The sequence below is a fragment of the Gossypium arboreum genome, chromosome 12 (assembly GCF_025698485.1).
Source record: "Gossypium arboreum isolate Shixiya-1 chromosome 12, ASM2569848v2, whole genome shotgun sequence".
NCBI lineage: Eukaryota > Viridiplantae > Streptophyta > Magnoliopsida > Malvales > Malvaceae > Gossypium > Gossypium arboreum.
In genome coordinates, this window is record NC_069081.1 from 98,805,949 (window position 1) to 98,950,127 (window position 144,179).

Genomic DNA, 144,179 nt, shown 5'->3' on the forward strand with positions numbered 1-144,179 from the left:
ATTTAGTCTCTTCCTTGTAATTTTTATGTTTTTGAGGTCGTGAGAGCTTGATTTAGCTAGCCTATGTATCAATTTGCAAAAGAGTTAAAGTTTCTAAAAGTTTTCATTGATGAGTTCTTGATGAAATTGGTGTTAAATGGTTAGATTTTAAGCTTAGATATGAAAAAAGGACTAATTTGTAAAGTGAAACTTGTTAGTTTTGAACATAGGTACTAAAGTGTAAATATTTTAAAATTCGTATGAAATTTTTGTAATTTTGTATAGTAGAGGGCCTTAAAAGGATGTAATTGAGATTGGTTTCAAAATTGAAGCTCAAATTTGAAACATATAACAGTTTTGGTTTTAGGGACTAAATTGAATAAAAGGTAAAACTTTAGGAGCATTTGAATAATGAAATTGAATTAATATATGCTTATAATAGGTTGATATAATATGTGTGGAGTTGATAAATTAATTAAATTATTATTTAGATCGAGATTTAAATTAAATGGAGGATAATCGGGAAAGGAAAAGTTATTGATTAGTCCTTGCAATTCAACTTGCCTACTAATTTAATCAAGTAAGTTCACATGGAGTACTATGTTTAAATTTTTAAGTACGTAAAATTGTTTGAATATACATATATTTAGTTGAGTTTAAATTTTTTTACAATTTGGTACAAAAGGTGAGATTGGACTAAATTGTAAATAAATGAATGTGAACATATATGTTGGAATTTACCTAATGAACTTAGTAAATTTCTTGTACACATGCTTATGGATTGACTACCAATGAGTACCAAGATCCAGCATTTGTTGCGGACCCGAAGATACAAGCGACAAAGGTTTAGCTCGGATGAGTAACTCGATATTGTTTTAAAGGTTTAGCTTAGATAGATAACCTTAAATGTATATTTTCAGTTTGGCCAAGCAATCAAATGTGTCAATAAAGTTTTAGCCCGGACAAGTAACCCAACACAAATATATGTTCAGCTCAGACGAGCATTTGGTATACCGAAGATATTTCTAAAGCAGGTTTAGCTCGAACGAGTAACTTGATGTCAATTTAAAGGTTTAGCCCAGATAGGTAACCTGACATGTGTATATATTTTGAACTCGGATGAGCAATTAGGGTATTAAGATAACAGTGTTCAATATGAGTTTGATGTATAAATTTTTAAGTGTTGAATTAAAATTGAATGTTGATTTGGAGTAATGGCATGAATATAAATTATTTCAATACCCCTTAATTGATTGATTGTAGTAGAAAGAACATTAGTTTTCTCCCTACTTGTTGTTTAAATTATTCCCATTTAGTTACCCTTAGCATACATTTTAGCATGTTCATTTTAGTAAATTGCATTTTATAACTGAGTGAATCCTAGCCTATTTTATCTTTAATTTTGCTATTTTTCTACATTAATGTCGCTACATGAGTTAAATCCAGATTGAGTCCGAAATTGTCGCCGCAGTTGACAGACATCCACAATGTCGCTACATGAGTTAATTCCAGATGGTGTTTAGAATTATCACTGCTATTGACAGCTTTCTGATAAGAGACAACCATGAGTGAGCTGTCCAATCCGATGTAACTACCCTTTACGAACAAGGACAGAAGAATCCTAAGAGAAGAACACCTGTACTGTTGAGAAAAATATAAAAGGATTACGTGAGAAGAATGGAAGGAGGAGGAATTTTTGGTGGACCACGATTCTCTTACCCTATTTTGAAGTTTGTGACTATGGCAGCTTGAGCTTCCCTTGGGTGAGCCAACATGAAGACTAATGCAGATCCACTCCTGACTAGGAGATCTAAGTGAAAAACAAGGGGAAATAGGTGGATTTAGTCAAGTAGCCTAGGAAAAGTATTATTCATTCAATTATTTCTCATTTCTTGCAAACGTTGATGATTACACTATGTTTTCTACTGTATGGAAGTACAATGAATGCTTTGTTGAATGTTATCTTATTCAATCTTATTTTTGTTGTTTAATCTTGGAGGTTTGAATGTTCTAAACATGGATGTAACACACTAAATTTTAGGGTTAGAAGTTTTTGGGATTTGTGGGTAGGGTTAGTGAGAAGGTTGCACTATTGTGTTTAATGGCGCGTTTAAGTGTCAAATTGGGCCTGCTGGTCTGGTGGATGTGTAGGTGTTAGTATACCCCAAAGTTCTAGGTTCGAGTCTCTGTGTGTGTATTTTGGGAAAAAATTTTAAGTAATTTAGTTTTGTTTAAATTAATAATTTCTACTCATTTTGTTTTATTTATTTATATTATTTATTTCTTTATTTCTATTTTATTTATTTTTATTGTTTCTGGGCTTTTTTCCCCTCTCTTAGCTTCTCTGTTCTTTTTATTTGGTTTTTATTTGGATTTTTCTTTCTCTTGGGAAGTGATTTTCGCTACGCTTAATACGAAGAATTTTTCTCCTTCGTCGTCGAATCAGGTGTGGGTTTCATACATTTTCTATTTTATTTGCGAATTTTAATTCCACTATTTGAAGAGTCAACAAATGGTGTGTAAGTATTCACAAATCTAATATTTTCGATGTGGTGCTGCCGTTTAATGTTTAGAACCTGATATTCTTGGTATAATTTCAAGGTATCAAGGGCTAGGAAGTGCTCCATGGCTGAAAGCACGTTTTTCGAGGCTATTTTAAGGTGGTTCCGTGACCACACGGGTGGCTGCACAGGCATGTGCCGATTCACACAGCCGTGTGCTTTTGGGAATTAGGGTTTCCGGGCTATTTTGGGTGCCACATGGCCGTGTGCCCGATTTGAGGATTTTTGGCCGTGTCCCTTGGGTACACAGGCATGTGTGGTTAGGAATTAGGGATTTAGTGAATTGGTGCCACACAGCTGTGTGGTTAATTTAGGGATTTAAGGATCCTACACGAGTGTGCGTTTTGGACACAAGACCGTGTCTGGTGGGCACACGGGTGTGTGAGATCCTCACACGGCCGTGTCTACCCTGTACTTTATTTGAGCACATTTTGGACAGTGAGTTACACGGCCTGTTCCCAAAGCCATGTCCCTGCTCCACACGAGCGTGTGTCTCAATCACACGATCGTGTGCCTCTCTTTACAAGGGCGTGTGCCTCAGTCACACGTCCGTGTGCCCTTCTTCAAATAGGCGTATGACCTCTCACATGGCCTAGGCATTCCCACACGGCCAAAGCACACGGCCGTGTGGTCCTATGATACCAAATTTTAGTTTGTGTGTGTTTTAGATCTGGAAATGTGTTTGTGTATTCCGACCCTTGGCTAAGCTTTAGTAAGGATGTTTAAGTCTCGATATCTGTTACCATGTACTCTGCTTATGTGTTGTTTGTGATTTGTGTCTGATTCTGAACCCGGGTAACTGGGTATGTGTGTTCATATTATGTCTGACTTTCTGATAATATGTAACTGCTCTGTGAGGTTGTATGCATACATACACTTGCATAAAGTAAAGTTTTGGGTGGGTTTGCGAAGAGAAGGGAGACTGACTCTAATCTGATCTGGCAGTTCTACTGCAACTCTTTCGTACAACGATTTATTGCACTATACTACATGTGCGTCAACTTTGCTGCATACTATTATTTGATCTTCCAGTTTAAAATGCAACATGTCTGTATAGTGGATTACCGTATTGCACTGTACAACACATATGCCAGCTCTACTTCATACTAATATCTGAGTGGCTTAGTCCACATTTATGGTGTGTAGGGTTGGATGGGCCTACGAGGTCCTTTGTGGTGTGTTTTGGTTGGATGAGTAAATAGCTCTTATGGGGTGTGATTGGGGGATAGAGAGGTGCGTTGGCTAGATGGGTGGGTTTCGGTACTTGACTACATTCATGTGCATCTGTTTAGGTGTAAGATTATCTGACTGTATTCTATCTATCTATTGTGATTTGGTGTGCTTGAGTGTTACGTTCTGTTGGGACGTTGGTTCCTTCTTTGGTATCTATTTCTGCTTATATCTGCAAGTCTGTTGCATTGTTGAATTAAATTCTGTGATTCTATTTTAGTCTAGTTTCGAACTCACACTGAGCTCAAGTAGCTTACTATAACAACCCAGTTTTAGCTAAATCAGAACAGTGGTTTTGGAACCACAAATCTGATGTCAGAAAATTATTTTAATATTATTTTATGTGTTTACAGCATAATTGTATATATTGTGAAAATTTCATGAGCTAATTTTATCGTTTAATAGCTCAATTTGAGAAAAAGGACTAAATCGCATAAAATGCAAAAGTGGCATTCTATATGTTAAATGTGTTTAATTTCTATGGTTGATTAAATGTGAAGTCTTTATGTGATAATTAGCCCAATTGTGAGTTAGTGGATGATATTTGGTTTGGAAATTGTGTAAATATGAATTTATTTTTATGGCAAATTAGTAAAATGTTAAATAATGTTTAATTAAATTAAACAAAAACCATTTTTTTATGCTATCATCTTTCTCTATAGCCAAATATCAAAAGAAAAAGATGAGTTTGGGAGCTTTGAGCATTCGGTTCATGTATGTTTCAATTGTAAGTCCATTTTGAGTCGATTTTTTTATGATTTTTATGTTTTTGTGATCGTTGCAACTAGTGCTAGCTAGCCCGTGCCTTCGATTTCAAAACTGTTAAAGATTTTGATAGTTACCATTGATGAAATTATGTGTTCTTTGATTTTTGATGGTGAAATATGAATATTTGATGTTAGATTTTCATATTTTATAAAGTGATTTTTGATGAAAATGCAAATTAAGATTAAGTTGTGAAATATTAAAATTATGTGGTTAAAAGTGTTATTTTTTGGAAAATGTGGGCTACTATGGCAATAAGAAGAATTTGGCTAAGCATGGGTAGGATGAAATTTGCATGAAATTTGTGATTTTATGTGATAAAGACTAAATTGCAAAAATGTGAAATAATAGGGGCAAAAGTGTAATTTTGCCAAAATGTGTAAATTGTGTTAAATTGAATGAATTAATGATTTAATAAGTAAATTTTGTGATTATATAGATTGAGAAAAATGAGATTCGGATCTAGAATGGTGGAAAACAAAGTATCGGATTAATCGACCTAATTCGTCGTTACAGCGAACGAGCTAAGTTTGTATGCTAATAAATGTACTTAAATTATGTTATAAATGCCTATTTATTATTGAATTGAATTGAATGTTGAATGGTCATGATTACGAGCCAAAATCGATAGGGTTATGATGTCCGAAAGTCCAGTACGAACCTTAGGAATAGTATAGGATACAAATGTCATGACATTAAGACTACCGAGATGTGATTACATGTAAGACCATGTCTGGGACATTGGCATCGTGTTGTGATTACATGTAAGACCATGTCTGAGACATTGGCATCGTTATATGATTTTGTGTAAGACCATGTCTGGGACATTGGCATCGATATGAGATTACATGTAATACCATATCCAGGACATGGCATTGTACGACCTATGTGTGATTCACGAGTATCCTTAGTGATTCTGAATGGTTCAAATAGTCAAGACGAGAATGAAAGTACAATCGAATTAAGTGTAACAGGTACGTACAAAACCTATATGAGAATCGACTGAAGGTAATTTGGTGAGTTCTTTGTGAATCATGTGTATGAAATGAGAAAGATTTATGTATAAGTATGTTTCATGCCAAAAATGTGTTTATTTGGCTATAATGAGTTATGAATTGAATGATGTGTGAGATATGAGTTATAGATGTTTTAACTAAATATACATATGACACATAGTGTGCGAAATATCGTTATTTGATGCTATTTCACATGATTCATCTTTACTAAATAAAATGTGATTGATATTGGATTGAATAAAGTTATATATATATTTGCTTATGTACATGTAAATGTGAATGATTGGATAAGAATGTAATTCATCCACACAAGCAAAGAAATAAATAAACTAGTGAAGTTTTGTTAATTATGTGATTGGAATTATGGTATAAATGTGAAATCAGGTGAATTTATATTATAGTATATGTAAATGCTTAATATGTGCTTATTTAATAAGCTAAGTTTAATATCATACAAGCTTACTAAGCTTTATAGCTTACTTTGTGTTATTTTTCTATGTTTTATAGTGATTCGGACGTTTGTTTGCGTTGAAAGTCAGAGGAGATCGCATCACACTATCTGGTTTTTTATTTCGGTATTTATACACTTGTGACTTGGTTATATGGCATGTATAGGCTTGAGTTATGTGGAAATGTATTTGGTATGGTATAGGGATAACGAATTGGTACATTTTGATGATGATATGTTTTGAATTATGATATAGCCATGAGATTTGGCTTGTATATGAGGTAATTGTTGGTGTGTATTTGGCCATTTGAGTTGTCTAGATTTATGAATTTGGTAAGTGATATATGATGTATATAATGTCTTATGTTTTGGCAAGTTTAGTATGGATTCATTTGTTTGCTAGATGGTTAATTAATTTGGCTAATTATCAATGTTGTGTCATGGTTGAGACATGGCATTTTGTGGCTTGGTTTTAAGATGATGAATTGATATGTTTTGAGACTTGATATTAATGAGATGGTGAGAAAATGCATATAGAAGTTAAGGTTATGGCATATTGTTTTGGCATGATTTTGGTTGTGGATTTGAGTAGTGAAACGAATGGAATTTAAATGGCATGAAATGGTCATTTTTGGTTGCCTATTATATGTGAAAATGATGCCAAATGAATGCGTTTAGGTACATGAATGTAGCACCCCAAACCCAGCCCAGAAGTTATGGCCGGATCCGGCATGCCACATCAAAAACGTAAAAAAAAAAAATTTCCATTCTAAGTCCAGAAAATCGTACTTGATGTTCAAAAGATTAATTTCATTATAGGTTAAAGTGAATGAAAGCTGTGCACCAGGTAGGAAACCAGAAAAGAGGTGGTGAGTCCATCGGACTGCTTAAGTACCAAGCTCCCTTCGGATCCAATCCTAGACATGCATACTACCATTGCCACACCTTAACGTCATGGATATTTCTAGGAAACCGATTTGATTAAGTCATTTTTAGGAAAAGTGATTAATTTTGGAAAATACTTTCATTGCGGAAGCTTTGCTTGTTGTCGTGTTATTTTGAAATCAACTGTTGTTTTTGAAAACGCGCCCTAAAGCTATCCAATTTCAACAGTTAAAATAAGTATTACCTATCTTAGTAATACATATTAAAAACCATCAAAAATAAATAAGCGGCCTTATTACATTTAAAAGCCCAAAACCTCAAACGTAATTAAAAGGATGTCCAGTTCACCAGAAGAAAATCAAACTTTCAAAACGGGTGGCCACTCCGAATTCCCTCACAGCTCTAAGCCCACTATGGTTGGGGATTACCTGCGTGGATGAAAATAAAAGGGATGGGTTTGGGGACTCAGTGTATAAAATAACCCAACCATAGTCTAAATCAGCTCAACCCACAGAAATAGAATAAGTTGGCCTTAGCCCAGAACAGAATTCAGAATAAAGCCCATAGGCCCATAATAGAACAGAACAGATATTACATGTTTATGCAGAAACCCAACCATATCCAACCGTATACACCCCCGTACCAACCTTACACCGTGTGGGGAGACAACTCGACCCACCCAACCGCTACACACCACAAAATTTGCAGCATGGCTGCCAGAACAGATAATGTGACAGAGTCACCAGATACAGATAATCGTGGCAGAGCCACCAGAACAGATATATGTGGAAGAGCCACCAGATCAGATATTTGTGGCATAGCCACCAGAACGCTTCCTCCATAAAATAACCCATGTCCCCATGCAACAAATATATAATCATGGCATCCATCATACAGAATCAGATCGCTATGCTTTTCAGTCAAAATTAACCCTACGGGTATAACGGTAATTTTGTACCTAGGGGTATAACAGTAATTTTCCATACATAGGGGTATTATAGTAATTTAGCTACTTTCAGGGTTTTCATGCATATCCTAACTATTTACGTACTATCATAACACTTACCACGCATACTTACCGAATTGGGCCCGTTGGCCCATGAACCCGATCTTTGGCCCATTAAGCCCAAATTATCAAAATGTACGAAATCGCGCGTACTGCAGTTTATTACTTTAGATTACCAAATATACAAACCCAACTATCTTACGAGCATTCGCTTTTCATAAATTCCCAAAATACCGACTTTTCGGCATTTCGACTTTTCGGCTTTTGCCAATGTAGTCTATGAGAGGTGTCGATTACACACATTTTGCTTACGATATCTTGTCATTGAGATCCACACACAAACCACCTACAATTGGATTACTAACACGTTAATCTAACTATTCAAATACAAACTACGTATTAACCCCTTACAATATTTGGCCAACCACACCTACAGATCATAGTAAGCTTATAAGAAATCAAAAAGCAACTCATTAACAAATTTTTGTCAATGTTTACCACATAATCATAATTTCACTGCAAGCTGTCTTCCTGAGCAATAGTCACTAAATTATTTATAACTGGAGGTACAAAACTCCAAATCAAGTGCCGTTAATTTTCCCTGAAAATAGACTCATATATCTTTTATCCATAAAATTTTCAGAATTTTTGGTATGGCCAATCAATACCAGATTTTTCTTAAAGTTTCCCATGTTTCACTGTTTGACTAATCTGACCACTCTTCATTACGAATAAAATTTCTCATTGTAAAGAATTCAAAATATGTTCTCATTTATTCCGTTTGAAACTAGACTCATTAAGCTTTAATTACATAATTTATGCAGCTTCTAACTCATCTCCCACAATTTATGGTGATTTTCCAAAGTCACGTTACTGCTGCTGTCCCAAGCAGATTTATTACCAAATCACTCTTTCACACCTAACTTGCATGCTTGTTATTTAAACATGTATATCACCAATCAATCATCACATATCTATGATTTTACTTAAGTATAATCTCCATTTCATCATTTTAAAGCACAACATGTTAGCCGATTTTTCCCTTTAGCATCTAAGGCACATGCATGCTCATTTGTTTGGCTCAACTTCACCTATCTTCCATTTTTCATCAAAAGAACATGAAACAACAACCATTTCCTTCATTTTAATTCATGACTAAATGCTCACAACACAACTAAAAATCAAAATATACTTCAAGAGTTAAGGTAGAATCAAGAAGAACTCATGAACCTCAAAATAGAAGCAAGGTACCAAGAACTTACCTTCAATTTTCCTCCTCCTAATGACCAAATACTCAAGAGCTTTCTCCTCTCCTTTCTCTTCTCTAAATTTCAGCTATGATGAACAAAGATGGACAAAACTTTGTTCTTTTCACCCCTTTTTCTTGTAATAAAACTTCATATTTCATCCATTTAATTCTTTAATACAAAAGACATGAAATTCTTATCATGAAACATTTACCTAACCCATTACCATGAAACATTTACCTAACCCATTATCATGGAACATTTACCTAACCTATTATCATTGAACATTTACCTAACCTATTATCAATTTGTATCAATTTGTACCATAAATTATGGATATCAAGTGTACATTTTGTCTACAACAACATGATGACCAGCCACTACATGTAAAATGGGAGGTTTGTCATGCAAATCCTCCTATTTTGCACTCCTATTTATTTGGCCACTTCAATTTAGCCTATAGCATTTTCAAACATTTTCACATAGGTCCTATTTCATAATTTCACCCCCTTTTTCTTATGGAACAAAAATTAACTAAAATTGCCGGGTTCTATCTTAAGCTTGGGCCTTCTAGAGGCCCACTAACATAATTAAACCTATGCCAACATTCACAGAATTCCTGAAAATTTGGGCGTTACAACTCTACCCTCCTTAAAGAAATTTCGTCCTCGAAATTTACCTGATCCAAACAGATGAGGCTATTATTGTTGCATCGCCTCTTCTGGCTCCCAAACTCAGAAGTTTCCCCCTTCCTTAACTTGTTGAAAACGAGCGACCAAAGACTCATCGTTCAACTGCTTTTCCTTAATCTAATCCACCCAGGTTGGCCTCACTTGCAACTCAGCCAATAGACTTCCATCATCATACCATTCTTCTTTTTCACGAATAGCACCAGTGCTCCCCATGGAGACACGCTTGGCCTAATGAAGCCCCTATCCAACAACTCTTGAATTTGAGCCTTTAACTCCACTAACTCCTTCGGTGCCATCCTATACGGTGCGATGGACACTGGTTCCGTTCCAGGCAATAAGTCGATTCCAAACTCCACTTCTCGGTTCGGAGGCAATCCTGGAAGCTCCTCCAGAAAAACATCTTGGAACTCCTTTACGGTCCTAACCTTATCCACTGTCAGTTCCTCCTCTTTCGACTGACTTACAAATGCCAAATAGACCTCACAACCTTTCCGAATCCACTTTTCGGCTCTTAACGCCGACACCACATTGGACAAATAATCCCTTCGCTCACCTATCACCATAACCTCCTCATCCTCTGTGGTCCTTAACACCATTCGTTTAACAGCACAATCCAGAGTCGCTTTATGCTTAACAAGCCAGCCCATTCCCAAAATGAGATCAAACTCTCCGAACGGTAACTCCATCACATCTCTAGGGAAAATCTTACCTTGAGTTTCTAAGAGTACATCCCTATACAGTTTGTCTACCCTAACCGAGTGACACAAAGGACTTAGTACAGATACCCCACTCACAATATCCTCAGAGCAGTCCAAGTTGTCCATAATCCGTTCTGTGGCCTCCAATCAATATTTTGCCACATTTGGGGCTATACCAGACGCACCCCTAAAGATCTCCACTCCGTTGGCCCGGAGTCGTTCAGAAATCGATCCTCGAATTTCGTTGCCTGAACTTGTCCCGGCAACCCTTTCCAGAACACAAAGCATTGCCTGTGACAGGGCATCATCCTCAGCACCGCGGTCATGAGACTCTACCTCTGTTGCCGGTGGTACCGGTGCATCCACCGCCGGCATATGTCTCGAAGACGAAGATCTCGCTCTAGCACTTCCTCGGCTCCGTCCACGGCCTCTTGTACTCATATCGTATTATCTTGATTACGAATTTTTATGCATCAATTAATATTCCAGTGTTTATTACAGATGTTTTATGAATCGACAAGAGTTCGAGTTTGTTTTCGCAAAATCAAGTCTAGCTACTGATTTGATCTCTTATCGATTTTCTTATGGTTTCAGATCATCCTATCTAGCGTGTCCTAGTAGGGTTTCATCTGAACAGATAATTCAGGAAAATATTCGAAAAATTTAGAATACTTACGAGACTTGGTAGGAGATTGAATGCCACCTTCTAAAGATCTAAATTTTGAAAATCAAGTTTTTCGCATTCTTTATAAAATTTTCGCTTTCAAAATCTTTGTTTTGTAAACCCATTCCACAGCCGAGTTGTTGTAATCTAGGCTCTGATACCACTAAATGTAGCACCCCAAACCCAGCCCAGAAGTTATGGCCGGATCCGGCATGGCACATCAAAAACGTAAAAAAAAAAATTCCATTCTAAGTCCAGAAAATCGTACTTGATGTTCAAAAGATTAATTTCATTATAGGTTAAAGTGAATGAAAGCTATGCACCAGGTAGGAAACCAGAAAAGAGGTGGTGAGTCCATCGGACTGCTTAAGTACCAAGCTCCCTTCGGATCCAATCCTAGACATGCATACTACCATTGCCACACCTTAACGTCATGGATATTTCTAGGAAACCGATTTGATTAAGTCATTTTTAGGAAAAGTGATTAATTTTGGAAAATACTTTCATTGCGGAAGCTTTACTTGTTGTCGTGTTATTTTGAAATCAACTGTTGTTTTTGAAAACGCGCCCTAAAGCTATCCAATTTCAACAGTTAAAATAAGTATTACCTATCTTAGTAATACATATTAAAAACCATCAAAAATAAATAAGCGGCCTTATTACATTTAAAAGCCCAAAACCTCAAACGTAATTAAAAGGATGTCCAGTTCACGGAAGAAAATCAAACTTTCGAGCGGGTGGCCACTCGAATTCCCTCACGACTCTAAGCCCACTATGGTTGGGGATTACTGCGTGGATGAAAATAAAAGGGATGAGTTTGGGAAACTCGGTGTATAAAATAACCCAACCATAGTCTAAATCACTCAACCCACGAAATAGAATAAGTTGGCCTTAGCCGAGCAATGTAATTCGAATAAAGCCCATAGGCCCATAACGAACGAACAAATATTACATGTTTATGCAGAAACCCAACCATATCCAACCGTATACACCCCCGTACCAACCTTACACCGTGTGGGGAGACAACTCGACCCACCCAACCGCTACACACCACAGAATTTGCAGCATGGCTGCCAAAAGAGATAATGTGACAGAGTCACCAGATCTGAATAATCGTGGCGAGCCACCGAAATGAATATATGTGGAAGAGCCACGGATCGGATATTTGTGGCATAGCCACCAGAACGCTTCCTCCATAATATAACCCATGTCCCCATGCAACAAATATATAATCATGGCATCCATCATACAGAATCAGATCGCTATGCTTTTCAGTCAAAATTAACCCTACGGGTATAACGGTAATTTTGTACCTAGGGGTATAATGATAATTTTCCAAACATAGGGGTATTATAGTAATTTAGCTACTTTCGGGGTTTTCATGCATATCCTAACTATTTACGTACTATCATAACACTTACACAAGATACTTACGAATTGGGCCCGTTGGCCCATGAACCCGATCTTTGGCCCATTAAGCCCAAATTATCAAAATGTACGAAATCGCGCATACTGCAGTTTATTACTTTAGATTACCAAATATACAAACCCAACTATCTTACGAGCATTCGCACACTCGCAAATTCCCAAAATATCGACTTGTCGGCATTTCGGCTTTTCGGTTTTTGCCAATGTAGTCTAGGAGAGGGTGTCAGTTACACACCTGTTTGCGACGATATGCTGACGAGATCCACACACAAACCACCTACAATTGGATTACTAACACGTTAATCTAACTATTCAAATACAAACTACGTATTAACCCCTTACAATATTCGGCCAACCACACCTACGGATCATAGTAAGCTTATAAGAAATCAATAAGCAACTCATTAACAATTTTTTGTCAATATTTACCACATAATCATAATTTCACTGCAAGCTGTCTTCCTGAGCAATAGTCACTAAATTATTTATAACTGGAGGTAAGAAACTCCAAATCAAGTGCCGTTAATTTTCCCTGAAAATAGACTCATATATATTTTATCCATAAAATTTTCAGAATTTTTGGTATGGCCAATCAATACCAGATTTTTCTTAAAGTTTCCCATGTTTCACTGTTTGACTAATCTGGCCACTCTTCATTGCGAATCAAATTTCTCATTGTAAAGAATTCAAAATATGTTCTCGTTTATTCCATTTGAAACTAGACTCATTAAGCTTTAATTACATAATTTATGTAGCTTCTAACTCATCTCCCACAATTTATGGTGATTTTCCAAAGTCACGTTACTGCTGCTGTCCCAAGCAGATTTATTACCAAATCACTCTTTCACACCTAACTTGCATGCTTGTTATTTAAACATGTATATCACCAATCAATCATCACATATCTATGATTTTACTTAAGTATAATCTCCATTTCATCATTTTAAAGCACAACATGTTAGCCGATTTTTCCCTTTAGCATCTAAGGCACATGTATGCTCATTTGTTTGGCTCAACTTCACCTATCTTCCATTTTTCATCAAAAGAACATGAAACAACAACCATTTCCTTCATTTTAATTCATGACTAAATGCTCACAACACAACTAAAAATCAAAATATACTTCAAGAGTTAAGGTAGAATCAAGAAGAACTCATGAACCTCAAAATAGAAGCAAGGTACCAAGAACTTACCTTCAATTTTCCTCTTCCTAATGACCAAATACTCAAGAGCTTTCTCCTCTCCTTTCTCTTCTCTAACTTTCAGCTATGATGAACAAAGATGGACAAAACTTTGTTCTTTTCACCCCTTTTTCTTGTAATAAAACTTCATATTTCATCCATTTAATTCTTTAATACAAAAGACATGAAATTCTTATCATGAAACATTTACCTAACCCATTACCATGAAACATTTACCTAACCCATTATCATGGAACATTTACCTAACCTATTATCATTAAACATTTACCTAACCTATTATCAATTTGTATCAATTTGTACCATAAATTATGGATATCAAGTGTACATTTTGTCTACAACAACATGATGACCAGCCACTACATGTAAAATAGGAGGTTTGTCATGCAAATCCTCCTATTTTGCACTCCTATTTATTTGGCCACTTCAATTTAGCCTATAGCATTTTCAAACATTTTCACATAGGTCCTATTTCATAATTTCACCCCATTTTTCTTATGGAACAAAAATTAACTAAAATTGTCGGGTTCTATCTTAAGCTTGGGCCTTCTAGAGGCCCACTAACATAATTAAACCTATGCCAATATTCACAGAATTCCTAAAAATTGGGGCGTTACAATGAATGATAGATGGGAATAATGGCTTAAATCAAGCCTATTTTCGTGTCACACGGTTGAGCACACGGGTGTGTATCTTGACCGTGTGACCCCTGAAACTTAGTTAAATAAGTTAGTGAGTTACACGGCTTAGACACACGAGCGTGTCAACTTGCCGTGTGTGACACATGGGCATGTGGCCAACTGTGTGACCCAAATCAGTATACCATTCAGTTTTCACACAACCATGGCACACGGGCGTGTCTCCGGCCGTGTGGTGCAAGTCAGTATGTATGCCCTGTTTTCACACGGCTTGTGACACCGGTATGTCTGGTGGTCGTGTGAGGCACACGGCTTGTTTACACGAGCGTGTGATCCCTGTATGCATGAAAATTTTATAAGTTTCCCAAAGTTTTCAAATATTATCAGTTTAGTCTCAAACCTCTTTCAAGCATGTTTTAAGGTCTCGTAGAGCCTTATAAGGGACAATGTGATTATGTTTGATTGATGTTTATGTGGTAGTGGCTTTATGTTCAAGAAATGTATGTTGTATGTTGTGATTTGATCGGTAATGCCTCGTAACCCTATTTCGGTGACGGATACAGGTTAGGGGTGTTACACTACCCCCTTAGTGTTTCCCCTTTCAGGTACTTTTTTGAATTTTGACGTTAGACTCGGTATGCGGAGGTCTCAGACAGTTTTGGTGAAAATTAATTTATTAGTTCGTATTTTTAGTTTCTATTTGGTTATTCATTTTTTAAACTGTAAGGTTTTATTAAGTTGTGGTACAAGTTTCATTTTGAATTTTTGTTCGTTTATTTAATTCCAATTATATATTTAACTTAACTATAATTCTACTTACTAAATTTTTATTGATTAAATGTTTCGGTTCGTTGTGACAATTTGTTTTGTAAAAATTTTCCTAGGATCACTTCGATGATCAATGTAACATACATGATTCGGACTAAACTTCTAGGCTGGGTTTAGGGTGTTACAACGGAAGTGTTATTATAGTCACTAACACTGGAATGTGCAGTGACAGTTTAAACTAATAAGCTTTTCAACGGAAGTTGATTAAGGACAAAAGGAATTTAGTCGACTTATTCTTAATAGTGCCCCATTGCCATCATCGAAAGGTGAGGTTTATGTGCATGGCTAAGTCTTAGATTAAACCAAAGAGTGGTATTTGGTAAGATATACATTAATTTTATTGCGTCGACAATCGCTAATATTTTATACCTTGAGAACACTTAGTATTCTGTTGAAGATTCATGTTGGGGATCCCAGTTTATCATCATATGTTATTTCATTTTTTTCAAGATATTGCTCCAACAAATATCCTCACAATTTATCTCGTTTCTATCTAGCTATTGCACCAACGTTAATAGACATAAGACAGCCATCCCTGTGGAATTGACATTAATCACCTACAAGCATGCACTGTCGATGTAAGTATAGTAGACAGATGTGAATCTGTCGAATATCGATCCCACAGGGATGGCTGTCTTATGTCTATTAATTTTGGTGCAATAGCTAGATAGAAATAAGATAAATTGTGAGGATAGTTGTCGGAGCAATATCTTGAAAACAATGAAGTAAAATATGACGATAATAAACTAGGACCCCCAACACGAATCTTCAGTAGAATACTAACTGAACAAGGTATAAAAGATAGGTGATTGTCGATGCAATAAAATTAATGTATATCTTACCAAATGTCACTCTTTGGTTTAATCTGAGACTTAACCATGCACATTAACCTCACCTGCCGATGATGGTAATGAGGCACTATTAAGAACAAATGGACTAAATTCCTTTAGTCCTTACTCAACTTCCACTGAAAAGCTTATTACCTCAAACTGTCACTACACCTTCCAGTGTTAGTGATTGCAATAACACTTCCGTGTTTAGAACATTCAAACCCCCAATATTAAATAAAAAATAAGATTAATAAAATAACATTCAACAAAGCATTCATTGTACTTCCATAGAGTAGAAAACATAGAGTAATCACCAACGTTTTCAATAAATGAGAAAGAATCGAATGGAGAATACTATTCCTAGGCTACTCGATGGAATCTACCCATTTCCCCTTGTTCTCCACTTAGGTCTCCTCGCCAAGAGTGGATTTGCATTAGTCTTCACATTGGCTCACCTAAGGGAAGCTCAAGCTACCATAGCCGCAAGCTTCAATATAAGGTAAGAGAATCATGGTCCACCAAAAATTCCTCCTCCTTCCATTCTTCTCATGTTATCCTTTTATGTTTTCCTCAACAGTATAGGTGTCCTTCTTTCAGGACTCTTCTGTCCTTGTTCGTACAAGGTAATTACATCAGACTGGACAGCTCACTCATGGTTGGCTTTTGTCAAACAGCTGTCAACTGCGGCGACAATTTTGAATGCCATCTGGAATTAACTCGTGCAGTGACGTTGCGGATATCTGTCAACTGCAGTGACAATTCCAGATGCAATTTGGTTTTAACTCATATAGCGACATTAGTGCAAAAAGATAGCAAAATTAAAGATAAAATAGGCTAGGATTCATTGAGTTATAAAATGCAATTTACTAAACTGAACATGCTAAAATGTATGCTAAGGGTAACTAAATAGGAACAATTTAAGCAATAAGTAGAGAGAAAACATATGTTCTTTCTACTACAATCACACCTCCAAACTTGAATTTTTATTTGTCCTCAGGTAAAATAGAAGCAGTAAGGCAGCAAAACATTACTACGTAAGGCAAATTAACATTCTAGTGACTCGAATCACCTAAAATCCAATGAATGAGTTACATTTAGATAAAAGAATATTGTATCGACAATGCATAAGTATGACTGGGTAAGACTGCACTTTCATCAAAGCCAACATCATGCTTCAAATCCTAAATTCTATCTACCAATTAAACATTTATTGTACAATACTAAGTATTTATAAATATGAATGATTTTTTTACGGAATAAGGGATATCGTTTCATTATTGTACCCTCATTCCTGAGAAGTAATGATGGGGTGCAACAAATAACTAGGGAGTACGTAATTGTGCCGACATACACTCATGCAGCGATGGCCTTTGGCTAGATTCATTTTTCTAACGCTTGTATTGAAGCGTTCCCTTTTTAACATTCCACAATACACCTACCTTGGAGTGTCACTTATTTATAATTATATATATATATATATATATATATATATATATATATATATATAAGGAGTCAGAAAGTCATTTCATTCAAGATTCAAGGAATGCTACTATTTATTTATTACAAATGCAACCTAAATCATTCACCAAAGTATTGAAGATACAACATTCAATCAAATTTATCCAACTCATTCATTGAAAATTTACATGATCCAAGAATTAAGCATCGAATGTAACAAAAAAATTTTGAACAATTGTGCATAAACCTTGCATACTTCAAAAAAAATTGAAATGTGGGTGCATTTCCAATTCCATATACATCTCCCAAACTTAAAGATTGTAGTGTCCCCAATGCACTGACAGGAATATGTAATGACAATGAAAATGTAATGATAATGTATACTTATAAAGTAAAACCTACAACTACATGCAATGCATGAATACTATAACAAAAGCTTAAAACAAAATAACTCAGTTATCCACAACCGTCGTTGTGGTTACATGATGCTTCTTTCTCATCATTTTCTTCTCTTCCTTCTTTCATCTTTTTATCCTTGAAGCGCTTCCTTTTTTTTTTTCGTTAGGCTTTGCGCGACCTTCGAATTGCTCTTTAGTTCTTGGCTCAACTCCAGCATCATTGACTACTATTTATGTAAGAGAAGCCACTTAGAGTGGTCCAGTATAGACCACTATTTCCCATAAATTGCATTGCCCATCACTGGTGACTTTAGTAACTTCCACCAATCTCGCTCCAATTTGCTCCAAATTATAAATATTTACACCCACAAATCTGGGTGTGGTGACAACCTTCTCAACAAAATTTTTGTCTGCTTTTTCTTTCTCATTTTCAATAAATAAACATCAAACAAATGCCATCCCTAGTAACAGCACCAAAAACTTGATCGACTGATAACATCACAGCAATAATGTGCAAGCATCCACTATCGATGTAAGTATAGTAGACAGATGTGAGTCTATCGGATATCGATCCCATAGGAATGGTTGTCTTATGTCTATTAATGTTGGTGCAATAGCTAGATAGAAACAAGATAAATTGTGACAATAGTTGTCGGAGCAATATCTTGAAAATAATGAAATAAAATATGATGATGATAAACTAGGATCCCCAACATGAATTTTCGATAGAATACTAAGTGTTCACAAGGTATAAAAGATAGGTGATTGTCTACGCAATAAAATTAATGTATATATTACAAAATGCCACTCTTTGGTTTAATCTGAAACTTAACCATGCACATTAACCTTACCTTTCGATGATGGCAATGGGGCACTATTAAGAACAAGTGGACTAAATTCTTTTACTCCTTACTCAACTTCCACTGAAAAGCTTATTAGCTCAAACTGTCACTACACCTTCTAGTATTAGTAACTGCAATAACACTTCCGTGTTTAGAACATTCGAACCCCTAAGATTAAACAACAAAAATAAGATTTAATAACATAACATTCAAAAAAGTATTCATTGTACTTCCATACAGTAGAAAACATAGAGTACTCACTAGCGTTTTCATGAAATGAGAAAGAATCAAATGGAGAATACTATTCCTAGGTTACTCGATTGAATCTACCAGTTTCCCCTTATTTTTCACTTAGATCTCCTCGTTAGGAGTGGATCTGCATCAGTCTTCATGTTGGCTCACCCAAGGGCAGCTCAAGCTGCCATAACTACAAGCTTCAAAATAGGGTAAGAGAATCGTGGTCCACCAAAAATTCTTCCTCCTTCCATTATTCTCACGTTATCCTTTTATGTTTTCCTTAACTGTACAGGTGTCCTTTTCTCAAGATTCTTCTTTCCTTGTTCATACAGGGTAGTTACACAGGACTGGACAACTCACTTATGATTGGCTCTTATCAGATAGCTGTCAACTGCGACGACAATTCTGAACGCCATTTGGAATTAACTCGTGAGCAACATTGCAAATATCTATCAACTGCGATGAAAATTTCGGATGCAATTTGGATTTAACTCATGTGGCGACATTAGTGTAAAAAGATAGCAAAATTAAAGATAAAAGAGGCTAGGATTCATTAAGTTATAAAATGCAAATTACTAAACTGAACATGCTAAAATGCATGCTAAGGGTAACTAAATGGGAACAATTTAAACAATGAGTAAGGAGAAAACATATGTTCTTTCTACTACAATCATTGATCAAGATTGAAATTGTGATATTCAAAATGACATGAATTGGGTTTATATATGATTGATATTTCTATATGATTTGAATTCTTTATAAGCTCATCTTATTGTTGTTGTTGTAATTTGTCATGTTTAGATAATCTACGTCAAGTTAGTAGCTTATTGTGTTTGAATTAAAAGTTAATTTATGATTTTGTTTAAATACCTATGAACTTACTAAGCATTTGAAATGCTTACCTTGTTAATTTTCCTTTCCTATAGATTGGTAGCTTGTAGAACATGTCAATCGAATTTATAAGAAGCTCACTCTATCCTATTGTTGATTCGGTAGTTTTTAATATTTAAAAAGTTTGTTTTTGTGGCATGTACGTGTTAACTTTGAATTATTAGCATAGTTTGAGCTTCACTAGTATATGAATTATGATATGTTAGTGCTTATACATGTATTATGACATGATTTGGTCATGTGTTGAGACCACAAGGATAGTGTTTAAATGGCTCATTTGACTGTGAAATGGTGTGATTTTGAACATGAAAATGGCATGGTTAAATGTTGTTTTGAATGGCTTGAAAGCATGGAAGATTAGTGTTTATTTTAATAAGTTCTTTGATGTGTTTTAGTGCCAAATTAAGGCATGTGGATTTGACTGATTTTGGTAAAGGTTAAATGATGATATGGTATGCAATTTAGTTGCTTTTGTGCAAGAACAAAGGTGCAATTATGCACCAAATGAATTAATGGTATAGTTGTCTTAGATTAGGTGCCAAAAGGCCTAGCTTGTGCCAACGATAGAGTCATGTCGCAGCGTCAAGCAATGGTCGTCGTGACTAGATCTAGGTTTGGGCCACGACATTACGAGGAACCCTGTCATCACAACGAGGCAAAATAGATGGTCACATTGTAACGAGGAACTCCTAATGTCATGACATCATTTTGAAATTTTTTAAATGTTACAGTTTGGTCCAATACGATTTCGGGTTAATTCTAAAGCATACGTAAGCTCGTGCAAGACCCAATAAAGACCATATAATGAATTTATGATTTGTAATGGTTGTGTTTGCATGAATTATGTTTTAATGTGATTGTTAATTGTCCATAGTTGCTCCGACAATAATTATAGTGTTCTATAGCTTGAACCGATCGGATCAGGCGAAGGGTGTTACAAGGTTCATGATTTGAGGACCAGAGAAGTGCTTCTTCATGGATCAGTTAATAATAGGCTTTACAGACAATGTTTGAATGTTTCTACTCTGGCTCATGTTTCTTCAGTTTTAATTAAATGTCGTGTAGTTAATAAAGTTGTTCCTTTGATTTTGTGGCATTCTAGATTAGGCCATCCTTGTAGTTCAACACTTGTGAAAGCTTTGTGTCATTGTAAGTTTTCTTTTCAATCAAATAAATATATTTTTGTATGTGTTTCCTATCACTTGGGAAAAGATCATTAAATGCCCTTTTTAAAGTCTATGTCTGAGTATATTGCTCCTCTTCAGTTGGTAACTGCTGATGTTAGGGGACCAGCTCCAGTTTCCTCCAATGAGGTCTCTTATTATGTCACCTTTATTGATGCATGTACTCGATACACTTAGGTGTACTTTCTAAAGAAAAAAAATTTAAGTGTTGTCCATGTCTGTTCAATTTCATAGCCAAGCTGAAAGGTTCCCAGGTTGTAAACTTAAGTCTCTTCAAATAGATGGGGTAGGCGAGTTTCACGCTTTGAAGTTTCACTTGGAAAAACTTGCTATTTTGCATTGATGTACATATCCCTACACCTCTAAACAAAACGGGCTGGTTGAACGAAAGCACGAGAAAATTGTTGAGTTTGAACTTTCTATGCTTGAATATGCTTCCATGCCTTTAACTTATTAAAATGATGATTTTGGTAGTGCAGTATATTTGATAAATATGTTGCTTTCTCTTACTCTAGAAAATGTCTTGTAACAGTCCGGTTTAGACCCTAGTAGAATAGTGGTTTCGGGACCATAAATTCGAGTTAGAAAAATATTTTAATATTATTTTCTGGGTGCTTATAATATGTAAATTGACATGTGTGAAAGTTTCGTATGAAAATTTAATCGTTTGTATGCTCAATTTGATAAAAGGACCTAACCGTGTAAACTGTAAAAGTGGCTTTCTAATTGTTAAAGTGCCTATTTGATATGTCTTCGTAAATGAAAGGTCCTTATGTTGATATTTGACCATTGTAAGCTTGAGTGGACATTAATGACCTTGTATGTTAATGGTTTAAATGTTAATTAACTAAGGGTAAAATGGTAAATGGATTAATTATGTTTAATTAATAAAACAAATGCATGAAATTTAGTTCATTCGTGCTTATTATTTCTGAAAATCAAATAGAAAATAAAGAAAAAAGGATTCTTAGGGTTCGACCATTGATTCCTTTGATTGAGGTATGAGTTTTGTTTCGTTTTTGATAATTTCTACGTTTTTGTGATCGTTTCTTAGTATACTATCAAGCCCATGTCTCAATTTCTAATTTTATTGATGATTTTGAGTTGAGCCATTGATGAAATTATAAGCTTTTTGAAGTTAGTTTTTGGTAATTGAAAGATATGAAATATATGGACTTGTATGAACACTATGAGAATTCGGCTAGACATGTGTACAAAGAAATTTTGTGTATTTTGTGATTTTGTGAATTAAGAACTAATTGTCAAAATATGAAAATATGAGGGCTAATTTGTAAAATGCCCTAAATGTGTGTTTGTGGATTGATTTGAATGATTTGGTGAATAAAAGAGTTAAATTTGAATTTATATAGATCAAGAACTAAAGAAAACAGAACTAGCTCAAGGAAAATCGAAAGTCTTCAAGTAGCCGATTCCATCTACCCGAATCTGTACGAGGTAAGTCTATATACAAATAAATGTATTTTGAATTGATTTATTATTGATTATATGCTATTGAACTATGATGAATGAATATATGAGTTGAGAAATGAATGATTATATGTGATATGTATCCAATTCAGGTACGTTTGAAATGTATACTATGTTTGAGAATAAAGGTAAGTATATGTACAAGTGATGATATATGTTATAAGTATAAGAAAATTTGCTATGTCTAAATGAATTGGGAATATGTTAAATGTATATGAACTATGTGTTTTTGAGATATTATTTGGCCATGGAGTATATGTAATTTGATGATCATTTAATGTAACATTCTGAAATAGGGCCTAAATAGAATAGTGGTTGCGAAACCACGAATCCGAGGTCAAAAAAATTTATTCCGATTAAGTTTTAAGGTTTATTCATTGATTGAATAATTGTGTGAAAATTTCGTGAAAAATTTTATGTATAAGTGCCTAATTTGATAATTAGGACTAAATTGTAAAATTAGCAAAATGTGTGTTCTAGATAATAAAGGGAATTTAATTGAAACGGGTTCTTAAAGTGGAGGTCCTTATTTAGGAATTAGACCATTTTATTTAAGTTTGGAACAAAATGGGCAAGAATAGGACAAATTTGAAAGAAAAGCCCTTAAGGGCATTTTGGTCATTTAGTAATTAAAAGAATTAAAAAGGGAAAATAAAGCCAAAATTGGTCTATTTTCTTCATAGAGGCCGAATATAGCATGGGGGAATCCATGTTTAGGATTTCCAAGATTTCCAAGCTCAATAGTAAGTCCATTCTAGCCTCGTTTTTAATGTTCTTTACGTTTTTGGAGTCTCGGAAACTTGATTTAGCTTATTCTAGCAATAATTCATGCTACGGTTCATATTTGGAAAAATACCCATAGGTTAAATGTGTTTATTTTGATGTTTTATGGTAGAATATGAAGCTTGAAATTATATTAAACAACTTTTGCTAAGCGATTTTAAGTGAAAATGAGTAAAACGACATAATCGGTAAAAATACCTAATGTTTATAGGTACATGATAGAGTGGGAATTTGATGTTTCCATAGAAGGTAAAAACGTTCAACGTATCATAAAACTTGAGAAAAACGGATAAATTTTAATTTCTGAGCCTAGAGCCAAAATTATAATTCTGTAAAGGTTTAGGGGCAAAATTGTAATTTTGCCAAAGTTTGAGTTAGGGAATGTTTTGAATAGTAAATTAATTAAATAAGTGAAATATGATGTTTTAGATCCCGAAAAGTGAGATTTTGACCTAGAACGGGAGAAAAATCGAAAATTGAGAAAGTTGGTAAAATGGTCGTTTTGGTATCGAGGTAAGTTCATATGTTTAATAAGCATTTAATTATGCATATTTGAATGATAAATTTATATTTTGGCCATAAATAATTTAGTATTGAGTTTTAGATATAATGATTAATGTTCGATAATAATTCGATATTGGAAAGAGAACTTGTATAATTTATATGTAAGACCATATTTTGTATTATGGCTTTGTATGATAACAAGAAAGTATTGACTAGCATAGTTTGATGAGAATAAGTTAAGTTAATGATATGATGAGATTGAGAATGTAAGTATGTAAGTTGAGTAGCATTTTATTATTATGCAATTATTGTTATTAGTATTGTTATTATTAAGTTATGTGACTAACCTTGAGAATTTGAGCAAGTATGTTTCAGCTATGACTTGACAAGACATTGATATCTCAAAGTCCATGGTTGTACCATGGCAAAGGAAGAATTGACGGAAAAGTCCATGTTCATAACATGGCATTTAAGGAGGAATTGACGGTTAAGGATACCATGTCAAGACATCGCATTGATGAGTTACTATAAGGTAAAGGTCCCATGTAAGACCATGCCAAGGCATGGCATTGGTGAGTTCATAAGGCAAGGATACCACGTAAGACCATGTCAAGACATGAAAATGGTAAGTTCAAAAAGGAAAAGGTTCCCGAGTAATCCAAAGAGTAAGTCAAAGAAACGACAACGTGAGAACATGAAGAAAGAGTACAGGTATGCATTTAAGGCTTATTTAATATTAAGATTGTAAGTAATTGAGATTATCAAGTATTAAGTAAGTGATGAGCTTTCAGTTATGCTTGTGACACTTTATGACATGATTGGTAATATGCCTATATTATGAAAGAGTACTCATGTGTTAAGTGAGATGTTGTAGATATGTAAGCAAGCTATTAAGTAAGGTGCCTTTTGTATTCTGAGCCTTTGGTAAGGCTACCAATGAGTAAGATGGGAAAGTAAGAACTAAACATTATTTAAGCAAATTATGACAGAATAGTAGTAAGCTAAATTGATTGCTAATGCTTATTATTTTACATGTGAACTTACTAAGCTTTATAAGCTTACTTCTTTCACTTTTCCATGTTTCAGAGTACTTAAAAGTAAGCTCGGGTTGGAGGTTGTCGGAGATCATTTCACACTATCGACTATCAAGTTACCAAGTGGGTATCTTCGTTTACAAACGTTCTAATTTATGGCATGTATAGGGACTTAGCCGTTTTGTGTGTATGTCCTTATGATATGGCTAAAGAATGGTATGTAAATATTTGATAATGATTAGCTATTGAAATGGCTAATGAAGAACATGTTTCAGTGTTATGTATGCCTAAATGGTAGTTAATACAAAGAAATCATGAAAAAGTGAAATTAGCATTAAAACAGTATTGAATAGTAGCAGTGACATGACCTTGAAAAATCACCAAGAATAGTAGTAACGGAATTAGGTGATGAAAAGGGTATAAAATTAAAGCTTATTGAGTCTATTTTCATATGAAAGCAACAGAGTAAGCAAAAGAAGTGTATATTAAGAGATATTTGAATTTTAGTGAGATAGGGTCAAAGCGATTTTTGAATCCCCTATTCTGACTTTATAAATTCATTAAAAATTGTACAAAAAGATTTAGGAGTTATAGTTTATATTTCTAGATTTGTTAGTAAATCTAATTTCAATAGAAATAAATGGCATGGTTATTTGAATCCTGTAAAGGGATAAAATTGATTCGTAGTGAGAAGAGGTCAGAGTAGTCGAATAGTGCAATAGGGTAAACTTTAGCTAATAAACTGTACTAATTGGCTAGACTAAAAATTCTGGAAAAAAATTAGTAAGAAGATATACGAGTCTAGTTTTAGGGAAAATTCACGAATTTAAATTTTGAGTTTTTTTACTCGAGTTATGATTTATTTAGTGACTATGACGCAGGTGGGAAGTTTTATAAGGAATAATGAAATAAATTGTTTTGATTTGTCTAAGTATTCAGAAAATTTTTAATGTTCCCAATTTGGTCTCGAACCGTTTCAATTACATGTTTTAGGGTCTCGAGGGCCCTTTTTAGGGACATATTGAATGAATGTAAATAAATTAATTTTAAAAGCAAATTTTATGCCCCGAATTAATAAGTTAAGTCAGGTAACGCCTCGTGCTCGACTTTGGCGACGGTCTCGGGTAAGGGGTGTTACATTTAATGTTTTGAATGTTAAGTTTTTTTGTATATGGCTTACTAAGCTTCTGAAAGCTTACTTTTTGTGTTTTTCAACTATTTTTTTAGATATCGTAGCTATCGGGAGCTCGGGGATCGTCAAGGATCGTCACCACACTATCGAACCTTATTTTGTTATCTTTTGACATTGTGAATATAAAAGTATGGCATGTATAGGCTGAAAGTATTTGGATATGTTTTGTAATGTATATACCATGCCATGTGATATGGGTAGTTTGTGTTTGAACTTATGGTTTGATTTTGATATATGATATGTGATGCAAATGTGCATTTGGTTGACCAAATAAAATGGTCAATTTTGGTAAGTTTTGGTATGTGTATATTTGAGAAATTGGTAAGTTTATAGTATGTGATTGAATGAAGTAAAATGAGGTTATGAAACAAATATTTAGATATGATTTTGTCTTATGTTTTGCCAAAATTTGGTATGACTGTTAAGCATGAAATTGGTTGAAAATGTTACGGCATGATTGATGTATGTATTGGTTGTGAAATGGATGAACATTTGGTATGCAATTGATGTTTATTTGTTGCTTGTAGGGAGGACCCTTAAGGGGTGGCAAATTGGCCTTGTAAATGGCATATTTTTTCCCACATGGGCAGAGACACGAATGTGTGTCTCAGCCATGTTGCTCGAGGGCCATTTCGAAATAAGCTTGAGCAGACCACACGGTCGCACACACATGCGTGTGCTAGGCCGTGTGGCCAAGTCAGTTTCGACCACGGGCTAGACACATGGGCGTGTGACTGGCCGTGTAACCAGTAGCCTCCCTAATTTTCATACGGCCTGGCACATGGGCGTGTCTTGTGGCCATGTGACAAGGCAGTATGTATGCCCTGTTTTGACACAGCCTAGACATACGTACATGTCTAAAGCCGTGTGAGACACATGGCCTGATCACATGGGCATGTGACCTGTACAACTTTGAAAAATATTTAAGTTTTGAAAAATTTTGTATAAGCTCAGCTTAGTCCCGACCCCTTTTTAAAGCATGTTTAAGGTCTCATTGACCTATATAAGGGACTCTGTAATGATGTATGTTTATGTGTGAATGATGTTTGTGAATTATTTGTGAAATGTTCCGATTTGTTCGGTAACGCCTTTAACCTTAGTCCGGCGACGGATACGGGTAAGGGGTGTTACATGTCTCACCTTATGAAAAGTTGTTCAGTGTGAAACTGACTGCCTCTAAACGTGCAAACATTTTAAAGTAAAAATCATGCAAATAAAACTATAAATATTGAAAGTGCGGTATTTGCAAGCGTATAGGTCAAATTATAATATAGATTTATGTTACAACAGAACACCAATAAGTATTCCAAAGATTGTACCCAAGGGATTGTAGATTGGAAAAATTATTATTAAATTAATTACAGAAAATAATTACTAATCTAAGCAAATCCACATAAATTATTTATTAAACTAATTTAATTAATTAACCTAAACTAATCTAATGGAATTTCTATTCCTAGTGTTGACAATACAAGCCTCTGAGCCATGATTAATTAAATCCCTAATTATCTACTTAAATAATTAATTATCCTCGATTGAGTTATCTATCACCCTTAGCTAAGAATACCCTTCTAGTCTCATCTTCACTGAGGATTACCACCTAAGTCGCCTTTCGGTCTCTTCCTAAGCATAGGAATATCCTCCCGGTCTCATCGCTTGGCACAAGCTATACACGATAGGATACCTTTTCAGTCTCACCTATCTCGATATTCTATTAGGGCGTCACTCCCTAGTATACTAAGTACTCTTGAATAAACAACCAATTTCAAATAAATAATTACTTAACAGATAAATTAGTTTATTAACTGAATCATGTAAGATACGAATAAAGCGCAAGAAGTTATTCAAATATTCATACAAACATTAATTGATCAGGTTAATGAAATATAAATAAAATACTAAAATAAAATAATAGAGAGAATGCTCATTGATAATATATTGAGGCGAAGTTCCAGAGCAATCTCCACTCACAATTGTCTTTACATCGGAATAGAAATAATTCTAACTAAGGAAACATAAAAGAAACAAAACTAAAAACTGAATAAAAATATCTTTGTCTAAAACTATACATGATGCCCTAATTTGTGTACAAGAGCCTCTTATTTACAGGCTAAAATATGTGCACTTTATACATGATATGCCCCCGATACTAATAAATGTGAGATCATCAAACGATATCTTAAAATCTTGTCAAACACAGCCACTGACATCATCATTACTTGTGACCCACGTTCAAGCTACGTCTCAACCAGGGTTGCTATGTTGCAACATAGGGGAAGTGTCATGCCATAATAGTCATTTTGTGGGCTTGGAAGTTCCTGATCTACTTTCGAGGCTCGAGAAGTTTGTGCAACACTTGTCCCAAGTTCCTACGTCAATTGGGCCTAGAATTAAACATCCTGCACACTTAAATACAGAAATTAAACCTACTATTTAGCTTTTACTACTTAGCTACTAACTTCTCGAAATGGAATAATTAATATTAAAATTGTAACAACCCATTTTTGGTCAAATCCGAACAATGGTTTCGAGACCACAAATATAAAGTCAAAATATTTATTTTATTATTATTTTAATGTCTACAATATTATATTATGTTGGTGTAAAAATTTCGTTAAGAAATTTTATTGTTTGCATGGTCAATTTGATAAAAGGACTAAATTGCGTAAAGCGTAAAACTTGAGTTCTAATAGCTAAAGGTGTCTAATAGCTATATAACCTTAGATTTAAGGTCCTTAAGTGGTAATTAGACCATTTTAATTGTGAGTGGACATATATGGACATACTATTAAGTGTTTTAAAGGTTATTAATCAAGGTTATATGTGTAAAATAGTAATTAACTTCAAATAAATAAAACAAAACAAAAATTAGTCTTCATATCATCTTCCATAACTGAATATTAGGGCAAGAAAACACCATTGTTGTGTTCTTCATTCAGCCAAGCTTGTATGGCTAATTAAGGTATGGTTTTTGTCCCGTTTTTAATGATTTCTATGTTTTTGAGATCCTTGCAACTAGGTCTAGCTAGCCTAGGGACTATTTTGAAAAAATGTTAAAGATTTTAGATGTTTCCATTGATGAATAAGCATGTATTTTGAAGTTTCTTGATAGATTATGAATGCTTGTTGATAGATATACAAGTTTTGTTAAATGATTTTTGAGAAAATGCAAAATAAGGATTAATTTGAGAAATGTTGAAAATTTGTGGTTAAAATGTGAAATAAATGAAAAATATGGGTTTCTAGGGGTATAATAGTAATTCTTCTAGCATGAGTTAATATTGAATTTGATTAATTTGTGATTTTATGAAATAAGGACTAAATTGTGAAAAATGTGATATTAGGGGCAAAAGTGTAAATGTGCTTTAAAGTGTGTTTTGGACTAAACTGAATAGAGGGATAATTAAGTGAGTTGAATTTGATATTATATAGATTAAGAAAAGCGAAATTTGGAATTAGATCGAGGAAAAAACAAAGTTTTAGATTAATCGGTCTATTGCATCGTTTTTGAATTCGAGGTAAGTTCGTATATTATAAGTTTTGATACAAATTTATTTCATATGCTTTGATATTGTATAAATTGTGTATACGAGACTATGGATATGATCGATAGTGATTTGACGACAATTCGACATTCTAAATCTTAGTTGAACCTTAGGAATAGTTTAGGATACTAGTGACATGTCATTACAGGATACATTGAGTTGGCTTCGGGCCATGGCATTAGCACTTCGGGTGTGAGTTATACAGATTTGGCTTTGGGCCATGAATATCGGCTTATTTGGCAATGGGCCATGATATAAGTATTTCGGATATAAGTTACCTTGATTTGGCTTCGGGCCATGGTATAGGTACTTAGTGTGCGAGACTCTTGAGTATCCAACTTCTATTTTGAATGGTTCAACGAGTAAACGAAAGATATAATTAAGTATGAGAATGATATGAGATAGTACAGGTACGTACGTGACATATATAAGCTTCGGTGTGAAGAAACTTGATGTGATTAATATCATAATTGTGTAAATGAAAAGTTTGTTAGCTAATATACGCTAAATGTTGATAAATTCAAATTGTTAATTTATAATTTTGAGATTGAATTAAGTTTATGGTATACGAGCTTACTAAGTTTTATAGCTTACTTTGTTTATTTTCCCGTGCTTTATAGTGTTATCAAGCTAGCTCAGATTCGGGGATCGTCGAAGTTCGCTTCACACTATCCACCTATCACTTGGTACCTATGAACTTTGGTATTTTAAGTATATGGCATGTATAGGGACTTGGTCTTTTTGGTATATGTATTTTGGCCATTTGTGTTGGCTTGTAAATATTAGGTTTGGTTTTTACATACATAGCCATGTGAGTTGGCTTATAATGGTGAATTTGATGATGTATATAAGTGTGCAAATGCCTTTGTTTGAGTTTAGTAATTGCCTTATAAATGCTAGTTATGATGGTATTTCATGTTTGTTGGAAATGGATATGGTGAATATCAAATGGTTGATGAATTGGTAATTAGTAGGTTTACGAGTTTAGGTAATCTGATGCATGTTTGAAAATGACCATATTGATGAATGAAAATGGTAAAATTTGGTATGTATTTGAATTACATATTGTGGTATGGTGAGTCTTGTATTTGTTGGTATTGAAATGGAATAAATGATGCTTGGTTGAAGTTGATTGAATGCTTATTTATGCCTTGTATTGGTATCAATTGGTTTGATGTAGGTGTGTGCCAATTTGGGGTGGCAAAATGGCTTGGTAAATAGTCTATTTTTGTCCACACGGTTATGTATACGGTTGTGTGTCCCCTGGTGTTGAAATTGAAATCAAGTCAGTATGCTTCATACGACCTCACACACGGGCGTGTGGCTTGGCCGTATGGCATAAGTCAGTATACCATACAAGTTTGGAACAGCCTAGCACAAGGCCTGGCATACAGGCGTGTGTCCCCTATTTTATGCAAAAAATTTCTAAGTGTGGAAAAATTTCTTGAGTTATCAGTTTAGTCCCAAACCACCCTGAATGCATGTTTAAATCCTCATAGGCTCGTATTAGAGACACAATGATTGGTTGTGAATGAAATGTAAGTTTGAATTGTGATATAAGTCCGATAATGCTCCGCAACCTTATTCTAACGTTGAATACGGGCGAGGGGTGTAACACCCCTCGCCCGTATCCAATGTAGGGACAGGGTTCGAGGCATTAACGGACTTAAACATTCATAACAACGCATAACATATTACCAACCATGCATGGCAAACCAGCATTTGCACATCACCCATATCAAACATAACATAAATAGCTAAATTTATAAGTTAGAATCATTAGCTCACTAAAGACCAATATATTTGGCCAAATTATAATAATACATGTTATAAAACTAGGTCCCTATACATGCCACTCACTTGATAATTCTAGCATATGTGTTTATACTGTCAAGGTGTTGGCTTGATAGTGTGATGCTTTGCCTCAAGCGATCTCCAACCCTGAGCTAACCTGACAACATTAAAAGAAATGGAAAGGAGGGGGTAAGCTTTACACTTAGTAAGCTTGCAAATAATAATAATAAGCAATTTACTAACATGCTTTCCATAGTAAAAATAACCCAATTGTACATTTACACATGTTCTGGTTAAGCTGCTTTCTTAAGTCAGTCACTAAATCATTTATATCTGAAGTTACAGAACTCAAAATTAAGATCCGTAAATTTTCCCAGAAACTAGACTCATATATCTTTCCACCATAAAATTTTCAATCCAGCCAATAAGTACAGTTTATTATTCAAATTCTCCCCTGTTTTGCTGTTTGACAGCTTCGACCTTTCTTCACTAAAATTTATTTATCTCATAGTACGAGACTCAAATAATGTTTATGTTTCTTTATATTAAAATTAGATTCATCAAATATTCTAAGCATATAAATTATAACCCATAATTATTTTTCTACAATTTTTAAAAATTTTTCCAAGTTAGAATAGGGGATCTCGAATTCATTCTGACACTGTCTCACAAAAATTAGAATATCACATAATATACAACTCTTTTTCTCTCCTCTGTTTCTTTTATATGAAAATAGACTCATTAATATTTAATTCAATAATTTATTTGAAATCTAATTCAACTTTCACAATTTTTGATGAATTTTCAAAGTCACACAACTGCTGCTGTGCAACACTATTTTACTACTAAAATTCACTCTTACATAATTTCACTTAATCCATTTTGTCTTATCGAAGTTCACTCAAATATCGATCATACTGCTCAAAATTTTCTTAAACATATACCTGCACTTATTCATCATATAATCATATTCACATGTATTTTTACTTAATCGATTTTCTCGTTGAACTCTTCGGAATAATAACTGATACCCAGTTGCCTGCACATATTTTCACATTTGTAGACAAGGCTATCTGGTACGCATAGTAGCCTGCACTTAGTACTACACATGCGACCAATTATCCGGTACACGTAGTAGCCTGCACTTAGTACTACACACGTGACCTAACCATCTGATACACGTAGTAACCTACACTTAGTACTACACACGTGATCGAAGTTATCAGGTACGCATAGTAGCCTGCATTTAGTACTACACATGCGACTAATTATCCGGTACACGTAGTATCCTGCACTTAGTACTACACACGTGACCTCACAATAGATCATTCGTATCGTTTCTATTCCGAAGGCTCAATCGGGAAATTCCTCACTTTCTAACATGTTACAATTTATTCATAGTCCTTTTTCAATTTGCAATTTACAACAAATAATCATTCTATAAGCAGCCACGTTTCATATGATAACAAAATATAATAAAATAAAAAGAATCGATAAATTATTTATGTACAAACTTACCTCGGATCTAGAAATGGCAATTTACCATTCTAGTCCATAACCTTGTATTTTCCCGATTTAAGCCCAAATCTCGATTTCCTTGATCTATAATATCACATTTAGCCTACTAATTAGTCACACTATTCATATGGATCTAAAAATCATATTTTTACAAATTTTCATTTTGACCCCTAAACTTTTGCATATTTTCACTTTTGCTCCAAGGTTCAAAAATTAAACTTCTTCCTATTTTCTTATGTTTTATGACATGCTGATCATTTTTCCCTTCTATGGCAACATCAAATTCTCACTCTAACATGTACTTATGAACATTAGGTATTTTTACCGATTATAACGTTTTACTCGTTTTCACGTAAAATCGCTTAGAAAAAGTTGTTTAACACAATTTCAAGCTTCATATTCTACCATTAAACATCAAAATACATGCATATCATTCATGGTTAAATTTTTAAACATAAATCCTAGCTCAAAATAATGGTAGAAATGAGCAGATCATGTTACAGGGATTTCAAAAATACATAGAACATTAAAAACGGAGCTCGGAATCACTTACTATTAAGCTTGGAAGCTTGGATAAACCTTAACCATGGCTGCTCTTGGTACATTCTGCTGTAGCAAGAAGAAAGGGACACATTTGGTGTAATACCCTGAAAATTTTTACAGTAAGATATTATCCTTAATATAGTAAAAGAAGGAAATAAAGTGACAAAAAGGGAAATTTTGAGTTATGTCAAAATTGAGAAGTATATTATGATATATTAATTCAAGAAATGACTAAATTGTAAAAGTGAGAAAAATTTTGTTGCACAAGAGTAAATACTCAAAATTTGAGGGTTAAAGTGTAAATATGAAAAAGTTGAAGGACCAATAGTGTAAATATTTTAAGAGTGGAATGATCTAGAAACTAAGGAAAATGGATGAATTAGGACCAAATTGAATAAGTGAAGAACTATGAGGGACTAAATTGTAATTTTACCAAATTAAATGATGACTCAAGGATGGAATTTTAAAAGATAATAAAGGGCAAAATGGTCAATTGAAAGAGAGAGAAATCTAGAAAGCAATGATGATGTTGGAGATATTTTAGATCAAATAAATAAATAAATAATAGTTTATTAATATTTTAATTTAATTTTTAAATGATAATTTATTATTTTATTATTATTTTATTTAGTATATATAAGGAAAGAAAGATGAAGAATCATCATCTTTCCTTTCCCATGCAAACCAACGTAAGAGAAGAAGAAGAAAAGAAGTTTTCTTTCTTTACAATTTAGTCCTTCCACCAAAAATTCATTATTTTCACCTAAAAATTGAAAGAATTTCCATAGCCATCAAGAGAAAAAGATAGCAAGGAGATGATGGGGAGCAAAAATATCAAGTTGGATTCAAGAAATAGAAGCTGGAGGAGAGAGAATAATCAAGTTAAAGATTGAAGTCAATAAGAAAAGGTAAGAATATCAAGATTTCAATATATTTTTAAGTTTAATATTGTTGAAAAAGCATGGAATTGATGTTGATTTAGAATTTTCTTATATATGGTCTTATGTTCTTGTCATGTTAGTGAAGAGAAAATAAGAGAAAGTGATGAGAAATAGTGTAGAAAAAGAAAATAAGGGTGTTATAAACATGGTAATTAATATCTTGCACTGAAACAGTTCTGGACAGTAGCTGTAGACTAACTTTGAAAAATCACCAAAAATTGTAGAAATATAATTATAGGATTAGTAAAATTTTAAATTAAATATTATTGAGTCTAGTTTCTTATAGAATAATTTATGTAAGAAATGGAATTGTAAATCATGAGAAATAATAAATTTTGTGAGACAATGTCAGAATAATTTCGGGTTCCCCTATTCTGACTTTGAAAAATCATAAAAAATTGGATAAAAATAATAATGGGTTTAAATTTATATGTTTATAATCCTGAATGAGTCTATTTTCAAAATAAATAAACGGGAACATCATTCGAATTCTGTACGAGGAGATAATTAATTTTTAGTGAAGAAGGGTCAGAACGGTCAGACAGCAGAATAGGGGTAACTTTAAAGAATAAACTGTACTTATTGGCTAACCAAAAATTATGAAAATTTTATGGTAAGAATATATGTGATTCTAGTTTCAAGAAAAATTATCGCATCTTAATTTGGAGTTCTATAGCTCTAGATATAAATGATTTAGTGACTATGACACAGATAGACAGCTTGAATATTCATAAAAGTAAATAATAAAAATTATGGATAATGTTACTTACAAGTGTGTTATCTACATTAAGGATGTGGAATGGAGAGGAGGAGGAGGAAAAATATGTATGAATATTCATCTAGCATGGCTAACTTGTATATTTTAGGCTCAGGGACTAAATTGAATAAAAGTAAAACTTTATGGGCAATTTTGTAAAAATTTCATAAATGACCAAATTGTATGAAATGGATTATTTTATTATTTAAATTACAAAATTGAATGAAATTATTAATTTAGTTCAAGATCGGGGGAAAACATGTTTTAGGGATTAAATTGAAAAGTGTTGAAATTATGGAAAATTCTGATATTTTATAGAATTCATGGACTATTATCAATATATATGAGAATAATAGCTGGAAATAAGGATTAAATTGCAAGAATTTTATTTTCCTTACCTTAAGGATGAAATCGTCATTAATTAAAAGTTTAGGGGCAAAATGGTAATTTTACCTAGAGCAATAATTAAATGCATTAGAATATGAAATGACTAAAAATGATGATCAAATTTATTTATAAAGATCCAGACGACTCAAATATGAGACTTGATCGTGGAAAAGAAAAGATATCGGATTAATGAAATTATAAACACAAACAAGTAATGAGGTAAGTTCATGTAACTTGAATTATATTCTTAAATGCTCGAAATGTATGTTTTTGATATGAATATGATTTGAATGTTCATTATATGAAAATTTATGAAACATTGATATATTTGATAAAAAGGGGAAGAAATCCCTGTTGAATGGAAGGAAAATTCGATGGATCTCTGAAAAGGAATTGACGGTAAAAAGGATCTAGCCCGGACGGGTGATCCTATCCTGATATAGCCCTCCCGAAGAATATGTGGAAATTGGATTTAGCCTAGACGGGTAATCCGAATTAGGGTCTGAATTTAGCCTGGACTGGTAATTCAGATCCAAGCTCATTAGAGTAATTGTCGTTGCAGGGGATTTAGCCTGGACTGGTAATCCCGACAATACTCTATGAGTTTATATTACAAGGGATTTAACCTGGACTAGTAATCCCACTGTAAGGATGAGGTTCGCAGGAGTGTGCTCTTTGATATGAAATGTGTAAGACCATGGTTGAAAGATACAATGGCAACCTGATATGAAATGTGTAAGACCATGGTTGAAAGATACCATGGCAACCTGTTATGAAATGTGTAAGACCATGGTTGAAAGATACCATGGCAACGTGATATGAAATGAACAAGACCATGGTTGAAAGACGCCATGGCAACATGACAGAAAATGAGTAAGACCATAGTTGAAAGATACCATGGCAACGTGATATGAAATGAACAAGACCATGGTTGAAAGACGACATGGCAACATGACAGAAAATGAGTAAGACCATAGTTGAAAGACACTATGGCATCATGTCAAAGATAAATAAGACCGTGGATGGGAGACGCTATGACATCTGTTGAACAATTGATATTCAGGTAATATGTATCAGATGACGAATGGTTATATGAAATGGTTGTGTGAAATGTTTACAAGAACTGGTCATATGGAAATATATGTACAAAATAGTTGTATGAAATAATTATGAAGATAGATAAACGAAATAAGTAAAAGTACATGGAATATAATTTATGTTAAGTTTGATATAAACTATTACCGAAATAAATATACATTAAATATATGGAAAAGATGGAGTATGAAATATTGATATAATGAAATGAATGATATATGCTTATAAAGAAACGGTAAGAGCATGATATGTTTCGTGACATGTACATTTATGATTATCTTTGATATGTTGATACAAGGAAATTATGTAAGTTGAGACTATTATTAAACTCAAGTGCGATATGTTGAAAAAATAGATATATCAATGTTGAATTTATATGAGATATGTGCAAGTATACTAACAATGTTGCTATTCGATGCTTATACAAGTGCCAAACTGTTGATTGAATGATAATATATTTATTTATATGATGCATTGAATCGGTAAGTATTTAAATTTTTTTTAGGTGATCTGCAAATTCTAGTAATGCTTTGAAACCCTGTTTTGACGACGGATACGGGTTAGGGTGTTACATTTGGAGTTTAAAATTTGTCTTTTAATTCATTTTACCCCTAAATGACCAAAATACCCTTTTTACTATTCTTTCAAATTTTACCCAATCAAGGACATTTTTGTCCAACAAGTTATACAATGGTTTAATTATCATTTAAGGACCTCTCATTTAAAATTTCATAACAATTTGATATCTCTAACATGTGGAACTCAACTTTTGCACTTTTTACAATTTAGTCCTTTTTACTAAATTGAGTGCCCAAACGTCGAAATTTTTGAACGAAATTCTCACGAAATCATTTCGTGAAATCATAGACCATAAAAATATAATAAAAATGAAATTTTCCTCATCGGATTTGTGGTCCCGAAACCACTGTTCCGACTAAGCCCAAAATTAGGATGTTACAAGAGGTGTTACAAAAATGGCTAGAAAATAAGCTCTTTAAGTGTCGAAATGTATCTAAACTACCGCTACAATTAGCGATAGGTCAGAAACCTAAATATTCTTTTCTTAGAGTTTCCGATTGTCTTTGCTTCCCTTATCTAGGACCTTATAATTCCAATAAATTGTAGTTTAGATCCACTCTCTGTACCTTTCTTGGTTTTCTCCATTGTACAAAGGTCATTGTTTTCGTGATAATGCTAGTAGAGTATATATATCTCATCATGTTACCTTTCATGAGCATGTGTTTCCTTTTCAAACCACTCTCAAGTCTGCACCCATTACTACCAATTCTTCCTCATGTACTCACTCCATCTCTACTTTACTTGTGTTTCCACCTTTGATTTCATCTGTGGCCCATTTATCTCAATTTTCTTCATCTCCCATCTCAGCTTCTTTGCTTTCACATTCTAACTCCACACCTACACTCTCTATTAATGCTTCACCCATGCCAGCATCAACAACTTCGTCACATTTGTTTTCCCAGGCTATTAATCTTGTTCCTAGTCCATCCCTACCATTACTCAATACTCACTCTATGATTGTAGAGAGTAACAGCAATGAGGTGATCAACATGATTAAATACTCTCATGCCATAGATAACTCAACCAAAAGCAGTGGAACATTCTATTTTGGCATATCTTTTGAAAGGTGAATAATGCTATAGATTCCATAGCCCAAATTGGATTGCAAGGAAGCATAGATTTGACTCGTCTATATAACCCATTGGTAGGCAACGATAATATGCTCCTTCGAGATATATAGGAGTCCATGAGGAGAGAGCTTGTTTCTTGCAAATTGCTTGATTGATTAATTACTCTGTATTCTACCAAAAAGAATTATATAACTAACATGTTAAGTGTAATAGTAAGGCAGATTATACTCATAGAAAGAGAATTATAGTTCAAAAACCGGAAACAATATTATTAAAAAAACAGCCACAAACTTTGAAAAGATTAAACTTCTTAAACTACAAAACAAACATAAATATATATATACATATGAACGGCGGATTCCAAATAATTCTTTAAAGGTCGGTTTGCATCATAGAACGTTTCTTGATGTTTTGACGCTTTAGCTAACTTTGCAGTGGGTTGCAAAATGATGGAAATTAACACTAAAACTGCTTCCATGATATAGTTTTGGTTATTTATTATTTATTTATCTTTTCTTTAGTCAAAAGCTTGGCACAACCTTCGGGGGGCCCTCTCTCAGCATGCATTGAAAACAGAAAATTATTTGTGTCAGTGGGTTGACTAAGTCCACTATCCAGGCGAAAAAAAATGCATTTATACTGTGGTTGCTAGGAAAAAAATGAAAAGAGAAAAGAAAATGAAAAATGAGAGATTTTTTTCCTTAAAGTAATTAACACAGAGTATTGGAATTTATTTAATTTTAAGTGTCCCCATAAAATCTGGAAATAATTAATCATGCAATTATATATCTTTAAAGATATCAATCAACAAAGCTAAATTTGAAAACATATGTACGTTAGTTTTATACATGCGATGATGTTTTAAATTTAAATATAGTTGATTTTTTTGTTAAATATATATACGTAATTTTAAGGTTAATGTTGTCAACTTTTAAATAAATTTCCTAATTTAATTTGATATAAATAGGATAATACTATCAATGTCATTCATTTTGGTATAAATTCAAGTTACAGTTTGGGAGGTGGAGTTACCCTGGTTAGTAGTGTCTCAACAAGGGATTTATTTTATATAATATTTAAAATTATACATAATTCATCCTAATTTTAAAAAAGTGTATTTTAACGTGCTTGAATTCACTGCTCCATTTCAATGTCATATTTAAATATTAATTTATTATTTCATTTTACATATATATATAAATTTTAAAGCTAATTATTTTTTTAAATATCAATAATTAATTAAGATATACAATAATAAAAACATAACAACAAAAGATAACAAATGAGTGAAAAGAAAGATAGAAATAGTCTACAATATTTTAGACATGTATATTTATTTTTGTAAAAAATAAATAAAAGTAGAGATAAAATAAAACAATTTAAATTCATGTCAAATGGATATTTAATAAAAACTTTAATTACTACTCTATAATAATATATACAATTATTAACTTGATATAATAACATGAAAATATTAAGTACTAATTACCTTTTTAATTTAAATATTATTATTTTATTCTTTCCATATATAAACAAAATATTTAGTGTTAATTATTGTACATTTTAATATCTTCCCTAATTTAATTTTATATTAAATTGTCAAAGCCATTTAACACTATATTTAAATATTTTTCCTTTTATTCTTTTCACATAAACGTAATTTTGGGTGTTTCATTTTTCTTAATTAAATTTGTTTTGGTTCAATTTTTAATTTGTTTTGTGTAAAAAATAGTATTTACATTAGTTCAATACACTAGATATCCCCTATATACCTTTCTTCTCTATCTAAATTCATTTTAGCTAGACAATCAACATCATTATTATTCTATCTAGGAACATAATGTAAAAACCAATTACCAACCTTCTACAACATCGGATGTATTCACTTGATCAATGCAGAATTTGAGGATGACCTAGATAAGTCCTGAATACCCTTTGTTGCTTCCATATTGTCAGTCTAAATTAGAATATTCTTAAAATTTCTACTCAACATAATATTTAAACAATCCAAAATTTCCAAAAGTTCAGCCTAAAAAACTAAGCACTTACCCAGACATCAATTATAACCAAGGATCCACTTACCTTCTCGATCTTGCAAAACTCCCCTTGAGGCAACTTTACCATAATCTACCTTAACAACACCGTCAGAATTTAACTAGACCCATTTATTCATCCAAGGGATTGCCCTTTTAACCTGTTGCCACTTTGCCAAACCTTCCTTGTGATAAGAAATATATTGCTTGGCCCAATTGTACGATATTTTGATAACCTCGCTAGTATTCCATTTTATATCCTGAAAAATAACAAGATTCTAGTTTTTCCATATACGTCATGCAATCATGCCAAAGAGACTAGTCCACTCCACTTCACTTAATACCATTTTCTAATGGTTTTGTAGATTGGCTTCAAGCCATTCATTCAAACTACCAGAAAAAATGAGCTCCTCCTATTCATCAAAATTACCTAACTCCATACTTCCTTTGCCATAAGACAATATCTAATGGCGTGAAGAATGTTTGCTGAATCACGCCCTTAAAATTGTACGTGAACCATTGGTCTCGATCCCATGCCTCACTTGTTCCAAGTTTGTGAGAAGCCTTTGCTTTAAAACAAGCTAAAAGAAGAACCTAACTCTTTGGGGCCCTTTGAATTTCCATGGGATATTTCAAGAATCATCCTTTGAATCCCACAGCCACTAATTTACTTTCTAGTATGCACTCTTAATAGAAAAAGATCTTGTTGAAGTACCCATACAGGTAATTTTATCAAGTCCTGCCAAAGGTTGTGGAGGAGGTATACTAACAATGCGATTAATAGTCTCCTCTACGACCTAGATTCAAAATATGTCAAATTTTCAAGAGCCATCTACATCCACCAAATTATTAAGAGTCCACTCCAAATCAAGATTACCACGTGATGGAATCTGATCAATCAAAGGTCCAATACCCATGATCAAATTATCCCTCCCTGTCTTATCTTGTTCCCATCCCCCACAAACCAAAAGATATTTTCACATAGTAGAGGCCAAATCTTTAAAAGAGCTCTCCATTGGAAAGAACATCTACCCCAGTTAATAGAATCTAGTACATCATCTTTTATCCCATATTTAGACCTTAGAACACAAACCCATAAAAGCAGAAGAATTAGCTACCAAACTAAAAGCCAATTTAGGCATAAATGAGGTATTATGAGCCTTCACTTGCCTTAGCCCAAGCCTACCACAAGCCCGGGGTTGACAAATTGATTTCAAGCTTACCAGAGGAAACTTATTCCTCTCACTCGAGTTTACCCAAATAAACTTCCTCACTAAGTGTTCAATCTCATCACAAATTGCTTGTAAAATCATCATTGATTGCATAAAATAGCAAGGGATCGAGAGCAAAATAGACTGAGCAAGTGTAACTCTTCCTGCCATCGATAAATGTTTAATGTCCCAATATTGGAACTTGGTTCAAACCTTATCTACCAAAAATCTCAAAGAACTGTTCATTACCCTCTCATGAAAGAGTGGCACACCCAAGTAAGTTCCAAGGTTTGTCACTCTCTAAAATCCAAGGACTTCACCAATAGACTCCCTTAGCTCCTCCTCTACCCCACTTGAAAAGAAAACATTTGTCTTTCTTGCATTAATTCTATGCCCAAATGAAGTACAGATGTAACACCCCGTACCCGAGACCGTTTCCGGAGTCGAACACGAGGTGTTAACGGACTTAATTCATTAATTAAACAGCTCATACAATTCATTTTAAAATTTCTAGACAAGCTGGCTAACTGCATCACAGTCGCTTTAAAAATCATATCTCGAGTTCTGAAACTCGAAATCCAATTCCGTAAATTTTTCCTGAAACTAGACTCATATATATATCTACTAATTTTTTTCTAGAATTTTTGGTTGGGCCAATTAGTACAGTTTATTAGTTAAAGTCTCCCCTGTTTCAGGTTTCAACTACTCTGACCTCTGTGTATTACGAATCAGATATCTCCCTATACAGACCTTCAATGACTATGCCGTTTGTCTCTAATAAAACTAGACTCAATAAGGAATCTGTACATATAAAGCGTGACTTCTAATTATCTTTGTAAAATTTATGGTGAATTTCCAAAGTTAGAACAGGGGATCCAGAAATCGCTCTGGCCCTGTTTCACAAAAATTTAAACATCTCATAAAATATAGCTCATATACCTGTTTCGCTTATTCCATATGAAAATAGACTCATCAAGCTTCGATTCCATAACTTATTAATTATTTAATTCCATTTCTACTATTTTAGTGATTTTTCAAACTCACGTCACTGCTGCTGTCTGAATCTATTTTATGGTAAATTTTACCTATTTCATGGTTTCCATGGATTAGCTAGCAATTTGACATACATAATACCAAATATGATCATGATTAGCCATTCCAATGGCTAATCATTACCAAGCATTCTATTTCCATACCACTCAATAACCATATCATAAGACCATACATATAAAATGATTATAATGCTATACATGCCATACTCAAAATATACAAGCCATTATGCCAAGATGGTATACGGATAGTGTGAGCGTGCCTCCGACCGTTTCCGATTTCCGAGCTGGCTTGTCAACACTACAAGGAATGAAAAGGAGGAGTAAGCATAAATGCTTAGTAAGCTCACATGCAAATAGCAAGTAACATAACCATATAAGCAAACATAAAACATCATTTGCATAATCATCACCAAGACATTCATATCACCTTTTCATTTATCATCTTACCATATTGTTGTTATATCGAGTTTTCAACCCGAGGGTTAAGTACATACCTGTTCAAAGTATCCATTTCACAACACTTACCAATCGTCCCTTTCATCTTGAGTATTCCTCCATTTGAGTAGAACTTTACCCGTTGAACACATCGGAATATAATTCGGATACATGGAAAGTTTGCACATAAGTGCCACATATGTAGCCAAGCTACCATGTAACCCGCCCATAAGTGAACTCGGACTCAACTCAACGAGCTCGGGCGTTCGCATCCATAAGTGAACTCGGACTCAACTCAACGAGTTCGGACATTCGCATCCATAAGTGAACTCGGACTCAACTCAACGAGTTCGGATGCTCAACCATCCTAGTGACATGTCACTTGTATCCTAATCTATTCCTAAGGTTCAAACGGGCTTTTCCTCGAACACTTATTCTTGCCGTCTTAGTAGAATGCCAAATCAATACTCGGTAACAATTATATTTAACAAGTAGCTCACATAATTTACACATTATTTGAAATTAACCACAAAGCATACATTTCATAATGAAATTCAGCATAACACATAATTAATATCAATAACTTAAAAATAACAATTATGCTACATTATTTACACATGAACTTACCTCATGTATGCGAAAATGGCTATTTTACCATTTTGTCCACAACTTGGTATTTTCCCATTTTAGCCAATTTCAGTTTTCCTTGCTCTATCATTTAAAATATAGTCTAATTAGGACTCACATTATTCAAATTACCCAAAATCATATTTTGGAAAAATTACAATTTTGCCCCTAAACTTTTGCATATTTACACTTTTGCCCCAAAGCTCGTAAATTAAAATTCAGCCTATTTTCTTATGTTTTATGACATGCTGATCATTTTTCCTTCTATGGAAACATCAAATTCTCACTCTAACATGTACTTATGACTATTAGGTATTTTTACTGATTAAGCCCTTTTGCTCGTTTTCACTTAAAACCGAGTAGCACAAGTTGTCTAACATAATTTAAAACCTCACATTCTATCATAAAACACCAAAATACACAAATTTCACCTATGGGTATTTTTCCAAATATAAACCCTAGGTTAAATTATTGCTAGCATAAGCTAAATCGAGCTAGGGACTCCAAAACGTAAAAATCATTAAAACGAGGCTAGAACGGACTTACAATCGAGCTTGGAAGCTTGAAAACCCTAGCCATGGTTTCTCCTTGCTATATTCGGCCATGGGGTTGAAGATGAGCAAAATTGGCTTTTAATTTTGTATTTTAATTCATTTTACCCTAAATGACCAAAATGCCCTTACTACTAAACTTTCCAAAATTCCTTCCATGTCCTAATTTTGTCTAGACTTAGAAATTGGTAAAATTACTCTTTAAGGACCTCTAATTAATAATCTAATTCAATTTTATGCAAAATACTTCTAGAACACAAGTTTTGCAATTTATTCAATTTAGTCCCAAATTTCAAATTAAGCACTTTATGCATAAAATTTCTTCACGAAATTTTCACACAATCATGCAATCATATCATAGACCTTAAAATAATCATAAAATAATTATTTCTATCTCGGATTTTGTGGTCACGAAACCACTATTCCGACTAGGCCCAAAATCAGGATATTACAACAGAACTGTTCCAATATAATTTTAATTCTTCTGGCCTGTTTAATATATGTCTGTCCAAAAACAACCAAGTCATCTACAAAAAATAAATGAGATAAGATCAGACCTGACCTGGATAGTCGGATGGGATGCCAAATCCCAGAATTAACTACTGATTAAATACTATGACCAAGCCATTCCATACTAACAATGAACAAATATTGTGATAAGGGACATCCTTGACAAATTCCTCATATCGTTCTAGATTTTTGTGATGGGATCCCATTCCACAAAACCCGCATAGACGAACCTGTAATAGCAAACATAATAACCTTGCATAAAAAATGGGGATACTTACTGCTTTCAATGAGACGTCAATAAACTTCCAAATAACTCTGTCATAAGCCTTCTAGAGGTCAATTTTGATAGCCATCGATTTCCAGTTCTTTTGTTTGCTCATCATAGAATGGATCACTTCTTGGGCAATAATAACGTTATCTGTAATTTTCCCATTGGCAATGAATCATGTCTGCTCTGCTACTATAATCTTTGGAAAGATAACTCTAAACTGATTGGTTATTACCTTCATTACCAATTTATAGAAGACGGTTGATAAATTGTAATTTATACATATTTCTATCCCATGCTTAGCACATTTTATGGATTATTTTTCCTTAAAATTGGTGAATTCGATGCTCCTAATGCCTTAATTTCATATTTTATACCTAGGTGAACATAGGAGAGTGAAAGGAATGAGAAACGGGCCAAAACGAAGAAAATGGGCCAACATACGAAATCAACATGGCCTGGACCTCCTCACACGGACAGACCACACGACTGTGTCAATTTGGTAGAATCGAAGCATGACTCACATGGGTCGACCACACGCCCGTGCCCATTTAACAGGCTTGACCACAGCCTGAAGTAATCGCACACGGGCGTGTCACACGGACGTGTCCCTGTCGAGCCCAAATTGAGTCCAATTCAAAAAAGGCTAATTTTGAGGGTTCTCAGGCATTCTAAAGCCTATAAATACACCCTAGAGGAGGAGGAAAAAGGGTCACACATAGAAGGAAGTAGGGAATTGCTTAAGGAAAACTGATTGATCCATCTCAGAAGCCAGATTCATCATCAAGACTAAAGATCTCCCCTCAATTTCCCTTCAGGAGTTTTGGGTTTTTCTTTATGTTTTGTATTCATTATTCTTCGATATGTTTACCTTTTAGTTATGAACTAAAACCCTAAATACCTAAGGGAATGAAACCTAAGATGATCTTGTTATTATTATCTGAATTGTATGATAAATATTTGACTTGTTCTTAATTATGTGTTCTTAATTCTTGTCTTGATATTCCAGGATATTGATTCAAGTTAAGCTCTTATTCAGAGGAGGAATAGACCCTGTCTAAGAGTACATTTGTCATAATTAAGCGAAGTTGATTGCGCGCCTAGAGATAAGGTGACAAGATTTTGCCGGATTAGGGTGAAACCTAAAAAGGGGGTCCATAGATTGAGTTATTGCAACCCAAGGGCGTTAATTAGAAAGAGATTTCAACTATTCAAACTAGGGTTAGACGTTGTTAGTCTCGAGAGGGATAATAATATAACTTAGGGATTTCTATGGATCAAGTCAAATGAAAAAATCGTCCGATTCAGAGTCAAATAACAAGTGAAGTCTAGGTGGATTTTTCCTTAGGTATTGTCTTAATTCAATTGGTTTTCCAAAAGTAATTCCCCAATTCTATTTTCTGTGAGTTCTTAGTTTAGTTAATTAGTTAGTTAAAACAAACCCCATTATTCTTAGGCTAGACTAGATGATAAAAAGACAGTCATTACTAGTACTTTTAGTTCATTTGGGTTCGACAATCCGGTCTTGCTAAAGCTATACTACTGTTCGATAGGTACACTTGCCTTCATCGTGATAATAGTTAGTTTCAAGAATGATTCATTATAAATATTTAAAACTTGTCACAAATGTCACGTATCAAGTTTTTGGCATCGTTGCTGGGGAACTAAGATATTAGGAACACTCAATTTTTATTACTTTAGCCATTTACTTTTACTTCAATTTAAATTTTATTCGAATTTTTATTACTAATTCTTCTTTTTCCCTTTTTCTAGTAGGTTCTTATAGTTTATGACTAGAAGAAACCCATCAAGACCATTACTTTTTGACAGTGAAATCGATCGCACAATTCGCAGAAACCAAAGAGAAATAAGGTGAAGCTTAAGATACACAAAGAATGAGCAAGAGGACAATATTCAAACCACAACCGAGAAGATGGCTAAAAACCAAGAAAATCCGCTACCTCCTGCAATTGCTGTTAATCAAAATCCTACTCTGCGCACTATGTATGATTATGCTAAACCTAATTTAACAGGAACTGAGTCAAGTATAGTTAGACCTGCTATTGCTGCAAATAATTTTGAACTGAAACCTAACACAATTCAAATGATACAAAAGTTTGTTCAGTTTGATAGTTTTCAAGACGAGGATCCCAACGCTCACTTGGCAAATTTCCTAGAATTTTGCGATACCTTCAAAATTAATGGCATTTCTGATGACTCTATTCACCTTCGGTTGTTTCCCTTTTCGTTAAGGAATAAGGCTAAACAATGGTTGAACTCGTTACCACGAGGGTCAATCATTATTTGGGAACAAATGACCAAAAATTTTTTATTAAAATATTTTCCACCAGGTAAAACAGCCAAATTACGTAATGATATCTCTTCTTTTATGCAGATGGATTTAGAAACACTCTATGATGCATGAGAGAGATACAAGGACCTTTTGAGAAGGTGCGCTCACCATGGGTTACCACTTTGGCTGCAGGTTCAAACGTTCCATAATGGCCTGAATCCTTCAACTCGGCAGATGATTAATGCAGCCGCTGGAGGAACTATCAATAATAAGACACCTGAGGCAGCTTACGAATTTATTGAGGAGATGTCACTGAATAACTATCAGTGGAAAGTTATGAGAACAAAGCCGACAAAAGTAGCCAGTGTTTTCAACCTCGACGCGATTACTATGCTATCTAACTAAGTAGAACTCTTAAATAAAAAGATTGACAGTTTGTATGGTTCTACTCAGGTACATCTAGTAATAAGGTGCGATTCAAATGGAGGAGGAGCATGCACAGAATATCAACCCTTCAACCCTAGCATCAAGGAGGAACAAGTCCAATATATGGGTAACAATAACTCTAGATCCCAAAATAACCCATATAGTAACTCTTATAATGCAGGTTGGAGGAACCATCCCAATTTCTCGTGGGGTAGTCAAGGAAATCAAAGGCCACAACATCCTCCGGGTTTTCAACAACCACCTTACCAGCAAGAAAAGAAGCCAAACCTTGAGGAGATGCTAACCAAATTCATCTCGATGTCAGAAACTCATTTTTAGACTACTGAGACAACACTCAAAAATCAACAAGCATCAATCCAGGGGCTCAAAACTCAGATTGGACAGCTCGTTAAGTTAATTTTCGAACGACCACAAGGTAGTCTACCAAGCAACACTGAATCTAACCCAAGGGAGCAACTCAACGAGATTGCCATTCAAGATGAGGAAGGGTTAGTTGCAAAACCAAGGCCAGAAATAGTGGTAAGCAAATGTGAGAATGAGGTCGGCCAAAATGACCCAAAGCAGGTAAGTACAGAATATAAACCTCGTGTGCCATACCCAAATGCGACAAGGAAAGACCGCTCAGACGAACAATTTGGTAAATTCCTTAAACTTTTAAAGAAACTACATATTAACCTACCGTTTATTGAAGCACTTTCGCAGATGCCGAACGCAGTCAAATTTTTAGAGAAGCTTCTAGCAAATAAACGAAAGTTAGATGAAAGTTCGCATGTGGAGCTGAACGCGATTTGCTCAGCCATTCTTCAGAATAAGCTACCCAACGAACTAAAAGATCCAGGTAGTTTTATGATTCCTTGTTTAATTGGTAGTTTAGATGTTAATAATGCATTAGCTGATTTAGGGGCTAGTATTAACGTCATGCCTTACAAAATGTTTAAACAACTAGGTCTTGGGAAACCCAAACAGACTAGGATGGGCATTCAATTAGCAGATAAAACTATAAGATTTTCTAGGGGTATTATCGAAGATGTGCTAGTTAAAATCGATAAATTTATATTACCCGTTGACTTCGTTGTTCAATTGTAATATCCCGAATTAGAGCCTAATCGGAATAGTGATTTCGTGACCACAAATCCGAGATAGAAATAATTATTTTATGATTATTTTGAGTTCTATGATATGATTGCATGATTGTGTGAAAATTTCGTGAAGAAATTCTATGCATAAAGTGCTTAATTTGAAGTTAGGGACTAAATTGAATAAGTTGTAAAACTTGCATTCTAGAAGTTTCTAGTATGAAATTGCTTTGAAATATTAATTATGAGGTCTTAAATAGAAATTTGACCAATTTCAAAGTTTATGGACAAATATTGGACATGAATGGAATTTTTTGAAAGTTTAGTAGTAAGGGCATTTTGGTCATTTAGGGTAAAATGAATTAAAATACAAAATTAAAAGCCAATTTTGCTCATCTTCTTCACCATGGATGTGTATACCAAGGGAGACTCCATGGCTAGGGTTTCCAAGCTTCCAAGATCGATTGTAAGTCCGTTCTAGCCTCGTTTTTAATGATTTTTACGTTTTTGGAGTCCCGGTAACTTGATTTAGCTTATGCTAGCAATAATTCAACCTAGGGTTCATATTTGGAAAAATACCCATAGGTGAAATTTGTGTATTTTGGTGTTTTATGATAGAACATGAGGTTTTAAATTATGTTAGACAACTGTGCTACTCGGTTTTAAGTGAAAACGAGCAAAAGGGCTTAATCAGTAAAAATACCTAATAGTCATAAGTACATGTTAGAGTGAGAATTTGATGTTGCCATGGAAGGGAAAATCAGCATGTAACACCCCCTAAACCCAAACCGTCGCCGGAACGAGGTTATGAGGCATTACCGGACATATTAGACAACTTACGAGTAATTTACAATTAATATAACTTTCATAGTATAATATAATAATTAAGTCCCTATATTGGATTCTCGAAGTTCAAACACGTATTAAAAGTAGAACGGGACTTGTTTGAGTATTCCGGTAATTTTTTTTTTTATATTTCAATGCCTTAAATTCACATTTCAATTTTTCACCCTATTAACGTAACTCAGACTTTGGCGGATACACGGATCCAACCAAACACACCAATATGGCACCCAGTGCCTCATCGGATAGTTCGAAGTAATAGTTGACACCCAGTGTCTCATCGGCCTAGCCGAAGTAAAGTTGGTACCCAGTACCTCATCGAATCTATCCGAAGAAATTTAGTGACACCCAGTGTCTCATCGACTCGAGGTCGAAGCATCCCTGAACACTTCTAATCCTATGGCATGCCAACTATATCCGACTCAGCCCGACTAGTTAATAGGGTATTCAATTCACTTTCTCAATTCTATATCACTTTCAATTCACAATTCAAATCACCATTCATTTTTCAATCAATACACTTTTCAAATAACCACATATTCCATAATTCGCTTATTCTATTCAATTTAATTCAATTTGCATCACTTTCATTTTCACTTAATATTCATATCAATTTCACATACTTACCTCAAGTCTTACTTACGATACATAACAATTAAAAATTCAGCAAGCAATAATAATTAAAATTCAAATTATAGTAATACACACCGTAATTCTCCCGTTTTAGTCCTCGATGATTTTCTCCTTTCCTTTTGATGTTGATGCTTCAGGTTCTTTGTTGGCTATGAAAATAATATTAATTTACATTATTATTTACAGCATTAATTATAATAAATAATTAAATTTCTAAACAATTCCTACCTTATTCCCAATTTAATCCTAACTAAACTTAATTATTTTTTAATCCAATTCACTCTCTTTTCTATTCAAATTTTGTCTAAACTTATATTTAACTATAAAATTTCTAGCATATTTCCCTAATTTCAAAATTTCTTCAATTTAGTCCCTACAACATAAAACTTATAGCCTAGTTTACAATTTAATCCCTTAATCAATTCTAACTTAGAATTCATTCAATTAAATCCCTAATTCCATAATTTGTCCAACATGACCCATATTTAGAAACATATGAACTCTTGAAATATCAACTTAATTTCATCAAAATCTTTTTTTGAAGCTTCTAAAACATCAAAATTAACTAAAAAGGACTTAATTGACTTACCAAATTAACTCCAAGCTTCAAAAACCCTATTTTCCCTTTTTCTTTCTTTTTCTTCTTTTTTTTCCCTGTTTCAAATGCTCTCTGTAACTTTCTTTCCTTTTTTTGCTTCTTTTACGTTTCATTTGTTTTATTTCTTTTATGTTATATTTTATATTTAATTAATTTAATAAATATCTATTTTAATAACAAATACTAATATTACAATTGGATACATATTTATTTTTACATTTGTACCAATAATTTTATTACCATTGTCATTATTTGATTTGTTTCTCAAACAAAAATCTCATAATTTTAATTATTTAATTATTTAATTAACAAATATCTTTTACTTAAATTATAAGTAATTAAGTATTTAAATTACAAATGTACTAATGTAATTTTTACACATGCATATTTTTATTACCATACAATTATCTACTATTTAATTTATTTATAATATATTATTAATTAAATAATCATAATAATTTAATATAAAACCATAATAATAATCATTATAATATATAAAACCTAAAAAAATCTTTGATTTTATTTCACCAATATCTTTGCCTCATTTGTAGTCAATGGCTTAATTGCCATTTTAATCCTTTTATTTTCTATTACTTTATAATTAAACTTTTACCCTTTATTCAATTTAATCCTTTTATTACTTACTCTAAATTAAGCTAAATTCACCTAATTAAATCCTAATTAGACACACCACTAGACTCATAAATATTTTTAATAATTATTTTCGAACTTATTTCACTAAGACAGAGGCCCTATAACTCACTTTTCCGGTGCCCATGGATTTTGGGTCATTACACAGTATGTCATAAAACATAAGAAAATAGGATGAAGTTTAATTTCCGAACCTTGGGGCAAAAGTGCAAATATGCAAAAGTTTAGGGGTCAAAATGAAAATTTTTAAAAATATGATTTTCGGACCCATATGAATAGTGTGACTAATTATTAGGCTAAATGTGATATTATAGATGAAGGAAATCGAGATTCGAGCTTAAATCGGGAAAATACAAGGTTATGGACTAAAATGGTAAATTGCTGTTTCTGGATCGAGGTAGGTTCGTATGATAATAATAATGCAACGTTATGTTTGAATTATATTTCTTACTATTATTGCATATATTTTATGATTTAATATATTGGAAAAGTTGATGGAATGGTGTTTATGATGTGGAAATATGACATGAAAGAATGTTACATGAAATGCAAGAAAATGAAGATACATGACAAGTGATATATGAAATATGTGATATATGTTATGTAAATTCTTAAAACCTGATTTGATATTTGAGTTGTGTCTTATTATACTATGAATGGACAATTGGTACTATGGATAGTGAGATCTACACTTGAGTAAATTGTACATAAATAATCTATCGATTCTTTTTATGTTATTATATTTTGATATCATATGAAATGTGGCTGCCTATCAAATGGTTATTTGATGTAAATTATGAATTTAAATTGATTACGGACAATTTAGTAAAATGTTGAAAAGTGAGGAATTTTCCGATTGAACCTTGAATAAAAACGATCTGAATGATCTATTGTGAGGTCGCATGTGTAGTACTAAGTGCGAGCTACTATGCGTGCGAAAACTATGATCACGTGTGTAGTACTAAGTGCAGGCTAATATGTGTATTAGATAGTGAGGTCACGTGTGTAGTACTAAGTGCAGGCTACTACGTGTACCATTGTTGGTGCATGTGTAGTACTAAGTGCAGAGCTACTATGCGTGCAGATAGCTTTGGCTACAAGTGTGGAAATGGGAAAATGTCTTTGGCAATTGTGTATCATTATTATTCGATGAGTTCAACGGAAATCGATTAACTGAAAATACATGTGAAAGTGATTATGTGATGAACAAGTGCAAGTATATGTTTATTTGAATTTATCAGTAATATGCTCAATATTTGAGTGAACCTCGGTAAAATGGAATGGATTAAGTGAAATTGTGTAAAAGTGAACTTTAGTAGTAAAACAGTATTAGACAGCAGCAGTGCATTACTTTGAAAATTCACCAAAAATTGTGTAAGTTGAATTAAATTTTAAAAAAAATTATGGAAATAAAGCTTAATGAGTCTATTTTCACATGAAAGAAACAGGGGAAGCAAAAGAATTCTATATTGTGTGATATTTGAATTCTTGTGAAACAGGGTCTGAATGAATTCGAGATCCCCTGTTCTGATTTTATAAATTCACCATAAATTTTAAAAAAATTATTGAGGATCATACCTTACATGCATGGATTCCTTATTGAATCTAATTTTAAGGGAAACAAACGACATGGTCGTTGGAATTCTGTACGAGGAGAAATTCGTTCGTAGTGCACAGGGGTCAAAGTAGTCATACCCTGAAACAGGGGAGAATTTAACTAATAAACTGTTCTAAATGGCCCAACCAAAAATTCTAGAAAAAAATTAGTAAGTAGACATATGAGTCTAGTTTCATAGAAAATTTACGGAATTGGATGTCAAGTTTTGTAACTTGAGATATGATTTTTTTTAACACCGGGACTCCAGAAAACAGCCTGTCCTGAATATGTGTAATTGTACAATTATAGTGTTTTATCTTGAAAAGCATGGTAGTAATTGCTTATTATTTTCATATGAACTTACTAAGCGTAAAGCTTACCCATCCTCTCCATTTCTTTAGTATTGGCAAGTCGGCTTGGGGTTGGAGATCGTCGGAGGCAAAATCACACTATCAAACTATCATTTTTGAGAAAATTAATTCAAATATTAGAAATATCAAGTGAGTGGCATATATAGGAAGTTGGTTTGTGATATGTATTTTTATTATGATTTTGACCATACGTATCAGTCTGTATTGAGTTATCGTATAAAATCATGAGATGTGGTCCTTATCCATTATGGTTTATAAGTTTAATTAATCGTGCCATGTCCTATGTTTTGATGTGATGATATAGTTAGCTTTGTTTGTTATGCATGTGTTCAAAAAGTTTTGAATTAAATGAAATTTTATGGCCCGATTTTCGTCTATGTGTATTGTTAAGTCTGGTAATGCCTCGTACTCTGTTCCGGCCTTGGATACGGGTAAGGAGTGTTACACTAGACATAGAGCAAGATAGCAACACTCTTTTGATTTTAGGAAGGCCCTTTTTAGCAACTGCTAGAGCGATTATTGATGTTGGCACAGGTGAGCTCACACTTCGTGTGGGAGACTAAACAATCACCCTTCAAGCTCGCAATTCTGGCAACACATCTAAAACTGAAGGTGATTGTCTAAACCATTCTACTAAAACTAACAATATGGTGTAACCTACTTTGCAGGAAATGAGTTTGAAGGAAGTACATGAGTCATTTTCAAGAAATAGTAGAGGACCTATTCATGAAGAGCGAAGGCTACAAATCGAGAAGCAAGATGAATGGCGGTCACATAAATCGAGAACACACGATAAACCAAAACTACGCCAGAACAAGCTCAATACCTTTCCAAATCAACTTAAGGTTGGAGATAAAGTTTTATTAGATGCCGCAGATGCTCACATTGTCATTGCCAAACCAAATGAAGAAATCCCTCTTACGGTACGTAGCATTTTCCCATTCGATACTGTAACGGCCCAATTTTTGGGAATTTTATGAATGTTGGCATAGGTTTAATTATGTTAGTGGGCCTCTAGAAGGCCCAAGCTTAAGATAGAACCCGGCAATTTTAGTTAATTTTTGTTCCATAAGAAAAAGGGGGTGAAATTATGAAATAGAACCTATGTGAAAATGTTTGAAAATGCTATAGGCTAAATTGAAGTGGCCAAATAAATAGGAGTGCAAAATAGGAGGATTTGCATTACAAACCTCCCATGTTACATGAAGTGGCCAGCCATCATGTTGTTGTAGACAATATGAGCACTTGATATCCATAATTCATGGTACAAATTGATAATAGGTTAGGTAAATGTTCCATGATAATGGATTAGGTAAATATTCCATGATAATGGGTTAGGTAAATGTTCCATGATAATGGTTTAGGTAAATGTTCCATGATGGGCATTTCATGTCTTTTGTATTAAAGAATTAAATGGATGAAATATGAAATTTTATTAAAAGAAAAAGGGGTGAAAAGAACAAAGTTTTGTCCATCTTTGTTCATCATAGCCGAAAGTTAGAGAAGAGAAAGGAGAGGAGAAAGCTCTTGAATGTTCGGTCACTTGGGGAAGAAAATTGAAGGTAAGTTCATGGTAGTTTGCTTCTATCTTGATGTTCATGAGTTCTTCTTGATTCTACCTTAACTCTTGAAGCATATTTTGGTTTTTAGTTGTGTTGTGAGCATTTAGTCATGAATTAAAATGAAGGAAATGGTTGTTGTTTCATGTTCTTTTGATGAAAAATGAAAGATAGGTGAAGTTGAGCCAAACAAATGAGCATGCATGTGCCTTAGATGCTAAGGGGAAAAATCGGCTAACATGTTGTACTTTAAAATGATGAAATGGAGATTATAATTAAGTAAAATCATAGATATGTGATGATTGATTGGTGATATACATGTTTAAATAACATGCATGCAAGGTATGTGTGAAAGAGTGATTTGGTAATAAATCTGCTTGGGACAGCAGCAGTAACGTGAATTTGGAAAATTACCATAAATTGTGGGAGATGAATTAGAAGCTGAATAAATTATGTAATTAAAGCTTATTGAGTCTAGTTTCTAATGAAATAAACAAGAACATATTTTGAATTCTTTACAATGAGAAATTTGATTCGTAATGAAGAGTGGTCAGATTAGTCAAACAGTGAAACATGGGAAACTTTGAGAAAAATCTGGTATTTATTGGATAAACCAAAAATTCTTAAAATTTTATGGATAGAATATATATGAGTCTATTTTCAGGGAAAATTAACAGAACTTGATTTGGAGTTTCGTAACTCTAGTTATAAATGATTTAGTGACTGTTGCTCAGGAAGACAGCTTGCAGTGAAATTATGATTATGTGGTAAACACTGACAAAAATTTGTTAATGAGTTGCTTATTGATTTCTTATAAGCTTACTCTGATCTGTAGGTGTGGTTGGCCGAATATTGTAAGGGGTTAATACGTAGTTCGTATTTGAATAGTTAGATTAGCGTGTTAGTAATCCAATTGTAGGCGGTTCGTGTGTGGATCTCGTCAGCATATCGTCACAAACAAGTGTGTAACTAACACCCTCTTATAGACTAGATCGGCACAAGCCGAAAAGCCGAAATGCCGAAAAGCTGCTATTTTGAGATCTTGCGAGTGTGTGAATGCTCATGAGATTAATAGTTTGATGTATATGGTAAATTAAAGTGATAAGACTGCAGAGTGTGCGATTCTGTGCATTTCGATATTTTTGGGCTTAATGGGCCACAAACGGGATAATGGGCCAACGGGCCCAAATTGGTAAGAAAACACGGTAAGTGTTTCTGATCGTACGTAAATGGCTATGTTATGTATGAAAACCTTAAGAATAGTTAAATTACTTGAATACCCCTATGTATGCAAAATTACCATTATACACCTAGGGTTACTTTTGACTAAAAAGCATGACGATCTGATTCTGTATGATGTATGCCATGATTATATATCTGTTGCATGGGGACTTGGGTTATACTATGGAGGAAGCGTCCTGGTGGCTATGCCACAATTATCTGATCTGGTGGCTCTGCCACATATATCTGTCCTGGTGGCTATACCACAATTATCTGATCTGGTGGCTCTGCCACATATATCTGTTCTGGTGGCTCTGCCACAATATCTGTATCTGGTGACTCTGTCACAATATTTGGCGACCTCATTGCGATTTACGTGGTGTGTAGTGGTTGGGTGGGTCGAGTAGTCTCCCACATGGTGTAAGGCTGGTGCAGGGGTGTTATGGATGAATCAGGTTAGGTTTACGCATAAACATGTAATATCTTTTCTGTTCTGTTATGGGCCTATGGGCTTTATTCTGAATTTCTGTTTTGGGCTAAGGCCAACTTATTCTGTTTCTGTGTGTTGAGCTGATTTAGACTATGGTTGGATTATTTTACACACTGAGTTTCCCCAAACTCACCCCTTTTATTTTCATCCACGCAGGTAATCCCCAACCATAGTGGGCTTGGAGCTGTGAGGGAGTTCGGAGTAGCCACCCGTTCTGAAAGTTTGATTTTCTTCTGGTGAACTGGACATCCTTTTATTTACGCTTGAAGTTTTGGGTTTTTAAATGTAATAAGGCCACTTAATTATTTTTTATGGTTTTAATATGTATTGCTAAGATAGGTATTACTTATTTTAACTGCTGAAATTGGATAGCTTTAGGGCGCGTTTTCAAAAACAACAATTGATTTCAAAATAACACGACAACAAGCAAAGCTTCTGCAATGAAAGTATTTTCCAAAATTAATCACTTTTCCTAAAAATGACTTAATCAAATCGGTTTCCTAGAAATATCCATGACTTTAAGGTGTGGCAATGGCGGTATGCATGTCTAGGATTGGATCCAAAGGGAGCTTGGTACTTAAGCAGTCCGATAGACTCACCACCTCTTTTCCGGTTTCCTACCTGGTGCACAGCTTCCATTCACTTTAACCTATAATGAAATTATCTTTTAAAACACTAAGTTTTTCTGGATCAATAATATAAAATGTTTTGAACACTTCGATGTAGCATGTCGGATCCGGTCATAACGTTTAGGCCGAGTTTGCGGTGTTACAGATACAGTCGAGGTAAGTCATCCCAAGTTCGACACTTTTAAGGTAACCAATACCCGCCTAAAACCTTATTTTGATGAGATTCACAGTAGGAATGAGGAGTATAAACTCCTCGAACCACCATGACCATTCAATGGAGAGGTAAGTCGAGCTTAGACTATAAATAAGCACTTCTCGGAAGGCAACCCGAGCACTAACTATATTAACTTCTTTAAATTTTAGTACCTAACTTACTAACAGAGCTTTTGAATATAGGTTTACCACACAGACACGGCCAAGCACACGGGCGTGCTTAGGACTGTGTGGAAACAGGACAAAGATTTTCCCTAGCACGGGCTACGATAAATCACCACGACCGTGCAACATGGCCGTAGGCGAACCTGCCAAAACAACACGGGTGTGCGACACGCCCGTGCCTTGAACCTGTGGCTAAACCTGTCAAATTAACAAAGGTGTGCGACACGCCCGTGCCAAGTAACCGTGGGCAAACCTGTCAAAACAACACGGGTGTGGACCTTCACACATGGGCGTGGGAGAAACGAACAAAGACAGACACGGCCGTGCAACACAGCCATGTGCACCAACATGCCCAAGGTACACGGACGTGGGGAAATTGTCAGACGCACCAAAATTCAGAAAAACGCGAAACACACGGCTGAAATTAGGGAACACGGGCGTGTCCCCTAGACATATGTCCCCAAAATCTATAAATACCTTTCACTATTCATCATCTTCTTCACCCAAAATCCCTAACCCTAGCCACTGCAAGTCCACACGGCCTCCCTACCACGCCCGTGCGCCGCTTCCAACCCCATTTTTTACGCCCATTCTCCTCTTTCTAGTGTTTGTTTACTTTTTCTTTCTTTTATTTTACTGATTTCTAATGCTATTTATTATAGTAATTTGCATTTTTCATGTTATTTTCATCTTTCTGTCACTCAAATTTCGTATCTAGAGTAGTTATCATCTTTTTCATGTTGAAGTTCTTACTCATTGCATGATCTATCTGCTCCATTTGACTAGTTTAAAGTGAATATTTATGGTTAGGCTAATAGAAATACTCATACCTTTTGGGTTGACATTTTCCATCAATAAAATACATAGGATTATTTGCCATTTTTTTGTGAAACTTATACTATTATCTAACTAATGATACACCATAAAATTAACTATTTTCGATTAAGTCTGCTAGTAGTTGTGACTGAGATTATTAGTTTTAATTTATAACTTTTGCCCTTTTGAATTTTTTTTCATCTTACATTGAACATTCATCACGATGAAATAATGGTTTTGCTTGCAGGTATACCATGTCGTCTTCACCAGGAAAGAAAGCCTCTATCCCTGCTTCGAAGAAAAGGAAAGGAGCGTCATCTTCCTCGAGTCCTACCGCGAAAATTCTTCACCCTTTCCTACAGTTCCCCATTGGGCCCCAAGAACTTTTCTAGACTCTACAGGCCTGACCCTTGGAAGTGGGCCACTGTATAGACTGTGTCGCCGATGCAATTCGGGCCCCCCTCACCACCGATCCTTAGGGGCTTTTCTTTGAGATTGTCGAGTCGACATATCTCGAACTCACGATGGAACTCTGCTCAACGTTCCATCTTCAGACGTGATGGCCCACTTTGATGACCCGAGAATAATCCAATTTCGTCTCGGCGATCTAGTCAGCCAATTGAACGTCCCAGAGTTCGGAACCGCACTGGGCCTTTACACTGAGGAGTTCATGGAGGAGAATGAACTTCACGCTCTCAATCGCCACATCCATCACTCTCCTTCACAGTGTTGGAACGCCCTCACCCCCAGCGCTGCCTCCTACAATCCTAGCCGCTCCAAGGCATCGAATCTCCCTCCATCTCTGAGGTACTTACACGCCATTTTGGCTCACACATTAACAGGTAGGCGAGAGAGTACAGGCGTTTTCAACTCTCACGATGCCTACTTTTTATGGAGCATGGTGAACGGGCACGTTTTCGACCTTGCCTACTTTATTACCCTCGCCATTCGCCACCAGATGGAGCGACATCGGAAGGGGGTCATCTCCATTGGCCCCTACGTGACTCGACTAGCACTACACTTTGGGCTCCTCAACATAGCGGCCCAATCATCCTCCCTCACTCTCATTGGCCAGATGTCTCCACAAGGCATCTCGAGCATGTTACATATGAGAATGATCGAGAAGTGTTGAGGAACCCACCCTCCTCAATATCACCTTGCCCAATCAGCCGAAGAGGGAGACCGTGAAGACATTATTGATGATGTCCCTCCACGTCAAGAGGACCCACCATCTCAGCCACCACCTCCTTCTCATCCAGTTCATGCGGCGGATTCATATGCTGACATCTCTGAGCGCCTTACCCGATTCGAGCAACAGTGTTTTTAGTGCTTCGATAACATTGATGCTACTCTACAGCAGATTTGTCAGCACTTCCACATCTCATCGCCACCCCTACCTCGCGAACCATCTAGCGATGAAGATGTTTAAAAACTTTTGTTTATTATTTTATGTTTTTAATTTTATTTTATTTTAAGACTACTTTTTATTTTTCTTTCACCTTATTTTTATTAAGTTTTATAATTATTATTTTACAATTTTTAATTCCGGCTAATTCATTATGAGTACTTAATCTTCCTTATATATTTTCTAAAAGAGTTCCTGATTCTATCACAGTTATAAAGAGCTCCAACGCTCAAAATTACTTAGGAACTCGAAACTCCACTGGGAAAGGTTCTCCACGACTGCCATGTCCTGCTCGACCACGACCATAGCCAACTTGAGATATAGTATTCTTTTGACGCAGTATTTGTGGAACCCAACCTCTACCACCACCGGAGTATCCTCCTCCACCCTCACGCCAATTATTCTCCAAAACTTCAGTTCAAGGAAATTCATTCATCACTCAGGAAGTTTCACTTCTCTCCCTATCTTATATTTATATTCTTTTCTATATATCTATCTTTGTACATTGTGGGCAATGTACATCTTAAGTGAAGGGGGTATTTATTTCACTATCAGAAAAATTTTTGAATGATTGTCTTGTTATCTTGAAAAGCTCTTATATCATGTTTAGGATAAATTTTGATTGATTTATGATTTTTATTGATATATCTTAAATTAAAACATAGGCATTCATGTATTGATTATTTAAACTTTAAGACATTAGAGAATTAAGCATGATAAGTTGATTTTTAAGAATTTAAAATTTTAAGTTGTTTCCCCAAGTTTAGGTATTATCTTGAATTGAAATCCACAAGTTTAAACATCAAAAAGCCATAATTTTTTTTGTGAGATCTTGAGCCTTCAAGAGCATCTATTAATTCTTTTATGCTCACTTTTATTATTGCTATGAGTGCGTTAGTATTGAATTGTTATTCTAGAACTTGCTTGATTATGCATGTCAAGACCACACCATTTGATTTGATATGTCAAAATGATAAAGGCACTTAGGTTTAACCCACTCATTCCATAAAAGCCTACATTCACAATTAACCCTTAGTGAAACCCCTGGAGCCTAACAACCCATTCATTAATTTACCCTCAATATTAACCCATAACTTATTATTGTTGAAATCCCCTAAATTAATTTGATCCCTATTTTTGTCGAGATTTGAGTTGGAATAGTTGCTTAGCTATGTTTTATTCTATTTTGTAATTTGACTTGTTCTGAAAAAAAATACAAGTATTCATATTAGTAATAGTTATCTTCTGAGCTAAAGAAGTTAAATTCTATATTCTGAGAAAAAGCTCTGTTGTACACAATTGATGACTAGTCATTTTTCTAGTTAGGCAATTTTTCAATTCAATCTCGATTCTAACCCTTTCTTTCAGTTTGTGACCACACCCTCTAACCAAAGCCACGTTACAACCCTCAAAGACCTTTTAATTGATGTTTTATCTCAATTTGTAGTGGTGGGGATTTGATTTTCATGCAAGCCTATGGTAATGACTCTTCATTATTGACTATTAAGTGCTTCATTTATTGTCCTTAAACACCTCGAGTGATTTGAGTGAATCTTTAGCAAGGATGAGAAACTCTGTGATATTTTGAATCAAAGGTAATTACTTAGACGATGGGGGACACCTATGTTTCATGATAAAATACTCAACTTGGAATGTTTGAAACTTTGATGTGCTTTCAGTTGAATTTTCAATGTATGATTACCTATGGATTATTTTGAGATATTATTAATAGAAATTATAAATGGATAATAATTTATTTAAGTGTGGGGGTATTTGATAAACCGTAATTTATACATATTTCAATCGCATGTTTAGCACATTTTATGGATGATTTTTCCTTAAAATTGGTGAATTCGATGCTCCTAATGCCTTAATTTCATATTTTATACCTAGGTGAACATAGGAGAGTGAAAGGAACGAGAAACGGGCCAAAAACGGAGAAAATAGACCAACACGCGAAATCAACACGGCCTGGACCTCCTCACACGGGAAGACCACACGGCCGTTTCAATTTCGTAGAATCAAAGTACGACTTACACGGGTGGACTACACCCCCGTGCCTATTTAACAGGCTTGACCACGGCCTGAAGTAATCGCACACGAGCGTCTCCCTGTCGAGCCCAAATTGAGTCCAATTCGGAAAAGGCCAGTTTTGAGGGTTCTTAGGCATTCTAAAGCCTATAAATACACCCTAGAGGAGGAGGAAAAGGGGCCATACAGAGAAGGAAGCAGGGAACTGCTGAAGGAAAGCCAATTGATCCATCTCAGAAGTCGGATTCATCATCAAGACTGAAGATCTCCCCTCAATATCCCTTCAGGAGTTTTGGGTTTTTCTTTATGTTTTGTATTCATTATTCTTCTGATATGTTTACCTTTTTAGTTATGAACTAAAACCCCTAAATACCTAAGGGGAATGAAACCTAAGATAGATCTTGTTATTATTATTTGAATTGTATGATAAATATTTGACTTGTTCTTAACTATATGTTCTTAATTCTTGTCTTGATATTCTAGGATATTGATTCAAGTTAAGCTCTTATTTAGAAGAGAAATAGACCCTGTCTAAGAGTACATTTGTCATAATTAAGCGAAGTTGATTGCGCGCCTAGAGAAAGGGTGACAAGATTTTACCAGATTAGGGTGAAACCTAATAAGGGGATCCATAGATGAGTTAATGCAACCCTAGGGCATTAATTAGAAAGAGATTTCAATTATTCAAACTAGGGTTAGATGTTGTTAGTCTCAACAGGGATAATAATATAACTTAGGGATTTCTACAGATCAAGTCAAATGAAAAAATCGTCCGATTCAGAGTCAAATAACAAGTAAAGTCTAAGTGGATTTTTCCTTAGGTATTGTCTTAATTCAATCGTTTTTCCAAAAGTAATTCCCCAATTCTATTTTCTCTGAATTCTTAGTTTTGTTAATTAGTTAGTTAAAACAAACCCCATTATTCTTAAGCTAGATAATAAAAAGACAGTCATTACTAATACTTTTAGTTCCTTTGGGTTTGACAATCCGGTCTTGCTAAAGCTATTCTACTGTTCGATAGGTACACTTGCCTTCATCGTGATAATATTTAGTTTCAAGAACGATTCATTATAAATATTTAAAACCTGTCACGAATATCACGTATCAATGGTGCACAGGCTAATTGGACAAAAATAAGCAAAACTCTTTGGGTTATTAATCTTCGAAATAAGAACCAACAGAGTGTTATTCACTCCGAATCAAGACTTTGACCAACAAAAACCTTCTAGACCCACTCACATATCGCCTTACCAACCAAATCCCACTGAATTTGAAAGAAAAAGGCATGAAACCCATCAATATCTAGTGCCTTCAGTGGAGCTATGTAAAAAAGAACTGACTTAATCTCGTCCACTGTGACCTCCTTATTTAGGAAAAGGACATCCCTATGATCAAGTTTTGGAAACATACTTGCCTATAAATCCCTTATTTTGCTCTCCATATAGTCTCTGAAAGAATCTAATCAACTCCTGCTGAAGCATAGAATCTTCAAAAATTCATTCCCCCTCCCCATTTTTAAAAGTAGAAATACAATTAGATTTCCTTTCTGCATTGTTCGTCTATGAAAAAAGCTAGTATTACGATCTCCCAATGACAACCAATCACATCTGGATTCATGTTTCCACAATAATTCTTCATGCTGAAGAACTTCTAACTCTTCCCTCACCTTCATTTCCTTTTGAACCAAATTATCAGCACCCGAATTCTCCAAAGCCCTTTGGATACCAAACAATTTTCATATTAAGTGCTTTTTTCGGACACTAATATGGCCTTAAAAGGACTTGTTCCAAGTTTTAATGTTAGTAGTGAAGTGATAAAGTGACTCAACCATACTTCCATTAATTTTCCAACTATCTTTCACAAACTCAACGAAACTTGGATATTCAACCCAACTTGTTATAACCCTAAAGGGGCGCCCTTTAGCAAAAATAACCTTGTGATCAATATTCAGAAGGAGCAACTTATGGTCCAATCTTAGCCTCAGAAGATGAGTCACCATACAATTAGGAAAGAGACTTACATATACATTATTACCAATAACCCTATTAAGGCACTCAAAGAACCTTTATCTGTGCCAAGTAAAAGAATGACCTTTAAAATCCAAATCCTGAAGATCACCATCCTCCATAAAATTCCCAAAAAGAGCTCAACTTTTACCAATCATCTGACCTCTTTTTTTTCACTAGAAAAAAGCAAGGCATTGAAATCCTCAATAGTAAGCCAAAGGATAGCTCTACTTGATATAGCCAACTTTAATCCTTCCCAAAGATTCTTCTATTTTTGTCTATCCATAAAAAACAGCAACATAAATAAGAAGAACATACGATTTATGAAGAACATACGATTTATCAAAAACCCAAATAAGGATAAACTGAAGGTGATTACAAACCAACTTCACTTGGATAGACTCTTTCCAATCGACCCAGATACCTCCAGAAAAACCATTAGCCTTGACCCAGTGAGAATACTAAAATCCCAAGTTAGCGATAATTCTGTCAACTTTAACACCACTAACTCTTGTTTCCAACAAAATCACAATATCAGGCTTGAATCTTGCTTTATACTCTCAAAAAGTATGTGGACAATTGACACCGGCACAACCTGGCAGTTCCAAGAGAAAATTAACATATTCATAATCATAAGCAGTAAATTAAGAGAACTAACCATTTACTATTTGGAAATACCCATCTTTTTAACTTGCCCTCTTTCATACTTGGACTATCAACACCTGAGTCTTTCTCTATTTGAGAATTAATTAATTCTACCATAGAGTTCATTGAATCAAATAGTGAAACTCGTACTAATCTAGCTAACTTGAAATACTCACCCTATCTTTGATAGTCCTATTTAACTTCATTTCATTTTGGCCAAACTCAAATTTTCCACCAGAATTTCACCCTTTAGTTCTATATTTAAGCTTAACCCCACTTGGAAAAGTACTCCCTATTTTATTCTCTATATTTTGAAAACCATCATTTTCCTTAAAGGTGATAGTTGAATGTTTCCTGGGTTCTAAAACTCCTGGACTAAGGGGCACAACCCTTTCTAATGTTTTAACGAAAATAAGATTAAAGTGTGAACTTGTACCTTCAGGAATAGAAGCTCCTATTCAACCAAAATTAGAATGTGAATTAAAATGAATATTGGGTTTAGAAACCCTTGAACTGATTTCTCCTACACACATTTTTCTGTTGGTCCATAAATTCACTCGTATTGGCCGAATCATTTTTTATCAGCCCAACCATTTTTATTGTTTTTTCCCCAACCTTTTATTTAAATTTTCAAGCTCCAGCACATTCAGTCCACTTTTAGTCGCAAATGGGTCCCTTGTTGGGCTTTTAGACCCAACTTCCAAACTCTTCCCAGCCTTTCATCTTTTAACGCCAAATCTCCTTCTTTATTTCCAAAATTGCTTCCCCGATTCTGCTTATTAACCAACCTTAAATTTATTCCTTTTTCAGTCAAATTATTAGAACCAAGATCTCCATTTTTATCCTCTCCATCAATTAACTGATTCAACACCGAAAATCTTGACTTCGAGGATTTTTCCTAAAATTTTGGCTTAAGATTTTGACTATCCCTGTTATTATGCCGACTTTTTCTCTTTACTTGCATCCAAAGGCTGAATGTTCCACCCTCATAATCATCCATCGTGACTGTTTCAATGACTGAATAAGTCTCTGTTGTCTCCTTCTCTTCCCCATGACACTAGCTCTCAACCACCATAGGACATAGTTTCTTGACATGTCCATATCGCCCACATGTGAAAAAAATTATGGGTAAAGATTCATAGACCACCTTTTGCATTTCCCTATGAATCCGAATATGAGACACGACCGATTTATCCAAGTTGACATAAATGACCATTCTAGCAAACCTTCCTCTTGTTCTATTGACTGTGTTAAAATCAAATTTTGCAACTCTTCCAACCAATCCACCAATTTCACTTAGGATTTTTCTCCTAACAAGTGTCCCAGGAGCCTAGGGAATCTGATCCAAGACAATACTACACTCAGGAAGGCTCAGGTCAGATTAAAATCCACCGTCCATGGTTAAACTATCAAATATTAACTAAATATAATCCATGGCCCCTAAGTTAAAACTCTATCGAAATCTTCATCACACTAGAATTTTACCAAGAAGTAGCCATTCTCAATGTCCATAAGATGAAATAGTTTAGATGGTTTCCACAAGTTATTGATCCTGTTGTGTAAAGTAGTGTACCCTATATTTCATCCCAAAAATTTAATTACCAAGGTCAACTCCATTTCTTTAACTAGAATTTGTTTTATACAATTCAAAAAACTGATCAAGGTACCCCATCGATAGTGGATTTCATAATGTCCCCCTCTAAAAACTCCAGTTCTTCTTTGCCTTCTGAAACCACCAAGCCAACTTCTTCTCCTGAAACCCCAAAACCTTTTCCTTAAAACCTTGTCCTTCCATGACACATTCAAATTCGAAACCTGATCCATCGTCATATCCAAGGTCTCATCACTGCCACTGTCCTTATATCAAACTTTCTTGGTATTTTGATCCTCAGATGAACGACCTACAACATCTCCCATGATTTCTCGAAATATGTTTCTGCGAAAAGAACCCTTTTTAAGAAATCAAATTTAAGCCAAAATGTTTTGTTATAATATTATTATCCTTCAACATATTTGTTCAATTATTAATTTACATTTATAGCAACTTATGAAACCCTTTAAATGTAAGATATCTATTCATTATTATATTAAATATCATTTTATTAAATTTCATCAATTTATTTAAAATAATAGTTAGTAAAGTTGATAATTATTATGTAGGAAATGAAGAACACTTAGGTCTACAAATCATTAAACTGAAATTTAGCTATACCTCCTTAAAATCCAAAATAAGAAAATAAAGGAGGAATTTAAATAACCAAATAAATGATTCAATATTTGGTTTGGTGCAAATAATATTTACGATATAGATCTTTATATAGACCTAAAGTCCAACTACTCTTATGTTTTTAAACTATGTGGGATATGGGTTTTTATATAAACTTATAACCTTTTCCCTTTTATTCCTAAGTGTGTGGGATTTATTCCACTCCAAACAAAATACTAAAACTCCCCTTCGACACTAGCTAATTTCCTTTCTAACATACCGAGCTGATGATAGAAACCTTCAATCTTGTTCCCACTTAAGCCCTTCGTGAATAAGTCTACAACTTGCTCTTCCATCTTAACATATTGCAACTCAATCTCTTATTGTAACACCTTTTCCTTGATGAAGTGATAATGAACCTCACATGTTTAGTTCTTGCATGGAAATTGGGCTCTTCGCCAAACACATTGCTAACATGTTGTTACAGAATATAGGAGTAGCATACTCTGTTGACTGATGCAAATCTTACAACACTTGCATGAACCAAGTACTTTCTTGAGTTTCCATCACTATAGCTCGATATTCAGCTTATATTTTCGACAAAGACATAGTTGGTTGCCTTTTACTACACCAAGAAACCACTCCCAACCCAAGAAAAAACACATGCCCAGTTGTTGAGCGCTTGGTATCACAATCACCTGTATAATCGACATAAAAAAAACTAACCAGATTGCAGTCTCCTTCTTTTTTGTACAGAACACCATAACCAAGAATACTATTTACATACCTCAAAATTCTTGGTGAACCAGACTGCATAAGCATCCAGTTGAAAAAGATGAACCAAATGAATTGGAAGAATTAATTCCACTTAGGAGATTGGGATGAGTCAGAAAGCCAAAGCCTAAGTATGCCAAGGCCAATGTTGTCATATTTAAAGAAGATAAGAAAGAATTGGAGATATTTGAGGAAGCATTTAAAAATCCGAAGTGGGTTAAAGCCAAAGAAGAAGTGATTGTGGCACTAGAATGAAATGATACCTGGGAGCTTGTGTTAAAGCTATGAGATGTGAAGCCTATCTCTTGCAAGTGAATTTATAAGATAAAGCCTGGCACAGATGGATCAATTGAGAGGCATAAGGCTCGTTGGTGGCTGAAGGATTTTTCCAACAGTATGGACTAGATTATGATGAAACGTTTATTCCCGTGGCAAAGCTTACAACGATGCGAGTTTAACTTGCACACAGCTAGTAAATGCTGGAACAGATGTGTACAATGCATTTCTTCATAAAAAGCTAGACTGAGAGATTTAAATGAATCAATCTATGGGCTTTTAGAGTCGAGATTATCTGAAGCATGTGTGCAAGTTTCAAAAGGCGCTCTATGGATTAAAGCAAGCATCAAGGGCTTGGTATGACAAGATCATTGAACTTTTGACTCATAGCAGTTATTCAATGTCATTTGCAAATTCAAGCTTGTTTGTTAAAGTTAATAGAGGAAGGATAGTTGTGGTTCTGGTATATGTAGCTGATTTAATTATGATAGGAGATTGGAATGAAGAAATTCTCTGAATAAAGGGGAATTTATCTATGCGTTTTCATATGAAAGAACTTGGACAGCTCAAGCATTTTCTTGGTCTGGAGGTTGATCATAGTCAAGATGGGATCCTCCTTCATTAGCAAAAGTATTCTAAGTACTTGTTGAAGAAGTTTGGAATGTTGAACTACAAGCCGATTTCTTCACCCATCGAACCAAATGCCAAGATGTGTGCTCATGGAAGAAAGGATTTAAAGGATACAACAATGTATTGGCAATTTTTTGGTAGTTTAATCCTGCCACTCATGCCTACAAGCATCTATTTGTGGTGATACCTTCTTCTCTGATGGCCATCATAAAGATGACTTTTCAAACACCCCATTTTGATATGTATAGCACTTCCCGATTGTAGGATCACAACATCTCCACCTTTTTCTTTGGCTATCATATCTTACAAAAATAAACCTAACAACTTTTTTATCCATCTTGCTATGTAAATAGTCGAGAACAAATACATAGCATAGACATCCAAACACTCGAAAATAACTAATTGTAGGTGTCATGCTCCATGATTTATCAAAAGAAGAAACAAAAGATAACCTATGTTGAGAAAGCCTATTAATTACAAAAGCGGTTACCTTCATCATATCCACCCAAAATCGTCCCGAGACATTTTCATATGAAGCATACTGCGACATATCTCCACCAGGTGCTTATTCTTTCTCTTAGCCATACCATTTTTGTTGTGGCGTGCTCGACCATGTAAATTGGTGACGTATGTGACACTTCTGGAGAAAAACTGAAAATTCTCTTAAGGCATACTCTCTTCCGTTGTCGGTGTGTAAAAAACGAATCCCTTTACCAACATTGGTTTCAGCCACCTCCCTAAACTCTTAAACTTTGTGAGAGTTTCTAATTTTTCCTTCATAAAATAAATCCACACAAATCTAGAAAAATCATCAATAAATGTGACCATATACTTCATCCCACTAATAGAAGCTTGCTTGACCGATCCAAACACATCAGAATGGATTAACTCTAATGGTTCATTTGCTTTAAATTTAGACTCTTCGTAAGAGAGTTGGTGTGCTTTCCCACACTGGCAGCCTGCACAAACTGTATTTGTTCTCACTTCAAGTTGCAGAAGACCCTTCAACATCGACTTCATCACCATATAATGTCCTCAACAATTTCCTGGTTGCGATAAACCTTTACGTTTGTAGGACCGAACAAAATATAATGTCCTGAAGATGTTAACTGTGCTACCAAAAGAAACTTTTTCTTCATCCCCAGCACATGGTAAACATTTTGCAACAACGCCTTAGTAGCACTATGTTAAGGAGAGACTACAGTATTATTACCGACATAAGCTATCGGTAACTTTGAGTTGTTTGCACTCATCACCACACAGCTTCCTTTGTACTCCAACACATTCTTCAACTTCTTCTTGTCACCTGTCATGTGATTTGAGTAGCCCGAATCAATAATCCAATGTTCTCATAATCAATTTGATTGGACGCCATCTCCTCTTTCGCAAAAAAAAAAAAAAAAACAATGCCTCAACATCCTCATCTTTCGGTTGTGTCATTTCATTACCATTGGAAACCTCTTAAAGGTCTTGTCCTTGCATATAAGACATTATGCAAGCTGACCATGTATTATAATTGTTGTTATTAAGCTTCTTCATTCCGCCGATAACTTGCAGATCTGCCATCATATCCCATCTATGAAATTATTGTAAGGTGACATTTTTCAAGTAGAAAATTCGTTTGAAATTGAAGATTAGCACGTGCCTTACTTTATAATATAAATATATAATATCTATTCATAATCTTAATCCATATCTTAATTAATCATACATCAATTTCAACTTTGCCTTTTGTTGATGATAATCATACGATGACTATTTCTTCCACCCAACATATGCAAATGGCTGTTACTGGTCATGAGCTAACTGGCGATGACGGCTCAAATGCTCATCTTTCCTTCCATCTTCTTTGTGTCCCCCTCAAGTTTTGTTTGTTTCTTTAAGCAGGGAAAATAAAAAGAAGCAAGAAGCAAGTTCCAATCCAACCACCTTCTAATTAGTTCAAATTTAGGCGGCTGCTTAGTTTATATACAGTATCTAACATCAGTTAATTATCATTTTAAAAATATATAATATAATATCATATTAGATTTATAATAAACTCACGATGTGGGTGAAAAAATACATACATTATACATGGTAAGATTCATAATTTTATTGTCTCAATTTTACCATTTCATATAACCATTTTTTTTTACAAATTTGTTACATAAATCTTTTCACTCACATGAGAAATATATCTTAATAAAGAAAAACAATTTAAACTCAATAAAAACTACACACAACAAAATGTAAACTTAGGAAAAACTTTTCAAAATCTTAAATTTACTCTTTTGACTAAATTTTATTTGATTTTTAACATAAATTTTTCCTATAAATATATTTTTACATAATATTTTGTTTATGAGGAATTCCCTTCCCCGGGCCTTCCCTGTTCAATTACTGCAGCCATTATTAACTCACGGAATTTAAGAGCAAAAACTATGACAAATTCTTTAAAACTAAAATTAAAAAAATATCATTTAAAGTCTAGCGTTGACAAGTAGGTTATATGTAGAATATTTAAAGTCAAATTGGGATTTTATATAAATGAAAGCTCAAAGCTGCATATTTATCATTGCTTAAAATTTGTTCTATTCATTACTCAAGCGGCAGCATTTCCTTTCTCCTCTGTTTTCCCTCTCCTAACTCGGGGTTATTGACTCAATTCTTCCCATGCCCGCTTTAACTTGAAGTTTGATCTGAGTTGAATCAGTATTTCTTCTTCTTGTTTTCTGTGCTTCGATCTTGTCTTTTATGCATGATTTCAGTTTTAACTTGTTGGATTTTTTCAACATGAGTAACACATTGAGGCTAAGGGTTAAGGTCATGTTTTACTTGGTTTATGATCGAGGTTAGCTATTTCAAGCATTCTTTTTCATCGGTCGGTCTTTTCATGTTCATAAATTCTTGATTCAAGGTAGGTGTTGCGTTTGGCTTTTGAACCCAACATCTCTTTTGTTATCTTCTTGGTGTGTTTGTGTTTAAGATAGATATAATATATTGAGCAATATTTCATAAACAAGCGAGAAAAGCTTCCTCCGAACATGGGGAAAGGCAAAAAGGGCAACCTGATAATCAAGACTTGGGAGCGGTGCAAATCCATTGGCCGTGGCCGCTCAAGACACGCCCCAGCTATTTATAAGAAGAGCAAATCATGGCCATCAATTGATGTTTCCCTGGAAGAAGAGAAACGCACAAGGAAGAATCGAGTGGCTCCGGAAGGTTGCTTCACGGTGTATGTTGGACCCCAGAAACAAAGGTTCGTGATCAAAACCGAATACGCAAATCATCCGCTTTTCAAGATTCTACTTGAGGAAGCCGAGTCTGAATACGGATTCACCAGCGAAGGACCCCTTATGCTCCCCTGCAACGTTGATCTCTTTTGCAAGGTGTTACTGGCCATGGACGATGGCGACAATACCATCCGCCAAGGATGCGGTTTCGCCAATGGTTATGGTTCCTATCGCCTCCTCACCCCACCTTGGATGATGGCGACAAATCAGATCTAATTACTATCTCTGTCTCTCTATGTGTCTGTCTGTGTATGTATGTCTTTATTAATTTTGGGTCAATCTTCCGTTTCGAGTACTGCACTATGAGTGTTTCAGTAAGTAATAACAAGTTTCATCATGTTAAAAAGTAGTAGACATACAAAACCGTGGTTCCAAGCTAGGACTGCTGCTGCTATACTAAAACTTTCTTCCCACACTACGTTCTCCTTATCAATCATCAGATAAAACAACAAAAACAAACACTGGAATTTGGACAAATATGATTACCCTTTTAAGATACAAAATGACACTTGCGTCGTTTCTTATAGAGGCGTAGTACCCACTCTCTTTTCTCAACTATGCCAAAAGAATCTAACACCTTCCACGCACTAACATCTTTACCACGTATAGGAAATAGCTTGAATAATTCAACTTGGTTTATTTATTTATTTATTTATTTAATGTCAACTAAATAACAAAAGATAAGATGATTCATTCAAAAGTATTTCGAATTTTTTAAAAGGAGATAATTGAGGCTTTCTGACCATGTTTCCCTACAGTATGATAAGATTAATTTTTTTAATGTGTAGAAACTCAATAATACTTTAATTCCCATTTTTTCTCTAATGAATCAAACAAAGTTTTTTTTTTCCTTATTATTTTATTAAAGATCTTATATTTATAGTTTTTAGATTCTTATTATTAGAATTCTACTATTCATTTTTTAAGTGGTATTATGAGTAAAGGTTTCTCTAGATGCTATTTGAATTTTTCTTTTCTTTTTTATATTCAAATGCATCTCTAACTTATGCTTTGTTTTGGATTATGAATTTTGAAATTTAGGTATTGGAGATAATATAAATGTGTTTCATGAATCTTTTCAATTGTTTGAAGGGTTAAAGATATGGTATTATGAATTTGTACTTAAAATTATATTAACTTCTGAATTTAATTTTTTTACAACAACTTAGGATCTCAAAAACTTCATGATTTTACCAATTTTTGGGTTCTTACATTTTCTGCAGTTTAAAGAAGCTGCAATGAATTAGTCACATTATTCCTTTGAGTTGTGAAGTATTGTCTAAGGTAGTGTTTGAAAAGTCATTTAATAAGTATCACAATTACATTTTTAAATTTTTAGGATAGGGTGAAAATTAGAGTAATTATATGGGTAATTACACCTAAATCTAATTTTAAAATTATTTTTATATAAGTTATAAAATTATATTATAAGCACCACATGTATGTGTTCGGTTGGTTATGGCAAAAACTTCTATACTATAAATCTTAAAAATTATAATTATAAAAATAATACGTGTATTTTATAAAGTTATAACAAAATATATATTATTTAAATCCTAATTTTTTCATTTATGGCAAAAAAATTATTATAAAACTAATTTACATGTTATAAAAGTTTTATCATATATTTATTTATAAAATTTATGGTCCGAACTTATTTATAAAAATAACTTTTAAAAGAAATAGAAAAATATTATTTATAATAAGTGTCATAAAAGTTTTGGACAATTTATAAAACTATTTTATGAAATATTTTACAAGAAAATGCTCATTTCCAACATTATTTATAAAAATGGGCCACTTAAAAAATTATTTACTAGAATGGTCCAGAAATTGCAAAATGCTCCTACGTGGAAGCATTTTCAAGGAAAAATATAGTAAAGCGCGCTGATGGGGACGTGCTTTAGCCCCTATTAGCAAAAGCACGCTAACATGGGTGCCCTTTTACCTGTGCTTGAACTAAATTTTAAAAAAATGTCATTTTTTTAAATATTACAAAAATAGACCAATTTTTTAAAAATTTACGAGAATAAGCCTTTATAAAGACCGAAAGTATCAGCATCATTTTTTCTTTTTTACTTTTTAGTGCCACCAATTAATGTGAAAATCAAATTAACTTACAAAACAAATCTTTATATAGACTCAAAGTCTCATTTCCCTTGCTTTCTTAAGTAATGTGAGATATGAGATATGTGTATATATAGACTCATGAATAGGTTTGCAACTTATTTCTAGACAATGTGAGATTCTTTCATCTTTGAACTAACAACATAATATTAAAGGCTACACTATATTTTATATTCTTTTTACTTATAGAGTTTAATTTTTTTACAAAAGTTAACATTTGTTACATTATAAAAAAATTAAACACTATAAGTAAAAAATTATAAAATATAAAATGAGTATAGTAAAATATTTAAAAATTGCTAATAGTTGAGTGATCATTTTGTAAGTTTTTATAATTTGATAGCCAAAAATCATAGTTAAGTGACTACTAATGTAATTTAATCAAGATATAAAAATATGAAAATAATTATTATATTTTATGTATATTATATATTTCTATAAATAAAACTTATTTAACATAATTATATACTATATTTAAATAAATTATCTATCTAGTCAAAATACATCTGAAAATAAATTTATCAACATTCATTAGGCGATGAAAATTAAATTAAAATTAGGATTAAAAATTAATGAGTATAGTAAAATATTTAAAAAATAAATATTTAAAAAAGAGATATTATTTTTTAAAATTACAAATATATATATATACTATTTGAGTACCAAATACTCATAATTTATTTATTAATCAAACATTCATAATATAAAATAAAATAAATAATAAAAAATTAAAAATATAACTTCTAAATTGAAATATTGGAAAATTATTTTAAAATTAGAATTGCATGGATATTAAATTCAAACATTTAAAATTAAATAGAAAATTACTGCATGTACAAGTTTCATATGTGCAATTTATTCTTTTTTTTAAATATCCCTTTGTAGATGCTAACAATTCTAAAATGCAATAAGATTAAATATCTCAAAAGATAATTTTATAATATGGGAAAATGTTAACAAAATATAAAAAAAATAGAAATTGTTTTGTAAAAATTATAAAATATAGTGTGGCCTTTAATATTATGTTGTTAATTAAAAGAATAAGGAATCCCACATTATCTAGAAACAAGTTGCAAACATATTCATGACTTTATATATACACATATCTCACATCTCATATTACTTAAAGAAACAAGAGAAATAAGACTTTGGGTCCATATAAAGACTTGTTTTGTAAGTTTTATTTTCATATTAATTAGTGTCGCACCTTAAAATAAAAAATAATAATGTTGTCACTTTGGGCCTTTATAAAGGCTTATTCTCGTAATTTTTTAAAAAATTGGTCAATTTTTATAATATTGCAAAAAAATGACCTTTACGGACTAAAACGCATCTTTGTCAGTGTGCTTTTCTACGTTTTCCCCTGAAAATGCTTCCACATAAGAGCGTTTTGCAATTTTTTGACCATTCCAATAAATAATTTTTTAAATGGTCCATCTTTGTAAATAATGTTGGAAATGGGCCTTTTCTTATAAAACACCCTATTTTATGAAGGTTAAATATTATAAATATTATATTATTTCGACTTAATGTAACGCCCCAAATTTTATATTTTTGCTTGTGCAATAAATTGACACAAACTATGTATCTGCTTTAGTGGTTAAGTGTATTGGGTGTGTGTAAGAGATCCCAAGTTCAAGCCCCACCTTTGGCAAATTTTGAGTTTTTTCTGAATAAAGCCTTAACCTTACAGGCATGTGGGATTTTTGGGCCAGGCCGTGTGGACACGACCAGCGAGGCCGTGTGCGAGACACGGGCTCAACCAATTGGGCCATGTGGGCTACACAGGTGAACCACATGAGCGTGTGGGATTTTTGGGCCAGGCCGTGTGATCCACACGGCCAAGGCCAATTTGGGCCATGTGGGCCCACATAGGCGTGTGAGTCTATTTTTCTAAAATGTTCTGTAACGTTGCACGGGTCGCCCAAGTCGACTGTGGGCCTACTATAGGGTCAGTAAGTGTGACTTAGACCCCTATTTATGTGATCGGGATATGTGGTGTTTGACTGAGCATGATATCTGTACTAAGCTGAATATATGATCTGATAAACTGCATTTTAGCATGTCATATCGGTATGTTGCATTGCATTGAGGATTGGGTTGTTGATATTTCGGAGGAAGTGTCTAAAAGGCTTTAAGCCTGTTATCTGGCAGCTCAGCTTCATTATTCTGTTTATATGCCGCATTTTGGTACAGTATGGTGTGTAGGGTTGGGTGGGTTGGTTATATCCTCACATGGTGTGTAGGGTTTGACAGAGATGGTGTGTAGAGGTTGGTGGGTAGAATTTTGATATTCTGATCTGCATTCCGTGTCTGATTGGGCTAATGCGCTGTTGTATATATATATATATATATATATATATGATTTTGTTTCTGAATTGGCTGAGGCCCAAATTGATTCTGTGATAGGCTCTGGCCCCAAACTGTATTCTGATGTATATTGGTATGCATTTTTTATCTATGGGGATTACATATTGAGTTTGCAAAAACTGATCCTTTTCGATTTTATCTGGTTTTATCTGTTCAGGTAATCCCTAGTATTAGAAGGGTCGGAGCAACGGAGGACTCAGCGGTGGCCACATGTTTTTTTACCCACTTGGACTGTTTTCTGTTTACTTATGATTTAATTTGTATTTGGGGAAAATTTGATGTAAATAAGGTCATTAAAGATTTTTGCTTAATTTGGGATTTTGCAATGTTTTACGATTTTCACTGCTAGTGGTAGGAAAACTCGGGTTTTCAAAAGGATCGAACATTTTACTAAACTACCACGTATACAGAAATGGTTCTAAAGCTTCTACAAAGTATGTGGTTTTGAAATATGGTTAACGGTTTGGAAATAAATGACACGATTTGGAAATTAACATAAGAAAACGAAATGTTGTGTAATCGGAGAAAGAGTTTTTTTAACATCGTTACGATTTCAAAAGCACTATCATATGACATCGCCGGATTCGGGCATAACGTCTAGACCGGGTTTTGGATGTTACATTTAGTTGTATCAGAGTCAGGTTGTAAAACTTGGCTGTGGATTTGGGTTTTAAGGATTAATTTTGAAGAAATGATTTTTAAATGATTTGAAATATTTTTGGACTAAGTATGTGGTACACCGAGTCTCCGACACCGATCCTGTAAGTGTTCTAAAAACTCTAAAAAGTTTATCTGAAAATACTACTAGAATGTGTGAGACCACTATAGGTAGTATACTATACTGATAACACTCTAGATAGTGTATGCTGAAAATTGTAGTGAGACTACGATTCGCGAGAATAGACTTTGAACTTCTAATACTGCTTTGCATAAAATATATGTTAATAAAATATCGAAACTGTAACTAATGCATAAAACTGTTAATACAGATAAATCGGAACTTCACTACTGGTCCCCTGTTCAGAAGTCTGTATTCTACTATTTACTTTTTCTTCTTGTTATATACGTTCTGGTCTATCTAACATCTTTATAATCAAGAGTTATCTATAAAAATAACAGGAGTTAGATTAGATCATACACATCACACTATCACAGATTTATATGGCATGTATTTCTAACCACTTTACATAACACGCTCATTCCAAGAATAAACTAAACTAAGCTCTGATACCACTAAATGTAACACCCCTAACCCATATCCGTCACCGGAATAGGGTTACGAGGCATTACCAAACTTATACATTAGCATTTGTACAAAAACGAGTCATAAATTTGCATTTTAAATCAAAAATTTTTAAATTTTACCATAAAGTCCTTAATATGGGCCTACGGGGCCCAATACATGCTTTACAAGTGATTTGGAACTAAACAGCTAACTTTGGAAAACTTTTAAAAAAATTTCTTAAAGTTAGAGGCACATGCCCGTATGGCCAGCCTGTGTGGCTCCCATGGCTGTGTGGCCAGCCCGTGGGCAATTTTGACTTGCAATTTCTTAAGCATCAAAGGGGCACACGGCCTGGGCACACGCCCATGTGGCTAAGTCGTGTGGTAAACTGATTTTTCACCATTTTAAGCAATTTGCACACAATTTTGACATACGACCCTGCTTGAAACCCATGTCCTTCACACGACCAAGACACACGGTCGTGTCTTTTGCTCGTGTACTATCTTGATTTCACATTTAAAGATGTAGGGGACACAGGGTCATTTCACACGCCTGTAGGCTTACCGTGTGTCACACACGGCCTAGACACACGCTTGTATGTCTATCTATGTGGATGAAAATAGGCCGCTTTTAAGCCACTTTTCTCACCCTTTCATCCATTACCTACACTTAAACTCAATTTTATACAAATTACAACCAACCAATCAACCAATTTATGCCCATAATATGCATTTTATATTAACACACTACTACTTAACCATTAAACTAAGTTTCATACACACATGCCATCCCTTTTACATATTTTAACCATCTATAACTTTATCCAACCAAATACTTATACATGCCATATAAATCAAAAGATAATACCCAAAAACTACCAAAGAACATCTCGATAGTGTGATCCTTGGTGATGATTCGATCCTCCGACTCCACGTTAATCTACAAGACATTACAATCACATTCAAGTAAGCTTGTGAAAGCTTAGTAAGTTTATAGGCTTAGAACGTAAACTTACCAAATATGGTAAAGCATTTATATATTCCAATTCACTAATTTCTCCTGCCATTCACAAGCCAAGTCAATTTCACTTAATATTATCCACACTTAAACTTCATTCTTTTGGGCCCATTTATCACTTACCATCTCTTTTCAAATTAAGAAATTATACGAAATTGAGTACTTCGTCTTTACTTTGCGATAGTAAAACTATGGACTTGCACATGATCACGTTTCACTTTCCGAAGCCATGGCCCAACCATGGTCTTACACGACTTATATATCATACTGATGCCATATCCCAGATATGGTCTTACACGGAAGCACTTATCACTTTTCTCCGATGCCATAGCCCAGCTATGGTCTTATACGGATCACTTGTATCACTTTAATCCGAAGCCATAGCCCAGCTATGGTCTTATACGAAAATCACTTATCACTTGTTTTTAGATGTCATAGCCCAGCTATAGTCTTATAAGGATATCGCTTATCACTTGTTGCCATGGTCCAACCATGGTCTTTTTCCATCAATTCATCGTTTGTCACTGGACAGAAGTACTCAATCTGATGTTTCATTCAATTTGATCATTTCTGTAATTTCATATTTTTACATTATTCATGGTTTTATCATAATCATATAGTATAACTCATTATAAAATTCATATGAATAAAAATGATCACTAAAATTTAGCCACATGAACTTACCTGGGCTAATTCGCAATAGTTGTAGAAGTTTGAGAAAATTATTCGACTATTTTCTCTTTTCCACGATTCACTTCAATTTCTTGATCTATAATTGCAAAATCATTCATTAATTAGCATTCATTTCAATTTTATTTTATCTCACATTTTATACCCTTTAATTTATGAAATTACACTTTTACCCTAAATTTCACAATTTTTAGAATTTGGTCCCTGACCAATTAACTCATCAATAGAACCTTTTCTTCTCAATTAACATTTTTCTTAGACATTTTAAATTACTTCACAACCATTGAAATTTAGAATTTCCACATAAAACCCTAATTTCAAGATCTTTTACAATTAGGTCCCCAAGTATTCACTTTTTATATAATTCTTTCAATAAAATCAGCATATAAACAAATTAAAGCTTTAATTCCATGATAAATCATCATAAACCTCCAGTAATTATTCATGGAAACTTTCAAAATCAACCATGAAATCAAAAACTAATGAATTAGATGATAGGACCTAGTTGTAAAAGTCCCAAAAACACAAAAAATTCAAGAAATAATCGAGATTTGAACTTACTTGCAATAAAAATTATGAAAAACCAGCTCTAAGGTTTCTTAAATGGCTGTTTTTAGCTGAAGAGGATGAAGAAAATTGAATAAATCTCTAGATTTCCAATTACATCCCATTTTTAACTATTCAATTTTTACTTCTTTTCCAATTTTACCCCTTGTTCACACCTAATTTCAATATTTCCTGCACACACATGTTGTCCAGCCCAATAATAGGTGTTTATTTGCCTATTTAGTCCTCCTTTAATTATTACTAGAGCTATTTAATCACATTTCACAATTTTACACTTAATTCAATTTAGTCCTTTTTACCCAATTGACTACGGAAACCTTAAAATTTCTTGACGAAACTTTAATACTAACTTACTAACACTCCATAAATATTTATAAAAATATTTATGGCTCGGTTTAATATTATGAGGTCTCGATAACTCATTTTCACTTCCAAACTATTTAGTATTTATTATAAAATACTATTCACTATTTTAATCATTTTCCTAACTTCACATCTAACATGTTTTCATTAAATTAATAATGTTTTCTACTCATTTTTCGGATTTAGTGATCTCAAATTACTGTTCCAACACCACTAGAATTTGGGCCGTTACATGGACCGTTTCAAAATTGTTCCTACATTTTTTACTCTTTTGTCCTTGCCTATTTACCGTTTTGATTCCCTCATTTTTACACACAGAAAACAAAAAATACAACATTCTTTGGAAAACTCTTTTCTCCTCTTCCTTTATGATTTTCTTGTACACTCTGTCAGTTCTCCCTAAATCACTTTAGAGAAAATTCTATTTAGGAGTTAGGGTTTTAAGCGGGACCGACTGTGACCCCTCTAATTTTTTCTGAGAATTGATCCTACTGTGATTTCCCTAAGAAGAGTAACACCAATCGAGTTCCATTTTCCTTATTCGGGTGTACAAATATCGAAGCACTGTATTAACCTTGAGGGACGACATCTACTACACGATTACACCGATCAAGACGAATTTGTTTCTAAGACAATGGTTTATCACAGCACAATAAATTTCTGATTTCTTGATTCGTTATTTATTTTCCAATCAGTGCTAACCGATTGTGTCTTGCAATAGCTTATTTTCCAACACAAACAAATATAGAGAAAATTGCTACCAGTAAGAATTCCTTTTATCAACTTTACGGATGATTACTTTTACTATAGTTATTTGTATTTAATTCATGAGAAGTTATAATCTTTGCGCATTTTAAAAAAATTTTAAGATGAAGTTGAAAATTAACTAGGGAAAAATATTAAAGTTGTCAAATTTGATCGTGGATGTGAGTATTATGGCTTATATGGGGAATCAAGTGAACAACATTTAGACCTTTTTGCCAAATATTTGACAAAATGTGATATTATACATCAATAAATTATGTTGGGAATGTCAAATCAAAATAATGTAGTTCTGAGATAAACTTGAACTCTTAAGGCACAGTAAGTAGTACGATTCAAATACAAAACCATAATCAACCTCAAGTTGATATGATTATAAGGAGGTAAATTAGACAAAGGAGAAAGGTAATTTTAAATGAAAAGCTTTGGTAGATCAAATTTTATTGGCTTACAAATTTTTTTTTGTTAAAATTAAAAGTGTAACACTTTTTATTAAGATTGACGACAATTTTAGATGACTAATGTCACATTTAGATATTTAGAGACATCATCCGATCTAGAATCGTTCAATCACATGTTTAATCCATCAATTATCATATTTAAAATTTATGCCATAACTATTTTTATCACAAAATCATCAAATAACAAAAATCAAGCACTTTCTTGTCAATTTGTAACACTTTGATCCAAAATATGGTAGAGGTATCAATAGCAAAGGCTTAAGTATCAATACCTTGCAGATTTGTTGTAGCAATGAATTGATAAGGTATCAGTACTTGGATGCAGAAGAACTAACATAATAACAAATTTCCAATCAAAATAGGAATTAAACATATCAGAAGAAACATTTATTAGGAATTTGCTTGGAATTTCAGATGTAAAGCACGCAACTTAAGCTAAACCATAAGAAGAAAATAAAAATGAAAGCAAATTTTACTGGACAAAAAAGTTTTATGTTAAATAAAAAAAAAATCCAAATTCAATTAACGATCAAATCACCAAAAATATTAGCAGAGACCTGCAAGAAAGCACAAAGCTTAAAGAGAAACTGACAAATCTTTTAATGTTGGCCACCTAGTATATATTTATAGACAACTCTAAAAGTAAAATTGATTCATAGTTGAAGGTTTGAGTGCTATGATATGAATTAATACATTAAAGCATATGAAGTCAAGAAAAATGGCAAATGTCTAAATTATTAACGTCTTAAATTTTATAGTACTTTCAACACATACATTATATCAACATTTTTGCTCCAAATTAAACTACTATGAAAATTTATGCAAGTTAAGACGACATAAATACACAACAAAACAAATAAATTGAGTCACTATGATAGGCTATACAAAATTTGATGCAATAAGAAATTATATGAATTTATATTACTTTAAATACTAGAAATTAAATAAACAAAAAACCACAAACAAATTTTACTTAAAGTATTAAAAATTAAGAAAGAATAAATATTTTGTAATTTACTTAGATTTTTATGATTTTAACTTTAAAAATTTTATTTCCTTTTATTTTAGCTAAAAAAATTAATATCAAAGAAACTAATAATCTTCATAGTAATTAATGTTTACTGAATTGAGTGATAAAAATTTTAATACTTCTTAATTTTCAATAAAGAAAATAAAATTGTGAGAACTTATCTCCCATCTACAAATTCAATTTTACTTGATTTTAAATTTAATTAAAACTCAATGTGAGTACAGAATATCAAATAATGCCAACAACATAACATCCCTTTGATATCAAGTTTGAGTGAAAATTCTTTTGTACTAAAATTTAAATTTATTTTTCAGAAAAAATTTATGATAATTTATTGATCCATTGAAAACAATAATGATAATAATAAACCCTAGCTCCGGCAAACTTCATCGGATGCCTCAGGAAAAAAAATTTGAGTATCACACACATACGGAAGATTCATAGTTTCTGCAATAATTCCAAATCGCTACTTTAAAGTTGAAAACAATGGAAATCCCCCTCATCTCTATTGCTTTAAGATACCAATCTACTTCGCTTAGACATGAAATATAGAGCAAACAAGTGATATTTGCCCGACAAAATTGTACTAAACAATAATAAACACACCTCAAAGTTCAGTTTAACAAACACCAAACTAAATCCATCAATGTTTAACAAGCAGCAGAAGTAAATCCAATTTCCTGGCCATTGTTATTCTCTTCACAACTCATCTGCAAAATGACAAGGCACGCAGATGGAATTATGTTGATGTTTCAGAAGAAGAAGGTGAAGAAGAATTTGCCATGCCAAATACGAAATTGACTCAGTAGAATGAAAACCTACCCCAGCAAATTGAACTGTTCAGAAATCATTTTACCTTTAGTTTCTGGTCAAGGAACGCAATATATAATCGGGTTGACCAGTCGTCGTCATCATCTTGTTGTTGTTTAGAAAGACTAGCTACTGCTTGGATCCCTGGGAATTATCCTTATCAGTAACAATCTGCTGCTGATTCAAGGGACGTACACCACCTCGCTGCTGCCCAATCTGCGGGTAAAAGTGGCTAAAAGCTTGGGAATTAGACACACCAAAATGCGGATCCTGTGAAAGCCCAAGCTCCAAACCTGGAACCTGGGGGTTACTACCGTTGAGCAGCGACGAAAAACTCACAAAACCCATATTAATATTTGGAAATTCAAGCCCCTGGAACCCATAGTTTTGGTGGATATGATTTGAGTTTTCATTCCCAAAATTTGAAGCTGATGTGGATTGCTCTGAAGCTTGAACAAGCCCTGATCCAATTCCATTACTAGAAGACCATGCCCCACTTGGGATTTGGGATCTTCCTAAATTACCACCCAACATTGCCCAATTATTCCTATCTTTGGACCCAGTACATGCCCCCAGTCCCATTTTGGTATGCAAACCAGCAGAGACAGAGTTCCCCTGCGCACAAACAGAGGCTCCAGCAGCCGCCAGAGCTGAAGCGGGAATCGTCCCAGTTCCAGTTGCAGCAATGATAGATGGTTCCGATTGCTGCAACAACCACTGAATGGTCTCGCCATCGGATTTGTGACCCAATTCTCGGGTCAATTGGAAAATCCTGGCGGCGCACAGAGCAGGCATCCTTATTCTTCTACCTCTGCCATCTACTTTCTTGTGCCTGTCTTTGTTTGAGCTTCTTTTGGGAGCTAGTTGCTTCTTGTTATCATCTTTGCTCGCAATCATGATTTGCAAGTTTTTTATTTCTGCAGGTTTATTGTTCTCTGCTTTCTGAGGAGTCAAGCAGGTGGGCACCTCTTGTGGATGATGATTTGAGCCCTTGCCCTTGCCCTTGCTCTTGCCCTTAGGCTCCATGTAAACTCAATTATGGGGCCTCCTTGATTGGCGAAGGTTAACTCATTTGGACTTTTTCTTACTTCCCCTTTGAAATTTCAATGCTTCCCTTTGCTTTATTGTCCATATGTTGGAACCACAAAATTTCAATTTAAAGTTACCACTCAATGATTTTATGTCAACTTTTTTCTCTTACTCACTAAGGAAAAAAAAAAAGTGGACATGATATAATTATGAAAATGTATGTATAGAATAGGATAGGTATTGTTAATCACTCACAGCCTTGGTTTTCCCTCCCACTATATTATGGAATAAAGAAAATATAAGATTTTACCTAATTCAGGTGGGATAGCAAAAAGCAAAACTTAAAAACTCTAAACTCATAATTACATTAAAAAAAAAAATTGGTTTACTGCTGGAGACGCACATTAGGAATTAACCAACCAAAGGAATAGGAATAAGAAATAGGGCCATTCCACTCAATTCAATTTTTTCTTCTTTAATTAAATTAACCCACCCTGCATAATTACCATTTAATCGGATTCCGGGGTCTATTATTTTTACAAAATAATATATATTTTCAAATTATTATAATTTTATTATCTCAATTCTATCATTCTTACTTAATTTTTAATTTGTTATCTAAAATTTTAACTCTCACAGGTGTTTCATAATCTAATTCAAAATGTATATTATCCCTCATCTCATTAAAAATATAATTTAAAAATTATTGTTTTACTTTGATAAAGCATAAAAGGTCAATAAAATATATCTTTAAATTTTAGGGCTGGATTTGAAATGAATAAATTAATATTTGATTGAATTAAGTTAAGAGTAAATCAAATAGATAAATCTCAAAATCATATATAAACTTTAATTTATTTTAATTATACACATAAAAATTTGAGTGTGGTTTAATTATATACATGAAACTTTAATTTTAATTCATGACGTTTAAAAAAATAAAAAGTATCAATTTATTTTATATTGAAAAATATAATTAATTGTGTATGCAATATATAAACATAAAACGATGTTATATCAATAATTATATTAATAATTTATGAGATTAAATCAAATAAAAATTTTATAGATTTTGAGGATGAGAAAAGACCCTGCTTCACTAGTTGCCTATGTCTAGGTACTGTAATGTAATAAATCCTCACAGTTTATTTCCTATTTTCAAATAGAAAACAAGTTCCGTGTGTGCAATGTATATATCCTTTAGTATGCTTGTAGTCGGTATAGTGGGATAATATAACTTATAGTATCTGAATTTAGTAATTAGCTGTACATAGAATTTGATAATTATAAAAGTTTGATGATGTAATATAATCTTAAAATGTTATGTTTAAAAAATAAATTTAATTATTAATTTCACATACAAATTTAATAAAAAATAAAAATAAAAGAAAAGTACTAAAATAAATTTAATTACTAAATATAGAGACTAAAAGTTATATTAACCTTATTGATATTCCTTTGTATCTATCTTAAGGTAAAAGGAATGATGGAAATATTATAATTATTTTGATTCCTATCTATCCTTGTTAATATTACTGTTATTAAATTACAAATTTTACAAAATGAAAGTGAAATTAAAATTTTAGGGACATATATATTTTTATTTTTTAATTATTCATTAAAGTTTGGGCTACAGGAAGGCTTTTGATTAGGTGTAAAGATCTTTTACTTGATCAAATAAAAGAAGTTGTAATATATTAAAACATTGTCAAAAGTTATTTTGATATTAAGTAAAAATAAAGAAAATGAAATCAATAGAGATGGTAAAAAGAAATATCTCAAATTAAATTCTAAGTTCAATAAAATGTACCAAGAACCGTAAAAAATGTGGAAGGAGGAAATGGGTGTGGCTGGCATTGCCCACCATGAGAGGAATACGGATGAAGGAGTCCCCACAATGTACGTGGCGATGTTCAACCAATCATGGAAACTACAGCAAGTCCTTGTGATTTGTAATCCTATCATTAGAAATTTATGGCAATCACGCGTCCTTTGTGCCTAAAATTGATAATCCTCTTATCTCTCTGAAACGCCATAAGAGAGAGGATTATGCTTTGTCTCGAAAAATGAAGCAGAGGCAGTGATCAGTTACTAATTCACTATCGAAGGATGAATGGGGTCCAAACCCCAAACCCACCTTGCTCGAGTTTAGCAAGTGGGTCCTTGAATCTTGCTTATCTCCCATGCATGCAAAACTCCATAACCAGGCTTTTTTATTTTTATGCTTTTTCTTGACCACATAATTGGAACATGGCGTATTGCTATAATGACATTTCATGGCATTGGCCTTGGCCCCTCACTCCTTCAAAACCAGCTTTACATCTTTGCTTACAATTTTATATCCTGATGCTTTCCTAGAGATATATGTGACGGAGTTGGAAAGCAAAGTTCAATAGTGAATCTCAATTATTTTGACATCAAGGGTACTGTTTTTTGCCCCATAAAACCAAGCCAAAAACCACTAGGTTCAGTAAAAAGGGAAATGACAATGATCTTAATAGCTCAACTAGTGATCGAGTAGAGCCAAGACTTTTGTTTGGATTGCAACAAGAAAGTTATTAACTTCAAAGTTTTAAGATCATCCACACGTTTACTTGAGTTGCACCGGTTTTCTCATATTTGCTGCCAGCTTTGGGGACAAAGGGGCCCTCTAAAAATGTTTGCTACTGACGTATCACCCAATTTCACTTAAATTTGAAGCTTCTACAAGGTTATCGTTTTCGTAGGTTTGAAAATTTGCTTCACAAATTCAGCATCCATCATAAATCTCTCTAGACTTATACGTATTTTAGTTTTTCTCCATACGAACGCCTTTGGTTTCATATTATTTGGTTCATTGGTTCAGAACTACAGAATGAAATCTAGCTGTTCTCGATGAATTGCTTCTTTCTTTGGCATGCCTGGCCGCCCCATTATGAAAAGTTATCAATTAAGCAGATCACAAGGTTGATCTTGGCGGTTGTTCAGTCATTAATTTGTCTCAAAATTCATGTTTTCGGTTTATATAGTCAAAATTTGTATGCTTTAACCACCAACTTGTCTACTTTTTTTTTTCCCGTTTTCTTTTTATATTGACTATTCGTGGATTTTATTTTCTTGGTGCCTAGTATTCTGGGTCCTATTCATTTTAAGGTTGCATATCAATTCAGGTCTATTTCTTTGTAAAACCTACCCTAAAAAACTAGCAGTTGAAAACATTAATAACCTTTCTGAAAGCGAATCTAACTCCTTTCCCATAGTATTACTATAAAAATGAAATTTATTGTAAATAAAAGAGAAAAATAAAGATGGTATTTTGGTAATTCTAGTCCTTTACAAACTATAATATTTCTTATTATATTTCTTTATTTCATAAATAGGAAGACAAGTGATTCATATCATAATATCATTTACCATATGAATATATGAATCTCATATGTAAGTATCTAAGTCGTTCATATCATATCATAAATATATGAGGATAATATATTTCACAATATAAGGTACCATCATATATATGAATTTGAGATGAATTATTTATATCATGATAGTCTTTTAAGTATAGTGCATCTATTATAATATTTCTGATTGAATGATTATTCTATATAAATATATTTTATTAAAATTTTACTAAAATAATTACTATTTAAGAACTCAAAATAGAAAAAAGAATACAATATTTATGGGAAGTTTCCCCTAAAATGTATCCAATTATACATTGTATTTGATACCACACATTCCAATGTTATCGATATGGTTCTTAAAAATTAAAGTTGGCATTGTTTTTGTGAATAAATCTGTTTGGAATACCATAGCGAATTTTGCAAATATTTATATCACATTTCTTCAAAAATTCATGTGCAGTAAACCTTTGGAAAAATATGTTTAATCTTATCATCTTTTCTATAGCCACATTCAATTTGTGAAATGCATATTGCTTTATCTTCATGCAATATTGTAGGTTTGCCATTTTTCATAATCCACATGTTTTTCCCCTGTGTTAAATCAAAGTCTTTAATCACATGCATTCACGAATTGCTTCATGAAAATCTGTTGATCGAGTAATGTAGTGATTTCGTCAATAATGTTTGCAATAGTTCGAACGGATTGAATATTTTTTTATATGTGTCATTAATGGTTTTTGTGTGAAAAGAAAAATGATAAGCAAATATCGGTTCACCAATTACTTAAGGTTTAATTAATATTAAGTAGCATCATCTGGTCGGATTGTGATGTAAAAGACACATTATATTAGTAGGTAATCTAAATGGTCCGTAGTCTGAATAATCAAAATTGAATAAAATGATTCAAGAGACTACAATGTTGTCTATCATGTCCGAGTTCAAGTGGGGAGATACATTGTCTTGGGTATTAGAACAGATGACTTCTATAAAGTTAGAGACATAGGTGTAATTTTCTAGACTGACAATACATCTGAAAAGACCCAAGCTGAATTTATCCTAGATCTGTTTATAAATTTATTCACTTGTGACGTTCACATTTTGACTTATCTAAATTTATTCACTTATGTATGGCATGGCTTCATTTACAACAGTGAAATTCCTAGCTCGTTAAAGTGTAAATAAGATTCTCTCAATAGCATTGTGTGGTTTATGGAAAAGAATTGTGACTATGAGTCATTTGGTTTGAGACAAATGATTTTCATTACTATTTGTTAGTAATGATATTTTTCATGGTGGAAGTTGCAACTATGAAATAAAATAGGATCATCATACTAAGTGAATGAATTTTAATCTAAAGTGATTAAAAATATCCTATGAGTGCAGCACACTAATGGCAAGGTCATTAGACAAACAAAATTATAAGTTGCTTTCATAATTATATAATAAGAGAGAGTTTATTTTCGGTACTTTTAATAGATTAATTTCATCACTAAATAATGTTGTAATTAATAGACGAAGAGTTAAAACTTAATTAAAAATTATTTTATCTCTAATTATATATGTCTAATCGGCCCCTCCGCTAGTTAACACAACCTTGTTTGAATTGCAATTAGAATTGATATGTTGAGTGAATGGAAACAATGAAAAGAAAAATAGATTTCATGTATTTTTATCTACAGTAAATGCATTTTCTCATGAGAAACAAAAGATGACTTAAAATTAATTTAATTTCTTTGAATTATTATTTTTAATTAATATTTAATTGATTGTAATTAAATAATTGAATCCAAAATGAGAATTAGGTTAATTAGTCATTGCAATTTTACTGAAAGAGACAATTAAATTTATTTACTCATAAATTCTAGTACTATGATAAAGTTGTCATTACTTTAATTGAATTAGAATTAGGTTGAAGAGATATTTTAATTTAAAGAATTATTTAAATTTATTTAAATTAATGAAATAAATGATATTTTAGGAATAGAAAATTGATTTTTGGGTTGGAGAATTTATGAGCTTGTTTTAAATTAAATAAAGATTAGATAATACATATAATTGTACTCAGCACATGAGATAGGTCTAATACACCCACAACCTAAGGGGCGGGCGACATACTAAGTCTAGTAACCCAATATGTGCTGCCTACCTGGTAGAATCATAAGGGATTCTATGATTTCTATTAAAATGTTATTTTTTATTCTTATTGTTCTAGTAAAACTCTTGTGATATTTCCCTATATATAAGGACCATCGGTTAAGTCCAATATACAACATCATGGGGCATAATTACTCTGTCGAAAATTAGTGAGATTTATTTTCTAAAAATAAATTATATTTTTTGCGAGAACTCAAGTTTTGACTTTGGTTTCTTTACCCACAAAAGAGAATTAATTTTTCCCACTAGAAAGTTAAAGTTTTCATTCAATGTTTGATTCAAGAACTAGAGCCCACTTTCTAAGTAACCAAGGGTTCGAGAATAGCAAATAAGATCATTTTGGTTGAAAGCCAAGAATTAACCGGATCTTGCTAAGCTTGAAAAACAAGGTACTAACTTGTAGAGTGTGCCTCGAATTTACGAGCTGACATCGTGACGAGAAGACCATGACATCCCGGTGAGAAGATTGACCAAGTCCCGATGACACGAAGAACGACATCCGAACGAGGTGCATGCGACATTGCGACGTGGCGATGTGTTCCCCAATTCAACTGGGCTTTTTTTCTCCTAGTTAAACTCTGCTATTGTTTTCCAATTAAACTCTGATCAATTTAGGTTATTTTAGTCATATTTAATCATGAATTTAGCCTATAAAAGGGGTTGTTGTAACCTAGAATAACAATCTTATCATATTTGAGATTGAGAAAGCTTTGTGAGTTTTAGGGAATTTCGAGTCTTAGCAAGACTGCTTTGTTCTTTCGAGATTTAGGGTTATGTGTTGAGATTATCTTCATCTTGTACTCTTTCGGTTTTTGCTCATTTAGTTAAGTCTCATTTGCCCTTGATTTTTTATCCTCTTCTTTGGAGAAACTTTTTCCACGTAAATATTTGTGTGTTTGATCTTCTCTACTTTTACTTTTTTTTTTTCTTGTTGCATATACAGTGATCCCCAACATAATTTGATAAAGTTTATTGCTATATAAGATAACACAATTCAATTTTATGAAAAAATTTAAAATTTTGTTGTGCAAAATTTTCAACAATTGCTATTGGAGCAACCTTGTGTTATATATATAATGTAAAATGATTGTTACATTTTTCTACTATATTTGATTGATTAAATTGATCAAAAGTGACATTTTTCGTCTTATGCATGTTTTTAGTGTATATATGTGATTGAATGTTTGAATATTATATAATATTTATCATTATGTAATTTGCAAAATTTGTGGTTCCTAGAATTAAATCGATTGTATTTTTGGTTTGTAATTAGATCATGGAATCTCATCTCCATGTAAGTTTTTTTTAGTTTTTTCTTGTAAAATTAGAAAATTTTGTAAGCTAGAAACGGACTAAGTTTTATTCGACCCAAAAGCATTTTGGCAGAACCCAAGAAAGCATGGTGGACCTATAACCCAGATTGAACGAAGAATGAATGAATGATGGATGGAGGACCGTCGTGGCTAGCAGTCGACAAGCTGAAGCATAGGCATCATTGCACGAAGTGTCGCGGGGGACGCGGCTCATCGTGCAGGCCAGGTGCGTGGGGAGTGCACAGCACCCAGGGCCTCTTGCCCTAACAGATACCTCATCCCACACAGTGCATGAGGTGCCGAGACCTCACACTCCCGTAGACACATGAAGTGTGCAACGTGGGCTAGGCATCACGCCCAATCAATGGCCAACCAAGGGAAAAGGTGAGTGATTTATGTAAATTTCATATTTTAGTGATTTATTTTTACCTAAAGTGGGAAAGGTGAATAAGGATGAGATCATACTAAGTGTACCTGGGTAAGGATATAATTATTTAAGAGTTAAAATAAACTGAATTTAAATCATTGTTTGTACCATTAATTGTGGAATTCTTCTCTGGACAAATCCTCGCAAATATAGATTAAATCTAAACTGAATTAACAATGTTGAATCTTTTATTCTCTTAAAATTTGCTTATAAATTTACCATATAGTATACAATTCAATGTACCATATGTCTTGGCACACCTCACTATCACCTACTCCTAATATAAAACCAATCTCAAATTGCATGAGATTGAAGCTAGTGTTAAATTAGAAGGTAATTAATGAATAAAAAATTATAAGCAATGACTGTGAACACGATTATGGAAATTATTTAGATATTTTGTTACAAGATAAAAATTATGTATTTATGTAATAAGTAGTTTATACTATTTTTATCCGTCAATAATTTGTTTTATGTATCTTTTACAAGTTTTGTTCATGCTATTTTCTGGTTTATTAGTTTTAGTGTGTTTAAAATATAATGAAATTTGTATAATAATTTTTTTATACATTATAATCCTATATTTATAGGATTTTAAATTTATGTATATATTTATACTTTGTTTTATATAAATTTTGATAAGTCCATATTTGTAAGTCATGTTTTTGTTATTTTTCGCATTATATCTTGTTTTGCATAATTTATTATTCTAATTTATAGAATAATTTTAGCTTAAGGGTGTAAAAGTTTTTAAATTGGGTGTTTTAACTTTCAAAATGCATTAAAAGGCCTTCAAACCATTTTTTAAAAAAGTAATTAAGCCCCTACTTTTTTTCACTCAATTGGGTACTTAAACTTTCAAAATGCATTAAAAAGCCCACAAACTTTTTAAAAAAAATTAAGCCCCTGATTTTTTTGGCACTCAATTAAGTACTTAAACTTTAAAATGCATCAAAAATACTTTTTGACTATTAAAGTTAACTGCTCCTAATTTTTTTTAGTTAAAATCTCCCTGTGTCACAACCATGGTGTCACATGTGGCAAAAAAATTATAAAAATAAAAATAAATAAAAGTTATAAAATTATTAAATTTTAATAAAAATATAAAAATATTATTAAAATTAGGAAAAAATATAAAATATTGTAAAATTTTATAAAAGTCATAAAAAATTATAAAATGCATCAAAAAGACTAACGATCTCGGTTTATTCCAGTTAAACGCATCATGTATTGCAAACAATGTGACATGTAAAGAAAAATGATAAAAATAAAAATTATAAAATGCTTCTTTTAGTATGATAATTTTATAATTTTTTATGAATTTTATAATTTTTACATTTTTATAATTTTCTTATGACTTTATAAAATTTTATAATTGTTTTTGTATTTCTATATATTTTCTAAATTTTATGATTTTTATAAAATTTTACAAATTTTATATATTTTTAAGATTTTCATAATTTTTTTGTAATTTTAATAATTTTATATATTTTTATTAAAATTTAATTATTTTTATAACTTTTATTGATTTTTATTTTTTATCATTTTTGCCACATGTCACGCTGTGGTGGCTTTAACTGAAAAAATTAGGGTAGTTCAAGTACCCAATTGAGTGCAAAAAAAAAAATACAAGCTTAATTGCTTCTTCTTTTTTTTAAATGGTTTGAGGACTTTTTTGATGCATTTTGAAAGTTCAAGTACCCAATTGAGTGAAAAAAAGAAAAGGCTTAATTGATTTTTTGAAAAAGTTTGAGAGTCAATTTAATACATTGTGAAAGTTTAAGTACCTAAATAAATAAAAAACACAAAGACTTAATTATTTTTTATAAAAAGTGTAGGAATTTTTACACCTTTAAACTAATAATTTATTTGTTCATATCATGTAGTAATTGAAAACATCTTGTTATAGTGATTTAATTTTTAAAAACAAATGAGGTGTTTGTATCGTGCTTTCATTACTTTTCGTGTGTAAAGTAATATAAATTTATATAATTCTTTACACATTAATAATTCATTTTAGATAAACTTTGATATATTAGTATATTTGTTTTAGGATAATTATCTTATACATAATCAATAAAGTAAAGAAAAATTTCACAAGTGGTTTTAAGTTGATGTTATTTATTTTAGGGTATAATAAAATAGTTAATATTTAGTACACTCGAAATGTATTTATTTTATTCCATAGGCAACATTTAAAATTGTCATGTCTCTTTTTAAAAATATTTTTAATATTTTACAATATTTTTATAAGACACTTGTTAACCTCTCACCTTACTTGTGAAGTCTAAAACATTTATTGATAATTTACTAAATATTTTTCATAATAAAATAATTAAAAAGACAGTTAACATTATCTTAGACCTGATTGTGGAGTTTTTTTACTTCTTTAGTAGTGAACAAAATAAATAAGCTTTGAGTTATGATTACTATTTTTGGTGATATGATAGTTATAATGATTTAAATTCTTTTATGTTATTTCAAATTTAATATTTTTATTTAAGAAATGCATTACAAAACGTATTTAAAAGTTAATCCTAGGAAGTAAAATATATAAAAGTTGTCCTACACTAGAATTACAAAGAATTGTTGTCATCAATCCCTTCTCAGATGACAAGTCAATGTTTTTTTTTTTTTATCAATTATGTTTAAAATCATTTGTGTTAGAAATGTTGTAAATGTGTATAATTTGTTTTATGTTATTTTATATATTATGCTTGTGCTTTTCTCACTTTAGGTATGCTAGTAGCGTTATAAATGTATATATAACTTTTCATTCCTTAATAACTTTTTTATATAGATTCCGCATATTTTTCCTTTTTAATTGTGTTTTATTTTATATAGATTGTTGTAGTGATTCAATTTAAAAAAAAAAATTGTATGCTGGTGTGCATTTTATTTTTATTACAAGTTTTATAAATTTTAACATATTCTATACAATTTATTTATTTTAATATTTTATAATCTGGTTTCATTTTATATTTTGTATAACTTTCCATACCAACTCAATTTTAACTTTGGGCTTATTACTTAAGGATTTTGTATCACCACTCAAAATAATAATAAGAAAAAATAATTCAAGTTTTAAATTTGTTTTTAATTAATTAATGTAGTTTTATCTCGGGCCAAAGTCGAAGATGCGAGCTCTTGTAGATTTTTTGGGTTAAAGAACAAAATTATAAGTAAAACCTATTTTGAGAATTTTTATGTTGAATTTATTTGTAAAAATAGTTTTTTTTTATCTTATCTTTTCATTAGGATAATATTTTAATTTTACATTATCCTATCTTTAGAATAATATTATTATTTATACACGGAAATGTTGGCGGTCTAAGGTGTCATCAATCACTATAGTTGGCGTATCAATTGGATGAGAAAATTTATTATTGATGATCAGTTTGAAACCATAACAAAAATCTAGCTTGAAGCAAGAACTTCATCATACCATTTTATTCAATTTTTTTTCTGTTTATTTTTACTATTATTTTAATTTCAATTATCTCTACTACTTTTACTTTTATCATATTTAAATTCCCCTTTTTATTTTTACATAGATCATCATACGTCGTGGGTAAGGGCGAAGCCAGAACAATTTTTAGGGGCGGATGAAATTTTAATTTTTAATAATCTATATCTTTATAATTTATAAATGATTAAATCAAATTTTTATAATTTTAGGGGAAAAAGTGTAATTTTATCTTTACTAATTTAATTTTTTTTTAAAATTTTAAGGGTCTAAATAGAAATTTAATATTTTAGGGGCGGCAAGGTCTCTGCCAGCCCTTTAGCTTCGGCTCTGATCATGGGCATGAAAGCTAAAGGTGCTCATGGGTTGGGTTGGATCAGGTCTAAGTATGATATTAACATTCTTTGTGCTTGCCCAAGCCCGGGCAGACCCGAAATCTGGACCTAGAATTTTGTCCAAACTCACCCATATTTGTAAAAGACTAACCCAAGCCCATTTTAGGCCAGCCCATATTATTTTTAAAAATTTTAAAATACATATATTTTATTTTATTTTAATATTTAATTATTTTAGAGTTATTGAATTTTTTTATATACTCATATATTATTTCAATGTTTATGTTAGAGTAGTATTATATATTTAGTATAGGTTTATTTTTCTAATGTGTTCTAAATTAAATAATATATAAAAATAACATAATATAAAGTATTATAAACTTAAAACGGGTTGGGTTGGGCTGGGCTCGAGCCTTGAATGTTCATGCACAAGCCCAACCCATATATTAGATAGACCAAATTTTTATAACCAAACCCAATTTTCGAGCTTAATATTATTGTCCTAACCCTCCTAATTTTTGAGCGGGCCTTGGGACCTAGGCTGATAGCCTGACCCATGAACAGGTCTAATAACAATTACCTAGCGTGCAACCTAGTTAAGTCAATACGACAATTTTAAATATCCAAGTCTCTATGAGATTGACCCTACTCCCTATATTTCTATTTATTTATTATTTTAAGAGAATTCAACACCTTTTAAAATACCTTTCTCCAACTTTAACATTGATAAAAGATGTAAAAGAAAACAAAAGTACCGTGAAAGAGTTAAACCGAAGAAAAGCAAAGGAACAATACATCACATTCCTACAAATTAAGTAATTTCAAATCAAAACTATATGTATATTAGCTAGTGTAGGTTAATCATGAAAGGTCTTGGTCATGGAGAAATTCCCTTTTCTCTGATTTAACTAACATAATATTTTTTGGCAATTCCCAGAAAATAACAAACGAGGCATGTGATGGCTGGTTCTAAGGAAGATGCATGCTGCACAAAATTACAAAAACTAGCTATTACTTTTGATAGATGACCTCAACAGTCGCTCGTGACCCATAGTGCCTTTCTTAGTGTAAAGCAAACCCTATGTATACATACAAATATGTTCCTCTACAGTCACAAGATCAGACAACTATTTGTACCATAACTTAGCTTTCCCTTACCTAATCCTGGAGCAAAGACAGAAAACCTCTGTATTAGTGTTGATTGGTTGGGCTTTCACATACTTTTAAGACAAACAAAACTGTCCTCGTAATTAAAATGGTTGCTTCAGCATGAATGGAAATAAAAGGCCCAAAAAAAAAAGTTGGAGTAAAAAAATTACATTTAAGTGCATGAAAAATAGAGATAAAATATTTATTGGTAATACATATTGTATTTTTAAAAGAGATTATAAATTTAAATCTTAAAAATGATATTATTAAAAGAAACAATTTTAAATTTCAAATTTAAACCTTAAAAGGAACATAAATATTTTACTTACAATAATTTTTAAAAGATTTTTGTTTTTAAAGCGAAGCTCTCTCATGCTTTTACTCATTTCAAGTAACTATGACTTCAATTTTTTTTTTTAATAAGTGATTGAAAGAGGTGACAATAAATTTTTAATTCTCGAATGAAGTTAGAACGTAAGTTGTAGGTAGATGGCAACCCAATGGCATCAATTCTCAATTACTTTTATATTGATCGATTAAATGATGGCTAATTCCTAACCCGATTAATTATTAATTATAGAAGATTCAGTTGGGCATGCTTAACTTTCTTAGCCCAATTTTATGGACTGTCTTCCGTTTCAATAGTTATCCCCCAGATAATGTTTGACCTTTAATCAAAAGATACTTTATTATTCTTTTGAAAAAGGATTAATATGTATATCGTACCTTACAATGTGGTATTTAAGGAAAATTTTCTTAATGTAATTGTCAGACAAGTTAGTCCATGGCTTAACGGAACTTTGATATCACATTTCTTGCCTAGTGGCATGCTAACTTTTTAATCTAGTTACATGTGTCCGAAACCATTTTTATTTAAAAAAATAGGAATCGGTTTTTTTTTAAAACAAAACGTGGAGTCGCCACCGATCTTTTGTTTAGGTGTGATTGGCTCACCTGATAAAACATTTTATTCCATTTAAATCAATTTTGGCCTATATAAATTTGAGAAAATGGGTTCGGGAGCCGGTTACGTATGAGGAAGGATTAGCACCCTCACTGCGCCCAAAATTGGTACCAAATTAATTAAGTATTGTCCTTATGTCTGAGATTTGAAACTATTTCTGAAATATGGTTCCTTCGAAAACATTTGAATAGCTCAAGTTGATAGTCAAAATTCTCTTGTTTCAAAGGAATACAACATCATATCCAACACGATAGGATATGATCCTTTATTCCTCCGAGAACACGATAAATTTTTGACTTCCAAAAATTCATACATTGAAAATTACAACAGGATACTCAATTATTTAGTCCAACAAAAAACCAAAACCCAGCATGGTAGGGCACGATTCCTCGAACTTCCAAACATTGAACATTGCCTTGTTTTAGAATTTAAAGAATACGAATGAAATTCTAAAGGAATATTTGATTATTTTGAACAAACGAGAAATCGAAACCTAGCACGATAGGGCACGGTTCCCCGAATTTCCAAGCATCAAACATTGCGTTGTTTTAAAATTTAGAAAAACACGAATGAAATTCTAAAAGAAGGTTCGATTATTTTGAACAAACGGGAAATCGAAACCTAGCACGGTAGGGCACGATTTCCTGAATTTCCAAACATCAAACATTGCCTTCGTTTTAAGGAATTTTTAAACGAGTAATTATAAAACCAACTTGAAATGCATTAATTTGACTTAAAATAAAATGGAATAATTAGTTTTAAAGAGTTGGAAAGTATAAAGTGATATTTGTAAACCAAAAAGGAAAAATAAAAACATGGGATAACATGCATGTATGAAATACTACGATGGATGAATGAAGATAATATAGTTCATTTAATCAACTAACAAAATAAACAATTAAATTCAGCCAATCTAAATGTACAGGCCAATCTTAGGCCCAAAACCCAAACCCTTAACTAACCCAAACAACAATAACCCATTCAGCCCAATAACCCCAACAGCCCAAAACCCAGTAATTAAAAAAACCATTACAAATCTATTACAACAGCCCAATATAGGCCCAAAGTAGCTAAAGCCTAACACCAGCCCAAAATAGTGAAGCCCGATAGGCCCAAAATTAAAAAATTTTGGAAAGCCAAAAACCCTAGGGTTTCAAGCGCCATGTTGCCCATGTCTTGGCCACCACGCCTACTTTCTTCCTCGACACTAGCCCCATACCCTGGTACACCACTCCCCACGCACGCCCCATGCCTCCACGCACGCGCCCGGTCCTCCATGCCCTGCAAAAACAACAGAAGCAAAGCAGAAGCACATAGCAAAAAAAGAATAATAAAAGTGTAACAAAAACAGGCTATAAGGAGCCGAACAAAGACTGTAAAAGGGGGTTCTTTTTTTCGGTTTTTCGATAGTTTAAAAACAATAAGCAGAGAACACACACAGGAGTTTTTAGGAACAACAATAGATCAGTATCGAATATTATCAAAACCCAGATCAAAGAAAAAGGTGAAAAAACCTATTCTCTTTCATATTACCGAATCATTCTTTCTTTTTATTGGCTTTCTTTTTCCTAGACTCTAGTACATTCACACATATATATATATAGACAATATTATAAATAAATAAAAAAAAAACAATTTTGTACCACGCGGTGGCCGGGCGCTTGCGTGCGGACCTCCGGCATGCCGTCCGTGGACCGACCCGTGGCCGAGCTCCCTCCCCTCTCTTCTTTCCCGCTCCTCTTTCTCTCCTTCCCTTCTTTTTTTTTTTCTTTCTTGGTTTCAAATGAAAAAGCAAAAAATTTTGGCTTATATAGGGTCCAAACGCACTGCTTTGGACCCCCCTTTAATACATAAACGGCGCGTTTAGGCCTGTGGTCGGGTCGACCGACCGCTCCAGGCTAGGATCCGCGTGTTTTTGGAAGGGTCTAATTGCGAATGACCCTTCCGCTTTTTAGGCGCTTTTACAATTTAGTTTATATTTTTTTAAAATTGGCCCGTTGATTGTTGCGTTCCGCAATTTGGTCCCCCTATGATACACACCGTTTAAATGCGCCGAAAAATTGCGCTGTAAGCCCCCCGTCGTTCCAAGCGCATTCAAATAGGTCCCTTCCCCTTTAATTTTTTAAAAATTTGCCCCAAAGCTTTGTTTTTAGTTCATTTTTGGTCCTTTTCTATTTCCTTATTTAATATGATTATTGTTATTTCCAATATTATATTATTATTATTATTATTATTATTACTATATATTAGTATACGTTTTCTTTTACATGTGAATATTGTATATATTTATATATAATATTATTTTAATTATTGTATTTTAATATTATTATTATATTATATATACTTCTTCGTATTTTATTATTATTATTAGTATTATTATCATTATTCATGTTAGCATATATATGTTATTATATATATATACACATTTCATATAGTATTATCTTTTTACTATTATATTTATTATTATCTTATTTATTTTCACTATTATTATTATTATTTTCATCATTATTATACATATATGTATATATCTATGTAATATTATTAATAGGTGTTCTAACATTATTATTATGTATGTATATACATTCTAATACCGTGCATGTGTATGATTCTATTCAATTGTTAGTCTTGTATACTAAATTCATACGTATATTTCTCATGTCATTTCATGTATCCATTTTATTATTATATATGTATATAGGTAATAATTTTATTCAAAACTTCGTTTTAATCTTATGCATTATTTGTTTCGTTCCTTTCATAATATTGTTATATATATTGGTATATATGTTCTTTAGATGCATGTGTTCCTCGGTATTTATTTTGTGTACATATGTAAATATTATGAATATATATTTAACATCACTAGTTATATATTTTATTATCTTATACATCTTGTTAATACCATTAATATTTACATATACATATTTTACATATATACTCTCAATTATTTTCATGTGTATATTCATCGTATTCTTTTGTGTTCTTGTATTTAATACTATATCACATTTAATCTTGCATGCATTGTTAGTGTTTTCCTTCAATATTACTGTCATACTTGTTATTTGTTTCAAATATATTTATAGCTCTTCCATTTATTTATTCTTACTACGTATCAACTTTGTTTCACATTATTTTCAAAATCCCATTCACGTTTCGCTAATTAATTTCAATAATCAAGGCAATATGCCGATTTAACATTAAGTCATCGAGTTCATCGCTATGTTGGGTGAACGTCAATTGGCTCGTGTTAAAGCGATATACCCTTCTCAAACATCGGAATAACCCAAATTTCTCGTCTTTTTTAATCGGATTACGATCAAATTTTACGTTAAACTCGTATTTTTGAAAACTAAGACAACACGTGTTTAGGAGATACCAATTTTGGGCGTCATGAGGGTGCTAATACCTTCCTCATGCAGAACCACTCGAACCCTAATTTTTCTCTGATTTTTAACGTAGACCTCAACTCGGCCTTTTTCCTCGTTTTTAAAGAAGATCTAATAGGTGTCCGATCACACCTAGAAAAAGGATCGGTGGCGACTCCCGGTTCATTTTAAAGCCAAATTCCAACTTCCAATTTTCTAAATCGCCACAATTTAGCGACCCGAATCCATAAAATTTTTACGTCGCTACACTAAAAAAACATTATCAATTTCCTAAGCATGAATGAAGAATAATCAATATAATAGTAATACAAGACGAAAATAATATACAACAATAATATACGCAACCTGATACAACACAATCAAATGCAAGATATGCAAAACAAAATGAAAGTTAAAGAATATGAATAAGACAAATTTAAAAGAATGAACACATAATATATTACAAATGAATTGTTGAATTTGAAACTATTTGTAAAACAAACTAAAGATATATATGTATTCATTAAAATATGTGTTATAGAATGAAAACATTTAAATCAAATGATATATGCATGTAAAAATATTTATTAAAATACACTCAATAAAGAAAAATTTAATAATATATATAATATGAAAGTATAGCAAGAATGCATAGTAAAATATAATTTTAAGAAATATACATAGTAGGTTCACAAAACTTATATATATAAATAGATTCGAAATAATTAGTTAAAAAACGCATGAGATTAATAATGTATATGAGATTAAATTAATTTTTCATAAGTCATACATGTAACAGATTTAAAAAAAAACATAATTATGTACTTAATAGATTTAAAAACATATACATGTGTATAAATAAATTTAGAAATAATTATATATAAAAATAGCATGGAATTAAATATGGGTCTAATATGTATCTATCAACATAAAACATTTAAATGAAAATACTATATAAAATGTTAAATAATATGATATATAAAAACTTCAAAATATAAAAACTTCAAAATGGTGATTTTATAAAACATAAAATAGAGTTATTAAGGTAACTCACACATATGTAAAAATATTAAGTACTTTAGAACAACAAGCATTTACAAATTAAAACCTCAATTAAAATAATATATGTACTAATATATATAGAATATTCAAGAAATATTACACAAAACGTCAAAATAATATGATAAAGAAACTTCAAATAATTGAACAAATAAAAACAAACACAATTATCAAAATGGATCAACACACATGAAAATATTAAACGTATTTACAATAATGAGTCATACAAATACAAAGTTTAATTAAAATTGAATGAAAATAGCAGGGATAATTTTTAAATAAAATAAGTCATTAAGATTAGAATTAGGACCACAATGCCACACTTGCGAATACACAGGGACTAGAACTAGAAATAATCCAAGCCCCAAAACGTTGCGTTAAGGCACGGATCCATTTGTAAACGTGCACAAATTATAGATATAGATTTAAAAATAAAGAAAATACGAATAAGGCCCAAATGAATGACAACGCAAAAGGAAGGGATCAACTGCTCAAATATTCCCCCAAAAACCAAACAAGCGGATCCCAGCCAAACACGGGTCGGGTCATCGGGTTATGGCTCTTAAACGGTGCCTTTTTGAAGCCATTGAAATTGACTTAAAATGACACCGTTTCTTACACTTAAAAAAACAAAAAAAAACAAAACCCTAAAATGAAAACCTATAACCATTTCTTCTTGCCCTTTTAAAAAAATCAGAGTAAAAAGGAAACTAAGCCTATCATCCTACTATTCGGCCGAACCAGACGACACCCCTCAACTCTCCTCGTTGGTCGATCATGGGTTTCATCGGCGTCCACGCCTCCACCTCTGCTATGGTTCATGGCTCAAGTCACGGAAAGCTGAGATGATGCCCATTCATCTTTTTTGGTCCGATGCCCAAGATAGAGAACGGCCTCCGACAATCGAAACCGCAAGATAGGGCCTCCAAGATCTCTTCTTTTTCTTATAGTAGTAAAAAAAAAATGAAAGCTTGAAAGAAAAACCAGTAGCCAAATATTGAAACAAAAAATCACCTCTTTTGATTTCTTTTTCCTTTTTCTTTTCTATTATGTGCGTGTAAAAAAAACATTGTTTTGGTTTTGATTTTTTTTTATAGCCGAAATAGTATACATTGTTTATTACTAGCCTACTATTCTATCTGCTATTGTTGTTTCTGTTTGGTCTTCATTTTTGCTTTTTTGTTGGCTTTCTTTCTTCGTTCTCTTTGCAGGTCTAGGCGAGGTCAACGGAGGCAGGGTTTTGCCATTTTAGTGCAAAACGACTAAAGGTGCCAGGCCTCGGGACGAGGCGTACGCAGGGCGACCGAGGTGGCGAGATGGGTGCGGCACACTAGGGCCGACATAGGGTTTTCGTTTTCCTAAACATGAGTTTAGGTTTTGGGCCAATGGGCCTATTCTGTAATGGGCTAGTTAGGTTTAGGTATTTTGGGTTGTTTAGGCTTTGGGCCTTATGTAAATAGACTGTCTTTATTTTATTTTTTTTGTTTTTAAACGGGTCGGGCAAAATGGGCTTGTTACAGCTGTCCCTCTTTGCTCATTGTCGTGCAACGGGAATGAAGCAAAGACTATAAGAGGGCCAATTTTTTCCTAGACCTATTGAGTTTTGACTTCTTTTGGCGCTTCTTTTCTTCGAGTAGCTTCAATATGTCCTACTCCAGTCTGCTCCACTGCAACTTCAGGGAGATAAGGCTTGTAATTTTAACCTGCTCCACTGCAACTTCAGGGAGATAAGATCTACGATTTATAGTTTCAATTTGTTTCACTACAACTTTAGGAAAATAAGATTTGTTATTTTCAGTCTGCTATATTGCAACTTCAGAGAGATGAGACTTTTCTTGATCTGCTCTACTGTAACTGCTCGACTGCAACTTCAGGGAGATAAGGTTAATGGCTTCGATCTGCTCCACTGTAACTTCAAGGAGATAAAGTTCACCATCTTCAGTCTGCCCCACTGCAACTTCAGGGAGATAAGACTTGTAACTTCAACCTAATTCACTGCATCTTCAGGGAGATAAGGTTAATGGCTTCGATCTGCTCCACTGCAACTTCAGGGAGATAAGATTCGCCATCTTCAGTCTGCCCCATTGCAACTTCAGGGAGATAAAACTTGTAACTTCAACCTAATCCACTGCATCTTTAGAGAGATAGGGTTAATGTCTTCAATCTGCACCACTACAACTTCAGGGAGATAAGATTCGCCATCTTCATTTTGCTCCACTGCAACTTCAAGGAGATAAGATTAATGGCTTTAATCTGCTTCACTGCAACTTCAAGAAGATAAGATTTGCCATAATTCGTAGCTACAATTAATCTTGCTACACCGTCCTCTGAGGGACATGACCTATAGAATTGATTTCTTGAGCCTATGCATATGCCAAATGATCAGAATGAATCAGATGCTCCTGACTAGATGTGTATGAATGATGTTTGTATGAATGCAAAATGTCATACTTAATGCTTAATTTGATATTACTCGTTGTTCATCGAGGTTTTATCATTGACGTATTATTCAGTCCTTCTCTTCAGTTGGTATCTCTTAAAGAATAATCACAATTTGGGCTATTCTTTTCCAATGTTTCTTTAAATTTGGGTAATTTCAAACTAATTAGTCCCATGTCAGGTCTTTTTATCATTTAAAATCATTTTAGAGTAATATGCATAACTCCTTTTGAATGTCATTAGTCCATTAATCGTTATTTCAATGAAAAGTGCTTGAAAAAGATTATCGCAATGGACAAGACGAAATTTTATTGAGAAAAAGCTCGAAATGAATGAGGTAATCAAGATATCAAATTTTGTTAATATACAAAATGAATAAAAATAGGTGCCTCAAATATCGTAGCATGAGCTACTCTACCCAAAACTTCTTGAGGATCCTTTGAACTTGATATGTATTTAGAAGACCAAGAGTACTTTGTTGATGTCCCAAGATGTAGCATCCTTCCTTCTTGTTAATTCAGAGAAGAAAAAATTACTGTATGCCCTATTTTTTATCAAAATTTGAATTGCCCATTCTTGGGTTTTCAACTCAAAACCCCTTTGGTGCGAAAGCGCCCTTTTGCGAGTTTTCGCCTTGGCCTCTCTATGTTGTTTTTTTTTTTTAGGTAAAGTACCTCTTGACCGAATCTGAGTTCACGGGATTAAGCAGGCTTTTGCCATCCATCTCATTCAAGATTAGAGCTCCTCCAGAGAAAACTTTCTTCACCACATAAGGTCCCTCCCAATTTGTCATCCATTTGCTTCTGAAGTCCTTTTGTATGGGAAGAATCTTTTTCAAAACAAGGTCTCCTTCATAGAATTCCCTAGGGTGAACCTTCTTGTTATAAGCCCGCATTATTCACTTTTGGTACATTTGACCATGGCAAATAGCTTTCAGCCTCTTTTCTTTAATTAAGTTCAGCTGATCATACCGTGACTGGATCCATTTTGCTTCATCTAACTTTAATTCTGACAACACTCGTAGAGAAGGAATTTCAACCTTGATATGCAGGACCGCCTCCATTCTATAAACCAAAGAGAAAGGTGTTACCCCGGTAAAGGTTCTGACTGATGTTCGGTAGACGTAAAGGGCGAATGGTAACTTCTCATGCCAGTCTTTATAAGTCTCAGTCATTTTTCCCACGATCTTCTTGATGTTCTTATTGGCCGCTTCCACCGCGCCATTCATTTTTGGGCGATATGGTGACGAGTTATGGTGTTTGATCTTGAATTGGCTACAGACCTTCGCTATCATACTGTTATTCAAGTTCAGCGTATTGTCTGATATGATCCTCTCAGGCATTCCATATCGACATATGATCTCTTTCTTTAAGAACTTACTGACTGCTGATTTCGTGACATTGGCATAAGAAGTGGCTTTTACCCACTTTGAAGTAATTGATGACCACAAAGATGAATCGGTGTCCGTTAGATGCTTTTGACGAGATCGGCCCTATAACATCCATACCCCACATAGAAAAAGGCCATGGAGAAGTCATGACATGAAGAGGTGAAGGCGATACATGAATCTTATCTCCATAAATTTGACATTTATGGCACTTCTTGGCATAGTTGATACAATCCCCCTCCATAGTGGACCAATAATATCCGAATCTCATGATTTGTCTGGCCATTGTGAAACCGTTAGCGTATGTTTCGCAGACACCCTCATGGACCTCTTCCAATATCTGTTTAGTATCGACAGCGCCCACGCATCTTAAGAGTACCTAATCCTTCCTTCTTTTATATAGGATCTATCTATCCAAGACATAGTCACTGGCTAGCCTTCTCAATATCCTTTTATCATTTTCTGTCGCTTGATTTGGGTATTCACGATTCCTCACGTATCGCAATATATCTTGATACCAAGGGTGATCGTCTTTTTCTTTTTCTTCGATATTGTAACAATAAGCCAGAGTATCATAGATGCTCATTTGGATAGGCTTCATAACCTCCTCTTTGTTTACTTTGATCATTAAAGCTAAAGTTGGCAAGGCATCAGTCATCTGGTTTTCATCTCGTGGGAGGTACCAGAAAGTGATATCGTCAAACTCATTAATTAACTCTAGAGCTAGCCTTCGATAATTGATCAACTTAAGGTCTCTTGTCTCTAATTCACCTCTGAGCTGATAGATCACTAATGTAGAATCCCCATATACTTCTAGCATCTTGATCTTGCGTTCAATGGCTGCACAGATACCCATGATGCATGCTTCATACTCTGCCATGTTATTTGTGCAATCAAAATCCAGTTTAGTAGTGAAGGGATAATGATCTTCGTTTGGGTATATCAAAATTGCCCCGATTCCGTTACCCACAGTATTTGAGGCTCCGTCAAAATTTAGTCTCCAATGATGTTCTTCTTGAGAGTCTTCTTCAGTGGTTGCGACATACATTATATCTTCATTTGGGAAATCAAAGCTCAAAGGCTCATAATCTTCTAGAGCCCTACTGGCCAAAAAATCTGCTATGACACTCCCTTTTATAGCCTTCTAATTCACGTAAACTATGTCAAACTCAGAAAGTAAAATTTGCCAACAAGCCATTCTTTCGTTCAAAGCATTTGACTCCATCATGTACTTCAGAGGATCTAGTTTTGAGATGAGCCAAGTTGTGTGGTACAATATGTATTGTCTCAATCTCCGAGTTGTCCAAATCAAAGCACAACACAATTTCTCGATCGGTGAATATCTTGTCTCACATTCAGTGAATTTCTTGCTGAGATAATATATCGCTTTCTTTTTTCTTCCTGACTTATCATGTTGGCCTAACACGTATCTCATGGAGTTTTCGAACACTGCCAAATACAATATCAGTGGTCTATCAGGGCAAGGTGGCATTAGCACTGGGGCATTGGATAGGTAATGCTTGACCTTATCAAAATTTCTTTGACGCTCCTCATCCTATACACCTGGGTTGTGTTTCCTAAGGAGACGAAATATCGGGTCACACTTTTCCGTTAGTTGTGAAATGAACCGGGCGATGTAATTTAGCCTTCTTAGGAAGCCTCGAACTTTTTTTTGAGTGCGTGGTGGAGGTAACTCTTGTATGGCTTTGACCTTATCTGGGTCGATCTCAATCCCCTTTTTACTGACTACGAGTCCTAACAGCTTTCCTGACCTGGCCCCGAAGGTACATTTTGCGGGATTGAGCTTTAATTAAAACTTTCTTAACCTTAAGAACAATTTCCTCAAGACTTGTATGTGCTGTTTTTCTGTCTTGGATTTCACAATCATGTCATCGACGTAAACTTTGATCTCCTTGTGCATCATATCATGGAACAGAGTTACCATGGCTCTCTGATATGTCACTCCTGCATTCTTCAGTCTGAATGGCATCACCTTATAACAAAACGTTCCCCACATGGTCACGAATGTGGTTTTTTCCATGTCTCCAGGGTGTACCTTTATCTGGTTGTATCCCGAGAAACCATCCATGAAGGAGAAAAGTGAGTAACCTACCGTGTTATCCACTAATGTATCAATATGAGGCAACGGGAAATTGTCTTTTGGGCTGGCTTTGTTCAGATCTCGATAGTCTACGCTCCGTACTTTTCTATCTTTCTTAGGAACTGGGACTATATTGGCTACCCATTCTGAGTATTTAACCACTTATAAGAAACCGGCGTCGAATTGTTTCTTAACCTCCTCATTTATCTTCAACAAAACATCAGGTCTCATTCTTCGAAGTTTCTGTTGGACTGGCTTGCACTCTTCCTTTATGGGGAGTCGGTGTACCACTATATCGGTATTTAACCCGGGCATGTCTCGATATGACCATGCGAAGACATCTTTAAATTCTTGGAGTAACTTGATGAGATCTTGCTTTGCTTCTGTAGCGATACAAACTCCAATCTTTACCTCATTCCTCTCTCCTACGCTCACAATTTCCACTGACTCCTTGTGAGGTAAGATTTGTTTCTTCTCTTGTTCTACCATTCTTAACAGATCAGGAGATAGGTTATATTTTCGGTCATCTTCAAAGTCCAGAGAATCCTCCGTACACATATATTGCTTAAAAGGAGACTCTGAGTCAGTAGCAGCGTTACTCATATCATTGATATCTGGAGACCCATCATAGAGATGAAGAAAGGTCCAAAGAACAAAAGAATCTAAGAATATTTATTGGTGGTATGATTATGAATGAAATGGAAAGAATAAAAGAATATTTGCTCAAGATGATACGCAAAGATGCAATTTTTATTGAAATAACAATATTGGATAAGAGCCTATTTCACAAAAGGATTCTTATTGCCCCTAGGCTTAGGGCAATAAGCTTATTTTGGACATTACTCTGAATTAATTTTAAAAGTTACAGGGATCTCCTCCGTGGTCCAATTGTTCAAAACGCTTCCAAGCACATATGGGCAAATGCCTAATTGATCCTCTTCTCTTGTTCCTTCCTCAGATATGGCATTAATGCTCAAAATTTCCAACATTTCTTCAGCGGACCCCTTCCTTGTCAATTTTCTTTTAGAGCAAATGGTTCCTCCCGACACGAATGTTCTGGATATATGAGGAAAGGTCATGGGCTCCCATTTGACCTCTTCCCCGTTTAAACGCACTTTTCTCCTTTCTCGTTTCTTCTTTTGCTCTTTTTTATTTTACTTCACAGCTTGCTTGAATCCTAAGCCAAAGCGATCTCATTTGTCCATGAGCATGGGTACCTCGATTCTCCCTTGTAGGCTTCTTTCAAGCCCCCTCCCGGGCAAAACTCTTTTTTCAATCGTCAACTGTAGGCCCATCTTTGTAGTTTTAGAGATTTTAGGCACCGAGACCTTGTTCCATTCAACAATGAAGGTTGCATTCACAAATTATAATGATCAAAAAGAGAATTCTATTGCTTCATCATCTATCCCCACATATGGCGTGTCGTTGGTAACGGATGCAATGATATCTTCTTCTACGTTTATAGTCACCAATTGGCCTTCCGTTACCAATTTGAGCTTTTGATGCAGTGATGACGGAACTGCCCCTACTGAGTGAATCTAGGACCTCCCCAATAAGTAATTGTAAGAGGGCTTGATGTCCATCACCAAAATATCCACCTCGTACGTACTTGGACCAATCAAAAGGGGTATTTCAATCCTTCCCATTACTTTTCTCTCAGTGCCGTCAAATGCCTTTACTATATTTTGGCATGTCTTCATGTGGGAACTATCTACTGGCAACCTATTCAGTGTGGATAAGGGTAGGACATTTAGTGCAGACCTATTATCAATCAATACTCCTAGTAATGTATGTCCTTTACAATGGGTGGTTATGTATAGGGCCTTTGTGGATCCCATACCTCCCGGCGGTATTTTATCATCATTAAAAAATATAAAATTATCGGCGCTTATATTATTGACGAGACGGTCCAGCTTGTTGACAGAGATATCATCCGTGACGTAGGTTTCATTTAGCATCTTCATTAACGCGCTCCGATATGTATCCGAGCTTAAAAGTAAGGCTAGCACTGAGATACGAGACGGCTGCTTATGTAGCTATTCTACAACGCTATATTCGCTGTGCTTTAAAAACTTTAAAAATTCTTTAGCCTCTTTTTTAGTCACCGGCTTATTGACTGGGGATTCGAGCCTGACTGTCTTCTCCTTCTTTTGCTCGACTATTGGGGCCTTTCCTTTAACAGTTTCAGTTCTGTACCCGCAGGATCATAACATCTTCCGCTATATGTATAGAAACCTACATCGTTGTTCTTCCTTGAAACGCTAGCCGGGTTCTCCTCACCCGGGATCGTCACGTTGCAGTCATAATTCCAAGGAACACTTTTGCTATCCTTGTAAGATAAGGATACAGGTTTCTGGATTATGACTCTCGGCGCCATTTGTACTCCCGCTTCATTGTTCCTGGGTCACGAAATGATCACCACAGGATGATTGACTCTTTGGACTGTTGTTCCCTCCTCTGAGGCACAAACCTCTCATTCTTCTGATTATTCGATTTCTTCATAAAATTCCATCTCTTTATTGTCTATCAGATTTTGCACCATGGACCTAAACGCACTGCACTCTTGGACGTCATGGCCCTCAACGGCATGAAACTCGCACTATTTTCTCGCCTCTCTAGGCCTTTTCCCTGAATGATGTGTGATTAAACCTCCTTCCACCATCCTCTTCCAAACCCATTTCAATGGGGTTTTTACCTTTGATACATCCATCTTGGTTCTCCTCCCTTTATTTTCAATTATCGCGTTTACCCCTTTGTCTAAATGACTAGGTAACGGATTCCCCGCCACATTAGGTCCTGTGGGATCATCGAACTTCACAATGCCTATGTCTATAAGCATTTCGACTACCTTTTTGAAGGCAGTGCAGTTCTCAATCGTGTGCCTCGAGATTCCTGCATGGTACTCGCATTGAGCGTTTACGTCATACCACTTAGGGAATAGAGGTTGCAGGGGTTTCAAGTAGTAAGGTGACACCACATGGGTATTGAATAAGCTCTGATATAATTCCCTATATGACATTGAGATAGGCATAAACTAGACTCTCTCCGTGTTATGCCTCGAGTTTGAATCTTATCTTGCGGAGCCCTGATGGCTAGTAGTCACTATCTTCGGTTGGCCCACAGTCACTGTCTTACGTTGTCTTGCAGGAGCCCTCATTTTCTTTCCTTCTCGGAGCTGATTTCTTAGTATTTTCCCCTGTTTTGATCTTCCCGCATCTTATCACGTTCTCTATCATCTCTCCTGACATTACTATGTTTGAGAAGCTCTTAGTAGTGCTTCCTAGCATGTGGTTGATAAATAGAGCTTTCAGAGTATTGATAAAGAGCATAGTCGTTTCTTTCTCCAGGAGAGGCGGTTGGACTTGCGTCGCCACCTCTCTCCATCTTTGGCGTACTGCCTGAAGCTCTCATTTTGTTTCTCCTCCATATTTTGTAACGTGATTCGATCGGGTGCTATGTCTATCACGTGGCCGTATTGCTTCATGAAAGCTTGTGCCAAGTCTTTCCATGAATGGATTTGAGTATGGCTTAGTTGATTGTACCATTTGGCCGCGGACCCGACTAAACTGTCCTAGAAGCAATGGATCAAATCATTATGAACGTATCCTGCCATTCTTCGACAGAACATGGTGATATGAGCCTTTGGACAGTTAATTTTATTGTATTTCTCAAAGTCTGGGGTTTTGAACTTAGGGGGAAAGACTAAGTCTGGAACCAAGCTCAAATCTTTAGCGTCGATCCCAGAGTGATAGTCAGCACTTTCCATCACTTTGAACTTTCCTCTAACCACTTGCATCGGTCTTCTAATTCTTTCGAGAGCCCCATTCTCACTCTCTCGTCTTCTGCCATGTTATCCAGATTAGGGATTATAGGATTAATAGGGTTATCCCCTAGATTAGAGCCTGAGCCTATTTGATAGTTGATTGGCATCGAGGTATCAGCCTGAAATTGTTAGGGCCTGATTGTAACGGACAGCCTTTGCGTATGCAGTTCGGGTTGCGTTTGAGCATTCGTCAGGGTGAAACCAGGGGGGTAGAGAGGATCTTCAATGACGGATGGCCTCTGCGTATGTATCTCATGCTGCGTTTAAGCATTTTCCTGGGTGAAACCAGGGGGTAAAAGGGGTCTTCATTGTTATTTCCAATATCGACCATAAGGCCCTTTCCTTTGTCCGGCTTACTAGTCAGTAGTCGGGTTAGCTCTTCCATCATATTTCTTTGCGATTCCAGCATCTTGTCCCTCATTTCCTGCTGGATTTTTGCTATCTGTTCTTACACTTGTGCTTGTATCTGCTCCTGTATCTCTTTCTGCATTTACTCTAGTCTTTCCAGTTTTTTATCCATTGCTTTAGTTTTTCTTCTTGTACCATAAGGATGTGTATTTGAGAGATTTTCGTCGGTTTCCAGATTACTGAAACATTTTTAATTAATTAGAATCTTTTTATGGCCTTTAATGCATATGATGTAATGTAATGCAAATGCATGAATGCAAATGAGGCATCAATTTTGATTCAATTCCATTTAGAAAACTTTATTAGAAAATAAAAGTCTTTACATAAAACTGAGTTACAAATAAGACTTCACCCTAATGCTCAGAGCCTTAATTTTCCTAAACAACGAGGCTAGCTCCTGCCCCCGATCTGACTCCAACTCGTACTTCACGCTCAGTATGTCTGCTTGTACCACTAAAGCTTGCAAGTAATCGCTACCTCCCGAATCTAGGTCACGGCTTCTCTCATAATGTAATCCCTGTTTCTGACTTGGTCTTATGCATGGTGAAGCTGTTCCTTCCAACGCTCTTCACTTGCTTTGAAAAATTGAATCCGTATCTTACAGCTTTGTAATAACGCTTTTAATTCTTCTACTTTTCCTTTCATTTCTTCTACCTTACTCAAGCTTGCTCTCAACTCCATTGCGGTATTACAGCTTCAGCACTGATGAAGAGACTTCTCGAGCTCTAGCACTCTAGCCTTTAATTCACCTCGTTCACTTATGCTTTCTGACAGACTCTTCTCTAAATCCTCATTTAGTGCCTGAGTCTCTCGAAATTTCCTTTCCCATCAGTCGGCCTTGGTCTTTTCCTCTCGAATTTCCTAGCGTCATTGTTCTGAAGTTTTACCTAACCCAGCAGTCTTCATAGACAGGTGTAACTTCTTATAATCTGTCTTCAAACTGTCCAGATCTTCTTTGGCCTTGCTTTTTCCTTTTCTTAAATTTTCAGCTTCTGACATCTGAACATCAACGTCTAACCTCAGATGCATCTTTTCTTCCTCCAATTGTTTTATCTTTTTTCCAAGCTCAGAACTCTTCTTCTCGAAGTCTTGCTTTATAATTCCCAACTCTGAAGGGGCGACTTATAAGTGTTCCTCCATTGGTCGGGTGCTTTCTACACTTGGTCTAGGAATATTATCATTGACTCTTTTTCTAAACCATCCATTATTTTCAAGTGTCACCATGAAACCGACAACCAACCTCTTCATCCAGCGAGTTTGCTTTCAAGCATCCGATAGTTCCTGAACTTTCTTCTTATAGTGGTCACCTTTATAAGAGAATTCACACTGAACAAGCCCGTAAGTCGTGGGTACAAACTACCTTGATTTGTATTGCCTTAATGCAAGCAATGGAGTATACCTAGTAGCTCCCCAAATTCCTAACAACGACACCCAATCAAAGTTCCCACATTGATAAAGGATTTCATCGGGAACTATCCAAAATGCTCTCCACTCTATATCCCCCTCCTTGAGGTTTTGAAGAATTTCCATCCACTTTTCCTCTGAGATATCCTCTCTCCTTTGTATGGCTGCCTCCTCTTTTAATGGGGAATAAGCTTCAGAAAAGACCCGATAAGAAACCTTATCCACCTTCCATAAGTGCCTATGAAACCACACCATCAACAGCTGCGCACACCCAATAAACCACCCATCGCCGGACATCTGACACATGCTCAAGGATCTGAACGTCTCAGCCAATATCGAAGGTACAGGTGTGATCCCCTTCTCAAGATGATCGAATAAGTCAGTGACTGCCTCATCCACGTGCCTTAAAGCCTTAAGAAAAATTACCAATCCATAGATACTTAAGGCGAAGATATCAACCCTCTTTCTTTTATCCGAATGTGTTAAAACCAAATCTCTCAAATTCTCCCAAGGGATACATTTACTATCTCCCTTTTGTTGAATCCGAGCAGTGACCCAAAGCTCACTCATCCCTGAAATATTCATCAATTTCTTCGTGAAAGTTTGACCATTAAAAACCTTGGCATAAGCTTTTCTAACTTGTACTTTTGGACACCTGAGCAGGGTAGTATATTCCTCCACGGTAGGCACTAAATCCACTTCCCCAAAAGTGAAACACTTGTAAGCAGAATTCCAAAATTGAACCATAACTCGGAACAGATGTTTGTTCACCTTAATATCTAGCAAGTAAGATATATCACCATAGCTTTGATAGAACAACTATTTAGTTCCTTCATCCCAACGAGCCCAGATATCTTTCAACTCTTGCAACTCATTCTGTGCTACATTCATGCGAGTGAATTCCTGCAACTCTGATGTATATCCTTCTGTCAAGTTATCCCTTCCTCCGATTGTAACTTCTCTGACCATGCACGGACGGCCGCATTATCCTCAACTTTATTATTAAATTCATTCTCCATGTTAAACTTTCTAACTTAGTAATCGAATATGAATCAACACCTCCTTTAGTATGCAATGTCATGCAAAACACAATCAAAACAAAACACAAGTTAGTATCAAATATAAGTGATAAAATACAAGCACAACAAAGATAATTATAACATACATATGGCCAAATACTAAGGCTGGATGCGACTCTACCCAAGGATAGCTCTTAAGGTTCACTATATGTGGTTCGGTTCTAGAGAGAAGGTACCTGAACCAGCAGATTCCTCAATCCTCACCCATTATAGGCTCATATTGATCGATTTCGGTTCAGGGGAATACATTTCCCTATGACCATACGGAGATGAAAGTCTCAAGAAATCATAGGTACGGATGTATCCCGGAAGCAATCCACTAGCCCATGCGGAGGTAAAAACCTCACGAAAGCATAGCTTCTTACCCCCACTTAGAAGGTGTGACCACAGCGGTTGTGCAATGCAATGCAATATCATTCTACAAAACCCAAACCGTAACAATCATACAATCGAATGCAATCGAAAAATCATGATTTTTAAAACAAATTTTCAATTCTTTGACAAAGGACAACAAATAATCAAATTTATGGTTTGACTCTCTTGTTCAATTCCCAGTAGAATCACCAAGCTGTCGAAACAATTTTTATTTAAAAAACGGGGATCGATTTTTTGAAAACAAAACGTGGAGTCGCCACCAATCTTTTGTTTAGGTGTGATTGGTTCACCTGATAAAACATTTTATTCCATTTAAATCAATTTTGGCTTACATAAATTTGAGAAAATGGTTTGGGGAGCCGGTTACGTATGAGGAAGGATTAGCACCCTCACTACGCCCAAAATTGGTACCAAATTGATTAAGTACTGTCCTTATGTCTGAGATTTGAAACTATTTTTGAAATATGGTTCCTTCGAAAACATTTGAATAGCTCAAGTTGATCGTCAAAATTCTCTTGTTTCAAAGGAATACAACATCATATCCAACACGATAGGACACGACCCTTTATTCCTTCGAGAACACGATAAATTTTTTACTTCCAAAAATTCATACATTGAAAATTACAACAGGATGCCCAATTATTTAGTCCAACAAAAAATCGAAACCCAGCACGGTAGGGCACGATTCCTCGAACTTCAAACATTGAACATTGCCTTGTTTTAGAATTTAAAGAATACAAACGAAATTCTAAAGGAATATTTGATTATTTTGAACAAAAGAGAAATCGAAACCCAACACGATAGGGCACGGTTCCCCAAATTTCCAAGCATCAAACATTGCATTGTTTTAAAATTTAGAAGAAAAACGAATGAAATTCTAAAGGAAGGTTCGATTATTTTGAACAAACGGGAAATCGAAACCCAGCACGGTAGGGCACGATTTCCCGAATTTCCAAACATCAAACATTGCCTTCGTTTTAAGGAATTTTTAAACGAGTAATTATAAAACCAGCTTGAAATGCATTAAGTTGAATTGAAATAAAATGGAATAATTAGTTTTAAAGCGTTGGAAAGTATAAAGTGATATTTGTAAACCAAAAAGGAAAAATAAAAACATGGGATATACAGTGATATTTGTAAACCAAAAAGGAAAAATAAAAACATGGGATAACATGCATGTATGAAATACTACGATGGATGAATGAAGATAATATAGTTCATTTAATCAACTAACAAAATAAACAATTAAATTCAACCAATCTAAAAAACATTATCAATTTCCTAAGCATGAATGAAGAATAATCAAAATAATAGTAATACAAGACGAAAATAATATATAACAATAATATACGCAACTGATACAACACAATCAAATGCAAGATATGCAAAACAAAATGAAAGTTAAAAAATATGTATAAGACAAACTTAAAAGGATGAACACATAATATATTACAAATGAATTGTTGAATTTGAAACTATTTGTAAAACAAACTAAAGATATTTAAAATATGCTTATAGAATGAAAACTTTTAAATCGAATGATATATGCATGTAAAAATATTTATTAAAATACACTCCATAAAGAAAAATTTAATAATATATATAATATGAAAGTATAGCAAGAATGCATAGTAAAATATAATTTTAAGAAATATACATAGTAGGTTCACAAAACGTATATATATAAATAGATTCAAAATAATTAGTTAAAAACGTATGAGATTAATAATGTATATGTGACTAAATTAATTTTTCCATATGTCATACATGTAACAGTGTTAAATATGACTCATATTTTCAGTCAAATTTGAGAAATAATCTTTCAGTTAAACTCTGTTTACTTGTTTCAATCAAACATTGATTAGTTTAGATTATTTTATTATTATTTGACCTATGAATTTAGCCTATAAATAGGCTCTTACAAACTTAGAAAAATACACCCATTAGAGATTAGAACTTAAAACACATTTAGAGAATTTTGTGTTTACGTTTTTCGGGTTCTTTGTTTTCGGGTTTTCAGGGTTTAGTCTTAATCTCCATCTTTTGTACTCTTCGTTCATTTGCCATTATAGTAAAATTATCTTTGCCCATGGTTTTTTATCCTCTTTATAGGGGTTTTTCTACGTTAAATTTGTGCATTCAATTTCTCAATTTATTCCGCAATTTTCTTGTTTGTTGCTTAATCGAGTCGAAATTCTAACAAGTGGTATCAGAGCTAGTTCAATTTTCATAAATCAGCCCGTTCAGAGATGGCAGCAACAAGATTTGAAATTGAGAAGTCGATGGTGAGATAAATTTCAATCTGTGGCAAGTTCAAATGATGACAATTCTAGTTCAATCCGGTTTGAAAAATGTTATTACTGGGAAAAAACCTGAGAATCTAAATAAAACAGAATAGGAAGAGCTTGATGAAAAGGCTTTGTCTGCAATCCAGTTGTGCCTCGCGAATACGGTATTGCAGGAGGTATTGATGGAGAAGATCTCATCCGCTTTGTGGAAAAGGTTAGAAACTCTTTATGCGACTAAGTCTCTGGCTAATCATTTAATGTTGAAACAACGTCTATTTACATTTCGCGTGAACGAAGGTGAGCTTCTTAGAGATTACATCAGTCAATTTATTACTCTTTTAAATGATTTAAAGAATGTTGAGGTTCATATTGACGATGAAGATCAGACTATGCTATTATTGTGCTCTTTACCCCCTTCATACAAGTCTTTCAGGGAGACCCTGATTTATGGCAGAGACAAACTCTCGTTCGAATATGTGAAGGTTCATTTGTTGAGTAGATACAAACTCGACAATAAGCTTCATTTGGATAGCAAGACAGATAGGCAAGCTTCCGTTTTGGTTGCATCAAAGAAACGAGATAAAAGGTGTCGCTATTGTAAAAAGTTAGGTCACGTCAAAGCAGATTGTTATAAACTGCGAAATAAAAAAGCTACTGAGAGTAACGAGGAAGATGTAGGTGGTGCTAATTTGGCCGATGAAAATGGTGATGATTTCTTGTTAGTGTCAACAAGCGATAACACCAAGCTCACGTCCGAGTGGATCCTAGATTCAGGATGTTCTTTACACATGTGTCCCAATAAAGAATGGTTCTACATATACAGTTCGATTGAAGGTGGAGTTATGCGCATGGAAAACGATTCATCTAGTAAGGTAATTGGTATTGGTACTGTTAAAATTAAGATGCACGATTGGATGATTAGGACATTCTCAGATGTCAGGTATGTACCTGATTTACGAAAGAATCTCATCTCCTTAAGTATTTTAGACTTGAAAAGATGCAAAATCAACATCGATTAGAGCGGTGTTAAAGTATCTTGTGGAGCTCTCGTTTTGTTAAAAGGTAAAAGAACTGGCAGTCTTTATATTCTGGAAGGTTATACAGTGACCGGTGAAATCGGACGTCCCTCGTCCGTTACGGAGTTGAAGTCAATTTGTTTGGAGCGGAAGCAACTTAGTCATAGGAGGGAAAAATGTATGACTGTTTCATTGAAGAGAGGTTCTCTTTTAGATGCAGGTTTTGAAAAGATAGGGCACTGTGTTCGTAAAAATCAGACCCAGGTTAGTTTTGATTTGGCAGTGTACAAGTCGAAAGCTAGAAGTCTTCCAGTTTCTAAGCACAAAATCAACTCAGTTAATTCTCTGCATAGTTCAAGATAGGCTCGTCGTGGGCTTTGGCAAAGATGGCGTTGTGGAAATATGAGTCAAGGTGGAGATTTGTTAAATATGACTCCTATTTTCAGTCAAATTTGAGAAATAATCTTTCAGTTAAACTTTGATTACTTGTTTCAATCAAACACTGATTAGTTTAGATTATTTTATTATTATTTGACCATGAATTTAGCCTATAAATAGGCTCTTTTACAAACTTAGAAAAATACACCCATTAGAGATTAGAACTCATAACACATTTAGAGAATTTTGTGTTTACGTTTTGAGGGTTCTTTATTTTCGGGTTTTTGGGGTTTAGTCTTAATCTCTATCTTTTTTACTCTTCGTTCTTTTGCCATTATAGTAAAATTATCTTTGCCCGTGGTTTTTTATCCTCTTTGGATGGGTTTTTCCACGTTAAATTTGTGCGTTCAATTTCTCAATTTATTTCGCAATTTTCTTGTTCGTTGCTTAACCGGGTCGAAATCCTAACAAACAGATTTTAAAAAAAAAACATAATTATGTACACAATAGATTAAAAAACATATACATGTGTATAAATAAATTTAGAAATAATTATATATAAAATAGCATGGAATTAAATATGGGTCTAATATGTATCGATCAACATAAAACATTTAAACGAAAATACTATATAAAATGTTAAATAATATGATATATAAAAACTTCAAAATGGTGATTTTATAAAACATAAAATAGAGTTATTAAGGTATCTCACACATATGTAAAAATATTAAGTACTTTAGAACAACAAGCATTTACAAATTAAAACCTCAATTAAAATAATAAATGTACTAATATATATAGAATATTCAAGAAATATTACACAAAACGTCAAAATAATATGATAAAGAAACTTCAAATAATTGTACAAATAAAACAAACACAATTATCAAAATGGATCAACACACATAAAAATATTAAACGTATTTACAATAATGAGTCATACAAATACAAAGTTTAATTAAAATTGAATGAAAATAGCAGGGATAATTTTTAAATAAAATAAGTCATTAAGGTTAGAATTTGGACCAGCATGCCACACTTTCGAATACATAAGGACTAGAACTAGAAATAATCCAAGCCCCAAAACGTTGCGTTAAGGCACGGATCCATTTGTAAATGTGCACAAATTATAGATATAGATTTAAAAATAAAGAAAATACGAATAAGGCCCAAATGAATGACAACGCAAAAGGAAGGGATCAACTGTGCAAATATCCCCCCAAAGACCAAATACGCGGATCCTAGCCAAGCATGGGCCGGATCATCGGGTTATGGCTTCTAAACGGTGCCATTTTGAAGCCATTGAAATTGACTTAAAATGAAGCCGTTTCTTACACTTAAAAAACAAAAAAAAAATAAAACCCTAAAATGAAAACCCATAACCATTTCTTCTTCCTCTTTTAAAAAAAATTGAGTAAAAAGGAAACCAAGCCAATGATCCTACTATTCAGCCGAACTAGACGACACCCCTCAACTCCCCTCGTTGGCCGATCATGGGTTTTATCGGCGTCCACGCCTCTACCTTCTCAATGGTTCATGGCTGAAGTAACGGAAAGATGAGATAAGGCCTATTCATCTCTTTTGGTCCGATGCCCCAGCCGGAAAACGACCTCCGACAATCGAAACCGTAGGTAAGGGCCTCCAAGATCTCTTCGTTTTCTTATAGTAGTAAAAAAAGAAAAATGAAAGCTTGAAAGCAAAACCAGTAGCCAAATATTGAAACAAAAAATCACCACTTTCGATTTCTTTTTCCTTTTTCTTTTCTGTTATGTGCGCGTACAAAAAACATTGTCTTGGTTTCGGTTTTTTTATAGCCGAAATAGTATACATTGTTTATTACTAGCCTGCTATTCTATCTGCTATTGTTGTTTCTGTTTTGTCTTTGTTTTTGCTTTTTTGTTGGCTTTCTTTCTTTGCTCTCTTTGCAGGTCTAGGCGAGGTCAACAGAGGTAGGGTTTTGCCATTTTGGTGCAAAACGACTAAAGGTGCCAGGCCTCTGAACAAGGCATAGGTGGGGCGACCGAGGTGGCGAGATGGGCGTGGCACACTTGGGCCGACCTAGGGTTTTCGTTTTCCTAAACATGAGCTTAGGTTTTGGGCCAACGGGCCTATTCTGTAATGGGCTAGTTGGGTTTAGGTATTTTGGGTTGTTTAGGCTTTGGGCCTTATGTAAATAGACTGTCTTTATTATTATTATTATTTTTAAACGGGTCGGGCAAAATGGGCTTGTTACAACATGATTTAACCTCTAAAATTGAATTAATTAATCAAACTAAATTAATTTGATTAATTCCTCAATCACTAAAACTAATTTAGCAGACTTAGTTTAGCAGAGATTAATTCAAAGATTTTTGAAATTTCAGTTATCGATGAATTCGATTAGAAAACGATTAATTAGCCAAATTAACAATTTAATTGAAAACTTAAACAATCTAATATTGATTTAATAAATATTAGAAATTTCACCATACATGTATGTGTGTGCAAACAACGTATTTAAAACACAAGTATACATTTAAAAATAGCATATAATAAATAAATAAATAAAACCGTATGGTTTGAAACTAATAATAATACCACATATGCAATATATACAAAATAAAATATACAATTATGTGTAGTTGAAACCTTTTGTGTAATACTATTAAAATGCACCAAAAAATTAAAATGAAACATTGGTTGTAGTGGTAAAGTTTAGGTTTTATGTATGTTGATGACATGTTTAAGTATCAACATAAGCAAATTTTATACTAGTTTTATTAATAATGAAAAAAGACAAAAGTACAGTGTAAAAATATAACTTATTTCAAATATATAAGAGTAATTTAATAGTTTCACAATTGAGTTAGTGTCCAATTAACTTGTGCCACCAACTTAGTGAAGAGTTTAAATAATAGTGTAAATTAAATATATATTGAAACCCAATAGAAATTCAATTCCAATTTTCAAATAAAATGTCCAGCCCAATTGATTAAATTTATAATTTTAAAACTTAAAAGATCAAGCGTTTCTACTAGTAACGAGTTCCATGAAATCAAGAACACACCCTTTTTTTAACCGTTTATATTGACTCTCAGCAAGTTGAGAATTCACTGGCTAACAGTGTGCACAAGTCTTTTCCTTAGGTATCATTAAACTTGATGTATCATTGTTCTGAAACTTGTTTAAATTCATATATTGACTTCTGAAATTTACACACTATATTACATTTTTCTTCTAATGAGAAACCTTTAGGTTGATCTGTATAGATCTTTTCCTTCATATCTCTATTTAAAAAAGGTTGTTTTCACATCCATTTTGGTGCAATTCTAAATCATAATGAGTCATCAATATCATAATAATTATTAATGAGTCTTTCTTAGAAACTGGTAAGAAAGTCTCTTTATAATCAAGATCATCCTTTTAAGTGTAACATTTGACATCAAGTTTAACTTTATATTATTCAAAATCACCATTTGAGTTTAAAACCCATTAGCATCTAACTCATTTTGAACCTTTTGGTAATTTGAAAATATCCTAAATTTTATTTTTGTTTACCAAATTTTCTAATATTTCATGGAATTTAACCATTTATAAGACTCACCACTATTTTATGGATTGTGAAAATGATATTGGTGTTTATTAAGAGCTATAACAAAATCTGACTCTTACAAATAAATTACATTATATGTGCTAGTTACACTATCTATATGCAACTCTAGTTGCAACTTAGCTTGCGTCTAAAAGGTTGTCATTGATTTGTTTTAGAGATGGAAGGTACATCAATTTTGAGACTCCATATGTTGAATCGAACAAACTATCCCCTAACCCATATCCGTTGTCGAAATAAGGCTCTGAATCATTACCGAAGTTTATAAAACATGTAATGCCCCAAATAATTTATTTCTTCTTCTGTAAAATTTGACACAAATGAGTATCTGCTTTAGTGGTTTAGTGTTCTGGGAGTGTATGAGAGGTCTTTGATTCAAGTTTTACTTTTAGCAAATTTTGTTATTTTTGGAATTAAGGATCTTTGTTCAGTGGGCTTATGTTTAATTTTCTTTAAATCCATATCAAAATGAGCCTGTTGGTTCGAGTGGTAGGGGAGTTAGAATGTTGGAGATCTTGTGTTCGAATCCCTGCGGAGGCATGGGTATTTATTTTTGTTCAGTTCTGTAAGAGAGTTTTGATGGAATAGGAGCTCTGAGTAGTGGGTTAGTGGAGATAATTAAGGGATTTGTGGAATTATCTTTTGGGGTCTTATTTTTTTTTCTTTTTTCAAAATTTCTCTTCTTTTTGAAAAAATTGACTTCTCCTTCTCTCCTCTCCCTCATCTTTACTTTTCATTTACTTCTCCAAATCCGTCTCTTTTTGTGTATCTTCTGGCTACGTTCTTTCGGTAAGTCCTGTATGGTTTGGGTTTTAAGTTTAGTGGCTAGTGTTTTAATAGAGGTTTTTGTGTTTACTTTTAATTAGAGGAAGGCCAAGAATCTGTTCGTGCTCCTACAGCGATTTAAGCGTTAAGGGTTTTGTTTTGTTACCGATATGTATACAAATACATTGTTGGATGTAGTGAGTTTCGTTCGTAGAATATCTCCATTAAGATTTCGAAAGTGTTACTTAGATTGGTTGTTGATATGTCAATTTTTAGGTTTTTGGAAGGCTCGGGAGAGGTTTTGCACCAAATTGTTACCAGGTGTGTACTTGAAACGCAGAAAAACAAACTTCGATAAAAGCTGAAAAATTCCACTGTCGACGCCACACGGGCATGTGGTCACCAGTGTGGTTAGTCGTGTGTGAGACACGGCCGTATGGTCAACGAAGGTATGGCAGTGTGCAGCACACAGCAGTGTAGTGGCTCGAGCGTAGCCGTGTGGGCCATACGGGCATGGCTAAGTTGGGCTTATGGGCCACACGGGCATGTCATATGGGTATGTAGATTTTGGGCCAGATTGTATGGGCCACACGAGCAACAACCAATCTGGGCGTGTGAGCCACACGAGTGTGTGGGCCCACACAGGCAAGCAACATGGGCATTTGGGTCCATAATTTTAGAATTTTCCCTAGGGTCGCGTGGGTCATTCTGTTTGACTGTGGACCTACCGTAGGATGGGTAAAGGCTAATTAAACTGCTATTTGTATGCTATGAAATTCTGTTAGACTGATTTGATTAGGATACTAGTGTATGCCTAATTATACTGATAAATGCGTATCTGTTATTTGTATAATGCATGTTGAGCATGATTAGTCTGATAAATCTTTATCTGATATCTACATTTGTTTTAGGGTGGGTTTTGTATTTATAGAGGAAGTGTACTGTACGGTGATCATCACTTAATATCTAGCAGCTTGGCTGCACTATATCTGATACGTGTCGTAATGGCACAACATGGTGTGTTGGGATGGGTGGGTGTTTTTAACCCCACATGGTGTATTGGAATGGTTGGAGATGGTGTGTAGAGGTTAGGGGTAGGATCCTGATATTCTGACTTTGTTTACTGCATCTATATCTGAAATAGGCCTGAACCCGAAATTGTTTCTGTATTTGACTGAGTATTTGATTCTATTTGTATTACATGTCTAATTCTGCTGTTTTACATACTGAGTTTATGTAAACTCACATCTATTTATCTGTTCTGCCAGGTAATCTATAGACTCAGGCGGATTGGTACGGTAGAGACACAACGGTGACCACTACATCGTAAAACACTTAAACTTAGTACTTTTGGTTTATTTTAAATTATGGACTTATTTGAGAGTTGTAAATATCAGAGACTCTCTGGACTGTTTAGTTTTTAACTGATTATTTTTGGATTGTTTGTCAATTTGATTGCATGGGTAAAATCATTTTATTAAAACGACGGGTTTTATGTGAACAAAGGTTTCCTAAAAACATGACTGCATTTTCAAACTATAACGATTAAGGCTTCTGCTGGAATATGTTTAGTAAAGAAACTGACTAAATTGCGGTTTTAGTAAATTTTAAAATAATGATGGTTTACCAAGTCAACACGGTTTTTAAAACCAATTCTTTGTGACGTTACCAGATCCAGTCATAACATCTAGGCTGGGTTTGGGGTGTTACATTTAGTGGTATCAGAGCCAAGTTACAAAACTCGTCTGTGAATTTTGAGTTCTAAAATTTTGTTTTAGAAAGTGTTAGATTTAAAATGATTTGAATAATTGAGAAAGTAGGTGGTTCACCGAGTCTTCGGCGCCGATCCAGTAAGTATCTCTGTACTTATATTAAACTGTTTTGAAACACTGTAGTTAGTACCCTTGGAAACTGTACTGAACTAGTTAGAATATTGAAATTCTAAAAATATCACTAAACTTTTGATAATTTATGCAGAAAATTTCTGTTAATAAATATCGAAACTGATGCATAAAACTTTTAATATAGATTAAAACTCGAATTTACGATGAGTGCTCGTAGAACTCGCGGACGTGGTATTAGTGGCCGTGGTAGAGGCCGTAGGGGGCTCGAGTTGGGTCTTCCTTTCTGGGCAGTATGCTGAACTTGAATTCAAGTGAAACACTATTGTCGCCTGTTACTGAGATCGGGTCTCAAAGTCGCTTGGCTGAGAACGACGCACTATCCCAAGCCATTCTGAGGATATTGGAGAGGGTTGCTGAACCCAATTCTGGAGCCAGGGGTCGTGGGTCGGTAACTGAACAACTCCAGTCTATCGGTGCTGAGCTGTTTAAGGTTGTCACTAGAGTTGCCTCTAGTGTGGCCGAGTATTGCTGGAGACCACGGAGAGCATTATAAATGCCTTAGACTGTACTCCTAAGTAGAAATTTAAGAGGGACAATCTCCTTGCTTTGTGACGAGGCATACTAGTGGTGGTTAACGGTTGAGGAGGGTACTTAGCCTTCTCGTCTGACTTGTGGCTTCTTTAAGACCACCTTCTAAAGTAAGTATGTGGGAGTGAGCTATGTTGGTGCTCGTAGGCGTGAGTTCATGAATCTCACGCATGGTGGCGTCTGAGTATAAGAGGTGTGTTCGGTGTGAAAATGGGTTAAGAGATAGTTTAAGGATACTAATTGCTCCTCAGAGGGAGTGAGAGTTTGTTGTCCTGGTTGAGAAGACGAAGATCACCGAGGATGTGAAGCGCGTGGAGTGCCAGAATAGAGATAAAGAGAGAGGCAAGAATAAGAGGGATTCAGAGCCCTCTAGTTCAGTGTAAAGACTTAAAAAAAGGTCAGATTTGATGGGCTGGTTAGAGTGAGGGTTTTTGCTGCTCCTACTAGGATTCAGCCGTGGAGTAACTATGATAAACACCATCAAGATGAGTGTTGGAGGAGGATTGGGGCTTGTCTAATGTGTGGGTCATTAGAGCACCGTATTTGAGACTACTCACAGCCGGCAGATCAGATGCAAGCTTCGGCTCTGGGTTTTGTGCAGCCTCAGAAGGCAGTTCAGCAACCACCTAGGGGCCGTAGAGCAGCTAAGGGTGGTAATGATTTGGCTTGTGGATAGAGAGCACCGGGAAGAGGTGCTAGTCAGACTGAGGGGAGATAACCAACACTTGCTTATGCTGATATACTTTGAGAGGGCAAAGATGCTCCAGATGTTATCACCGATGCGTTCTTAATTTTTGATGTACCTTATACTGCTCTGATAAACATAGGTTCTACACATTAATATGTAGCTAGCTCTGTATCTGAGAACTTGGAGGTCTCTGTTGAGAGCACTTCTAAAGAGGTTACCGTACTGAGTCCATTGGGGCAGCCTGTTCGGGTTAGTAAATTCTATAGAGATGTTCCACTAGAAGTGTAAGGGATTATTTTTCTAGTAGATCGGATGGAGCTTATGTTTGGAGAGTTCAACTTAATTCTGCACATGGATTGGTTGGTTAAGCATCGAGTTAGTTTGGATTGCGCGACTAAGAGGGTCATTCTGAAGATGATAAGAAAGTGGCCATCAACGGTGAACGTTAAGATTATCTGTCCAATGTAATCTCCACTCTTGTGGTTGAGAAACTAGTCCGAAAAGGGTGTGAGACGTACTTGGCTTTCGTCAGTGTTTCTGATTCTAAGGGTTCTTCTGTTGGAGATATCAGAACTAGAAGGGATTTTTCGGATGTCTTTCCTAAGGAGTTACCGGATTCACCTCCAAATCGAGAGGTTGAGTTTGGGATTGAGCTTCTTTCGGGTGTAATTTCGGTGTCTGTCGCCTCATACTGTATGGCACTAAAGGAGCTTATCGAGTTTAAGGCTCAATTGCAAGAGCTTCTGGACCGTAGTTTTATCCGTCCTAGTGTGTCTCTGTGGGGAGTACCAGTTATGTTTGTTAAAAGGAAAGATGGGACCATAAGGATGTGTATTGATTATCGGCAACTGAATAAGTTGACTGTGAAGAATAAGTATCCGTTTTCGAAGATCAATGACCTGTTTGATCAGTTTCAAGGGGTTTCGGTGTTCTCTAGATCTTCATTCTGGGTATCATCAGTTTAGGGTTAAGAAAGCTGATTCAAATAAGACTGCATTTAGGACTTATTATGGACATTACGAGTTCCTAGTTATGCCTTCTGGTCTAACGAAAGCTCCAGCTACATTTATGGATCTGATGAATCGAGTTTTTCAGCCTTATTTGGATCAATTCGTCGTGGTCTTCATCAATGATATTCTAGTTTACTCTAAGACTGAAGATGAGCATAATAAGCATTTTAGAGTAGTGCTTTAGATCCTCTATGAGAAACAACTCTACGTTAAGTTGAGCAAGTGCGAATTCTGGTTGCGAGAAGTAACTTTTCTAGGGTATGTGGTTTCTGCTAAAGGGATTCAAGTTGATCTTGAAAGATCGAGGCTGTGCTTGGTTGGAAATAGCCTAAGAACGTGTCTAAAATCTACAGTTTTCTGAGTCTGGCGGGTTATTATCGGCGCTTTGTTGAAGGGTTCTCTCTTATTGCAACTCCTTTAACTAAGCTTTTGTGCAAGGGAGTTCTTTATATTTAGACTGATGCACAGCAAACAAGCTTCGAGAAGCTCAAGTCTATTTTGACTCAGGCTGCTATTCTGATACAGCCTAAATCCGATAAGGAGTTTGTGGTGTTCAGTGATGCGTTGCACGTCAGTTTGGGTTGTGTGCTGATACAAGATGGTAAAATGGTGGCTTATGCGTCTTGGCAGCTTAAGACACACGAGGAAAATTATCCGACGCATGATCTAAAGTTGGCTGTAGTAGTCTTTGCGTCGAAAACCTGGAGATATTATTTGTATGGTGAGAGGTGTATTATCTATACCGATTACAAGAGCCTTAAGTATCCCTTTACTCAGAAGAAGTTGAATCTTAGGTAGTAGTGATGGATTGAGCTACTTAAAGATTATGATTGCACCATAGAGTATCATCTTGGTAAGACTAATATGGTGGCCGATACTCTAAGTCGTAGAGCAATGACTGATCTGAGAGCGATGTTTGCTCATTTTAGTATGTTCGATGATGGGAGTCTATTAGCCGAGTTGCAAGTTAAGATGACTTGGATTGATCAGATTCGAGATAAGTAGATAGGGGATGAGTCTCTGGGTTTGCTGTTTCGTCAGGTTGAGAGTGACAGTACTTCAGATTTTGGGTTGAATCATGATGGTGTCCTGTGTTTCCGAAGACGAATTTTTGTGCCGAATGATTCAGATTTGAGGCAGTCTATTCTGAGGGAGACGCATTGTAGACCTTATGCTATGCATCTCGGCGGTAATAAGATATATCGCGATCTCTATGAGTTATACTGGTGGCTGGGTTTGAAGCGTGAGGTTACAGATTTTGTGGCTTGATGCTTGACGTGCTAGCAGGTTAAGGCTGAATACTAGTTGCCTTCGGGTTTGTTGCAACCAGTTAAGATTCCCCTTTAAAAATGGAAACGTGTGACGATGGACTTCGTTAGTAGGTTGCCCTTGACACGCCCTAAGAAGGATTATGTTTGGGTTATCGTGGATTGATTGACCAAGTTTGCTCACTTCATTTCGGTTCAGAAGGACTATTCCCTGCAGAAGTTAGCGAAGCTTTACATTTCAAATATTGTAAGACTACATGGGGTGCCTATTTTGATCATTTCTGATAGAGATCTTCGCTTCACATCTCGGTTCTGAAAAAAGTTGCATGAGGTTTTGGGTTTGAGGTTGGACTTTAGTACTGCGTTCCATCCTTAGACAGATGGTCAATCGGAAAGGGTGATTCAAATACTAGAGGACATGCTTTGGAGTTGCGTGATTGATTTCTGAGGTAGTTAGAAAGATTATCTGAAGTTAGCAGAGTTCGCCTACAATAACAGCTTCCAATTTAGCATTTAGATGGCACTTTAGGAGTTTTATATGGTCGTAAATTTTGTAGTCCGCTGTGCTGGACCGAGTTGGGTGAACGTCGGGTTTTGGGTCTTGAGTTTGTTTTTGAGATCGAAGACAAGGTTAGGTTGATTCAGGATCAACTGAAGGCGACTTCTGATAGGCAGAAGTCTTATGTGGATCTGAAGAGGGGTGCTATTAAGTACTCTGTGGGGGACTTTATCTTTCTTAAGGTTTCTCTGTGGAAAAATGTTCTGAGATTCAATCGTAACGGCAAGTTGAGCCCTAGGTTCACTAGGCCGTATCGGATTCTAAAGCGTGTGAGACTGGTTGCTTATCAGTTGGAGCTACCTCCAGAATTAGACCGTATCCATGATGTCTTTCATGTTTCGATGTTGAGACGGTATTGGTCTGACCCTTCTCATGTTGTTTCTATTGAGGAGATCAATGTGAGGCCAGATTTGACCTTTAAGGAGGAGTCGGTTAAGATTCTAAATCGTGACATCAAGCTTCTGAGTAGGAAGTCCATTCTTCTTGTGAAGGTTCTATGGCGGAATCATGGTACTGAGGAGGCCACGTGGGAACTTGAAGATGCGATGCGTCAGCAGTATCCTCATCTGTTCTGATCAGGTAAATTTCGAGGTCGAAATTTCTTTTAGGGGGTTAGAGTTGTAACGCCCCAAATAATTATTTTCGCTTCTATAAAATCTGACACAAATGAGTATCTGCTTCAGTGGTTTAGTGTTCTGGGAGTGTAAGAGAGGTCTTGGGTTCAAGTTTTACCTTTAGCAAATTTTGTTATTTTTGAAATTAAGTCTTACCTTTGTTCAGTGGGCTTATGTTTAATTTTCTATAAATCCATATCAGAATGAGTCTGCTGGTTTGAGTGGTAGGGGAGTTAGAGTGTCAGAGGTCTTGTGTTCGAATCCCTGCGAGGCGTGGGTATTTTTGATGGAATAGGAATTTTGAGTAGTGGGTTAGTGGAGATAATTAAGGGATTTGTGGAATTACCTTTTGGGGTTTTATTTTTTTTTATTTTTTTTCTTTTCAAAATTTCCCTTCTTTCTGAAAAAATTGAAGTCAGCTTCTCTCTACTCCCTCATCTTTACTTTTCGTTTAATTCTCCAAATCTGTCTCTTTTTGTGCATCTTCTGACTATGTTCATTCGATAAGTCCTGTGTGGTTTGGGTTTTAAGTTTCGTGGCTAGTGTTTTAATAGAGGTTTTTGTGTTTACTTTTGATTAGAGGAAAGTCAAGAATCTGTTGGTACTCATTCAGCGATTTAAGCGTTAAGGGTTTCGTTTTGTTACCGGTATGTATACGAATACATTGTTGGATGTAGTGAGTTCCGTTCGTAGAATATCTCCATTAAGATTTCAAAAGTGTTACTGAGATTGGGTGTTGATATGTCAATTTTTAGGTTTTGGGAAGGCTCAGGAGTGGTTTTGCATCAAATCATGACTAGGTGTGTACACGAAGCATAGAAAAATGAACTTCGGCGAAAGTCGAAAAACCCCACTGTCGATGCCACACGGGCGTGTGGTCTCTCGTGTAGTTGGTCATGTGCGAGACACGACCGTATGGTCGACGAAGGCATGGCCGTACACAGCACACGGCAGTGTGGTGGCTCGAGCGTGGCCGTGTAAGCCACATGGGTATGGCCAACTTGGGCATGTGGATTCTGGGCCAGGCCGTGTAGGCCACATGGTCAAGGGCCAATCTAGGCATGTGGGCCACACGAACATGTGGGCCCATAATTCTAGAATTTTTCCTAGGGTCGCGCGAGTTGTTCTATTTGATTGAAGACCTACCATAGGGTCAATAAGGGCTAATTAAACCACTATTTGTATGCTATGAAATTCTGTTAGACTGATTTGATTAGGATACTAGTGTATGCCAGATTATACTGATATATGTTTATCTGTTATTTGTATAATGCATGTTGAGCATGGTTAGTCTGATAAATTTGTATCTGATATATGCATTTGTTTTGGGGTGTGCTTTGTATTTATGGAGGAAGTGTACTGTACGACGATCATCATCTAATATCTGGCAGCTTGGCTGCACTATCTAATACGTGTCATAATGGCACAACATGGTGTGTTGGGATGGGTAAGTTGTTTTGATCCCACATGGTGTGTTAGAATGGTCGAAAATGGTGTGTAGAGGTTGGGAGTAGGATCCTGATATTCTGATTTTGTTTACTGTCTCTGTATATGAAATGGACCTGAGCTCGAATTTGTATCTGTATCTGACTGAGTATTTGATTTTGTTTGTATTGCATGTCTAATTTTGCTGGGTTACACACTGATTTTACATAAATTCACATCTGTTTGTGTGTTTTTCCAGGTAATCCACAGACTTAGGCAGATCGGTGCGGCAGAGACACAACGATGACCACTACATCGTAAAACAATTAAACTTCATACTTTTGGTTTATTTTAAATTTTGGACTTATTTGAGAGTTGTAAATTCCGGTGACTCTCTAGACTGTTTGGTTTTTAACTGATTAATTTTGGATTGTTTGTCAATTTGATTGCTTGGGTAAAATCGTTTTACTAAAAATACGAGTTTTATGCGAATAAAGGTTTCCTAAAAACATGACTGCATTTTCAAACTATAACCATTAAGGCTTCTGCTATAATATGTTTGGTAAAGAAACTGACTAAATTGTGGTTTTAGTAAATTTTAAAATAATAATGTTTTACCAAGTCAACACGGTTTTCAAAACCCTTTCTTTGTGACGTCACCAGATCCAGCCATAACGTTTTAACTGAGTTTGGAGCGTTACAGAACAAATATAATTAATTCATGTAATTTACTATTCATATCCGAAACCAATCATATCGTCCCTTAAATGGACCTTCGGGCCCCAAATTATGCATTAGAAACAAATAGAGAGTATATCAGAAACTCAAAAAAAATTTCGTGAAATACCTAAATTTTTCTTAAATACAAGGGTCACATGCCAGTGTGAGCAGGCCGTGTGGCTCACATAGCCAACTGACACGCTCGTGTCTTAGGCTATATGGGCATTCGATGTGAGGTACATGGCCGTGTCCCAGCCTGTCTACATACCTGTGTAACTCTCTGACTTGAGTCACACGGCTAGCCACATGCCCGTGTGTTAGACCGTGTGGACAATTTAATTTTCGAAAATTAGGTGCAGGATTCACACAGCCAAGACACATGCCCGTGTGCTAGGTTGTATGTCACACACGATTGAGACACATGCCCCATGTCTCTGCTCGTGTAAGCAAATCGAAGCATTCTGTTTCTAATTTTCAAGATGCAGGGGACACATAGTCAAACCAAACGCCCGTGCGCATGGCCATGTGTCACACACGACTAAGACACATGTTTGTGTGTCTTCTCGTGTGGACAAAATAAAGTCAAGCCTTATTTCTCACCCAAATTTGCCTTGTACCTATATTAACATTTTAACACATTTCTAAGCCAATTCAAGATATTTAAATCAAGCCAAATACAAGTATTGTGTATGACATATTAACACATATGTTCAAGTGATTAAACTTACCCAATTTACTCTTATGTTTATATGCAAATTTTATCAATTATACTAATTGAATTCATTCATCATTTGGTTTATATACCTTCCACCATAAAACCATTTTCAATACACATCAAACATGATAAGTCCTTATAAAATTACATCAAAGTATGCTTAACACTAGCCAATCCAATGGCTAGTTACAACCAAAATATTTCATCATTTAGTCTATTTAACCTATGCATGCCATTATATCAAAAGTTAGTTTGTTTCATATACCGAGAGGTCTAAGGGATAGTGTGATGTGACTCTGACCAAGTTCCAACCTTCACGAGCCTCTGGGTACTATAAAATAGAAGAAAATAAAACAAAGTAAGCAATTAATGCTTAGTAAGTTCGCATAACGGGAATTTAACTTACCATACATTTACATTTAAGGTAAGGATACAAAAATGCATCCAAGCAATTTGGCTAATAACCTAAAACACACAACTTTATCAAACATGTTAGTTATTACTTCACATAAATTTCAAGAATCAAAGATGAACTCATATCATTACTTCACATAAATTTCAAGAATCAAAGATGAACTCATCATGTAGTAACTTTCATAAACATGTGCTTTTCATATCATATTTCCATATAACATGTGCATTTCATATAACAAATCATCTTAAGTTCATTTTAACCAATGTGCTTTTCATATCATATTTCCATATAACATGTGCATTTCATATAACAAATCATCTTAAGTTCATTTTAACCATGTTAGAACTCTTTCCGTTGAATTTATTAGAAATATCGATGAATACAATGTAGTACACTCGAAGTGTACAAAACTATAAATCGTCAACTCATATTTAGGGGTACCCAATTAGGGCACGTAATTAGGAAACACTCTCTCGAGTCATATAACAGGATGCTCATGTGAGCCATATAACAAAAGCTTATCTGGGCTATAACAGGAAACTCATAAGAGTTTAAAACAGAAAGCTCATTGAGCTTAACAGGTAACTCCAAAGAGTTATTATTAAGGAGATCTGGATAGCCATATAATAGGAAGTTCAAGTGAGCTACATCAAGAAGCTCACAAAGAGCCTATATCAGGACGCTCATAAAGAGCTGCGTTTGTGTCCACAATATATGCAGGATCACAACTGATCATATAACAGAACACTCACAAAGAGCTGCGGTAGTCCACAACACATGCAAGATCACTACCAATTAGGATGCTCACAGGAACCATATAATGGGAGGCTCGAGAGGGCTTATAACAGGATGCTCATAAGAGCTATAGTGTGTTCACAACATATGCAGGACCACAACCAATACGGGAAATCCTGTACCCATCGAATTTCCTTTATTCAAACGGGACTTAACACTTGTCAGACATCGAATATGTGATTTATGTTTGTACATGGCAATCATACATTTCACAATCATAACATTCAATTTAAACATATAAATATACATTTTAGTTACACGAACTTACATCGACAAGCGTTCATATACGATGATCTACTAATTCGATACTTTTTATTTTCCTTGATCTAATTCCGTACTAGGCCTATCCGGATCTATACGAGTAAATTTAACTTAATTTAATGAAATTAATTTTCAATTCAATCAAATTCACATTTTAGGCAAAAGTACCATTTTGTCCCTATACTTTTAATTAATTCTAATTTCATCCTTAGGCTTGGAAATTGAAATCCATGCAATTTAATCCTTATTTCAAGTCTAATCAATTTGTAAATATAACATTTTCAGTGCATGTATTTTTACAAAAATAAGAAATTTTCCATAAATTTTACATATTTACAATTTAGTCCCTAAATCACAATTTCATCAAAATTTCCTTTACAAAAGTTGTTTATCTATCAACAACCTTTCATTTTCTACCATAAATTTTAAAATTTCAGCATACTCATCCATGGAAAAATTTCAACACTTTTATATCTTTACAAATTGATCCCCAAAATATATATATTAAGTTATTACGATCTCAGAAATGTAAAAATTACTAAAAACGGACCCAATTAAGCTTGATTGAATCTCTCTCTCTCTTAGCTAAGGTTTCCATAGAAAATATTTGGGGAAGATGATGAAATAAGATGATATTAAGTTATTATCATCTTTAATTATTTTAAATTCCAATTTAGTCCTTTTCTTTATCTAATTTTCCATGGATGATTCATCATAAATATTTACTAATTCCATTTAACGATCTAATTATCATATAAGGACCTCAAATTTTGAATTCTATAGCTATTTGATACCTATAGCAACTAGAACTCAACTTTTATATTTTATGCAATTTGGTCCTTTCCACAATTAAACATGTAATCGGTAAAAGTTTTCTTTATGAAATTTTCATATGTTATTCCTATCATATTGCAGATAATGCAATAATATTAAAATAATTTTTCTTTCTGACTCGAATTTGTGGACCCGAAACTACTATTCCGGTTTCACTGTAAACGGGCTGTTACAAACTATGCATACTTGATGTAAGGATGAGGTCGTTCATCAAGTCCATGGATAAAAAAGCCTAGTGATCGATTCTAACTAGTTGAGAGCCCCCAACAACTTATGTCAGTGGTGTGAAGACTTCAAAGCCTAATGTTAAATAGATTAGTGAAGAGGACAAGCTAGCCAATGCAAATTCTAAGGTCCACAATGCAATTTTTAGTGAAATTGACCCATTAGAATTTAGGCATATCTCCAAGTGTACCGTTGCAAAGAAAGTTTGGATCATTCTCAAAACTAAATAGGAAGAAAGAAATATTCTTATGCAATATAAGCTTCAAATGCTGATAATAATATTTGAGATCTTAAGGATGAAAGACAATGAGACCATGTCTGAGTTTTATGCAAAGTTGTTTGACACAACAAATCAAGTGTTTGCACTTGATGAATAGTATTCTACACGATATAAGACATTTTCCTACATCTTATCTATGTTTTATACATCAAGATTTTTGTACATTTTGTCTGAGTCTTATGCAAAGTTTACACATAATATGCCATTTTCCTTCTATTGACAAACTTTCTGGTTGATCCATATAAACTTCGAAAAATGTTTTTTTCACATGCATTTGGTGCAACTCTAAATCATAATGAGTCACCAATATCATAGTAATTCTTAAGGAGTCATTCTTGAAAACTAGTGAGAAAATCTCTTTATAATCCTTTTGAGTATAACCTTTGACAACAAGTTTAAATTTATATAATTCTATATCACCATTTGAGTTTAACCTCATTAGCATTTAATGCATTTTGAACATTTTGGTAATTTGATAATATCCTAAAATTTGATTTTGTTTCATACATTTATCTCATCTTTTATAACAATTAACCATTTATAAGACTACCCTCTATTTACAACTAGTAAAAATAAAATCGGTCTTTATGATACTAATATCAAATTTTAACTCTTACAAATAAACCACATTGTTAGTTCCAGTTACATTGTCCATATGCAACTCTAATTGCAGCTTAGATTGCCTCTAAAAGGATATGTTACCATGTTTGGTTTGCATCTTTTGACTAAAAATCTTTGGACTCTATAGCTTTGAAGATTTTTAAAAGCACCTTATTGAAATAAAATGTGAAGAAATTTAAGTCAAGCAAGGATCCTTTAAAGACTTCCATTGTAACTAAAGTTTCCTTATGTGAAGAGATTTGTTTTCCTAAGAAGATTATACCATGAAGATCTTTGATAATTCTATTCTATATTAAAGACTATCAATATGAATTCAAGGAGACAAAGATTCACATTGCTTGTAATTCTATTCTATAGAAATGGTGAAACAAACGTACCCTAATTGACATGGATTTATTTTGTAATTACATTTTGCATTTATTTGAAGGTGTCAATATTACAATTTTGTTCTTTTTGTTAATTTGTTCATGGTTAATATCAGTTACAATTTAGTTCACACCAATATTGGGACTGAATTTAAATCATTTTAAGATAACCTATTTGCAACTTTAATGACTTCCTTTCAAATTGCAAATTTAATTCAAATTGAGTAATTAATTAAGGATAGTAAATTTAGACATGAAGAAGTAGATTGATGGATCTAGGATTCTTGTGAAATGAGAACCAATGATAGTAATTAATTTAAGATAAATATTAAAATCATATATGAATTTTGATTTAATGTGTAATGTTATATATGAATTTTGATTTTGTATAATTTTATACATAAAACTTTGATTTGATTTAGTTTTCACAAATTATTAACAACGTTATCAAATTAGCACAATTTTATGTTAATATATTACATACACAAACAATTATATTAATCTAATATAAAATAAATAAATAAATAAATATTCATTTCTTTAAATGTGTATAACTGAATCAAAATTAAAGTTTCATGTATATATATCAATTACAATTCAAGCTTCACATGTATAATTACATAAAATAAAATTTATGTATTAAATTATACATTAAATCATGTATAAATTTAATATTTACGCGTAATTAATTTCCAAAAATGGTAGTAGAAATAGGACAAAAAGGAGTAAATACAATTAAATGAAGAAATAGGACAAAAGGAGTAAATACAATTAAATGAAGTATAATGTGTATAATTTAATTTTTCTTATGAACTCAAATAATCAACATCCATTTGTTAATTTTATTAAAACCATGATCCCTCTTCAAAACCATGATCCGGTTTCTACTTTAATAATAATAATAAGGCATAATAACTTATTTGGCCTTCAATTTTATTAAATTTGATCTATTTATCAAATCATCCTAAAATATATGGAAATTTTAATATTTGTTAATTTTATCGACGTCTCATGCACGTTGATTGCCATGTAGATGTCACAACAACAATTAATTAACTTTTTAGAATTAAAAAATTCAAAAAATATAAAAATATTTTTTAAATATTAAAAAATTATTGATTGCTAACATGGCATACACATAGATTGCCATATGGATGCTACATCAGCAAAGTTAACAGACATTAACTTTTCCATACATTTTGGGGTAATTTGACAAACAATAAAAGTTCAAGCACTAAAAGAGGTGAAAAATTAAATGAATGGCTAAAATGACTTTTTTCTGTAAAGTTTGAGGGCTAAATAAGTTATTTTGCCTAATAATAATTTATATTATTAATAAAATCCTTAATTGAGTTGGTGTCACGTTTGATTAATTCCTTTTAAAAGTTCATATCAAAATAGTATTAGTTGATGAGAGTTAGTTTAGAAACAAAAAAAGTAAAGTCGAATTTTTTTGGTTATTCTCTCAATTCGAATAAAATGCAACTGAATCTAGTATGCATGAGTTGGCGATCAGAATCTATATGGATAGAATTTATAGTGGGATCTCAAAAAAGAAGCAATTTCTGCTGGGCTTTTATCCTTTTTTTGGTTCATTAGGGTTTTTATTAGTTGGAACTTCTAGTTATCTTGGTAGGAATTTGATATTATTATTTTCGTCTCGGGCACTAACTCGATTAGGAAAATTACAAAATGACCTTTTGTATTTAAAATAAGTTATATTATTCGATGATATTTTAGTCTTTTCATTTTACTCACAATTTAATCTTTTTTTTAATTTTCATATCGTACATATTTCACGTGCTATTATTAGTTAGTTTCAAACAATACATTTTATTATTTATTGTATTTATTTTCACACACTTCTGTATTCTAAATACGTAGTTTTCGCACGTATATGTGTGTGATAGGATTTTTAGTATTGATAATGTTTTTTTATTGAGTTCGTGTCGCAAGTCAATTTGACACTAACTCAAAATTAATGACAACATCATGATAACCAATTATAATGCATTTAGTACTTTTAATATAATATATTTACGTGTTTAAGTTTCATTTTACTCATAATTTAATATATTTTTTCATTTTAATATCATACATTTTTTATGTGTTATTATTAATTAGTTTTAAACTATACATTTCTTTGTTTGTTGTATGTTATATTCAAACATACATCTATGCTCTAAGTATATACTTTCCACATGCATACAATTAATTTGATATGAACTCAAGATTGATGGCATCAAACTACACGTTTCACTATTTATTGTAAGTTATTTTAAATTACATTTATATGTTCTAAATACATAGTTTCCACAATGATAGAAATTCTAATAATGATAAATTCGCCTTACATAGATGAGGAGGACTGATGGTAAAATTCAGTTTTATTTTTTATTCTCAAGTTTTGAATTTAAAATAAAAACAAATATGGTTTGAAATTCATGTCAAAGGAGATTGCTTTCATAGTTTTCCTTGAGCGAATTGATGGAGGTGGAATGGATATTTAGCATAAATGATGAATTTTAGGGTGAGCTGACATAAGAGAAATAAAAAGTTTTTGTGAGACCAACACCAACCTCGTGCATTCAGTTTCATTTGTCTTTTTTCTTCTCTCCTTGAACGTTACATATATTCGGTCACCTCCTGTTTTTCATTTTTTGTTCTTCACTTAATATAACACCCTCCTCCTTCCTTTACTTTTTCACCATTTCGTCAACATGGAGAAGAAGAACCTTTACACTCATCTGCTTATTCTTCTCGTCCTCATTAATCTGTCATCATCCCTAAACGTTCCAGCAATATTTATCTTTGGAGACTCAGTTTTTGATGCCGGAAACAATCATTTTATCAAAAACTGTAGCGTACAGGCAGATTTTCCACCTTATGGCTCAACATTTTTCCACCATCCCACCGGCAGGTTCACTGATGGCAGAACAGTTGCTGATTTCATCTGTGAGCTACCTCCTACTTAAGTAGTTTATTTCCTTTTATTTATTTTTAACTAATTAATTATTAGGATTGATTAAAATGGAACGCATGCAGCACAATTTATCGGCATTGGTTTGCAACAACCATACCTAGAGGCACAGATTGCAATGATGAATGGTAGTAGAAAAGAGTATCCATCAAACGGACTCAACTTTGCTAGCGCTGGGAGTGGTGTTCTGCAAGGAACCAATAAAGACTGGGTATGTAACTCCCATACTTCATTTTTTCTAGTTTAAGTACATAAAAGCCAAATCATAATTAAAAATTTCGTACACTGAAATTCTAATGTTTAGTAACCAAAATGAAGTATATCTTCAAAAAAATCCATGATGAAAGATTGAACAAAAAGACAATCAGAGTGAAAACAAGCTATTTCACCCATAGTTCATTTGCTTTACAATATTACTTTTTTTGGTTCCCAATTGTCACAATTTAAACTTGATTTTTTTTTTTTTTTAAGAATTGTAACGTTTTTTATCACAACAAATAATACTTGTTAATTTATTTATTATTTTTATAAAATTACTATTTTGTTCTTATGACATTAAACTCAATTCAAAGTATTTTTGCTAAGGCTATGTTTGCTAAAAAAGTAGATGTTGAAAAATTAATACTAAAAATTAAGAGTTGAATTTAAGTGATAGATTTTGTTTGGTATATTACTTAAAATTAAATAATGATTATAATTAGATTGTTTAATAAATGATAATATAATCTTAAAAAATAGAATAAATTATTCTCTTTTAATCTACTTATCATTTTTGACATTTTTTCTGAAAAAATTATATCTATTAAATTTCATTGTAAGTTATCAAATGTCTTTAAAAAATAAAGTTACTAATAATATTAACTTTTAATTGACTGAATTTATTCAACAGATAGATAAAATAATATATACACATAAACGTGAGATTTATGTAAATTAAATGCTATATGATTTTTCTATTCGATCATAATATTTTACACTTTATTTATGTAAATCGCACTTAAATAAATTTCTAATATTAATTTATCTAACTACTATTTTTTCATAATTCATCTCCCAATTCGTAATGAAAAAAAATTATATTCATTATATGTAATAAAAATATCAAATCAATTCAAAACTTGAAGTGTGCAACATATATGATTACATTGCTAAACGAATTGACCTTTTTATTTGGTGAACAAGAAAGAAATGTCGTTGCAACAAGAAGATTAACCAGAATCCCTTGTTAAAGGCTAAAAAAGGAGTAGACAACACTACAACTCGTACCTAAAGCTACACAAGATTTACTAATGAGTGCAAGGAAGTCCATCCTTGTTCAGAATAAGAGTCAACGAGGATGGGGGCATTTCAACCCAAACTTTTGGTATCATCCCATCCCTGAAACCTTTGCTACCCAATTGTCAGCATCGTTGGCAGAATGCCTAGCCAAGGAAAATTCTTGGTTCAGGAAATGTTCTCTAAGTTGATAACCATTTTCAAGGGTTGGAGTGGTTCTCCATCTTCTACTAGACTTAGGTTTGCAACGCTCCTTTATGATCGCTTTGGAATCTGATTCTACAATGACTGATAGCAATTTTAAACCTGAGGCCAACTAAACAACTTCTCTCATGGTTAAACCTTTATCTTCCAATGCATCCTCACACATAGTTGTTTACCCCTACCTTTAACCAGCTTTCCATGGGAATCTCTTGCAACTATACTCACTGCACCTCAAAGATTACCTTCCAAGAAGGCACCATCACAATTCAGTTTAGTCCTATCCTTCTCGTAGGGGACACTATTTCCTTTTACCATTTTCCCGTCCTGTAGTAGAATGCATATCTTTCTTGTCTTCAAAAAGTAAGCCCAACGTTTCAGAAACTACCGAAGCTTCGAAACAGTTCCTTGAACATCAACTTTCTTTTTTCCTGCCACAACATCTCACCTTCCTTTCCATATAAGCCAAATTGTAGCTGCCACTTTAATCTTATCCTTTATATATACCCTAGATGATAATTCCACAAATCACTCCTTAGAACTTTTAATTCCCAAAGTCCCAATTTTTTACCGAGCTCCAACGCTTCTTTCACCTCTTTCTGCAAAGCCTTGTTTCGATTAAGAAAGTCAAAATCGGATAATGACTCATTAGCAATTTTGCCTTCAAGAGATATGGTCATAGGTATATTATTCTTACTCTTTCTACGTTTCCCTTATTGTTTAAACCCCAATTTTGATGTTCTTTCTTCCTCAATCTCAAACAAGGATCTCACTTTTCTTGTTTTAGATTTAGTGAGTGGTGTTTCAAGGCTGACTTAATTTTCAATGGTAACACCGTTGCCACTATCATCCCCTCTGCAAACACTCTCCAAGCTTGTCACTCATCCATTTGCGCTTGGTTACCAACCTTATTATTTATTAATATAATGGTGTTTATATGAAATGTTTAAATAAAATAATTAAGAATAAGATATTTAAATATTCAACTATACTTTAAATAACATTTTTATGAATCTATTTATAATTAACTTGTTAAATAATATTTTTATAAATATTATTTTAATATTAATTTCTTTCACTCATATAATTGGTTGGAGTATATATTTATGATTATAAATTTATTTCGATATTATAAATATTACTATAAATTTTGTGACGTGCATATACTGAAACTTAGAGTTTTATGTTACTAACAGTTTGGTGATTGATGGCACGCCACAGGGAGTGCTACCAATCCAAGAACAATTACGACAATTCAAAACATTAATAGAAGAAAAAGCGATAAATAGAAGTGTAGTCGAGAGGTCTCTTTTCTTTTTGGAGTCGGGATCTAATGACATATTCAATTACTTCCTTCCATTGGATACCCCGAAACTGGATCCAGACGCCTACGTAGAGGCCATGATCAAAGAAGTAACCAACCTAACTGACCAAATTTACAAAGTGGGTGCTCGCAGAATTGTTGTGTTTTCACTAGGTCCAGTTGGGTGCGTTCCAGCAAGAGACCTCTTGCCTGCTGCCCCTATCAACCGCTGCTATGGAAAGATGAATGCAATGGTCAAGAAATACAATAAGGCATTGGAGAGCTTGGTAAATGATATCTCCACAAGGCACCCTGGTGCCATTGGTGTTTATGGCGCAGTTTATGACACTGTACATCACATCCGTGCAGCTCCAACTCGCTATGGTATGATTTTTATGTAAGCATATGGATTTATAAATGCTATGTATAATAACACGTTTGATTGAGCAGGTTTCTCTAACGTGAATAGCGCCTGCTGTGGAGATGGACCTCTGGGAGGGCAGGTGCAATGCGGTAAGGAAGGATATAAAATTTGTCAAAATCCTCAAGGGTTCTTGTTCTGGGATTACTTCCATCCAACCCAACCCACCTATGAACTTATCTCCAAAGCTTTATGGGAGGGTAAAAAATCTCGAATTAGGCCTATTAATCTAAAGACTCTAACCAATCTTACCCTCGCGCTTGTTTAATGTTATTTCTTATATATTTATTAATTGGTCTTAATTCTTTTCTCCTTGTTTCCTTATTATTCATACAAGGTTTTTAAGCTCAAGTATTACAACTTTGCTTTCCAAAATATTTAAGAGGTGTACTAGCTTTCCTTATTATTCGTCTAATAAGGGAAGATATTGTTGTTGTAATACAACCAAAACAGTTAATTGCAGCATATATCAAACTATGATACTCATTTTAAATGGATTCCCAAACTTTAAAATATTTTAATTGCATTGTCAAATTGGTCTCTCCATTATTAAAGTCGTTAAATAACACGTCATATATTAAGTAGCTAAATTTAAAATAATTTTTTAAAAAAATAATACATTGCAATATAACTTTTAAAAGTAAAAATAAAAATAAAGTAATATTGAAGAAAGAGAGAGTGGATGATAAAGCAGCCGTAAAAGCATCGAAAACTTCAAAACCAAGATTTTTACAACATCCATTTTAACAAAAAAAATTTCTTACATTTTTCATCTTAGATTATGTCGTATAAAATCCGATATATCATTTAATGATTAAATTAACGCTTCTAGTAACGAAAGGACATGATTGATAGAACACTGGTAGTTTAAACACTACAACAATTTGATTATTTGTGGCATCTAAAATATTGTCATAAAAAATTAATTTAATATCACTATTTGTATTCGGAAAACGACGAATTGTATTTGATGACACAAAATTCATCGTCACCACATTCAACATGTTAGGTGTGTGATCCACTATTTTAGAGCACCAAAAATATTATATCCCTATAAAATAATAAAAAGAATAGTATAAGGGAAGTAGGTTCAAATCCTCAAGGACTGGATTTGCACAACTTCTTGTTCCTCGAGATCTCGGGCACAGTCGTGCCCAAGAAAAACGATGTACCTGAAAAAAATAAAAGAAAAATAAAAACAGAATTAAAAATATGGACAAATTGAGATTGTGTAAATTGAAATTGAAATTGTAAAAATAAACAGAGTCAAGAAAAGAGATTCTTGGATTGAGAGATTCCAGCTCCGGTTATCTCGATCCTCCTTGGGTTCAATCCTAGGCTTCTAGATGATCCTTCTCATAACATAATAAGCCAATTATAGTGGAAGAGGACACCTACGACCACTAGCTCCACTTAGATTTTAGACTTACGATATAAAGGAACTTGACTTAGCCAACTGTCACTTTTGTGGGACCTTCTTACACTAGACCATCACTTTTCAATGGCGAATGCCATGCCATTTTGTCTTTTGGGCTCGACAACTGCTAATGTAGTAGGCTAACAAACCGACTATGCAACCTTCCCAAAACATACAAAACGACCGCCTTTACACAAGATGAAAATATCACTTTTGAATGGACATAGATGGAAGCGTCAGTCTCATGGTGCGGAGAAACGATAAATACTCGTTGAGAAGGCTAAGTGCGGATTCTAAGCCTCATGAACCCTTTTTGTGGAATCTCGACAACCTTTGGCTAGAT

General features: G+C 33.9%; 3 protein-coding genes, 1 long non-coding RNA gene and 1 other non-coding gene across 6 annotated transcripts; 2 read left to right on the forward strand and 3 right to left on the reverse strand.

The window, feature by feature from the left end:
- Nucleotides 1-7,021: 7,021 nt before the first annotated feature.
- LOC128285710 (uncharacterized) lies at nucleotides 7,022-9,292 on the reverse strand. Its single transcript, XR_008276252.1, has 2 exons — nucleotides 9,153-9,292; nucleotides 7,022-7,312 (listed from the first exon to the last, which is right to left on the reverse strand). It is a non-coding gene; the product is annotated as an uncharacterized LOC128285710 (long non-coding RNA).
- A 38,111-nt stretch (nucleotides 9,293-47,403) lies between these two features.
- LOC128286279 (small nucleolar RNA R71) lies at nucleotides 47,404-47,510 on the reverse strand. The gene has a single exon (XR_008276822.1). It is a non-coding gene; the product is annotated as a small nucleolar RNA R71 (small nucleolar RNA).
- A 23,642-nt stretch (nucleotides 47,511-71,152) lies between these two features.
- LOC108478483 (auxin-responsive protein SAUR32-like) lies at nucleotides 71,153-72,254 on the forward strand. The gene has a single exon (XM_017780944.2). It carries the CDS (start codon nucleotides 71,643-71,645, stop codon nucleotides 72,105-72,107), a length of 465 nt encoding a protein of 154 aa, XP_017636433.1. The 5' UTR covers nucleotides 71,153-71,642; the 3' UTR covers nucleotides 72,108-72,254.
- A 10,693-nt stretch (nucleotides 72,255-82,947) lies between these two features.
- Nucleotides 82,948-84,579, reverse strand: LOC108477228 (transcription factor TCP20-like). Of its 2 annotated transcripts, none has more exons than XM_017779715.2 (2): nucleotides 83,326-84,579; nucleotides 82,948-83,213 (listed from the first exon to the last, which is right to left on the reverse strand). In XM_017779715.2, the coding sequence occupies exon 1, from the start codon at nucleotides 84,337-84,339 to the stop codon at nucleotides 83,443-83,445; it is 897 nt and encodes a 298-aa protein (XP_017635204.1). In that variant the 5' UTR covers nucleotides 84,340-84,579; the 3' UTR covers nucleotides 82,948-83,213; nucleotides 83,326-83,442. The 2 variants fall into 2 exon arrangements, with proteins under 2 accessions (XP_017635204.1, XP_017635203.1); XM_017779714.2 differs by having other exon boundaries at nucleotides 83,360-84,575.
- Nucleotides 84,580-138,901: 54,322 nt separating this feature from the next.
- On the forward strand, nucleotides 138,902-142,912 carry LOC108478671 (GDSL esterase/lipase 6). The gene is made up of 4 exons (XM_017781145.2): nucleotides 138,902-139,194; nucleotides 139,285-139,430; nucleotides 141,917-142,382; nucleotides 142,449-142,912. Exons 1-4 carry the CDS (start codon nucleotides 138,960-138,962, stop codon nucleotides 142,685-142,687), a joined length of 1,086 nt encoding a protein of 361 aa, XP_017636634.1. The 5' UTR covers nucleotides 138,902-138,959; the 3' UTR covers nucleotides 142,688-142,912.
- The last annotated feature ends 1,267 nt before the right edge of the window (nucleotides 142,913-144,179 follow it).

Bases quoted from the DNA above. Each gene is read 5' to 3' on its own strand.
- LOC108478671 (XM_017781145.2), top strand. From the start codon at position 138,960: ATGGAGAAGAAGAACCTTTACACTCATCTGCTTATTCTTCTCGTCCTC. The intron at 139,195-139,284 runs GTGAGCTACCTC...GAACGCATGCAG, and splicing joins AACAGTTGCTGATTTCATCT to CACAATTTATCGGCATTGGT. The intron at 139,431-141,916 runs GTATGTAACTCC...GGCACGCCACAG, and splicing joins AAGGAACCAATAAAGACTGG to GGAGTGCTACCAATCCAAGA.
- LOC108478483 (XM_017780944.2), top strand. From the start codon at position 71,643: ATGGGGAAAGGCAAAAAGGGCAACCTGATAATCAAGACTTGGGAGCGG.
- LOC108477228 (XM_017779715.2), bottom strand. From the start codon at position 84,339: ATGGAGCCTAAGGGCAAGAGCAAGGGCAAGGGCAAGGGCTCAAATCAT.